The sequence below is a fragment of the Moschus berezovskii genome, chromosome 3 (assembly GCF_049115385.1).
Source record: "Moschus berezovskii isolate FMDL1 chromosome 3, NW_MosBer_1.0, whole genome shotgun sequence".
NCBI lineage: Eukaryota > Metazoa > Chordata > Mammalia > Artiodactyla > Moschidae > Moschus > Moschus berezovskii.
The window spans coordinates 38,598,163-38,742,341 of NC_142462.1; the positions used below are offsets into that span (position 1 = coordinate 38,598,163).

The 144,179-nt window shown below is 37.5% G+C and overlaps 1 protein-coding gene and 1 pseudogene across 3 annotated transcripts; one reads left to right on the plus strand and one right to left on the minus strand.

The window, feature by feature from the left end:
* Positions 1-19,637: 19,637 nt before the first annotated feature.
* On the minus strand, positions 19,638-121,330 carry HYCC1 (hyccin PI4KA lipid kinase complex subunit 1). 3 transcript variants are annotated; one of them, XM_055420569.2, is made up of 12 exons: positions 121,145-121,330; positions 102,845-102,906; positions 75,834-75,912; positions 68,710-68,811; positions 64,272-64,451; positions 63,367-63,447; positions 62,749-62,864; positions 62,278-62,373; positions 50,537-50,653; positions 43,312-43,399; positions 42,673-42,832; positions 19,638-26,130 (listed from the first exon to the last, which is right to left on the minus strand). In XM_055420569.2, the coding sequence occupies exons 3-12, from the start codon at positions 75,882-75,884 to the stop codon at positions 25,556-25,558; spliced, it is 1,566 nt and encodes a 521-aa protein (XP_055276544.1). In that variant the 5' UTR covers positions 75,885-75,912; positions 102,845-102,906; positions 121,145-121,330; the 3' UTR covers positions 19,638-25,555. The 3 variants fall into 3 exon arrangements, with proteins under 3 accessions (XP_055276544.1, XP_055276543.1, XP_055276545.1); XM_055420568.2 differs by lacking the exon at positions 102,845-102,906; XM_055420570.2 differs by lacking the exons at positions 19,638-26,130; positions 102,845-102,906 and adding an exon at positions 26,930-27,225.
* A 6,939-nt stretch (positions 121,331-128,269) lies between these two features.
* Positions 128,270-129,229, plus strand: LOC129551924 (COP9 signalosome complex subunit 8 pseudogene; annotated as a pseudogene).
* Positions 129,230-144,179: the final 14,950 nt, after the last annotated feature.

Below are 144,179 nucleotides of genomic sequence, written 5' to 3' on the forward strand. Positions count from 1 at the left end.
TACCATTACAAATGAACTAACTCTGAATTAATTTGTTCATAATGACCTCTACTGAGCTATTTTAAGGTCATATAGTTCAAGGTTGCTCCTTGGAAGGAAAGTTATGACCAACCTTGATAGTATATTAAAAAGCAGAGACATTACTTTGCCAACCAAGGTCCGTCTAGTCAAGGCAATGGTTTTTCCCGTGGTCATGTATGGATGTGAGAGTTGGACTGTGAAGAAGGCTGATCGCCGAAGAATCGATGCTTTTGAACTGTGGTGTTGGAGAAGACTCTTGAGAGTCCCTTATACTGCAAGGAGATCTAACCAGTCCATTCTAGAGGAGATCAATCCTGGATGTTCATTGGAGGGACTGATGCTAAAGCTGAAACTGCAATACTTTGGCCACCTCATGCGACGAGTTGACTCACTGGAAAAGACTCTGATGCTGGGAAAGGTTGGGGGCGGGAGGAGAAGGGGACGACGGAGAATGAGATGGCTGGATGGCATCACCGACTCGATGGACATGAGTTTGAGTGAACTCCGGGAGTTGGTGATGGACAGGGAGGCCTGGCGTGCTGTGATTCATGGGGTCGCGGAGAGTCGGACACGACTGAGCGACTGAACTGAACTGAACTGAGTTCAAGGTTGCATGAATTTCTTTCACATGAAAATTAAGTGTCCAGGCTAAGGCATGTAACCATCTGGCAAAACTCGTACTCCAGGAAGAAAGTGGACTTTGGTTGCAATTTACCTGCATAATCCTGACTTGACGTCTCTGAACATGTCTGCACCTTAACTCTTCCTTTTGTACAATTCTCTTTAGTTACTGTATGTATTTAAAAAAAAAAAAGTTACACTGAGCATTTCCTGGCAGAAAAGAAAGACCTGTCTCATTCCTGTCTCCTGTCCTAAGCTTCTCCGCCATCTGTATCTTTTTTCTCTCAAAGAGGAGTATTCTGACAGTCTGGGAGTTCAAAGTACAAATCTACCATTTGTTAGCTCTGAACATTAGGCAAATGACTTAACTTCTCTATGCCACATGTATTCAACAAATATTGAATCAGTGTGCGCCAAGCCATTTCCTAAGGAGTGAGGAAGACAAAACCCTTACTTAGCTCTCATTATTATGAAAGGAGAGATAATGAACAGATGGATAAACAGGTACTTAATAATGTCAGGTGGCACTAAGTACTGTGCAGAAAAGTAAAGCATGGTGAAGGGCAGAGGGAGAAAGGGAAGCTATTTTAGACAGAACCATTGGGAAGGGCTGTCCAGGGTGTGAGGCGGGGTCAGAAACTAAATGAACTAAGGGAGTAAGTCTGACTTAAAGGAGAGAAGAGTGACTGCAGATGGCAGCCAGCAGGAAGCCAGTGTGACTATAGTGACGCCATACTGGGCAGAGTAGGAGATGAGGTCAGGGAGCTACATGTGGCCAGGGCATGTGTGCTTTGTGGCCACTGTGGGACTTAAGAATTTACTAAGTGTCACCAAGTAGTTGGAAAGTTATCAGAAGACTGACACAATCTGATTTCACATTATAAAAATGGCTCAGGTTGACTTCAAGAAGAATGGACTATATGGGGGTAACCATGGAAGCAGAAGGCAATGGCAAGCCACTCCAGTACTCTTGCCTAAAAAATCCCATGGATGGAGGAGCCTGGTAGGCTGCAGTCCGAGGGGTCGCTGTGGGTTGGACACAACTGAGCGATTTCACTTTCACTTTTCACTTTCACACATTGGAGAAGGAGATGGCAACCCACTCCGGTGTTCTTGCCTGGAGAATCCCAGGGACGGGGGAGCCTGGTGGGCTTCCGTCTATGGGGTCACACAGAGTCGGACACGACTGAAGTGACTTAGCAGCAGCAGTAGCAGTAGCAATGGAAGCAGCAAGACCAGAAAGGAACTTATGGCTCTGACAAGGGATGACGGTAGCTCACTACTCTACCCCATGAGGTAACGGTGCTATGCTGCTAAGTCACTTCAGTCGTGTCCGACTCTGTGCGACCCCATAGACGGCAGCCCACCAGGCTCCCCCATCCCTGGGATTCTCCAGGCAAGAACACTGGAGTGGGTTGCCATTTCCTTCTCCAATGGTGCTATAGTGAGAATAAAATGGGACAATACACGTTGGTGGCGTAACCTCGCACCTCGTGTGTAGTGATAACTCGGTGTTACCATCATCACTATTGTTATCATCATGATCTTGAGATGATTCTTCTCCCCCAACTGGCAGCTACTTTTCCAAGCTTTGGCACTCCCCTTGATCAGGGGTACCATATACTCCTTTATCCCCCCTAAACATTTCTTTCTGCATTCCAGAGCAGATTTGCACATGAAAAGGCTTATGGGTTTGGTCAAAGACGTTCAGAATGCTTTGTCAAAATTATTGGGGCAGCTGCTAATGGGGGGTGCATTTCTGGATGTTGCAATGACTGGGGGCCAGTGCCAGTACATAGTGGGTGAGGTCTGGGAATGCTAAGTGGGTCAAATCCTGTACAGTAAATTATTTCCTATCCCAACTGCCCATGCTAGCCCTCTGGAAAACATCAAGGTGGCAGGAAAGTCTTCATGCAAATTGTATATGGCTAACTCCAGGGAGGTGGTATACCAGCGGATGGGAGATTTGGGGATGCTGGAGCAGAAGAAAGAGCCTCAGGTGAGGGGTAGCTCTGTTTCAAAAATACAAGTCATGCTCTAAAATACAAGTCATGCAAATTTTGATCATTCATTCATTGTTGTCCAGCCTCAGAATTCTTATCCATAAACTGGGAGAATTTTTACTACCTCTTTAGAAAGTTAAGAGAATTCAATAAGATAATGCCTGTATATGCATATATTAAACTGCAAATCATCATAAAGCTAAACAACCAGTCTCTTTGCACACAAAAGTTGCTAATACATTCTCTGCCCTGGAGAATTTATAACCCAATCATTATAAAAGGAGAGCTACAAGCTCCCATTAGAGAAGAGAGTAGGAAAAGTGCTTTCAAAATCACAGGCTGGGTTTTCATAAGGCAAACATTTTAAATATAATTAAACTTTGCAAATGCCAATTATTTTTCCCCAGTGAGGCATATTTTCCAAGAATATCTATGGTGTGCTAAAACATATTAAGTGAAACATACTCAAATGCTACTCAGACTTTTTAAAACAAAATTACAAGTAACAATTGTTTATCACACTTACCATTTTTAAAAATGGAAAAGAAAACCCAATAGCATAAATTAAGCTTTTTACTTTTCTGTTTTGATTTTAATTAAGATTCTCTCTTTTATGACAAAATAATCTCAATTCTTTTATGACAAAATAATTCTGCTAGAATAAAACTGAACTCTTCTTTTATCAAATTTGATTTTGCCGTCAGAAAATAGCAATTTCTATGCATTCACTAATTATTCAGTTACTCACTAATAGATTATAATTATTACTACTGTAGACCCATTTTGTACAGATCTTCACAATTTATTATAAAGGGCACTCCTAGCCCAAGTAAATAATAAAATGGAAATAAGAGGCATAGGGCAACAAACACTAAAAGCTAGACTTCATGTAGTTTTTTTGAACGGGATAGCTTTCATTGGTAAAATAAATTATTAATGACAAAAAAAATGAAAAAACAGAATTATGCTAAAATATACTGAGGATGTGACGGGTGATGGAAGTAAAGTCCGATGCTGTAAAGAGCAATATTGCATAGGAACCTGGAATGTTAGGTCCAAGAATCAAGGCAAATTGGAAGCGGTCAAACAGGAGATGGCAAGAGTGAACACTGACATTTTAGAAATCAGTGAACTAAGACAGACTGGAATGGGTGAATTTAACTCAGATGACCATTATATCTACTACTGTGGGCAAGAATCCCTTAGAAGAAATGGAATAGCCATCATGGTCAACAAGAGAGTCCAAAATGCAGTATGTGAATGTAATCTCAAAAATGACAGAATGAACTCTATTCATTTCCAAGGCAAACTATTCAATATTACAGTAATCCAAGTCTATGCCCCAACCAGTAACGCTGAAGAAGCAGAAGTTGAACGGTTCTACGAAGACCTTCAAGACCTTTTAGAACTAACAACCAAAAAAGATGTCCTTTTCATTATAGGGGACTGGAATGCAAAAGTAGGAAGTCAAGAGATACCTGGAGTAACAGGCAAATTAAGCCTTGGAGTACAAAACGAAGCAGGTCAAAGGCTAACATAATTTTGCCAAGAGAACACACTGGTCATAGCAAACACCCTCTTCCAACTGCACAAGAGACGACTCTACACATGGACATCACCAGATGGTCAATACCGAAATCAGATTGATTATATTCTTTGCAGCCAAAGATGGAGAAGCTCGATACAGTCAGCAAAAACAAGACCAGGAGCTGACTGCGGTTCAGATCATGAACTCCTTATTGCCAAATTCAGACTTAAATTGAGGAAAGTGAGGAAAACTACTAGACCATTCAGGTATGACCTAAATCAAATCCCTTTTGATTCTACAGTGGAAGTGACAAATAGATTCACAGGATTAGATCTGATAAGAGTGCTTTAAGAACTATGGATGGAGGTTTGTGACATTGGAGACAGTAATCAAGACCATCCCCAAGAAAAAGAAATACAAAAAGGCAAAATGGTTGTCTGAGGAGGCTTTACAAGTAGCTGAGAAAAGAAGAGAAACTAAACGCAAAGAAGAAAAGGAAAGATATAACCATTTGAATCCAGAGTTCCAAAGAATAGCAAGGAGAGATAAGAAAGCCTTCCTAAGTGATCAGTGCAAAGAAATAGAGGGAAACAATAGAATGGGAAAGACTAGAGATCTCCTCAAGAAAATTAGAGATACCAAAGGAACATTTCATGCAAAGATGGGCTCGATAAAGGACAGAAATGGTATGGACCTAACAGAAACAGAAGATATTAAGAAGTGGTGGCAAGAATACACAGAACTGTACAAAAAAGATCTTCACGACCCAGATAATCATGGTGGTGTGATCACTCACCTAGAACCAGACATCCTGGAATGTGAAGTCAAGTGGGACTTAGGAAGTATCTCTATGAACAAAGCTAGTGGAGGTGATGGAATTCCAGTTGAGCTATTTCAAATCCTAAAAGATGATGCTGTGAAAGTGCTGCACTCAATATGCCAGCAAATTTGGAAAACTCAGCAATGGCCACAGGACTGGAAAAGGTCAGTTTTCATTCCAGTTCCAAAGAAAGGCAATGCCAAAGAATGCTCAAACTACTGCACCATTGCATTCGTCTCACACACTAGCAAAGTAATGCTCAAAATCCTCCAAGCCAGGCTTCAACAGTATATGAACCATGAACTTCCAGATGTTCAAACTGGATTTAGAAAAGGCAGAGGAACCAGAGATCAAATTGCCAACATCTGTTGTATCACTGAAAAAGCAAGAGAGTTCCAGAAAAACATCTACTTTTGCTTTATTGACTATGCCAAAAACTTTGACTGTGTGGATCACAACAAACTATGGAAAATTCTGAAAGAGATGGGAATACCAGGCCACCTGACCTGGATCCTGATAAATCTATATGCAAGTCAAGAAGCAACAGTTAGAACTGGACATAGAACAACGGACTGGTTCCAAATTGGGAAAGGAGTATGTCAAGGCTATATATTGTCACCCTGCTTATTTAACTTATATGCAGAGTACCTCATGCAAAATGCTGGGCTGGATGAAGCACAAGGTAGAATCAAGATTGCCGGGAGAAATATCAATAACCTCAGATATGCAGATGATACCACCCTTATGGCAGAAAGCAAAGAAGAACTAAAGTGCCTCTTGATGAAAGTGAAAGAGGAGAATGAAAAAGTTGGCTTAAAACTCAACATTCAGAAAACTAAGATCATGGCATCTGGTCCCATCACTTCATGGCAAATACATGGGGAAACAATGGAAACAGTGACAGGCTTTATTTTCTTGGGCTCCAAAATCACTGCAAATGGTGACTGCAGCCATGAAATTAAAAGACGCTTGCTCCCTGGAAAGAAAAGCTATGATCAACCTAGACAGCCTATTAAAAAGTAGAGACATTACTTTGCCAACAAAGGTCCATCTAGTCAAGGCTATGGTTTTTCCAGTGGTCGTGTATGGATGTGAGAGTTGGACTACAAAGAATGCTGAGAGCTGGAGAACTGATGCTTTTGAACTGTGGTGTTGGAGAAGACTCTCGAGAGTCCCTTGGACTGCAAGGAGATCCAATCTGTCAATCCTAAAGGAAATTAACCTTGAATATTCATGGGAAGGAGTGATGCTGAAGCTGAAACACCAATACTTTGGCCAACTGATGTGAAGAACTGACTCATTGGAAAAGACCCTGATGCTGGGAAAGACTGAAGGTGGGAGAAGAAGGAGACAACAGAGGATGAGATGGTTGGATGGCATCACCGACGCAATGGACATGAGTATGAGTAGGCTCCAGGAGTTGGTGATGGACAGAGAAGCCTAGGTTGCTACATTCCATGGGTCGCAAAGAGTCTGACACAACTGAGTGACTGAACTGAACTGAACTGATACTGATGTTAAAGTCTTGGTAAAGTATAAAGATAAAATTAATTACTGCCATAGACACTGATTCTTGTTTACCCTAATATTCAAACCCCTTCTTTGCTGCTAACAAATTATTGACTTATTCAGGTAGCAAGCAGAGCCCCTCTATTTTACTGCAGATAGATTTCTCCACCATTTCCAGACTGTGAATCTTAATTTGTCTAACTTAGTCAGTGCCTGTGGACAACACTGCGATAAAGGTATTATGAGACACAGTTTTGGCCGACAAGATGGTAATAAACATCTGCTAGATGTGCTCCAGAATAGCTTTTGATATACTGAATTAAAAAGACATGTTCTGATTAGGAATGAACTCTTTAATTCATAGAGCAGCCACTAAAAATAATAATAATATAAAGAGGTGACTGAAATACCAACAATTAAAATGCAATAGTAAGAAACAATGTTTAAGCAAAAAAGTGGGAAGAGAAGAACAAAAAACAGAGGGTACAAATTATGAGGATGATATTATAGATCTAAATCTAACCATAGCAATATTACATCAGGTTAATGATCTCAACATTTTATTTAAGAGGCAAAGATTATTAGAGTGGAAAAGAAAGCAAGATCCAAATATATATTCCCTACAAAAGTCATGGTTTATATATTTTTTGGCCACACTGCATGGCATATGGGATCTTGCGTCCCCAACCAGGGATTGAATCCAGGCCCTCAGCAGTGAAAGCATCAAGTGATAACCACTGGACCACCAGGGATTTCTCCAAAAGGCATAATTTAAACAAAAAGACATATATGGATTTGAAAGAAAATGGAATTTAAAAAATGCCATGAATTCTGAAACAATATTTAAGCAACCCAGACAAAGCCAGAAAAAAGAAAAACAAACCAGAAGGAACTAATAGATAACACTATCTACAGTGGATGTGGACCACTGGATAAAGGTCAGGAATGCTGCTAAACATCTTACAATGCACAGGGTAACTCTTACCTATCCAACGAACAATTATTGGAGCCAAAATTTCAATAGTGCTGAGGTTGAGAAGCCCTCAGCTACAGGAATCAAGACAAAATGGTACTGGTAAAAAGCAGACGCGTAGACCAACAGAAGAGAATACAGTCTAGAAACAGAGCATACAAATATGGTTAACTAACTTTTTTTAAGTCCCAAGGGAATTCAATGGGAAAAGAAAATTTTTTCAACAAATGGTGCTGGAATAACTACATATATGTATGGGAAAAAATAAGTATCGGCTCTTTCTTCAAATTATACACAAAAATTAAGTCAAACTGTATCACAGACACAAATGTAAAATCTAAAACTATAAAGCTTCTAGAAGAAAACAAAGGAGGACATCTTTGTAATCTTGGGGTAAAACAAAGTTTCTTAGATAAGAACACTAAAATGTGAATCACAAAAGGAAAAATGACAAACTGTACTTCAACAACTAAAGACATATAAGTGGTCAATAAGCACATAAAAAGATGCTCAGTATCATTAGTCAATAAGCAAAGGCAAATAAAAACCATAATAAGGTACCATTTCACACATACTAGAATGAATGGCTGGACGAAAAAAAAACCAACAGAAAATAACAAGTATTGGTAAGGAAGTAAAGAAATTGCAACCCTCATGAACTATACTGGAGGGTATATAAAACAGTGTAGCCACTGTAGAAAATAGTTTCTCAAAAGATTAAACATAAGAGTTACCAAACAACTCAACAATACTACTTTGCTATGGCCTGAATGTTTGTGTCCCCTCCCACCTCAATTCGTATGTTGAAATCTTAATGTCCAAAGTGATGATATTAGAACAGAGATACTCTGGGAGATACCTGAATCATGAAGGTGGAATGCTCATGAATGGGATTAGTGTTCTTGTAAAAGAGCCCCACAGAGCTCCCCAGCCCCTTCCACCAGGTAAGGACACAAAGAGAAGCCTGAGATCATGAAGAGAGCCCTCAACTGACTATGCCAGTGTCCTGATCTCAGAATTCCAGCTTCTAGGACTGCAAGAAATGAATTTTTGTTATTTATAAATTACCCAATCTGTGGTATTTTATTATAGCAGTCGAGGCTAAAACACACTCCTAGGCATGTATCAAAGAGAAATGAAAACATATTTGCACATAAAAATTTGTACACAAATGCTTCTGAGCTTTATTTACAGTATCCCAAAACTGAAAACAACCTAAATGTCTATCAACAAGTGAATGCATATGCCTTTCCTTATTGACTAATGATACATTGTGGTATATCCATATATTAGAATACTATTTAGCTATCTTGACTACAAAAAGAACAGACTATTGATTTAAAAGCTATGACAAACCTAGACAGCATATTAAAAAGCAGAGACATTACTTTGCCAACAAAGGTCCATCCAGTCAAAGCTATGGTTTTTCCAGGAGTCATGCAGGGATGTGAAAGTTGGACCATAAAGAAAGCTGAGTGCCAAAGAATTGATGCTTTTGAACTGTGGTGTTGGAGAAGACTCTTGAGAGTCCCTTGGACTGCAAGGAAATCCAACCAGTCCATCCAAAAGGAAATCAGTCCTGAATATTCATTGGAAGGACTGATGCTGAAGTTGAAGCTCCAATACTTGGCCACCTGATGCGAAGGGCTGACTCATCAGAAAAGATCCTGATGCTGGGAAAGATTGAAGGTGGGAGGAGAAGGAGACAACAGAGGATGAGATGGTTGGATGGCATCACTGACTGGATGGACATGAGTCTGCGCAAGCTCCAGGAGTTGGTGATGGACAGGGAAGCCTGGTGTGTTGCAGTCCATGGGGTTGTAAAGAGCTGGACATGACTTAACAACTGAACTGAACTGAATTGACTCATACCATAACATGGATAAATCGCAAAATAATTATGCTGAATGAAAGATGCCAGGCCAAAAAAAAGTATTACTTTATGATACCATTTATATAATACTAGAAAATGGAGAAATCAATCTTTAGTAAAGAAAACAGACAGTGATTGCCTAAGAATCAAATTGAAGGGAGGGATAGATTTTAGAAAGGCACAAGAAAACTGGTTTAGTTTTCCTTTAAGGAAAAGAAAAAGTATAACAACATAGCAACAATATTTAAGCTTATATAGCAATGTAATAATATGAATGCAAAGGAATTGATTAAAATAATAAACGTGATTTGGCTAAGCCTCCTTTTAAAAAATGATAAATATCTGGATTGAAAAAGAAATCCAACAAATCTGATGCTTTCAAGGAGCATCGTAAGCACCAAAATACACAGAAAAGCTTTTTTTTTAAAAAAAAAACACACAGAAAATTGTATTGTTTCAGATGTTTCCAGTACTAAGAAGTAAAAAGAAACATCAACTGTGTTCCTACTTTAGATTTAAAAAAATAATAAATAACTAGCAAGCCAAGAGAAAGTAAGAAAAGGGAAATAATAAAACTAAGAGTAAATATATACTAAGGAGAAGAAAAAATAAAATTAATTAACACCAATAGTTGATTCTGCAAAAAAAGTTTTTTAACAAAATAGCTATTACCACAAATAGTGAAAAGGAGAAAAGAAAATACTAGTTAGTAGAATTTACTGATGCATAGTAGATATTTGTTGAAGAACATGTTATTGAAAATAGAGAAAAATAAAAGAGTTAAAAAACAGAACTATCATTTAGATGTGTAATATACATAAACATGGCAAAATATTAAAATTGTTGATTCTCCAAGTGAATATTTCTAAAATATTTAAAATTTTCACTTTAAAGTATTGAAGAAAAATTAGGGAAATATAATTTTCTTATTACTATCTAGGAGACAGCTATAAAATACTAAAAATACAATATGAAAACTGATAAAACAAAGGCAAAAAGATACATAATATAGCAAGATCAATAAGATATAAAATGCAAAAATTATAAAATTATAAAGAATACTTAGTAATTCAAACTTTAAACAAATTTGTCTTTGGGATCCCAAGTGCTTACTACTGGATGGTAAAGTAAGATTGGGCATACCCAGTATGCTTTCAAGAGGAAAAGGGAATATTTTATGTAAGTCACCATCTTTAATTTCTTCACATAAGTATTAAGTAATATCTTTAAAGAAAATTTGCCAAAAAGGAAAAAAAAGATATATAATCTTATGTCTTTATTTTATATAACTCTTTCTAATCTTTTTCCAGATGCAGCTATATATTTTTACATTGCATTATATGTTCTGGTTTTACACGTGTAGTGAAGTTGCCCCGTCGTGTCCAACTCTTTGTGATCCCATGGACTGTAGCCTACCAGGCTCCTCCATCCATGGGATTTTTCCAGGCAATAGTACTGGAGTGGGTTGCCATTTCCTTCTCCAGGGGATCTTCACGACCCAGGGATCAAACCTGGGTCTCCCGCATTGTAGACAGACACTTTACTGTTTGAGCCACCAGGGAAGTCCAGCTTTACATGGAGGATATCAAATATGTTTCATTTCTATGTTTACATAATAAAAATAAAATTAGTTATGTAGGATTTTTTAACATGATTTTTTATCATTTTTACCACCTAACAGAAGAAATTTATTTATGGGGAAATTAAACTAATAGAGGGGAGAAATATAAATTTATGAAGACATATATTTTGTTTCTGTCTGAAAAGACTCAAGTAAAACATTAACATTGTTCACTAAATTAGATTAAATACTAGCTTCAGTCTCCAGCCCTATCTCTTGATAAATAGCATTATTTGGAAAAATTAGTGAACAAGACCACCATACATTGTCTTTACTATTACTTGGTGATGATGATGAAGAACAGTAGAAGCAGTAATAGTATCATCATCATAATCTTAATGCTGCCACTGTTTTGACTCACTGACTCAGTGAGTGACTCACTGACTCAGCTCAATTAATATTTCCATTTCTGCTGACTTCTTAGTCATGAAGAGAAAGTTCACATACCAGTGAAAACAAAGAAGCAGAGTGGGACAGGAAAAAACCAGGAGGATGGGTGGGAGATTTCTAATACATCAGAATCTGATATATTAACTCTGAAGGTACAGTTGATCCTTGAACAACATGGAGGTTGCGGTGCTGACTCCTGCTAAGTTGAAAATCCAAGTATAATTTTATAGTCTACCTTGTAGTATATTGAAAAAAATTCACCTATAAGTGGACATGTGTTGTTCAAGGGTCATATGTAATTCCAAATGAACACAACATTATTTTAAGAGCTAGAAAAAATGGACAGGCATATTTATCTCAGTTATAGAATGATACATGATACAACGGACACACATAAAATACAAAACTTTTGTAAGCATATAAAGTATCAAAAGAAAAGCAACTAAGGAGAGAAATAGATAATAAACTATTAATAAAAGTTTACTATCCAAATTATCAAACAATAATCTTAAAGGTATAAGATTAGTGTCTTATTATTCTTGATTTGTAGTTCGCATCGACAAACTATTTACACATGAAGACTTGCAGATATCAAATTACCAAAATGAAAAATGCACAGCCTTGCTAGGCTTCTTTGATATGAAAATGGACATTCTGGGGCACAATTATGCAACAATTAAAACTTCTAAATAAATTAAGCCTCAAAATTAGAAGCACTGATTGGTGGTAGTTGGGGTTGGAGGGCAGGGAGAGTAATACATAATTTGCAGCAGTGCACTTTTTATTTGATTGTTCAGAAAATCTACCTAGCAATGGGCCATTAAAGAATTAATGTCTTTAAATTGGTAATTCCACCTAGGGGACTATACAAGAAATAATTTAAATCCGTATGTTCAAAGTGTTGATACTACCTTGGAGAAATCATTTAACTGGTCTTAATTTTGTCGCTCTAACTATACGTGATGGTTTGGCTAAAGCCCATGGTTCTCACATTCAGTGTGCAAGTAATACACCTGACCAAGGTTGGTCCAATCTCCCATCAAAGAATAAGATGTTTAGGAGAGGTGGGAAAATTTTCCTTTTCTCCTTACTTATTGTTAATTAGTTCAGGTAAGATACGTCTGGATTAAAAAAAAACACACAAAACTTTATTATGAAAAAAAGGTTAAAAATAACAAAAAAACATCATTGCCTAGTGACACCTAGCTGGTGACTGGCTGAGGCTGCCACATTACCCTAGTTCCCTCCACATTTCCTCAGCACAGAGAACCCTCAATCTCTCCAACCAAACTCTTGAATCTAGCTGATCTGTTGGAACAGGAGAATCAGAGACTACTTGAAAAATATTTATTGAGGGCTTTCTAGGTATCAAGACACATCATTGAAACAAAAGTTTTCCTGGAGTTAATCTAAACAAATCATTGTGAGGAAATCATTGAGTATGCAAAACATTCCGGAGAAGGCAAAGTAGATACAGAGGGATGTGCTTGCTTATTAAAATGCAGATTTCTATGCTCCACAGGCCTCACCAACTGAACCAAAATTGCTTTGATGTGGCTGAGAAATTGGTTCAGAAAAATTCTCATGCAGGCAGTTTGGGGGGCTACCCTTAGGATAAAATGTGGACTTAAAGGAGTTTTAAGATCATTCTTGCTCCCAAATTTTGAGTCTGTAATTTTGTTTTTAATACTTTAAAGTGGAAACACATGTACACCCGGGGCGGATTCATGTCAATGTATGGCTAAACCAATGCAATATTGTAAAGTAAAAAAAATAAAAAATAAATGTTAAAAAAATAATAAAGTGGAAATCATTTTCAATATTCGAAGTAATGAAAAGTGGGAAATGAGTAAGGCAGATTAGTGTACAATGGAGTAGCAGAAAGGTCCATTTGATAAATTTCTTTTGGAGAATTTGGTTTTCTTCATTAGATAACAAGAGCCTTGATAATCGTAGTTTCCTCTTTGCTGTGACTTCCATTGTGTACTCAATTTAAGCAGTTTTCCTTGGTTAGTTTATTATGGTGTAGCACTGCTGGAAATGCATACCCCAACGCTCCAGGACACAGACACAACTTGGCTCTGTTTGTTTGTTGTTGTTGCTTTTTTTCCTTATGATTTTGGTTTTGTTACATCTTATTGCGGTCCTCCTGGCACAATGTGGAGGGAAGTAATGATAAAAAACACATTCCCTAAACCTGCTGGGTAACTCCACGCATGTCTTACATCTATATCTTCTGCTAATGACTTAACTCCTTCTCCACTGTCACTGTATCAGTGATTCTCTTTTCTGCCACTAGCCACATTTTCAGCTTCAAACACATTTTGTACCCCAGCCAGAATCCAATCTTCATGCCTTGGGTAGTAAAGAACTGACCTTACCCACAAGAGAGGTCTGGTTTTTGCCCTGAGCTGCTGGGAGGTGAGCTCTAAGCCGGTGGAATGCCCTGCCTAATAAGAGTGTCTTTGCTTACTTGGGCACCTTGGACCACACTGATAGTCTAATGGAAAGATTTCGGGTAGGAGCTTCTGGCCATGCATCATCAGCTTGGCTTCCAGAGGGACTGGAGACTAGAAGTTAGTCATGGAAGTGGTCCAACACATCTCCATGACTGAGCCCTAATAAAATCACTGTACCAAGGCTCAGGTGGGCTTCCCTGGTTGGCAGCACTCCATCTGTGTTGTCACACATCACTTGGAGAAATTGGTGTTATCCAGGACTCCACTAGGAGAGGACAACTGCAAATCCCACACGTGGAATTCTCCTGGACTCTGCCCTATGCCCTTCTTTCACTGTCTGAAGATAACCTGTATCCTTTTCCTGTAATAAACTATAACCATGAGTTGAACAGCTTCTAGTGAGTTCTGTAAGTCCTTTTAGTGAATTGCTGAGCCTTGGAATGGTCTACGTGCTGTGTGCATGCATGCTAAGTCACTTCAGTTGTGTCCAACTCTGTGCGACCCCATGGACTGTAGCCAGACAGGTTCCTCTGTCCATGGGATTCTCCAGGCAAGAACACTGGAGTGGGTTGTGATTTCTTCCTCCAGGGGATCTTCCCAACCCAGGGATCAAACTTATACGAGCACTACTGCACAGTATGCTGGTATGAGTTAGAGGTAACTGTGGCACCACAGCCCCACTCAGCAATGGTGGTGGGGGACAGTTAGGAGAGGAACTCTTTACAGGGAGAATAAATCTGAGCAGCATTTCTTACATGTTCTTCACAGATGGTAAAGATATCTCAAGGTGCAGATCTGCCCCCATTTTGACTCATAGCTGGCCAGGTGGTGGACATGAAGGCAACAAGTTTAGAGGATGAGTGATAATAGTTAGGCACTAAAATTATGGTCGGGCTTGTCCCAGTGGGTTCAGATTGTAGGAATATTTCTCTCCTAAATAAATACTCAACGAAGGCCCCATTTGAAGGAGATGCCAGATGGTCAAGATAATTCTGAGGATGTCAGTAGCTCTTTCTTTCTTTCATATCCCAGTTCTTGTTCTATCAGCTTATGAACAAAGTGGCTATACTGGAAGCATGAAGGCTATATATATGGATCTCAACAATATGGCCCTCCTTTCATCAAGGCTATCCTGATTACTGCCATTGAGAGTCCAATCTGCCAGAAGGAGTGACAAACCCTAACATTTTACCCCCTAGGTTGACCAGGTAACTTCAAAAGAAATCTCCGAGAGCTTCTGTAGAACCCTAAGAAGTCATTAAAGACATGTCAATATGCTATATTCATAGTACTGACTTACAGTCTTAGAATGGGAGAGGTAAACAGGCCTGAAGCCATCAGCGTCAATATGGCTTAGATAAGACTGTAGCCCATCTAGTCAATATGAGTTAATTGTTTATTACAATAAACCTTTGTCCAGGAAAGGTGATAAACAAAACAAACCAAAAGACAGAAACAATCTAATTTTATTTACATAAGTAGGTTTCTATGGGATGGAGACAATGATCTGCCTACCTGGCAAAGAGCTGGGGTATCAAACAGTTCTACTTACGAAGACTCTTCAAGGCCCTTGTTTGCTGTGTCCACCAATCCTAAACCATTTCGTTAACTTTACCAAATCCAATCAATTCCCTGTTTTGACAGATATGCCTTAAACCATTTGTGCACAGGTCCCAAAGCAATCAAATCACTTTGGGAAATAAAATATATCATTACATTTTCCTGTTGCTCTCGAGCCAACTAATTTTAGCTAACTTCTAGTGAGTTACTCTAACAAAATATTTCAGAGGTATGCCTATTCTCTCCAAAGTATGTTCACTCAGAAAAAAATCTGCAGAAGTCAGCAGAAATTACATCGCTTTCATTTCTTCATGTTAGTATCATGTTAAAGTATCTACTCAATTAGGGATTACCTGTTTAGACTTCACTTTTGAGTACCTGAGTTTTAATCAAAGTCTACACCTGATAATGTTTCATGGCAACACTATAAGTATTGATAGTGATTATGCAAAGTGCTTATTATCATGGGTTTGGGCTTCAGGAACAGAGAGGGAGAATTTCATGACCCTTTGGCTTTTTAGGATAGCATGTGTGCTAATTTGCTTCAGTCATATTCATCTCTTTGTGACCCCATAGGCTGTAGCCCACCAGGCTCCTCTATCCATGGGGATCCCAAAACATAACAAATGGCTAATTTTCTGGTTCTGCACAGGTAAGCTTATGAAGGTGGTGGGTGCATTGTCTTAACTGCAATAAGTTTTAGTACTTAATTTTGTTTTATTAGGTCATCGGATGATAGAGTTCAACAATAACAAAATTTGTTTTTTTAAGGATGTCTCATTTAATTGGCATGTATTATACAAAAGAATCATTTTTCTATGTCAGGCCAACTTATTTTTCACTAACAGGTCTATGTTAATAATGTTAATCAATGTTAACTGGCTTTATCTTAGAGGAAGCCTCATCTAGAACACAAGATCTGTTCAAGAAATTTGTCCTTCCTGAAACAACCTAAGTGTCCATCAATAGATAAATGGATAAAGAAAATGAGGTATATACTATACACACACACACACACGTGCGCATAGGAATATTATCCAGTCATAGAAAAGTTGAAAAACTTGTCATTTGTGATAACATGGTTGGATATTAGGGGCATTATATTAAGTGAAATCAGTCAGAGGGAGGGGTGGAGAGGTGGTAAAATAGGTGAAGGGAGTCAAAAGGTATAAGTTTGCAGTTATAAGTCATGAGGATGTAAGGTACAGCATGATCACTATAGTTAATACTGCATTGCTTATTTGAAAATTGCTAAGAGAGTAAATCTTAAAAGTTCTCATCACAAAAGAAAAAACTATGTATTGTGATGAATGTTAACTACACTTACCTTTGGTGATCATTTTGCAGTATATACAAATATTGAACCATTATGTTGTCTACCTGAAACTAATTTAACATTATGTGTAAACTACACCTCAATTTAACAATTAACTTTTTAAAATATTTGTTTTTCCTAACTACAGACTACTACCAGAAAGATAATCAATTCACTGCTGTTAGCTACTAGACCAAATGTTAAGGCTGCATAAGAATCAACTGAGGAACTTGTTACAAATAAAGGTTTCCATGCTTCACTCCATGATTCTGATTTAGAGGGTTCAGCACAAGGTCTCAGAATCTCTATTTTTAAAAGCACCACTTTTTCCCCGATGCAGGCTACCATTAGATCATACTTAGAGAAATAACGCTTTTCTCCCCACACACCAGCAAACACACATGTGCTGTACATATGTACATGTATGTATATATAAATACATATATATATACATTAAATGTTCTACACAAGTCTTATAAAAATGAAATTGTTCTATGACATGTTTCTTTTCAGGGAACATTATAATTAAATAATCTTTCTGAATCATCACATACAAACCTGCACTGTTCACAGCTACATCACTTTCCACTATATGTATGCATGCACCATAATTTATCCAGTCCTCTATTAATGGTTGTTTAGACTGCTGCTTTTTTTTTTTGCTATTACAAGCAATGCTGCAATGAATATCTTTACATATTTATACTAAAATTTCCAAAAACTATAGAGAGTGGAATAAACACAGAAGAGTAGGGCTGCTAGCTCAGAAGACATATGCACTTTAAAGTTTGATAGATCCTGCTGAGTTGCTCATTATTTTAGTTGTACCAATTTAAGTCCTGTCAATGGACTTAAATTTCCCAACACCTATACCAATACTGCAAGGAGATCCAACCAGTCCATTCTAAAGATCAATCCTGGGTGTTCATTGGAAGGACTGATGCTAAAGCTGAAACTCCAGTACTTTGGCCACCTCATGCAACAAGTTGACTCACTGGAAAAGACTCTGATGCTGGGAGGGATTGGGGGCAGGAGGAGAAGGGGACGACAGAGAATGAGATGGCTGGATGGCATCACTGACTCGATGGACATGAGTTTGAGTGAACTCCGGGAGTTGGTGATGGACAGGGAGGCCTGGCGTGCTGTAATTCATGGGGTCGCAAAGAGTCAGACACGACTGAGCGACTGAACTGAACTGAACTGATACCAATACTAGTCTCAATCTTTTAAATCCTTATCTGACAGGTAAAAAAATAAAATCTTAATTTATATTTTACTGTTTTTAATATCTGACTGACTAGCATTCAGTTCACCACTGAAGGAAACACAATTACCTAAAGTTCTACAAAAAGTATCACAATTTATTTTTAGAAAACTTTTATTTTCACCTTAAAACTTAACTGTCACTTAAGGAATGAATGAATATCAAATATATAATATGTCTGTTATACAGTATCACTTAGTATCTTCTTTTACCAGGCGATAGAATGAGTCATAAGACCTAGCTTTCCACCCTGCAGCTCCATGACCTTGGGCAAGTCATCTGCCCTTGTGAGAGCTTCAGTTTCCTCTTTTTAAAATGGGGATTCTAATCATTTTATAGGAATGTTTTAAAGATTAAATGAGATCACAGTTTTAATTACAAATATTAGCTGTTACTACTACCACAGTAACAATACAAGGGAAATTACCAAGTGACTAGAATTATCTGTCAAAGCCTTTCTTAATAATTATAAAATAATTATGCTGGTTCCCGTGCTCATGTATGGATGTGAGAGTTGGACTGTGAAGAAAGCTGATCGCCGAAGAATCAATGCTTTTGAACTGTGGTGTTGGAGAAGACTCTTGAGAGTCCCTTATTCTGCAAGGAGATCCAACCAGTCCATTCTAAAGGAGATCAATCCTGGATGTTCATTGGAGGGACTGATGCTAAAGCTGAAACTGCAATACTTTGGCCACCTCATGCGACGAGTTGACTCACTGGAAAAGACTCTGATGCTGGGAAAGGTTGGGGGCGGGAGGAGAAGGGGACGACGGAGAATGAGATGGCTGGATGGCATCACCGACTCTGTGGACATGAGTTTGAGTGAACTCCGGGAGTTGGTGATGGACAGGGAGGCCTGGCGTGCTGTGATTCATGGGGTCGCGGAGAGTCGGACACGACTGAGCGACTGAACTGAACTGAACTGAACTGATTGCAGATTCTATGAAGTGAGGCAACTATTTATGGGGATTGTTAAAAGTCATCAGAAGAGTTTCTCTTCCATAGGGCTAACATGTGATTTACAAAAATCACTTCTCTTGTTCTCTGTGAATGCTCCTCTAATAGTAGTTTAGAAAATATTTACAAAACTACTCAGTTCCTTAGATGAAGTGGAACTATCCAAATATATAATCAACTATAGAACAGGATTTTTTTCCCCCAAGTTTCTAAGAGGGTTTTGTTTCTAAGTACACACAGTAATCCTATTCGTAACGTCATGGAGATTTCCTAGAGTCAGTAAATGGAATTTAAAAATTTTACTATAACACATTGGAGAACTTATCCTTGATTCTTTCCCAACACTAACATCAACCTAACTCACACATTCATTAAGAGTCTCAATATCTACAATGCACAAAGGCCTATCCTAGAGGCATATAATCTCTGCATTCAAGAGATAAAGACTCATACAACAGATAAAAGGGCAAAGCATTGTTATCTAAAGTTGCCTGTACTCTTGGTATGACAGATGTCAGTGGTGCATGACTCATGGAGCTCATCTTCTTTTTGATGAATACTAATGAATTTGTCACACATCTCATCCAAAGGCCATGTAAAACATAAAGCCAAGAATGAAATGTCTATGGCTTCAACTACCTAAGTCTTCCTCCTTTAATTTCCTCCTCCACATCATGACTTTTGCAAAATTTTATGATGGTTTTTTAAATGAGTAAAGTGATCTGGAAAAAACATTTTTTCTGTTTTTATTTCAATAAAACAAGAGGCAGCACTGTTGTAAAAAGTATTATATATGGAGAACAGTTACACAAATATACAAAACGTCAAAAAACTAAACTCCAGTTTATTTCCATAACCTTAAAAATGTAGGGAGCACATAAAAATATCCAAAGTCATAATTAATTCTTTAGGAATGTAAACTCTAGGAATACAATCAGAAATAAGTATATTTACTATGAAAAGATTAGTATCACTATGCAACTAGAAGTAAAGATTAGAGTACACAATAACAGTATGTGAAACAAGATCTTGAGTTTACTAGTAGAAACTTTATATCAAGACATTAATACTCTAGAACTCTACCATTAAAAAACACAAAAGCATCTTCTAAAATGTTCACTGCTAGTCTCCTTAGATATGCACAAGTTACAAAATACAGAAGACAACATACTTATATTCTCTGATGAAGAATTTATCAATATTAAATATAAATGTGAATAAATCAAAGCATTATATATAATTTTGCTAAGCAATTAATCTAAAAGTATAAATTCATGCTAATCAAAGGACTAGAGAGTTAATTTTTTTATCCAAAGATTGGGAAGACATATTAATACACTAATTTTTATCTACAATGCTTAATTTAAGTACCCATCAAATTATTCTTTTTAAATGGCTTTTCAAAAAAATTTTTTTCAGTTACATTATTTAATATACATATTTTCTTGATGGGCTTCCCTTTAATAAAGTGTAGACTTACAGTGCCTATAGACTCAAATATTAAATAGCCTTATTTTAAATATTTGCTGAAAATTAAGTCTGACTGTATTTTTCTTTATAATTTAAATGTAAAGGTTTCAACACTTTAATTTTATTCTGCCAAACAGGCAAAATCCCCTAAAAATGGGATCATTTTTATTTATTTTGGTTTAAAATTTTTATTTCCCTTTATTTCAATTCTTTTGTCTTTAAATGAATAATTTAAACTGCTAAGCAGTTACTTCATAATTGAAGAGAACAATGAAATACTGCTTTTTCAAAAACTACTGAAATCATTTAAGGACTGAGAATATCTACTCTTCAAATCTACAGAGTTGCCTTTAAAAGCTCCATGGTGGTATAACAAGGGATTCCAGGGTGCTCACCTGCCCTAGGACACTCCCCTTAAGTCTTTGTTTCTCTCTCCACTTGGATTCCAAAAGGCAAAATCCAGCATCCAGCTTCACTAGAATATCATAGGTAGCTGGGTATTTGAAGAGTGAGAGGTTGGGTAATTCCAAGAATCTTTTAGCGGTTTAAAATGTGGAATGGGACTACAGGGTCTACTCAGATCCTCTGAGCTATGGGGTACAAGGCCCCAATTTTGTGCAGACTCCTTCTTGTGATAAGATACTACTCTGAATATATAGAGGTCTGTGACCTAATGGTCACATCAGCATATTCAAAAGAAAATGACCTACAAAAGCCACCCCAACTTTCAAATTTGGAAAAGTAAGTGGGACAAGAATAGTAGAGACAATTACAATTGTTACAATAAGTTAGCAGGGCTCAATAAAGGACAGAAATGGTAAGGACCTAACAGAAGCAGAAGATATTAAGAAAAGGTGGCAAGAATACACAGAAGAATTGTACAAAAAAGATCTTCACAACCAAGATAATCACGATGGCGTGATCACTCACCTGGAACCAGACATCTTGGAATGTGAAGTCAAGTGGGCCTTAGAGAGTATCACTATGAACAAAGCTAGTGGAGGTGATGGAATTCCAATTGAGCTATTTCAAATCCTGAAAGATGATGCTGTGAAAGTGCTGCACTCAATATGCCAGCAAATTTGGAAAACTCAGCAGTGGCCACAGGACTGGAAAAGGTCAGTCTTCATTCCAATCCCAAAGAAAGGCAATGCCAAAGAATGCTCAAACTACCGCACAATTGCACTCATCTCCCACGCTAGTAAAGTCATGCTCAAAATTCTCCAAGCCAGGCTTCAGCAATATGTGAACCGTGAACTTCCAGATGTTCAAGCAGGTTTTAGAAAAGGCAGAGGCACCAGAGATCAAATTGCCAACATCCGCTGGATCATGGAGAAAGCAAGAGAATTCCAGAAAAACATCTATTTCTGCTTCATTGACTATGCCAAAGCCTTTGACTGTGTGGATCACAATAAACTGTGGAAGATTCTGAAAGAGATGGGAATACCAGACCACCTGACCTGCCTCTTGAGAAACCTGTATGCAGGTCAGGAAGCAACAGTTAGAACTGGACATGGAACAACAGACTGGTTCCAAATAGGAAAAGGAGTATGTCAAGGTTGTATATTGTCACCCTGCTTACTTAACTTATATGCAGAGTACATCATGAGGAACGCTGGGCTGGAAGAAGCACAAGCTGGAATCAGGATTGCTGGGAGAAATATCAATAACCTCAGATATGCAGATGACACCACCCTTATGGCAGAAAGTGAAGAGGAACTCAAAGGCCTCTTGATGAAAGTGAAAGAGGAGAGTGAAAAGTTTGGCTTGAAGCTCAACATTCAGAAAATGAAGATCATGGCATCTGGTCCCATCACTTCATGGGAAATAGATGGGGAAACAGTGGAAACAGTGTCAGACTTTATTTTTGGGGACTCCAAAATCACTGCAGATGCTGATCGCAGCCATGAAATTAAAAGACGCTTACTCCTTGGAAGGAAATTTATGACCAGCCTAGACAGCATATTAAAAAGCAGAGACGTTACTTTGCCAACCAAGGTCCGCCTAGTCAAGGCTATGGTTTTTCCCGTGGTCATGTATGGATGTGAGAGTTGGACTGTGAAGAAAGCTGATTGCTGAAGAATTGATGCTTTTGAACTGTGGTGTTGGAGAAGACTCTTGAGAGTCCCTTGGACTGCAAGGAGATCCAACCAGTCCATTCTAAAGGAGATCAATCCTGGGTGTTCATTGGAAGGACTGATGCTAAAGCTGAAACTGCAATACTTTGGCCACCTCATGCGACAAGTTGACTCACTGGAAAAGAGTCTGATGCTGGGAGGGATTGGGGGTGGGAGGAGACGGGGACAACAGAGAATGAGATGGCTGGATGGCATCACTGACTTGATGGACATGAGCTTGAGTGAACTCCGGAAGTTGGTGATGGACAGGGAGGCCTGGCGTGCTGTGATTCATGGGGTCGCAAAGAGTTGGACACATCTGAGCGAATGAACTGAACTGAACTGAACCCAGTATTTATAATTGCTATAAAAATTTTCAAATGTATAATCCTTATTTGAAATAGCATCAAAGATACTACAAAAGAATTTTCTTGTTAACACAACTCCACATAATTCCACATTTCAGAAAATCAACTGGTACAAATTACTTGGGAGCAAAAATTCAGAACCATTCCTTCAGGGTTTTTAAAAGAATAAACACATGCAGATTTGCTGTGCACTGTATAAAAGGGTGGTACCGCTTTCATGCTTAAAACTGTAGAGCTCTATTTTTAGTTATCAAAAAAATACAAAATATTAACCATTTTTATTGTAAAAACAAGTGAGATTCATTAAAGATTTAGACTTAGGGACTTAAGTGAGTTGACACTATAAAAAATTAATTACCTGTTAAAAACAGTGAAGATTATAGTATCCAACATATTTGATCTAGGGTTGTGAGACCACTGAGAATTTTAAATATTAGGTAACTGATTTGTTTGCACTTTGATACTGTATTCTCAAACTTTAATATGCATAATAATCACTTGAGATCTCATTAAAAGGATTATGATTCAGTAGATCTAAGGTGGCTCTGAAATTCTGCCAGGTGATGCCAATGCTCCTTACTGCTTCTCAGACCACAGTGATCTAGAATAATACCAAAATGAGGTTCCATTACAACAGCTGAACACTAAAACCTGATCTCTTATTTGTGCTGGCTAATGTGTCCTCAAACTAATGTTTCCCAAAAACCTTCCACATTTCCTAAACACCTTAACTTGCTTCCAATGCCAATCTTTTAAATTAGTTATTAAGACTATTAAAGACTATTAAGATTGTTAGCAGCTATGTCTAGGAAATATTTTTTGTTAAAGAATTACAAAAAGACAATAGGAGATTCACAGTGATTGTACACAGGATTTAAATTGAACACAGGATTCTTAGTACATTAATACTTTATCAACTTTCACTGTCTGGTTGACTTGACTTTTTTTTAACTATAATGTATGTCAACAGATCTTATTTCATTTCTACCACTGGAACTAAAAATATCAAGTTCACATGTTAAAAACCATATTTTATTCAGGATTACTCAATGAAAACTAGTTAATGATTTTTGAAAAATTAGATTTAAAACAACAGCCAAAGTAGTTACAGTCAAAACTGCATTCATAGTGTAAATTGTTTAGCAGTATTCAAGATATACAACTTTTTCACAGATTTGAGCTCTGCATAAACAGGTACAAGATGGAAACTAGCATTTTCTCTGTGTGGCCATAGCTAAGGACTATGAATAAGGAAAACACTGTGTACTAACCACTGAAAAGGGGACAGCTCCCTAGGTCTTCCTCCCCAGTAAACTTACTCTCTCATTCTCGACCCTGCTTTTTTCTCTCTTACCCTAGATTATTACTAAGCCTACTTGATTTAAAAGGAACCTCACCATAGCTGAAATTACCACCACTAGCAAATATCAAAAATTTTACATCCATCTGGAGGTCACATGATCCTCTATAGCTACAAGTTTGTTCAGCTTCTGTTAAATTAGCTTTTTGGTTTTTTTTTTGGCTGGGGGCAACTATACTGATTATTCTTCATATCTTAACAAGAACATTTAAAATAGGCCTGTTCACAAAACAAGAAACACATTCAATATTTTTCACATTTAAAAATTTAAATTTAAGAACACAAACATAAATAACCTAAATTAGTTAATACATAAATGTCTTTAGTACATATTTCACTATTTTTATTTTCTTTCAATGATATTTAATAGATGAAAAATTTACCTAATTTCCTTCATTTGTAGAAAAACCATTCAATATGGTGAACACTGCTATCTTTAGAGCTGAGGTACAAAATTTAAAGTGAAGTCTTCAATGATGTGGGCTCTGAATTATGGGAATCCAAACTAAGCAGTATTTCTGAAGTTCAGCAGCAAGGGAAGCCAGCTTTATGGCCTATTACATCTTAGGAACTGAAAAGGATTCTCACCTGCTAAATCCAGATCAAATACTTCAAAATAACACATCTACTTGCAACCTGATTTTTGATATAAAATGTTTCAAATAAATGACGGCAATCCCTCTTCCCACTCCCTGGAATCACATAATATTTTAGGGTACTGAGTTATGAGGCATTTTCCAGTGCTTTAAATAAACTGTTCTACTAATCTTCAAGATGATCTGGCTATAAACATTCTTATCAGGCACTTTTCATACATATCATTTTTGTTTTTTCACATGCCTATTTTTCAGAGTGGCTTTGCTAAACAGCCAGCTGTAGAATTCTTGGAGTTGTACCTAGTCTAATCCTTGAAAAAACAGTTTCCATACATGAATTCCCTTTACATTGAAGGCCAAACATATAGCTACCAAAATAGGAGTTATTAAAGAAAAAGATTCACAACTTTACAGGAGATGTAACCAACCTGATTACACAACCTGTCAAAATGCACTATCACAATGTCAATCTTAGGGCAACAGAAACAAGATAAAAAAAAAAAAAGGACTCAAGCCCAGGGGAAAAAATACAACCCAAGAAATAGCAAAACCATATTTCAACTTACTACAACCTAGACATTATTCCCTTCATAAAGTCAAGGTAGCCATCAGAATTTAAGACATCAGGGCTCCTGTCAGGAGCAAGGATGAAAGACGACCCTGGGAACTTGCGTGAAGAAGCCAAGTTGTATTTCCAGATTCGCTGCTTACATGAGGAAACCCTTACAAACTAATCTGTGGACAAAGTAATGCTAATACTAGGAGGTCTCTGCTGACCTGTTTGATGCTTCATTGGAAGTTCAGTCCTTTCAGAAGTGTATATCAGCTTTTCTTCTTGGAGACTACAAGCAGAAAACCTATTGGCATCTGTCCCAGCCCCACAGCCAACAGCAGATGATGGGTTATGTGGGACTGAGACACCACTAACTTGTTCAAAGGATTTACTGAAAACAGTGGCGGCAGTCTTAGCCAAACCATGACTGCAAGGTTTAGGCAGAGATTGGCTGGTTGTCAGTGTAAGTCTCTTTAAGGAGAGAAGCTCGAGATTCTCACTTTGGGCTCTCTGTGTTTGTTTTCGAACAAAGTGATCTTTGCAAGACTCCCCTGTAGCTTCTTTCTCTTTTCCTCCAGTTTTGTTTCCTCCTGACCGTCTCTGAGTCTTCCCTATACTTGTCTTGTTACTACAATTTTGACTAATGTTTGATAAACCTGACTGGCTGGTACTAGAGGCAGCCCTGGAATAAAATCCCTCGTCAACTTCGGATATCTCCATCAGTTCTTCTTGACCTGTTAATTCTGTATTTTCTAAACAAAGAAATAACAAGGATTAATTAATATTAAACATTTTAAGTAATTTTTTTTCATGATTAATACCAAATCAAATATACTTTAAATAAATTTTAGAACAATTTTAGCATAATATGTAACACAACAGACTATTGACCAAAATCAAAGGATAAATCAAAACATTCTATAAAATGTCAACAATAGTTTATCATTAAAATTAGAATAATTTAGAGTATATTAAATAAAAAAGCATGCCATAAACCACACCCCACTGTGTTTTTAGAAAAGTTTTCTTACTATTCATGCAAAGATCAGAGACAATTAGAAAAATACCACACGGTAAAACTAGGGGGTAAACTCTCCCCTAGCAGTAAAGCAGTGTAAAGTCAAAGATCATACCAAGAAACTTAAAAAAAAAAAAAGTTATTAAAATAAAGACTTTTTTTTAAGGTTGCACTCCACATTCTACATTTTCTTACTAAAAGAAAAATATATAGACCATAACTATCATAACCACAAACTTGTTACAATTCTTTATACATTATCTTCCATATCAAAGATGGCAGAAATACAAGGATAAAAAAGTAATTTTAGATCTCAAAACACAAGCAGTAAATTATTCTGGAAGCCATTTTCTGCCTCATTTTTATAACAATTTAGTCAGAGACAGTATAGATACAACCATTCCAAAGAGCATTAAGTCATTGGGAAACTGGAGTACATAATTCATGCATTTTGATTAGATGACATGCAAAATTTTTGTGGCTGTGCAACTGTTGCTTAAAACATGCAGCAGTGACCCTTTGCCATGAGATACCTTGGAGTGCAGCTATAAAGTGCTCTGCTAAAACTGCACTCTGCCAGGTGAGTTTATTCCATCCTCCATCATTTTTCTTACAGATTTTTGCCTCCTGATCTCTGGCAAGCCTTTGCTCTCAGTTCTAGGATCTGTGGCTGTTTCCTGTACACCCTGCATATGCTGGGCATCAATCTCTCCTAGTGTTCTGCCTCTTTCCCCATTCCCGGTTCTCTCTCCGGACACATTTGTGACACTAATCTCAGGAATGACAAGGATGCCCAATTCAGTAGTATCATTATTGTTGTCAGGTTGCTCTAGAATTGAAGATGATAAGACAAAATGATGGCTGAAAACAAAACAAAACAAAAATGCAAAACAAGAAAAGCAAACGATCCAAAACAAAAATTGGATGACTGAATGTTAGGTATTAAGCCAAATAAACCTGATGAAACTCCCATAATTTACAATACTCTGACAGTACTGGAGAAACGGGGTCATGTTCTTTAATTTCAAATGACAAAAAACTCAGAGCATCATTTTATGTTCTGTATTTTTTCACACACATATTTGACATAGACTGTGAAACATAAATTTTTTTAAAACTTAGAATTTCTACTATTTTTAAGATAATATTGTGACTACTTGAACTTATGTCTAGCCTTACGCAAGTTTTCAACGATTTACAACCAAAACTCTAGTTCCTTCCTGTCAACATGAGGAACCAAGCCATTTAGGAATTCTCCTTGCATAATTATTTTTAATTAGATTACACTAAGTCTGCCTTAATAAACTATGATGTTGGAAAAATGCTTATTCTAGTACTATAGGTATAGTTAGTTTTTGTTTCACACACCAATCATCTTGCATATTAGTAAATATTAATACAGCTGTGACATAATTAAACAGTCTATTCCTTCAGACATACTAATTCCATAAATTTAGGCTAACTTGTAACAATTCATTACTAAACTGGAGATAAATAAAAATGGATTTGGAAAATCAAAGTGGCTGTTGGTCGGTTATTCTGAAAACGGTAATTTATAATTGAAACAATGAAACTCCTAAATAGTTAAAACTTGTAGACATTGTTTTGTGTCTCAAATCACAAAGCCATGGTTCATTTAAAGTTGTCAAGGAAATATCTGTAACAGATGAAAAAAAATAACATGAATATATCTACCATGGACGGGTAATGAAAGTTAAAGTTCAAAACAACATAAGACTATGTAAAACAGTATGCATTCTTTAAAAATGTAGAACACAAATCTGAGTGAGTGACGTTACCCAATACTTTCAAATATTTTTCATGATAGAACATCAAGCTCTAGTGAATCGTGCTACAGCATGTGAAACAATAACAGGTAGAAGAATGGAGGCCAGAGCCACATATTCCCATGGGTCCCCACTTTGCTGAGCATCTTGAAGAACTACTGATGCCTGGCTCTCACCCTCAACATTCTAATTTAAATAGTATGAGCTATGACCTGGACATTAGGATTTTATAAATTTCCCACATGACCAATGTGTGGCAAATTCTGAAAGATGGATGCCCTGGGTACTCCATTACCGAGCAGCAATAAAAGTGAAGTGAAGTCACTCAGTCGTGTCTGACTCTTTGTGACTCCGTGGACTGTAGCCCACCAGGCTCCTCCATCCATGAGATTCTCCAGGCAAGAACACTGGAGTGGGTTGCCATTTCCTTCTCCAGGGGATCTTCCCAACCCAGGGATTGAACCCAGGTCTCCTGCATTGCAGGCACATGCTTTAACCTCTGAGCCACCAGCGAAGCAGCAATATGCACCTCCAAAGGTCTTCAAAGCTTCATGTTGCCCTGGGCTGGTAGGTCAATATGCTGGCATATTAATTTTCCAATTACCTAGTGCTTCATAAACTTTTGACTACATATACCCTAAATGAAATCCTTTCCTAGACTGGCCATCGGTGAGGTATTAATGTTTAACACACTGCTGCTTCAGTTTCCCTAACAGAATTCCTAAACCAGCCCATTCCCCATTGCTAATAGCTGTCTTCAAAGTGAGGGCAAGTAAAATCTAACTGAGGTAAATGCCAGAGGCCACTGCAACTGAGAGTCAAATCAGCATGGCACTTGGTCACTTGGGTGACAACCAAGACTTGTCCATTTACATTGTACGAAGCAGTTTCACAAAAGATCTATTAACAGGATCATTGCTGCTGCTGCTGCTAAATCACTTCAGTCGTGTCCAACTCTGTGTGACCCCAGAGACAGCAGCCCACCAGATTCCGCCATCCCTGGGATTCTCCAGGCAAGAACACCGGAGTGGGTTGCCATTTCCTTCCCCAGTGCGTGAAAGTGAAAAGTAAAAGTGAAGTCGCTCAGTCATGGCCGACTCTTAGCGACCCCATGGACTGCAGCCTACCAGGCTCCTCTGTCCATGGGCTTTGGAAAATCCCTGGGGTCGCACAGAGTAGGACACGACTGAAGTGACTTAGCAGCAGCAGCTGCGATGATCCTGTTAATAGATCTGTTGTGAAACTGCTTCTACAATGCAAATGGACAAGTCTTCGTTGTCACCCAAGTGACCAAGTGCCATGCTGATTTTACCCTCAGTTGCAGTAGCCTCTGGCATTTACCTCAGATAGATTTTACTAGTCCAAAATAATTATAACTTGCTTTGTTATCCAAATTTTAACAAAGCCAATGATTACTAAAATTTAACAAAACTTTTAAAGATAAGCATAAGTGGCCTAACAGAATAGAAAACAATGCTACCACACTGATTGGTACTTAATAGTTTTCTTGAAAGCATTCACATGTATTATTCAATTATATTCTCGAAACAATGTGTTGGTACGCCTCTGGAAGCAGGCAATTTGGTTCCCATTTGTATACAGACAAGGAAACTGAAGATCAGAAACAGTTACAACAACTACTGTTTGGGGGACCTAAACAATAGAATCTTTTGTTGACATCAAATGTCTATTCTAACATACTATAAATACTAACTTTTCAATCATTAAAGTCAACTTGAGTTAAATATTCTCTGACATTTTTTAATTAAAAAAAATCTTATTTGCCTAGATTCGTCATTTCATAGAAAGCAAACAATTTACTTTGAACACAGAGCAAGATCAAATAAATCTCTAAGAAAACCTTAATAAGTCAGAATCTTCAAGGTTAATTTATGTTTTAAATTGGTTTTCTTTTTTCAAAGATACCAATGAAAATGCTGCTGCAATGGTGAAAATTTAGAATTTTGCAAGAAAAATTAGAAATGACAAGAATATTATATAAAATAGCATGAGACAGTTGGATTACTAATATTTACTGGGGAAATGGTAAAGATCTGCAGCCCAAGAAACAGCAATACTAATTTTTAAAAGTCATCTAACTAAATGGCAAGTGGTAAATGAGATATGTTCTTCCACAGGCAAAAATCTTAAATAAATTTATGTGTGCTTAGTCACACAGTCATGTCCGACTCTCTGCGGCCTCATGAACTGTAGCCTGCCAGGCTTCTCTGTCCATGGAATTTTCCAGGCAGGAATACTGGAAAACTTCCTACTCCAGATCTCCCTGACCCAGGGATTGAAACCCATGTCTCTTGCATCGCCTGCACTATTTGGCAGATTGTTTACCATTAGTGTCATTTGGGAAGCCCCAATTTATGTATATTATCACTCAAAAATGGTAAAAACCACAAAATTTCTGAACTGTTTATTAAAGTAAATTCATGGAAAGAAAACCTAGAAATAAAAGAAGTATATTTCTCAGGAAAATTATAGGATAAAGAAAGATAATTACAAAAAAACCCAAACATCTGTTACATGATATTTCTCTTATTTCTCCAACTTCTTCCCTAAATAATTCTGTGACCCACCCCTCCTACACACAAGTACTTATTGGTCTTGTTATTCCCTAGGCCTGGAATGCTCTTCCCCACATAGCTACATAGTTCACCTTCTTACTTCCTTCAGGTCTTTTTTCAAAACTTTCCTTCTCAAAGAAATCTCCCCTGATCATCCTATCAAGTTTCAATATTACCCATGTTTCATATACTCTCTTTCCTACTTTGTTTCTTTTTCTTCTTAGCACTTCATCACTTTCTAACCTACAATTATTTACTCATCGTATCTACCAGATGTAAGCTCCAAGAGGTCAGGGATTCTTGTTTGGTCACTGCTGTATACCTCGTTTCTAGGAAAGTACCTTGGCCCAATAAAATTTGTTTGATGAGCTGAACGAGTCTCCAGTTATGACATGAAATTATTATTAGAATAAATAAAGGTGTGTTGGTGGTGATTTAGCCACTAAGTCATGTCTGACTCTTGCGACCTCATGGACTGTAGCCCACCAAGCTCCTCTGTCCATGGGATTTCCAGGCAAGAAACCAATTGGAGTGGGTTGTCATTTCCTTCTCCAGGGGATCTTCCTAACTCAGGGATGGAATCCACATCCACATCTCCTGCACTGTAGGCAGATTCTTTACCACTGAGCCACTAGGGAAGCCCTAAATAAAGTTGAAAGAACACAGAAACGACATGAGAAAGGTAAGCTGAGAATGTGTTACTTGACTTGATAAAATAAAAAAATAACATATAGCTTAAAAGGATTTTTAGATGGCAAAGAAAAACACAGGCTCTTTGTTTTAGAAAAGTGTTGTATCTGCCTCTAAATGTAGGTTTAGTAAAATGATTGTTCACATCAGAAAGAGTAATTTTTAAGTCTATCCAGAGGATAACATAGATAGTTAAGAATTATTCTTCTTTGAAAAAGACTATAAAGGAGATGTTTTAAGGGAATACAAATGCATAAAAAAAAAGAATCTGCTTAAAAGCCCAGAACTTAAAATTTTATGCAAAATGTGTCATGACTGTTCTATACCTATAAAAAACAATACTTACATTTGACTTCAAATAATTCGAAAAGTTCAAAAAACATCCAAAGAAAAACTTCTCAGAGAATATTTTATTTGTATAACCTCTATAAATAGGTCACCTTCTCTCCATATACAGAAATGAGGAGAGTTAAGGGCATCGTTTCTCCCTACAAAATGTCTTCTGGCTTTGAGAGGAAAAAAAAGGTAAAAAAAATTGCAAATATCATTAAAGCTGATTATGAAAAGTTGTGATTTCTCTCATATATAGTTTTAGAATCTGAAATATCTATTCCATTATGTTGCTCATGAAACTCTTCATTATTAGAGCTTTAGTTTTTATTTTTTCATAGTTGCCCTTTTTACTGAAAGTGATAATTTAAATAAATGAACAATTTATTATTCACAGAATTTACACAAATCTATACTCAGACTGATTCGCAAGTCTAAAGGAATCTGGAAAAAAAAAAAAGAATCTGGTTATGTCCTAAGGCACTTGCAAATTTATTTGCAAAATCAATCAAAATCTGTACCTCAAATATCTGTATCATACAATTATTGACATCAATAAAGACGAGTATTTTATAGTAGACCCCAGAAGAAAGTTACACAGATTCTTTTATAATTTAAAGATATATTTTAAAAGTCATAAAATACCTGAACAATTTCATACTATCCTGTCAGTTTAAAGTTTAAAATGTATTCTATTCAATGGAAGACAAATGTGTTTTCTATATTCATTAAGCTATTCATTGCAGTGTTATCTATAATAACAAAAAGTTAGAAACAAATTATTTACCATATTAAGGAAATGGTAAAGTAAATGATGGAATATCAGCTCAATGTAATATTATGTAGCCATTAACGGGACCCACTAGGAGAACTTGGGAAAATATTGTACAAGCCTAACTGAACAAAAGCAAAACATAAAAAATAATTTAAATAGAGTATAACTATGAAAAATACATATACATATGGAAAAAAACCTATAAAATGTTAATTTTTTAAGTACCAGGATTATAACTGAATATTCCTCTACCCAGTATACTATCATGCTATTGCACTTTTTCAATAAAATAGGAAAAAAGAAATTGCTCAGTCTACAGTATAAATTTATCATTTATCCACTCATTCATGCACTCAACTATTTACTGAGCCCCTATTATGTACCAGACACTGTTTTAGACTCTGGGGATACAATGGCCAACCAGACAAAGACACTGCCCTCACAAATGGGAATTAAGCAAACAAGAGAATTTTAGATAGTGGAAAATACAATGAAGACAAGAATAATGGAAAAGAGTAAACAGGGTAGTAAAGAAGAAAGTCTACTTTAGACAGACAGTCTGGGAAGACCTTTTTGAGGAAGGGATATTTGAGCTGAGATTTGAATGATGAAAAAGCATTGGCTACACAATAATCTTGGTGCTAGCAGTAAAAAACTTGTCTCCCAACACAGGAGACGTAAAGGATGCAGGTTTGATCCCTGGATCAGGAAGATCCCCTGAAGGAGGGCATGGCAACCCACTCCAGTATTCAATTTGCCTGGAGAATCCCATGGACAGAGGAGCCTGGCGAGCTATAGTCCATAGGGCGGCAAAGAGTCAGACACAACCGAAGAGACTTAGCACGCACACAACAATCTGGAGGAAGACAGTTTAAGCTGACTCTTTTTAAAATCATCAAAGCTCTGCTCAAATGTCCCCATTTGCTACTACAAAGGCCCCAAGGTAGAAATGTCTTAGTGGGTTGAAAGGTTAGAAGGAAAGGTGAGTGTGGTCTTCAAGTAAGGTCACAGTGGTAGGTAAGGCGTCACAAGGGCCACCAATGCCATAATGTTAGAGCTTCGATTTTGATCTGACTGCAATAGATAGCCATTGACAAGTATAGAGATAAATTACTTGGGTACTCTATTAGCATTCTTTATCAAAGAAATCACATTTTACACAAAATATTGAGCACAAAGTGTGCCCTGGTTTAGAAAAATCAGCAATGTAAAAATCCACGGCCTGGGCCAGTAATTTGCAAGGCAGATTAGAGGAAAGGAGTACTGACACAGAACCACAGAATAAGGTCCTGGCAGTTAAGAAGGTGCTGCATTCTCAGCAAGGACATGAAAGAAGACTTGAGATTTAGTAATCTTAGTCCTGAAGCCAGAAGAATTTCCAGATAAGAAAAGAGCAGCCTGGGTTACACAGAAAAACATAGTCTGGACCACAACAATTTATTTATGGACACATTGGTTAGGAAATATTATCCAATTCCTTAAGCAAAGAACAGTCAAGTCTTTAACTTGTTTTTATAATTCTCCTTATCAAGGTGGATTCAATTACTCTCAGTAACTTCTTCTGTCATCTTTATTAAGTCTCAAGTATTAAAAAAATCTCTGTGAGAAATGCAATATTGCTGCTGGATCAGGTGAATCCTTCATGATTAAAGTTCCTCATAACAGACAGGCCAAAAACAGACAAGGAATATCTACTACAAAACTACCTATAAAAGCTTATTTCTTCCTCCATGTACACTGTGCAACAAATGCTACTTAAAAGGTGGGGGGAAGAGGTAGAGCTAAATAATAAATAACGAAATAAAAAATAAGTTCCTTGACTACTACAAGAATTATATAAGGCCTCCTTAGTAAAAAATGTAGAACATAATCATTTACAAACAACCGTTTCTGTCTCATAAGACCAATAATTTTAAATACCCTGCTTCTCTGTATAGAAAATTATTTTACTTTTTTAATCTAGAAATAAATTAAGATTTTTTTGTTTTCATCTAAAGGTGGCCAGGATTCTAATACTACTATCTTTCTCGTTAAGTCTAATTTCATATATGTCAACTGTATTTCAGTTCTCTGGGTAATATGTCCTTTTTCCTTGTGTCACCTAGTATTTCCTAATATGTTATTTTGTCTTCCATGAATAAAAGGTCCATATCAAAAATGTCGGTTAAAATTCATGCAATGCTAAGTTTGGTCAAAAGGAAATGCTTATTTTTGGTCCAAATGTTTTATCATCTATATCAGAAAATGAAAGTTTGCTCCTCAAATAGCATTTTCTAATCTAAAAATAATGGAGCTTTTCAAAATGATTTCTTTTCTAAATTTCTTTAATAAGTATAAACAACTTTTAAAATAAAAACATAAGTATTATAAATATCTAACTGCAAATGCAGAATTCAAATAGCCAATTCTTTAAAGTTTGCTACTTCTGAATTTAAAATTACCATTTCTGCATTTTTCAAAATGCTTTTATAATTATTAACAACTTTGTTTTTCCCCAAATGTTTATTTTACTCATAAAATCAGAAAATCTGATTCACAAAATAAATGTTTCATTCCAAGATTTATGGCATTTACCTTCTGCACTATCTAGAAAGACCAGCTTAAATGTTTTAAATAATTTTTAAAGATATTTAACTAAAGTATATCTTTTATAATTATTCAGATTTGTTCATTAGAAAGTTAGTACTACCTCATTTTATCAATATATTCTATAATAGAAATTTATTAACATTTTAAAAATCAAAAACCAGGTTTTAAATAAACCATTTTCCAACATGAACTGCATCTTTTCTATTATTCCATTTCTTTTCTCATCTAATAAGTTAATACTAAACCGCTGAGCAAATTGAAATGAATCACATTTTTTTTTGTCATTAAAAAAAAAAAATCACAGGTTATCTTTGAAGTCTGTCATAATAATTTAAACTCATTTAAATACCTTAACATCCTTTAAATAGAAACTTAATGCTGGAAATGCAATAAAGCAGCTGTAATAACATAAAATTTCACTTTCTTTAAAGCCAATCTATGTGAACTGTATTGTGCTTCATTTTTCACATAAACATTCCATATTAACTAAATACTCTAAAATTTTCAGGGTACTGATTTGATATTTTTTTGATGGGGACCATTTTTAAAGTCTTTATTGAATTTGTTTCAATATTGCTTCTGTTTTATGTTTTAGAGGATTTCTTTTGGCCACAAGGCATTTGCGATCTTAGTTCCCTGAACAGGGCTTGAACCTGCACCCCCTGCATTGGAGGAAGGTGAAGTCTTACCTACTGGACTACCAGGGAAGTCCCTCCATTCTTTTTTACTATCTAAAGCTTTGTACTCTTGTATTTCCTAAGTCAAAATAATGAAATTCAATATTAAAAAAATAAATCATTTAACATGTGCCAGGACCAAAAGTAGGTCAAAATTGAAAGATCTAGACTATAAATATCACTTTTATTGTTATACTTACTTGTTGCAAACAGCTGTAATCGTACATAAATGAGAATATAAGTTCAATATATTCTATTTACATGTGAATTTGGAATGCAGAGAGCAGGTATTAAAACAACATTCTAAAAAATCCTTACTGTAATGGTGATGTATTTCTGTAATGGTGATATAAATGTCAGATAATAGAGTTAGAGTACTAAACTTCAGGGTTATAGAAATTTTAAAAATATCATTAAACTGATTGTTACTATTGTATCACTTATGTATCACACATTGTATCACATATTTTTTGTCTGATATACTCAAACTTAACATGTTTGTCTCAAACTGAAGAAGTCAATGAAAGTGTTAATCAATCACAGGATCATTTGAATAGCAAGCTTGCTAATAATATTATCAAGAATACTATTGTGCAGTTAATAAAATGAAGCAAATAGCTTTTAATTAATAAACAATCAGGCTTTATGTAGTGTTTTAAAACATACCAAAATGCTTTTCACTAACTTGTCTCACTTATCTCACAAATGCACTAGTGGAAAAATGGTAGGAAGTAATAAAGAATTAGGATTTCACTAGAGAGTTGGACTGTGAAGAAAGCTGATCGCCGAAGAATTGATGCTTTTGAACTGTGATGCTGGAGAAGACTCTTGAGAGTCCCTTGGACTGCAAGGAGATCCAACCAGTCCATCCTAAAGGAGATCAATCCTGGGTGTTCGTTGGAAGGACTGATGCTGAAGCTGAAACTCCAATACTTTGGCCACCTCATGTGAAGAGTTGACCCACTGGAAAAGACTCTGATGCTGGGAGGGATTGGGGGCAGGAGGAGAAGGGGACGGCAGAGGATGAGATGGCTGGATGGCATCACCGACTTAATGGACGTGAGTTTGAGTGAACTCCGGGAGTTGGTGATGGACAGGGGGCCTGGCGTGCTGTGATTCATGGGGTCACAAAGAGTCAAACATGACTGAGCAACTGAACTGAACTAAGACTCTAGCAGATAACACACTGGCAAAAATTATAAGTACTCATTATTTGCAACTATAACTTAGTTAGGGGACTTCTATGGAATGGGTACTTCAATATCATTTTCAAAGAAAGGAGGAAAGTTGATTGCATTGTTCCCAGTATAGATAATTTTAAACAGTGGAAGAGTGAGCCATAATGGTGGTGGTGGGGGGGGAAACACACACAAAAAAGAAATTAAATTTGCTCTGGAAGAGGAGAAGGAGTGGAAAAGTACAAGAAAATAAATAAGTATAGATTGTAAAGAATTATTCAGGGATTTAAGAAATAGGACTCATAGCTGAAATGGTAGATAATGAAAACAGCTTCAGAAGCAACATTTAAGAATTACTATAGACAAGAAGCATTATTATAAAGAAATGCCTTCTGCTTTTCTTTTAGCTTTGTTTTTTAAAAGTAATAAGTATTTAAGAAAAAAAATTGCATTTTTATTATTAATTTAAAAAATTGATTATTTCACAGTTTTATCTTTTATTACTGGAATTTCCATTTTGATTCTTGTTATGGTCATAATCTACTCACATTCTTCTCTTACCTTACTTAATGCTTTAAAAATTTTTTTTTTCTATTATTATCATTCTCTAATTGCATTTTACTTTCAAATTATGACTTCTAAATAGCCCTCAATCTGTAAGTGGCTTGAAAATATAGGTTTAAAAAATACACACTAAGTGAAACACAGTATGTTTGGAAGAATTAATAATAGATATAAATAAAGCTATTATGAAACTATGACCCTTGAAAGTCAAAAGCAGCAATTCTACATTATAATTTTAGTTTCCAAACATATGTATTGACATAGAATTATAAATTCATTAAAACTTTCTCAAAAATTTATACACAGAATTTCAAAAGTCTGAAAACACAACATTAAGTTATGCCTCATCAGTACAATATCAAAGAAACTAAATGAAAAGTGGAGAAAATCAGGCAAAGACGCCAATGGTCAAACATGTCTCTCCAAAATAATACATCAGCAGAAACTAACTTTCTTTAAAAATCATTCTCTTTAATCACTGTCTCATCAAAATTACAATGACATGACCTTGCAACATCTCTCTTGCTTGGGGTGTTGATTGTTGGGAGGATAAAGAATCTTGATAAAGGGTAGTGGTCAGAGGGTATACAGGAACCTGTACTTTCCACTCAATTTTGTTGTGAACCTAAAACTGCTCTTGAAAAAATAAAGTCTATTAATAATAATTACTATTATAATTTAAAAATTGAACTTGCCAAAATATAACTCTAGAAATTTGGGTTGTTATTTAACAGTAATAAGGTCATGTCAAGGGATATATGTTCTGAAATGTGTGGAAATGCTAAAGCTAAAGCAATTTTTTGTTTTCCAAAAGAATGCCATTAATATATAAATTATAGATAAATTCTTAACTTTAACAAAAGAATGGCAGATCTGGGAAGCTTCAGAGAATACTGAAATACATTCAAAAAGAGTTCAGAAAAAATTTTTTGAATGCAAATGTTTAAAAGTGTTCAAAATTAATTTCATACTAAAATATGAATTGGTTTTGGCTGTAAAGATAGTTTTTTTTTTGTTACAAATAAAAAGAAAACATGATTAAGTGCTCCAATTTAATGTATTTGTTTGCATGTGCAATTTTTGATGACTCATCTATGCAAACAAAAAAGTTTATATGGCTTAATTATATTTCTTAATGAAATAGGGAGATGTAAAGAAAAAAGGTAAAAAAAAACCCTGAAAATTCTGACTGACAACTTCGGTAACCTTATTTACTCCTGCCCCTTTTCTCCCCAGCTAGGATGGAAAATGGAGAAAAAAGAAGAGAGGCAATAAAGAAAGACATAAATATGGAAGCAACCTAAACATCCATCAACAAATGAATAAATAATGAATACGTGATAGGTTATTTATTCATAAAAAAGAAGGAACTCCTGTCATTTGCAACAATATGGAAAGACCTTAAGGGCATTAAGCTAAGAAATAAGTCAGAGAGAGAAAGACAAATACCATGTGAGCTTCCTAATATGTGAAATCTAAAAAACAAACAAAAACTCTGAACTAGATATAGAGAACAGAGGTAGGAAATGGTAGTGGGTGAAATGGGTGAAAGTGATCAACAGATACAAACTTCAAGTTATAAAAACCTAAGTCATGGGATGTAATGTACAGAATGGTGATTATTCATTAATAATAATACTGTATGGTGTATTTTAAAAGTTGCTTAGAGAGGAGATCTTACAAGTTCTCATTATGAGGGGGCAAAAGGTAATTATGTGTGGAAATGCATATTAACTAGACTTACTTTACTGATCAGTTCACAATGTATTCATATATTTATGCCTGTCTGTACACCTGAAACTAATGTTACTTGTCAATTATATCTCATTTATAAAATAAGAAGAAAAAGGGAAGAGATCCAAGAAAAGAAAAAAGAAAAAGAACAACTGCTTTCTTCTTTCCCAGCACTGGCAATAACAAGGGAAGACGCAAGGAGAAAAAAAAAGAATATTCCTTAACATTCATGTTTCATGTCCCTTCTCCTACCCAAACCCTCATCATCACTGAGTTAAAGTTGCATATTCCATGTTCCTACCATGTGATATAGTTCAGGGTCTGAGAAGAACTCCTTCCTTCTGGGAGGGTTGGTGTTGGAAGGGAATGATAGAGATACAGGTGGAACACAAAACACATTTAGCGTTCCAGCAAACAAAGAAACTCTGAATATGTTTTCACATAGTCATAAACTAACCTTACATTCTACAGTGCTATGCTTTAGAAACACTATGAGACAGTAAGTCTTTTGAGGATCACCCTGGAATCCACAAACCGTTTAACATAGTTTCTGCAAAAATTAATGTACAAATTAAATTCATTATAATTTATATATAACTCATATGTGAATATAATAAACATAATCTATATAAACATATTTAATTTAAAAATCCATTTACAAATTGAGAATCATCTACATATTTAAGAACTACAGTAAAGATACCTATCTTCCCCACAAGAAGCCAGTGTCAGCTAGAGGCAGAACAATGATAAGGTGTTCGATAGGAATCAGGATCATGGTGATGGAAAACAGAAAAGCTTTCAATTCAGCAAAACAATGAAAAATACTGCTCTACGAAGGAAAGTCAAGACTGCTCTAAAAAGGGAGAATGTAATCTACCTGTGGAGATAATCAAGGACCTTGGCCTAGGAATATTTTAGAGTCCACTGGATAAAGAGAATTCACGCTGCAGATGAATGGTCAACAAAAGTAAGCTACATTCGGTTTCTGCTACATGCATCTGACTTGCTTTTCATAGTGCATTCTCTTCTAAATCCTCATCCTTGACTTTTTTGTTATCATAAATAGGAGTTGCCCAAGTGTTAGAGTTGTGAAGGTTGAACAAATGTAGTGAGAAAGGCTGTAGCCTATGAGGCTGGAGCCTTAAGACACTGTGCCAACCCTTCAAGTGGTAGCCAAAATAAAATCTGGAAGATATGTAAGAATCTAGTGCATACAATATATTCAAGTAGTCTTTTCTTGTTTTGGTAATTTACTGCTATTTAATATTTCTGAAAAATGGTTTCTATTTTATTGCTGGGTACATATCTTATTTCGCTAAATGCATTTATGGACACATGTAAATCTTCTCTTTCATATGTACATATATACAAAGACAGTTAAGCATTAAAACTTCAATATTTCACATTTTTAACTATAAGACCTATATTTTTTCCCCCTAGTTCCCAATATGTCCACCTAAATAGAAAGAAGCAACAGTGGAAAAGGAATTAAAATTCATCCTTGCGTTTCCTGTAGTGGTAATTTTTGAGCAATTATGGCCACAATGGCGGAGAAGGCAATGGCAAGCCACTCCAGTACTCTTGCCTAGGAAAATCCCATGGATGGAGGAGCCTGGTAGGCTGCAGTACGTGGGGTCGCTAAGGGTCGGACATGACTGAGCGACTTCACTTTCAATTTTCACTTTCACACATTGGAGAAGGAAATGGCAACCCACTCCAGTGTTCTTGCCTGGAGAATCCCAGGACAGGGGAGCCTGGTGGGCTTCCGTCTATGGGGTCACACAGAGTCGGACACCACTGAAGTGACTTAGCAGCAGCAGCAGCATGGCCACAATGGACCTATATGATTTGGTTCATCACCTCTGTGCCTATTTTCACCTATTAGTGCCCAGACAAAAATCTGACCTCTAGAGGAACAGTGATATCTAATTAAAGTGAAAGTGAAGTCGCTCAGTCATGTCCGACTCTTTGCGACCGTATGGACTATAGTCTACCAGGTTTCTCCGTCCATGGGATTTTCCAGGCAAGAGTACTGGAGTGAGTTGCCTTTTCCTTCTCCAGGGGATCTTCCAGACCCAGGGATCAAACCCAGGTCTCCCACATTGTGGGCAGATGCTTTACTCTCTGAGCCACCAGGGAAGCCAGATACCTAATTAAATGACTTTTTATTTGTAATCTAGTCACACTGTAGCATAAATTTCACTGAAGAAACTGATGTATGTGTAGACCCTATATTTTAAACAATAGCATAATCTTCCTTGGTAATGGCAAACACATTTCCAATTTTCTGTGCCTTCCTAAAGGACTTTCAGGAATTTATCATAGTACGTTAAAAAAAGAAAAGATTGAAAATGATCACTGGTTAAGTTGGAGAACTCCATCATCTCTTTTTTTTGGACATACAGCCTTCTAGATTCCCTGTGTAGGAACAATGGCAACTGCCATCAACTTTCTATTTCACAGTGAATCATCACACTTTTCCATTTTCTCTATAGATATCATAGAGACAACTGGAACTATCAAATATACTAAAGGAGCTACCATTTTCATTGCAGTTTGTAGGAAGAAGAAAACCGTGGATTTTGTTTTACACCAATACATATGCTTGCTTGAGGCAAAGAAGCAGCTTTTTGTTTCCCATTCTGTGGTTAACTTCTAGGAAGGTGATAGTAATCTCCTTACACAGATGTGCTCCCACTACAACAACGTCTAGGTAGGAGGGTTATAAAAAGAACAGAAATCAAACAAAAAATAAGGTATGAGAGAAAGCAGAGTGATGGAAAGCACTGAGAAGGTCATGGCAAATAAAATTAACTTTCAGTAGAATTTGTGAAGAATAAGATGAAGCAGTCAAGAAGGAATACTAAAACAAATAAGGTGCAAAAAAATTAACTTCCAGAATATAGAAATATCTAGAGTTGGATCAATACTATAGGATTCTTTACTAAGACTTTCAGAAGAAAATGTTTAAGTCCCTATATTACAGTTGTTCTATTCCTGTATACAAGTATACCTGCTAAAGAGTTCAAAAATCAAGAACTTTAAGGAATATTTGCAAGCAGTTGTGAACAGAAACCCAAAATGTATTAATAATTGAAATATGTATGTCCTCCTGTCCTATTGTGTTGAAATAAAATTTAAAGACGATTCAACATTTAAATAAATTTTCATCCATACATGTAACGTAAGGGGCTCTATTTTCTTATTGACTGCCATTCATGGATAGTAAATGAAAAGCTAAAGGTGATTCAACAGCTCTTTATTCCATACCACTATATTATTTACTAAATTTAGAAGTTACAGAACATTAAATACAGAGAAGAAGGGGACAGCACTAACAATCCTCTAATCTGAAGAGTGCTTTATTTCTTACCGTGTCTTTTCCATCTGTGACCTCTTATTGACATGCTGGTTACTGCATTTCTTGATATTCTAGAGGAAGTTGGTGTGATCTCAACTTGAATACACCTTGTACCCTCCTTACTAGATCTCATGGCACCGTGAGGCAATGAAGCTTGTATTGCATTGGCAACCTAAGAAGGAAAAATATAGTTTAAGATTGTCATTGAATAGATGTATTATTATACTCAGATAAAACATAATGCTAAATTTTAACAGGTTTTTAAAAAGAATAATTCCTCCAAGATATATCATAAGATGATACATAAATCCTCTAAATTAAGGAGTAAGAAAAAAATTCAGTTAAAAATATATGTGATGAAATTTAAAATCCCAAAATATTGAATTATATTTCCTAGTGCTAATTAATAAATGTATGTTAATGAGAACATTCTTACATATGAAAACGTCTATCAGGCTAAGAAGTTAGCTTAATGAAAATTTCAAATTATATATACACCTTTTTCAAGTATAAAAGTTTTCTATTACAACAGAAGCATGAATCATTGAGTATTAATAATGTATTAATGCACTACAAATGGCTTCTTAATTTATAGTTTTAAGCTGAGAAATTCTAAATTACAAAATTTACATAAATAAGTGAGGCACCTACCAGCAAAGGCTCTGGATATAATTCTAGCTGGGCTCTGTATATAATATCATCCAATGCTTTTTGAGCTAGATCCCATTCTCCATTATAACTATAAAATTAAGTAAAGTATAATTACTTTAAATTAATTCTATACAAATTAAATAAGATATAATGAGAAACTGTTTATCTTTAATGAGGAAAATAACTGATCATATTAGCATACTTCTTAGCATTCCACCTTCATTAAAAATGTATTTTTAAATCTTTGAATTCCTTTCAATTATATCTGAAAGTCTATTTACAGAAAATTGTATAGATGAACATTTCTTCTCTAAAGAACATGTCTATTTATAAAACACATACCCAAAAAGCTAGGCAATTTCAAAGCATATTATGCTTTCATTTTTTTTTTTTTTTTTTTTTTTGCAGGTGAGGGAAATTTTTTTTTTTTTTTTTTTAACAGAGGAAAATTTATGCGTCGAACCTGGACTGGTCACTTATGATAATATACATGCTACAATTCCATTCTCCCCAATCATTCCACCTTCACCCTCTCCCACAGAGTCCCAAAGACTGTTCTAAATGCCTATGTCTCTTTTGCAGTCTCTTATACAGGGTTCAGGTTACCATTTTTCTAAATTCCATATATATGCGTTAATATACAGTATTGATGTTCTTCTTTCTGGCTTACTTCACTCTGTATAATTGGCTCCAATTTCATCTACCTCATTAGAACTGATTCAAATGCATTCTTTTTGATGGCTGAGAAATACTCCATTGTGTATATGTACCAAAGCTTTCTTATCCATTCATCTGCAGATGGACATCTAGGTTGTATTTTATGCTTTCAAAGCAAGTCAGAGCATAATAAATTATATACCTTGGAATAATTTTCAGAACACTTCATGGTCAAATTACTCTGTAACTCCCACAGTTTTTAATGAAAATCTACAACTACTGTGGCTTGCAGCATCCTAAGTAGTTACTTCTTTGCATTCACATAGTCAGAAGTGTATATGATATATGCTACACGTATCACAGACATATTAGGGGAAAAAGTATGTGCGGATTAACTTTCAAAGATATGGCCAAACCATTCCTAAAAATTGGCTCAATGCTGGAATGGACAGAGAAATAATGGCTTTCTCATATGATAACAAAATAAAGGAGTGTGAATTACATCAAGAGTACAAGTGAGGCCTAAAAAATGGAAAGAGCATTGCTCTCACCCTAAACACAAGATAAAGCCAAGTAATCTAAAAAATCATAACTTCTCATGAATGCAACAAGGAGCTATGGTCACTGGGCAACCAAGTAGCCCAACACTCAACAGCAGTCAAGTGCCCCTGAGGAGAGTCAGGCCACAATGCAGGTGGGTAAAAGAAATTCAGCTAAACTTTTCAACAAATTTCTAAAAGCCATGTGTGGGCCATACAAGAGTACAGAAACTCTGGAAGTAGATACAAGGGTATTCATACCCACTCATTAGCTCTTCTCCACAAACCACATTTAGGCACTCATAAGAAAAGCTAAGCACAAAGCAGGGGACCAAAGAAAGCTGCTCTTGGCAGTGTAGGCCTGAAGGAAAAGAGCGGCCACCACAGCCAAAAAGGCACCAAGGTCCAGCCAGACCCTTACAGTAGAACAAAAGTTTAAAGCCTTTGGGGAAGACCAGCAAACCATTTCACCCCGAGGGCAGAGGCAAAGACCAACTCTGGCTGTGAAGGGAAGAAAAAGAAAAAATCTCTACCTTCAGGGGAGAGTCAGGACCACTGAGGAACTCCTACCCTGATAAGCAAGGACATAGGGCCTGCTTAGAAATGAGACTAGACCAGAACACCAGAAAATACCACTTCCTCTTCCCCACCACCCTGAACCAGGCTAGTGCATATCTAGAAACATGCAACAGCACTCTACTGCTAGAGGAGAGGCAAGAACATCGACAGAGACACTCTCTGAGGTACACACACACAAAAAAGCTGAAAGGATAGAGCAAGAATATTGAAGAGAAACTCTCCAGCTCTAAGTACCAGGTAACATAAAAGGAATCTAAAGTAGGTGGTGCAATATAGGTAACCAAGCAACAATGAAATCCAGTCCCAGCTCACTCCTGTCTATAATAACTCTACTAGTATACTAGAAAAGAGGCATATCCATTTCTAGGCATAAATAATATTTACCTCAGTCTCTGCTGTCCTACTCGTGAACAAAATGATGGTCAAATATTACAAAGCACACAAAAAGCAAAAAGCAAAACAACCCACTGTCGAGACAAAGAACAACAGAACCAAATTCAAATGCTGCAGTTACTGGGGAAAATAAAATAACTAAGATTAATTTTTTAAAGTCTCTAGTGGAGGCCCGGCTCCCGGCGGCGCAGACGCGAGAGACGCCCGGCTCCCGGCGGCGCAGACGCGAGAGACGCCCGGCTCCCGGCGGCGCAGACGCGAGAGACGCCCGGCTCCCGGCGGCGCAGACGCGAGAGACGCCCGGCTCCCGGCGGCGCAGACGCGAGAGACGCCCGGCTCCCGGCGGCGCAGACGCGAGAGACGCCCGGCTCCCGGCGGCGCAGACGCGAGAGACGCCCGGCTCCCGGCGGCGCAGACGCGAGAGACGCCCGGCTCCCGGCGGCGCAGACGCGAGAGACGCCCGGCTCCCGGCGGCGCAGACGCGAGAGACGCCCGGCTCCCGGCGGCGCAGACGCGAGAGACGCCCGGCTCCCGGCGGCGCAGACGCGAGAGACGCCCGGCTCCCGGCGGCGCAGACGCGAGAGACGCCCGGCTCCCGGCGGCGCAGACGCGAGAGACGCCCGGCTCCCGGCGGCGCAGACGCGAGAGACGCCCGGCTCCCGGCGCAGCCGACCACGTGCAGAATCGTGGCTGAGAGGAGCTGCCCCGCACCCAGGGTTAGGGCGGTGGCCAAGAGGAGCTGTACCACGTCCAGGAGGCGGTGGCTGCTTGGGCACCGGAGGGCCGAAAGGAGCTGATCCACATTCAAAGCAGGAGGGGCAGCCTTGAGGAGATGCCCCTCGTCCGAGGTAAGGTACAGCGGCTGCGCCTTGCTGGAGCAGCTGGGAAGAGGTACTCCACGATCAAGTGGAATATAAGAATCCAGTGTTCTGGGGAGGAAGGAACAAGATGGCGGAGGGATAAGACGGCGAGACCACTTTCTTCCCCACAAATTCATCAAAAGAACATTTGAATGCGGAGTAAAGTCCACAAAACAACTTCTGAATACTGGCAGAGGACATCAGGCTCCCAGAAAAGCAGCCATTGTCTTCTAAAGGAAAGAGAAGAAATCAAGCTCCACCCACCAGAACACTGACACATGCCTCCCTAACCAGGGAACCCGGACAAGTCACCCGTCCAACCCCACACACAGCGAAGAAACTACATAATAAAGAGAACTCCACAAACTGCAAGAAGAGGGAAAGGCCACCCCAAGCAAAGCAATATAAGCAAGATGAAAAGGCAGAGAAATACCCAGCAAGTAAAGGAACAAGATAATTGCCCACCAACACAAACAAAAGAAGAAGATATAGGGAATCTACCTGATAAAGAATTTCAAATTTTGATGGTGAAAATGATTCAAAATCTTGAAAGCAAAATGGAGTTACAGATAAATAACCTGGAGAAAAGGATTGAGAAGATGGAAGAAAGATTTAATAAGGACTTAGAAGAAATAAAAAAGAGTCAATATACAATGAATAATGCAATAGATGAGATCAGAAACACTCTGGAGGGAACAAACAATAGAATAACAGAGGCAGAAGACAGGATTAGCGAACTAGAAGATAGAATTGTAGAAATAAATGAAACAGAGAGGAAAAAAGAAAAACGAATTAAAAGAAATGAGGACAATATTAGAGACCTCTGGGACAATGTTAAACGCTCCAACATTCGAATCATAGGAGTCCCAGAAGAAGAAGACAAAAAGAAAGACCATGAGAGAATACTTGAGGAGATAATAGTTGAAAACTTCCCTAAAATAGGGAAAGAAATAATCACCCAAGTCCAAGAAATCCAGAGAGTCCCCAACAGGATAAACCCAAGGCGAAATACTCCAAGACACATATTAATCAAATTAACAAAGATCAAACACAAAGAACAAATCTTAAAAGCAGCAAGGGAAAAGCAGCAAATAACACATAAGGGGATTCCCATAAGGATAACAGCTGATCTTTCAACAGAAACTCTTCAGGCCAGAAGGGAGTGGCAAGACATACTTAAAGTGATGAAAGAAAATACCCTACAGCCCAGATTACTATACCCAGCAAGGATCTCATTCAAATATGAAGGAGAAATCAAAAGCTTTACAGACAAGCAAAAGCTGAGGGAATTCAGCATCACCAAACCAGCTCTCCAACAAATGCTAAAGGATCTTCTCTAGACAGGATACACAGAAAGAGTGTATAAACTTGAACCCAAAGCAATAAAGAAAATGGCTACGGGATCGTACTTATCAATAATTACCTTAAACGTAAATGGGTTGAAATTTTCAAAAAGGCTAGGAAACAATTCTTATAGCCATCAATAGTTCAGTGTTGAGTTCATGAATAGTTTTTAAAGTTTGGGACAAACTGTAGTATTTGCTATTTGAAGTACTATTTGTAATTGGCATATTACGATGTAACATTGGTCTTCATTTCCAACTTAAAACGCCTAAAAATGCCTAACAGATTTTTAGATTTGTGAATTTTAGTTGAAATGTATTTTACGATTTACTAAACCTGCAGAAATATTGAAATATTTCAGAGAACTTATTCACTGTACATTTAATTTATTTTATTTATAAAAGTTATGAACTGTAGAAAGTTTTACTTGTTGGGTCAAATGCTTGTTGCTTCAAGTGCTTGTTGCATTTGAAGTGCTAGTTACAAGAAAATCAAATACCTTCAATGTATAAATGCTATTAAGTTTTTAAAGGACTCTGGAGTATAAGTAAGTTTGTTTAAAGAAATTTAGTCTATTCAACCTGAATCAGCTCTGTCAAACATTAATTAAAAGCCTCATTTTAAAAAAATAAATAAATAAATAATGGTGGTGGGAGGGAGGGTTGGGAAGCTGGCTGGAGGTGGTGAAGTTTATAAATCTAATTAAAAATGAAGTTGCATTTCCATTTTCCAAATCCACCCATCCACCAGCGTACTGTGTCACTAGACATTATGTACGATTTTACTTTGCGACAGAAACCATTACATTTAAAAATTCATTACAGCAAGGTGAGTTAGACACATGATGGATGCAGCTTTAATTCTGCCATATATTATTACAGTTAAAATGTAAATGATGAAAAATATTTTGTGCTTATCAGCATTTATGTGGAAATGTGTTTTACAGTGATATATGATGTTATATTTCTATTATTGTGATGAAAAAAAAAGCAATACAAAAAGACGAAGTGTTTATTAAAACATGAAAAAAAAAAAAGAAATAAATGGTTTTGCAGCACTGAAGAGATTATAGAAAGTAAATAAGCTAGATCAGACCTGTTTTTTGTAGTAATTTTATAGTTTATTTTAATTATTTCAGTTGTAAAATATTGTTATACTGTTAATTAGTTCTGATTGTTCATATTAAACTATTGTAATGCAAAAAAAATAAATAAATAAATAAAATAAAATAAAAAATAAATAAAGTCTCTAGTGGAAAAGAGGGGCAACATGCATGAATAGATGGATAGTTCAGCAGAGACAGGAACTATAAGAAAAAGCCAAATGAAAAGGATAGAAATAAAGAATGCACTCAGTGTGCTTATTAGTAGATTTAACACAGTCAAGGAAAAGAATCGAGGAACGTGAAGACAGATCAACAGAAATTACTCAATCAGAAACACAGCAGAAAAGAGAAAAAGTAAAATAGATCAGAACATCGAAGAGCTTTGGAACAATATTACTGGTCTAACAGTTGGACTGTGAAGAAAGCTGATCGCCGAAGAATTGATGCTTTTGAACTTTGGTGTTGGAGAAGACTCTTGAGAGTCCCTTGGACTGCAAGGAGATCCAACCAGTCCATCCTAAAGGAGATCAGTCCTGGTGTTCACTGGAAGGACTGATGCTAAAGCTGTTTTGGCCACCTCATGTGAAGAGTTGACCCACTGGAAAAGACTCTGATGCTGGGAGGGATTAGGGGCAGGAGGAGAAGGGGACAACGGAGAATGAGATGGCTGGATGGCATCACCGACTCGATGGACATGAGTCTGAGTGAACTCCAGGAGTTGGTGATGGACAGGGAGGCCTGGCGTGCTATGATTCATGGGGTCGCAAAGAGTTGGACATGACTGAGAGACTGAACTGAACTGAACACAAGTCAACAAAATTTTTCTTAAAGGGCCAGATAATAAATGTTTTAGGTTCATGGGGTCAGCCCTGTCACTGTAACACAAAAGCGGCCACAGACAATACATAAATTAATGTCAATGCATTTCAATAAAACTTTGTTTTTTAAAGGGAGCAGATCAGATTTGGTCCAAAGATCATAAATTCTTCCTTCAGTTAAGAAGCTCATGATCAGGACTTCCCTGGCAGTCCAGTGGTTAAGACTCCACACTTCCCCAATGCAGGGGATGTGGGTTGGATTCCTGGTCAGGGAACTAAGGTTCCACAAGCTGTGTGGTGTGGCCAAAAGGAAAAAAAAAAGGAAGAAGTTTATAATCTACTGGGGAAAATTAGGGTATCAAGTGAATATAATATATACAGTAAGAGAATTATAAAGTAAAAGATCGGGTTCAAGGAAAAGTATTAACACCTAAAGCAACAAACAAGATACTGATTTTAAAAATTAGTAGCATATTCATAATAAACTTTGTAACAGAAGAGACTTTAAGATGTCAATAATTAAAATTTTAAATAATTAAATAATCAAAAATTTCTGGAAATGGAAAAAAGATATTCACTAGGGAAAATAATTAAAATTTCTGGAAATGGAAAAAAGATATTCATTAGGGAAAAATGCTATTTGGAAATTACAGCCAAAAAAAAATAAGTAATGATGAAAGAAATTGTGAGTGTACTTAGGTATCAATAATTTTCATTCTGTCCTTTAATTAAAGATGACAAAGTGTTTTAGTTGGTTACAAATTCTTTAGAATAATAAAAGATTTATTTTAAATAATAACTTTATTAGGATATTGATTCATATTTTCATAAAAATATGCTGATTATTTATTGAGATTATAATACAGTAACAATAAGACTATAATTTTCCAAAGAGATCAAAGGTTAACTTTGTATATGAAATAAACTTACAAGGCAAAATAAATTCCTGTTAACATCTGCACCATGAATCCTGAAGAAACTGGTACCCTGCTACTTATACCTTTGTATTTTCTTACATGTTGTCGAGGATATCCACAAACACAGATTCTATAAAGACCAAACAAATATATTTGCAAAATTAGTAAAAATAAAGATAATATATTTTTTAACATCTGTAAGTTAATAAGTGAACTAGATTCTCAGAGTTAGCTCACTAATTCTCTCAACCATTATTATTGACCATATTATTAATGATTTTTGGTTATCATAAAAAACATGAAACTCAGTGCTATTTAGCATGAATAGATCAGTGATATGATCCTCTATTCCTGACAAAGTTCTTGACACAAACTGCAGGATCCAAAAAATTATTCTAAAATTATACTCAATTTTCATACAGTACATCTTAATAAATTTCAGATAGACTGAAAATTTTGTTAAAATACCATAAATAAAACATAAAATACTAGTCTTCACATGTCTAAACATGACACCAAAGGTAGAATCTTACCAAAGGTAGAATTTTACTAACATTTTTAAAAGAATCTACAAGAAGTATTAGTCTTAGTAAAGAATACTTAAAGAGTATTTAGTTTAGTAAATACAAAGCCACCTCAAAGTCTAACCCTGGGGACCAATTATATATATATCATTCAGAGAATAATATGAAATAAACATGTTTTGAAAGTCAATTTAAATGACAAGGAAAAAATTATAAACACATGCATCCTATCCCATTTTATAACAAACAAGTAGTTGAAAGGCATGTATCACTGTAAAATAATCATATACAAGGACACAGAGTTTTTTATTTTCTTCTCTATATTTATATGTATTTTTTAATTCTATGATCCACAGGCACTGCTTTTAGATAATCACTAAGCTTCTATCTCTAATAAAATTGGAAACCAGTTGTTTTCTCATAATATGATGTGACTGATACAACACAGCCCTCACTTTTTTTTTTTTTGCTTTATTATCTGATCTAATATTTATTATTCTTTCTTGAGATATAGCCATATTATTTTAAAGATATACCATAAAATGTTTGGATATTTGTATATATGGCATAATGATCACATAATAAGTCTAGTTAACATCCATCACACACAGTTACAAATTTTTTCCTTGTGGTAAGAACTTTTAAGATTTATTCTCTTTGCAACTTTTAAATATACAGTACAGTATTAACTGTAGTCACTATGATGTATATTACATCCCCAGACTTACTTATTTCATCACTGGAAGTTTGTACATTTTCACTCCCTTTATTCATTTTGCCCACCTCTCACCACCACCCCCATCACCTCTGTCATCCACCAGCACAACCTTCACTTCATACAGTACTAGAAAACAGACTGTAATTTACCCCTCCACTCAATTACTACTTGGAACTTAATATCCTGTCTACTCAATATATCTAAACCTTCACTTAAACATGTCCAAGTATACCACAATTTCAAAAAATACCCCCTTGAGGATATCATTTATTCAAAGCAACTTTAAAGAATAAATATAAATTCATTTGATATTGACAGGATCTTAAAATTCTTTAGAACCAAGACTAAGAGGAAGCAGGGATACTTAAAAATGGAATGTTTCCTTTCCCTCAAAATTTGTATGTTGAAGCCCTAATTCCCCAATATGATGGTTTTGAACATGGGATACCCTGAGAGTAACTAGGTCATGAGGGTGGGGACCATTACTGGATTATTGACCTTATAAAAAAAGTAAGAGAGGCCAGAGAATGCTCAGCCATGTGAAGGTGATCAGTCACCTGTAAGGTAGGAACAGGGCCTTTGTCTGGAACTAAATCTGGCATCTTCACTTTGGATTTCCCAGCCTCCAGAACTATTGTTTAAGCCACTCAATCTACAGTATTTTGTTATAAGCCTGAGAGAAGCTCAAAAAAATCAGCTATACATAAATAAAACAACTCAAATTTTGTTTTATATTATAAAAACTTATACACAAATTAGAAAAGAGACTCCTAAAGAAGCAAACTTAGAACAATTCCTTCTTACACTTTACACCTTTATGATAGGTATGGTAGTAAATAACTGAGAACCACTATATGAAAGATAAGATTTCTCAATTCATTTATTCATTCAATAAATACTTATTAAGGATTTATATTGTGTCAGACACTAGGGATATAGATAAAAGATATAGTTCCCACAGGGATTCATAATCGAATCAAAAAGACTGTAGTAAACAAATATTTGCAATGACTAAGTGACAGAGGTAGAAAAAGGAGAGAAGTAAACGTTTGTGGAAGTACAGGGTCAGGGAAAGCTTCCCAGAAAGATTTCTTTGAACTACGTGTGTGCTTAGTCACTCAGTCATGTCCAACTCTTTGCGACCCCATGGACTGCAGCCCGCCAGGCTCCTCTGTCCATGGGGATTCTCCAAGCAAGAATACTGGACTGGTTGCCATGCCCTCCTCCAGGGAATCTTCCCAACTCAGGGATTGAACCCAAGTTTCCCATTGCAGGCGGATTCTTTATCGTCTGAGCCACCAGGGAAGTCCCTTGAAGAAAAAGCGGTATTTGGATTTCCCAGGAAAGAATACTGAAGTGGGTTGCCATTTCCTTCTCCAGGGGATCTTCCCAACCCAGGGACTGAACCCATGTCTCTGGCATTGGAGGCAGATTCTTTACCACTGAGCCACCAGGGATGCCCTACGTGAAAATATAGTAAAGGGCAAAACCAGAGAAAGATGAAACTGTGTGATATTGAGGAGACTGGTAGAATTTTAGTAGGAATAGAATGCTAGGACACTAAAAAGTAAGAGAAGTTGGCTAGTTAGGAGTTAGAGCATTTCATAACTTGCTGCGCTTTATCATGAAGGCAACGGAAAGCAACTAAGATTTTTGTTGTTTTAAGCAAGGGTTTGACATGATCAGACTGGTCTTTTGATATCACTCAGGCTATCTTGGGAGACTAGAAAGGAGAGTGCCCAAATATCCCATGAGAGAGAGGAAGGGAGCCTGAAGTAAAGAATTGTGGGGAGAAGGAGAACGGGTGGGACTGGAGTCACATCAATTAAGTATCAGCAGGGACTGAGAAGGAAGGAATAAGAGAAGTGAGTAATTAGCCCTACATTTAGTTTGGATAGCTGACTGGCTGGCAGCCATTAAATCAATTTTGACAAATATTACATACTGTTTTGGAAGATGCTAAGTTTCAGTTATGTTTATTTTTAGGTATATGATACAGCTGTCACTTTTGTCTGTCATGTTCTCTCTTCCACCTCCAATATCTTCCATTAATAATTCCTCTATCCCTCTTATCTTTAGGAACTAGTCTTCCCCTATAAAATCAAGTATAGCCATGTGATTATGGTGAGGCGGCCAATAAAACTGCCTGTGACAAGAGATTGCTACTCTAAGATCTATCTTTCCCTTCTTCCTTCTAGTAACGTATATAAAGGTACACACCCCTCCGCACTCCCCAACCAGTTTTAGCTAGAACAATGGCCACCTGATGGAGTGCATATTCTCTAGCCTTCCTAGCATAAGTCTGATCGTGTGACTAGTTCTAGACAGTGGTTTGTTAACTGAAGTGGTGTGACTTCTGGGTTGTACCCTTAAAAAGCAGCTGCTTGCCTTTCACTCTCTCCCTACTATCAGGAGAGAAGGCAGATGTAATAGTAGTGATCCATCATCATACAGACAAGAGGGACACCAGAGAGAATGTAGAATCCCAAGAAAGAAGGAGCATGAACACTTTAGAAACAGAGCCAATTTGCAAACCATCTATTAGCTTGGGATTTTATGTGAAAGAAAATGAATAGTTACTTTCTTTAAGTTACCGTTATTTCTGTTAAAACAGTCAAATCAATATTTAAACTGATACATACAGTATTCTTCCACTAATACTGTTACACAACCTGGCCCTAGAAGGGTTTCTTCAAGCCTCAGACAGCATGATCAGAAGCTTTGGCTGGACTGTTTTTCACAGTGAACCGGGGAGAGACATTATTTTTTCTGAGTTCACTAAAGGTAAACAATGTCAGTTTTTAGCTGCCTGTGGTCACTGCTCTTATCACATGAAAGAAGCCTATCATCAGAAAAAAAATGTACAATGCCAACAGATGATAACCTAACATCATTTGAGCCTCTGAATCTAGTTGACCCTGAGGTCAGTTCCATTCTGCTTTTCCCAAGGTGCTGTTGTTCAGTCCCCCAGTCGTGTCCGACTCATTGCGATTTCATAGACGGCAGCACACCAGGCTTCCCTGTCCCTCACCACCTCCCAAAGTTTGCCCAAGTTCATGTCAATTGCACTGGTGATGGCATCCTGGCATCTCATCCTCTGATGCCCTCTTCTCCTTCTGCCCTCAATCTTTCCCAGCATCAGGGTCTTTTCCAATATGTCAGCTCTTCTCATCATATGACCAAAATGCTGAAGCTTCAGCTTCAGCATCAGTCCTTCCAACAAATATTCAGGGTTGATTTCCCTTAAGATTGACTGGTTGGATTTCCTTGCTGTCCAAGGGATTTTCAGAAGTCTTCTCTAAGTACCAGGAGCCAAAAACTTTCCTGATGACATAATGCAGTTTTATGCAGATATCAGTCAGTTACAAGAGAAAGAATTCTAACTTTCATCAGGTATTTATGGGACATTTTAATGAAGATGTTTAGTGAATCAGATACATAGGTTTAGAAATCAGGGGGGAAAGTATATGGTTTAGAAAAGAAAATATGGTCAAAATCATTTACTGTTAATATTACACTGCTTTGTTTTGTTTTTTTTAAACAACCTTGCCTTGGCTCTAGGATGGTCAACCAACTGTTAAATTTACTTCAGGTAAGAACCAGAGAGCCAGATCTCTCACGCAAGATATAGGAATCTAGGCCCTCTCATTTTCTCTGCTAGCTACCTAAGGAGGTAAGCAGTCGTGTATTAGAGGGTTTATTTACTTCTTTATTCAGAAATGCAGACAGTTAATGTCTTAGTCCGTTTGGGCTGCTATAACAAAATACAACAGACTGAGTGGCTTATGAACAATAGAAATTTATTTTTCATAGTTCTGGAGGCTAAAATCACAATCAGGGTGCCAGCATGGTTGGGTGAGGGCCCTCTTCAAGGCTGCAGACTTCTTGCCATGTCCTCACATGACAGAAGGGGAGGGGGTGATCTGTCGTATCTCTTGGCTTAGACTATTAACCCCATTCATCCTCATGAATGACCGAGGTACCTCTCAAAGGCCCAACCTCCTAGTACCATCACATTGGACGTTAAGAGTTCAACATAAGAATCTGGGGGTGGGTGGGAACACAAACATTCAGCTCATAGCCATTAGGGGTTTCTGTTTGTTTGTTAGCTGATAGTTTTTAATAGCTAATAAAACTTTACCCCAACTGTCGCAAGTGATTTCAAGAATTTTTCATTTATCAATGAAAGATTTTTAAAAAATTAAAACTGTATTATTTCCTTTAATTATAACTGTACTTATCATAAATCTCAAGTGGAAGAGATCATCTTTCATCCATTTACTGAACAAATAGTTACTAAGTTTTACTGTATGCTAGGCCTTTCTCTTGTCTGAGCAGACAGCAGTGAAAAAAATTAAAAGTTCCTGACGTCATGATACTCCAGCAGTTGACAGGCTATGCCAAAAGAACAAACAAGGTAATAACAGTGTTATAAGCACTTAAAGGAAATAAACTGGGGTGGGTGGGAAAGTGCTACTATAGAAAAGATGATAATGCAAGATATCTCCAAGGAGGTGACATTGAGCGACATCCAAAATAGTCCTAACAGCTGGCAGCATTAACTGAAAATGGCATCTCTTTACCTTTTCTTCTCCATTCTTTTTTTTTTTAATACTTAAGAATTCTGATTTACTCTTCAGTACTCTGATTGCTCTTCAAAGATATTCTTTTTTGCATAGATTTTATTTTATTTTCACTGAATTAACATAAGATATATAACAAAGCAAAAACCAACAATAAAGCTACATGTCACAAGAATGCTTGACTCCTGTATTCATTAGAGGGTTATCCTGAAGTTATCTGATTTCCCTTTACAAATCCAAAACATAAGAACTCGACCTTACAAAAGAAGAGCTGAGTGACCTAACCCCTACTGCGGTATTAAACTTACTCTATTGGTCACATATGGGCTTCTCTGGTGGTTCAATGGTAAAGAATCTACCTGGCAATACAGGAGATGCAAGCTTGATCCCTAACAGGAAAATTCCCTGGAGAAGGAAATGGCAGCCCTCTCCAGTATTCTTGCCTGGAAAATTCCATGGACAGAGGAGCCTGGTGGACTACAGTCCACGGGGTTGCAAAAGAGTTGGACATGACTGAACGACTAAACAACAACAACATGGTCACATATAGATACCTCCCAAATTCATAAACCATGATAAAATTAAAATCCTTTGGAAGGCTTATTTTGTCAACATATTTTGGGGAGAAGATCTAAGTATCAATTTGTAAGTAAGGGAAATTACTGCCATGATTCTCATTCTCTGTTGAGAGACACTACTATCTCATTCTTAGACTGAAAGAAAACTTATGACATTGTTGTCAATATACTGAATTACAAACCACAAAATGATTAGAAAGTCGAATACCAGTGGGACTGACTGGAGACACTATTTATTTAGAACTTAAAGTAGGAAAAAAATAGATTAACTACCATCATTAGATCATCAGACCAGTGAGTAGAAACTAGTTAGAAAAAAAGGGAAACAATAATTTTTCTATCTTTTTAACTTGAGAAATATTTAAAATTCTGTCCAGTTCTATTCCATATCTATTTGGATAAAACATAGACTATGACATAAAACTAACCAATTTCAAAACCTCTTCCTTTTCTGCTCTGCTTTTTAAATAGTGAGGAGAGTGAAGGTGAGGAAAAGGCCAGGAGAGCAGAAAAGTAGAAGAATAAGGGAGAAAAGAGAAAATGGAAGAATTACCTATACAGCAATGGGCACTTTTCTTTTCTCATGCTTCTGCTCTTTGAAATTAGGAGCCTAGTAAAGGCTGCATCTTCTCTCATTTTCCTAAAGAGAATACCATATACAAAACTAGTATTAAATTTGCTGGAGGAAAAATTATTTCAAATGGGTTGTAAAGGAAGGATGAAGAAGATTTATAAAGGTAGAAAGGCTTATAAATTAAATAATAAGCAGTGAAAAGTCAACTGTAGGTTCCTTCAACAAGGAATGACCTAGTATAAGGTATGTTCTAGAATGAATTTTAACTTCAAACAGGTGGGAAAAAAGAAAGTGCGTCTGTGCATCTATAGTGAAAATGTGTGTTCATCACTGGGGCACAATACGTAATAGCTGTCCTTTACTGAATGATAATGAAGTGGCACACACTGTGCTAGGAGCCTGTGCTCCCTCTCTCTCTTTTTATCAGTCACAAAAATTAATCCACAGGATGGTTTTTTGCACAAAGGTGTCCTTAACAGACAGAAAACAAGAAGAAATCTATTAGGTGATCAGAAGGCTGATGTAGAAATGAGGAATGTTCATACAGGAAAAAACACACAGATCAAGAATCCCTAGCAGTACATACTCAAGTTACTCAGTGAGTGACTCACCAAGTGAACAAAATCAAAAATCAAGACAGTTGCTTAGACAATGGGGGAGAATTTAACTTATAGCTTAATATAGCTTCATATTTAATATTTATATTCAACATCAAAAGGCAAGATAAGCCATTTATTAAACACACTTGTATTAAAAGAGATGCTCAAAAGAAAAGAAAAATATTTTCACAAATTAACAAGACTTAAGAATATGCTAATAAAACTTATCTGTAGAATTGGTGAGTATGTTGCTTTTAGCAGGGTCATATGTACTATTTGGGCTTCCCTAGTGGCTCAGTGTTTTTGGGCTCCAAAATCACTGTGGATACTGATTGCAGCCATGAAATTAAAAGACGCTTGCTCCTTGGAAGGAAAGTTATGACCAGCCTAGATAGCATATTAAAGAGCAGGGACATTACCTTGCCAACCAAGGTCCATCTAGTCAAGGCTATGTTTTTTCCCGTGGTCATGTATGGATGTGAGAGTTGGACTGTGAAGAAGACTGATCGCCAAAGAATTGATGCTTTTCAACTGTGGTGCTGGAGAAGACTCTTGAGAGTCCCTTGGACTGCAAGGAGATCCAACCAGTCCATTCTAGAGGAGATCAATCCTGGGTGTTCATTGGAAGGACTTATGCTAAAGCTGAAGCTCCAATACTTTGGCCACCTCATGCGACGAGTTGACTCACTGGAAAAGACTCTGATGCTGGGAGCGATTGGGGGTAGGAGGAGACGGGGAAGACAGAGAATGAGGTGGCTGGATGGCATCACCGACTCGATGGACATGAGTTTGAGTGAACTCCGGGAGTTGGTGATGGACAGGGAGGCCTGGCGTGCTGTGATTCATGGGGTCGCTAAGACTCGGACACGACTGAGCGACTGAACTGAACTGAACTGAAGTGGCTCAGTGGTAAAGAACTCTCCTGCAATGCAGGAGATGTAGGTTAGATCCCTGGGTCAGGAAGATCCCCTGGAGAAGGACACGGCAACTCACTCTAGTATTCTTGCCTGGGAAATCGATGGACAGAGGAACCTGGCGGGCTATAGGCCATAGAGTCGCCAAAGAGCCAGACATGACTTAGCAACTAAACAACAATGTAATCTTTAGTACTAGTAGAAGATGAAAACTTGTTGACTAAAACTCATTCAATCTAGCTCAATCTAGCCTCTTTTCAGATCTCCCCTTTTAGTGGTCTGTGCACACTACGTATGAGGAAAACACAAGCATCAAACTGGCCATCAATCTGAATCAAGAAGCAAAGCTTATAGTTAACTGAACAGATTTTTGCCCAGTAGAATAGACAAGTGGAGGGTGGGAAGTATCCAGGATTGTTTTAATTCCACAACTCATTATAATCAGAAGGTTAAAAATAGAATAGAACACATCTGTCACTGAACCTAGCTCATATATTCCAAAAAATTTTTATGGTTGTATTATGAATCTGTCCTCCTAGATAGCCTAGTCAATCATTTTGCATAATCATCAACAACAACCAAACTAAGCAGCAATCTGAAACAGCTGCTACAGGGCCAAGACGACTTGATTAGCCATAGCACAGTGTGATCACTTTATTTTATTCTTCAAGAAAACCTGCATTAGGACCAAGATCAACAGGAAGCTCTTATACTTTAACTATCATAATCACTTAAAACTTATTTATCACCTCAGTTCTATAACCAATTTCCCTTCCCTAGCTATGGACTAGGCTTTGCTTGATTATATACTGTGTGCTTACTTGCTCAGGTGTGTCTGACTCGGCAACGTCATGGACTGTAGCCTGCCAGGCTCCTCTATCCATGGGGATTCTCCAGGCAAGAATACTGGAATGGGTTTCCTTGCCCTCCTCCAAGGGATCTTCCCAACCCAGGGATTGAATGCAGGTCTTCTGCATTGCAGGTGGACTCTTTACTGTCTGAGCCACCAGGAAAGCCCATACCAGTGCTTTCTAACTTTTATCTATACATCTTTAAAAAATGTACACCTTAATTAGAATATCTGATAAATGATTACGGAAATGAGGAATTAAGAGAAATAGATTTGAGATCATACAATAATAAAGAATCTAAAACAAAAACAAAAGCAAACTAAAAAAGATAGAAATGATAAGTCTGACAAAGATCCTATTATGAATGTTCTGTGCCATAAGAGTTAGCATTGTTAAATAGTTTTAAGTCTTCTGAATTACAGAAATCTCTTTCCTCATTTTCTTATAGCTGGTGAATATACATGTAAGTTTTCTTGTGGCACAGAGTTAATCTAGTATGTTTCTACTAAAATATTCTTTGGCCAATATCCTGTAGACAGTTTTAAAGTAGTCTGTGTTTCTCTTTGTTTTCAAAGTCAGCCCCTACTTGTATTCTTAAAAAAGGTTATCTGATTTCCTGGTTAGGTAAACTTGATATACTAGCTATTTTCTACCCAGAAGATAAAAGTAATTATATTAGAAAACAGTCTACTGGAGTTACATAGGACCAGCAACACATTTTTTTCCTAACTTTGTCATCAGTAATTTCGGTAAAGCATCAACAGTGGATCTTATTTAGGAGGCTGGAGCAGAACATCCGTATGCACACACATGCGTGCACACACACACATCTCCTTGGGTTCCACCACCTAAGACACTGCTTTAGAATAGTGTGCTTTAAGTTCCACAAGTGAAAGTTCCAGCATCGAGTTACTCCTTAAGCCAATGTTTCTGAGGTGTTGGTTCTTACACTTATTTTAGTGTGTAACATTTTCACTGGACCATACTGAAATGAGAAATGAAAAGTGCTAAACATCCCACTTTTAACTTACAAACTGTTGTCCTTTCCTTCTACTCTAACCCTTTTGGGTGTAAAAACATTCTCCTTGATGAAAGATGTTTATACCACAATGACTTGACAAAAGAAAAAGTTGGCAACACCATGTAAATACTCACTTCAGCTTTTCTGAAATTTTATAGATCTGTGAAATTCAAAAACCTTGGGCACTTCTGCCTTTAAAATATTTAAACAAGAAACATATTAAGAAGAGTCAGTAATTGAGAGTGATGGCACATTGGTACCATCCTCCAAGGGGCAGGCAATGAAATTATGCTTCACTTCAGAAAACAGTTGAACGGCTCTCTGCTTCTCTATCTTCTCTAATAACCCCCCTGCCTTGTTATCGTCTTCTCCCTCTTGACCTGCATGGTTTTCTATCCTACTCAACAGAATCAATTTATGGGTTTTGTTTGTTTTGACTTGATTTTTAAGTATTGCTCTATGCACCCTCCCTCTTATTAACTGCCCAAAGCTACATTTTCTAAGTAAGTTTGCCAAATCTAAAATTATTTTACAAGTTCCTGAATTCTATATTTTCCCTTATTTACTTGAATTACAAAGGGCATTTTCTCTGTCTTTTGTTTTTCTTAAAAAAAAAAAAAAAAAAAGGCAGGGTCTTCCTGGTGGTTTAGTGGTTAGGACTCGGTACTTTCACTGCTGAGGGTATGGGTTCAGTCCTGGATGGGGAACTAAGATCTCACAAGCCTCACAGCACAGCCAAAAAAAAGGTAACATGTTCAAGAGAGAAAATTTAGAGAATGACAGAAAATCACACAGGAAAAAAACTATAATTCCACCAAGTAGACAACTACTGTTAATACTCTGGTCATATTCAGTCAATGTTGAAATCACACCATATATACTATCATTAAATACTCTTTTAAATCAGAATTCTTAAATATTTGCATATATTAATACCCAAATAATTATCATAACTTACTTAAACAAGTTCTTGGCTAATTATTTTTTTAACAAGCAAAGTTTAAAAACCAGTATCTCCTACTTATTTCTTGGTACCAAATTAGAACACAATAAAAATAACTAACTAGATAAGATAGACAGATAAAATGCAAACAAAATAGAAACCATGTCAAAAACTGAAAGGTCATAACAGTTCCATACTTTTAATTATATACTATAAGCCTTTTCTCATCAAAAGTTTCCAATGAATTGTTATTCAGTTTTACCCTCTTTGTTTTGGTTTTTGCGACTTCGTTGTGTCTTTAGAGAGCTTTCTGTATGTTGACTAGGTGGAGCTCCATATTAACTTATTTAGTGTTTCAAACAAATGATTAAATAAAAAATAACATAGATACGTAACAAACAAGCAATACTAGATTCATATATTTCAACACTAAAAGCATTTGAATTTACCTTGAACAAATTTGACACAGTGATTGAAGAGAAACACGGGGCATATAGGTTAAGGCAGCATTGTAACACAACAAAAGGAATGTCAACACTTCAAACCTAAAAACAAACCCAAAGAGTATTTACAAATCTTGAGAATTCCAAGAATTCAACATAATTAAGCAAGCACTGGGGAGGGATATTGTGTTACAGAACAGACCTGTCCAATATAATCACACCAACAATACAAAACCAAAAAGAAAAAGAAGTAACAGTCATATGAAAATTACCTTAAAAATTCAATGCTCCAGATGACATCTGAAGCAAAGTGTCTAAGTGACAAATAGGGACGATGGGGTGTTTCTCTTGTATGAAATGACTCAACATTTTAAAACTTTTTATACACAACTCATTAAACATTATTTATAAAGCTACTGAAATAATTTCTTTAGAAGTCAGCATGGTAGAATAGTAGGTTATGTCTCCACAGTATACCTATTCTGTGCTGTCAGCATCTCTCTTTGGGGGTGAGGTCCACTGTACACAACTTTTGACAAACCATGCTGGGATAGGGCGCTCTCCGTCAGAGCCATGGACCCAATGCTGGAAGGCTAAAGACAAGATAGGTGAATAAAGAAAAAGCCATTCTGTTTAAGGTGTGATATTTAGAATATATATACCAATATATATATTTGAATGACTGCTATAAACATCATATATCTTAGAAATATTCAGATTGCCTACTAAGTATTCTGCTCAAAGATTTAACAAATAACTAAAAACAAACCACAAATAGAAATGCAAAATAGTTTAACTTCAAAAGTTTTACCCCAGAAATACATAATTCACACACACACATAAAATCTAATCTTATTCGTCAGATAAAGGGAAAAATACTCAAAATTAATACTTTTAATAGATCTTTTACAATCAGGTTTTAGTTTAAACTTTAATGATTTTGAGGAATAGCAAAATACTTTGTGTGAAATTTCTCACTTTTTAAGGTACTAGTAAACTGATCAAATTTTTCACCTCAATAACCAACCAAACCCTAATTTACAGCAACTGCAAATCGTAGGACCAATAAACTTACTTTGATAAAAATTAACTTACTTCATGATATACAGATGGTTTGGATAAAGATGGAATCGTAAAACTCAATACTTTACTATGTCCCTGTTTGTCAACTATTTCCTACAAACAAAAGAAAGTGAAAGAAAATGTTTCACAATATTTATTTTTTACACATAAATTGTTAGTGAAAAAAAAAAAAGACCTGAAAAGAAAGGAATTTTAAAGTCAACTAAAATCTTAAACTATGATAATCCATTATTCATAAACATTAGGAGTTAACCTTCTCCTTAAAATGTAAGTAATGTAGTTTTAAGGCTGAAATGCAGATGCTTTGCCTTAATTATCATTGATTTTTTTCCTGTAAAAAGTTCCATTTTCTAAATCAATTAACACAGTCCTGAAACATATTACAAAATGACCCTTAAATTATGTTTCCATTTAAAAAAGTATAAACCTTAAGTATGTATCTAGAATATTGTACTATTTAATATACAAACATTATCAGTAATGCAAACTATATATTAAATCAATGGTGTGAACTTTGGAGACAGTCCAGATTTTATACAATTATTAGTGGTAGATCTTAGTTTAAATCTTTTCTCCAAACTTTTTGTAAAGGTCATAACAATTTATAGACAGTGGCTTTTAAGTTTAAAAAATTAAAAATTTAACACTGATATTTTCAAATATTTCCATAAAAGAATTTAAATGGTCTGATTTTTAGTCTCCAATCAGTAAAAAAATGTGTATTTACATAATTGTATGTATGGCCATAAAGCCTTTAGCCTCCATAAGGTTATTTTGGGGAGAATGAGCTATGAGTCATCTGATGTAATAAAAAACAAACATTAGCTCTACTAAAATGAAAAATAGTCGCTATTATGTATTCATTTTTGCTGATATTTGGCTTTTAAAACATTTTGTTAACTCCATTAAATACAAACCAAATTGTAAACCCCTAGAAGAAGAGCTTCGATGCATCCACTGCTGTGCACATTTCTGCTGGCGGAGACGGCGAGGTAGCACCAAATCAGTTCTGGAAGAAACTGCAGCGTAAATCGAAGCAACTGCTCCTCTCCACTGCGATAGAATTCAAAGAGCTGGTGACAAACAGGTTCCAACAACTGGAAGAAAGACAAAACATGAACTGAAGGATTGGACTGTATTTGAATGACACTGATATATAAAACATAAAAGCATTTTCCTGATTGGTAATTACTGAAATATGCAAACATTTCCATTTTTGGCAGCAAGACTATTCACAGCTAAGCTGGTTAGTAAACCTATGAATTCTAGTGGAAGGCCAAACTGCAAAGTTAAGTGCATATGCAAGTACTCTGTAAAGTTTTAAAACATTCTGTAACTCTTAAGTAGTACTGTTACTCAAACTATATCTTTTTAACTTCCTAAATTAAATAGGTTGTGAAGAATTTTCTTCCTTAATATCCTTTCTTCCAGATAAAACATGCCAATATACAAATGACTGGCTACTGAGTTGGAGAAATTGAAATGGGAATGCTAGGTAGTTACTGTCACACGGCCTGCCTGAGCTTATAATTAGGTAGCATCTGACTGCAATGACTGGTATGTAGAGTAGCTGAATAATATAAAGCCCCTAGATCTAGTTTCTTACTGTAACCATGATTAATTGCCCCTAGATAATCTAAACACCTCTGTCATTTTGTTTTAGACATGATTTGGACTTACTGATAATCATTTTTCTCCCAACACCCCCGCAGGTATTCAGTTAACAGAGATGAGTGTATCTTTAAAGCATATACAATAATTACACACAGGTCACTTACAAATATGTCAAGAGATTCACAGGGCTATTTTTCAAACAGGCTATTATTATAGTTTCAGTGAATGGGAGTTCATTCACTTCCCCAACTTAGGCAACAGATTTACATCAACTTAAGAAACAGATTTTCTACTACAAATGAGTGGAATAAACAGAAACTGATTTAAAGTGGATTTAAAGTTTGATTTCAAAAAAGTTTAATATGTAAAGTAAACCCGATACAATTAAAGTCAGAATTATTTATGCAGGTAAAGAAAAAGTTATACTTCAATAAACATCGACAAAAGAAATAAACAACAAAACCGGTCTTTCCTACTGAAATACTATCTTCTTACAGTTAAAGAACATTTTTCACTCTCAGAATGGTTGTTAGAGGGCAACAGGTGTCCACTATGTAATGGCAAAGGTAAATGGAAACAGAAGGGTCGGAGGCAAAGTAACGCCACTCAAAGACTGCGAGAAAAGTTTTTAAGGTAGGAATTAATTTGGAAGAATGAAGAGGAGGGTAGTGGAAGAAAGACTGTTATGGGAATGTTTAGCTTTCAGACTGGAGTTTTTAAAATTCCTTTGTGGACCAGGGCCAATAATCTGGTAAATTATGGTGTGACACCACTCATCTCTAAATACCCAGGAAATCTTTGATTAAATCAATTAATACAGTCTAACAAATATTTGCAAACTTATAAAACTTTATGATGAAAATTTATTCAATAGTCTACATGAGCACATAATCAACTGTAATCAAAACACTCCAGTCTTTTAAATTCATTTAACATCTAAAACAGAGTTTTGATTTATGAAAGCAGAACCAAATGAAGATAGATTCAAAAGGGATGTAGCAGTTACACACTGCAATAAAATTAAATGAAATTAAGTATATCAAATCACTAGAGATAAATACCAATATTTATGCAGGGTTTTACACTTGCAAAGTACTTTCATGTATGTAAACCCATTCAATTCCCACAATATTATAGGGTGCAATGTCTTTACCTTGACAATGTATTGTTTCTAGATAAGCAAATTGAGACAAAGAAGCTACCGAAACCAAAAATAATCACACAGTTAAGGAAGGTCAGACTGAAGCTGAGACTTTTTAACTACTTCATAAACATACCTGAAAAATGTCAGAAAAAAGTAAGACAACATACAATGTGGGAAACACAGGCAGTGTTGGACTTACTTAACCTGATTATATTTTAGACAAATAATGCGGCATTAGAATACACTGCATTCCTAGGGTCTTGCTCAAATTTTTTAATGCATTTTCTCAAGGAAACATTACTAAACTTGATGGGTAGGTTTCATAGTACTATTAAGAGAGAACTGTACTTCAGGTATTAATATATTTTGATGTGTTAAATGGCCTTCTATAGTCTAATCATCATGTACCTTCTTTCCCTTCTAAAATACATTATGAATTCTATAACAACTGAGTTACAAATGAATTTTTACAATCATCCATTCACAAGTAAGAAGCTGTATCTTAAGAGAATTTTAATGGTAATAAGAAATGTACCATAAAATGCCTTTAAATGACTAAAGAAGATGGGAAAAGCTAAGTTTGGGTAAATTTACAAGAGAATTTTCCAAACTTTTTTTTTCATTTAACGATTACTGAGAATATATGGGTAGGAAAAAGATACAGAGAAGTTGGAGGGGACTACTATTCAGGTGCCAGTAGCCAGTGAACCGACTTCTCACTCTGGGCTCCCTATGTTTAGAACACTAAAACGATTTCATGTGGCTCTTTCAAAAAAACAAAAACAAGGTGGCTTCCTAACAAACCTATGCATTTTTACCCTCTAATCCTATGCCTATCTTAAAGCTACAATCAATTAAAAGTACCAATCAAGGAAACTTCACTTTATCCATAAACTGCTTCTTTACAGTTTCTTGAGCCTGACACACATACCTACCTCAGGGCCTTTGCACTGACTATTTCCTCTCTGGAAAGCTCTTGCCCCCAGTTTTATTTTCTTGCTCTAATTCATTCAGACCTTAATTCAACCATCACCTCCTCAGTCCCAACATATAACTCCCTACTCTGCTTTATTATCTTCATAGTTTTACCACTAACATTTTATTATACATTCAGGTATTTGTTTAATGTTTATCTCACCTACCAGAATATAAGTTCCAATCTATAAGATAAAGAATTTATTCTAGTTTATACATTTCTAAGTGATTTCTGACACATTATATGTGTTCAATAAATATTTATCAAATGAATTTAACCACATAATGAAAAGGTACTATTTGTAAAAATCCAAATACCAAATTTCCCAGATTTCAAATAAAGCAGAATCAACATTTCAAATTTAAAAAATGCCAAATGACAATGACATCAACTTTTTAGGAATATTGTATCTCCACATTAAGATACAAAATATTCTAAAGAGCAAAAGGAGACTCTTTGTGACCCCCATGGACTACACAGTCCATGCAGTTTTCCAGGCCAGAATACTGAAGTGGGTAGCCTTTCCCTTCTCTAGAGGATCTTCCCAACCCAGGGATCGAACCCAGGTCTCCCACATTGCAAGCGGATTCTTTACCAGCTGAGCCACCAGGGAAGCCTGAAAGTAGATCACACTGTTATATCTGAGAAGTACTTCCGAGTATATTTTTTAAGACTGAGTTTTCTTTTTAAAAATACAGGATACACACTGTCTTTACCACATTTATCAGGCTAAAAACTAGATTATTTGCTTTCATCTGCATGCCATGCATTTTGATTTTCCTCACCATTTCCAATCCTTATCTATTTTTACTATGAATGGTGGGATCTATAAGCACCAGAATCTGGGAGTGGAGTTCACTTTATCACTTTCAAACTAAATTTGCTATCTAAAAATGCAAAGGAAATGCAGGAGAGGGGAAGGCAGAGAAAAGAAGCAAGGGCTGGGAAAAACCATCAGAACCAAACTACTAGCTGCTCAAATTTCTTTCATTTTCTAAGGCCTCCATATACTGTTCCCTTCAGCTTGCAATGTCCTTTTACTTTCTACACCTGGAAAATGTGTGCAAATCCATCTAGACTCAGTCAAGCATTGCTCTGAAAGTATGTATTTACTTATTTTCTCCCTTTCCTCTTTTGGGACACAGGCCATGTGCTACTCATCTTTGATTTTCTGTTGCCTAGTACTGCAGCTGACACATAATGGACACACAAATATTTGCTGAATGAATAAATGAATGCAGTGACCCAGGCTCTCCAAGGTTATCCCCACAGACGCAGAGACAGACAGACACATACATACATAATACATAGAAAGATGAGCAGCAGCATGTTCAGAGATGGCTTTGGAATATGGGGATCCTATTTCTTGGTCTGGGAGATGATACATTGGAGCTCATTTTATCATAGTATTTTTTATTCTGCCATTTTTCTGAATATAAAGTAGTCTTACCTCTCTATTCATTTCTCAAAAGGAATCAGTTAAACACTCCAAAATATATATTACAGTTTTAAAAACTCTACTTTTATTACTTTTTAAAATATATGTATTATATTTCACAATAAGAAATTAAAAATCAATCAACTGAAAACAACTAGCACAATTAACTCTGAGAGTACTTACCTCACTTTGTGGCTCCTGGATAACTTTATAAAGAGATGAAACTAAAGAACTCTTTTCCTTCAAATTTGTAGCATAATTTGGTAAAGATGTTTCTGGTAGTGTCTAAACAAATTTAAAAAACACACTTTATTTTTATGAAATGTCCCAAATAGGTAAATCCAAATACAGAAAGCAGATTGTCAGAAACTGGGGGAGGGGGAACTGGGAAAAGGAAGAACTGAGAGTGACTAACTAGATACAGACTCTCTTTTGCGGTGATGGAAATATCCTAGGCTTAGATGACGGTGTTAATGGCACAACATTTTAAAACCAGTAAAAACCTCTGTATTATCACCTGGAAACAGTGAATTTTTCATTATGCGAATAATATCTCAAAAAAATGGTAAAAATAAAAGATACATTTAATTCTCAACATCAACAGGGATACAAATTAATATCAACACTGCATCTTTGATCATAGTTTGGAGTTGGAAATAAGAATATGAATCATTTGTAAAGCCAGAGATACATTTTTTGTTGCAACACACAAGTTACCAATCTCATTAACAGTATTTTATTGTTTCTTAATAAACTTGTTATATAAGGATCTAATGTTTCAAACCTTAAAGCCACAGACCATATAATGTCTGTTAAGTAAGACTGTTCTCCTTTACAGAACTGGGGGGAAGTTCTTACTTCTTGGAACGGAGAAAAAGATAGCCACACTACCAACAAATTTCCCAAATGTCATTTAAAATATCAACAACTAACCACAGTTTGGCAGGATCACCCTTTCAGAAAGGAATGGGAAGAGATAAAACTCCAGTAGTAAGTCAGGCAGTTTTGGGTAACGGTAGTAGGGAAATATGAAAAAAAAAAAAAACTTCATTATAACAAGTAATAAAAACCTATCCTTCTAGAGTATGGCCTTCTTTAACAACTTCTGTCTTCCAAGTCTTTATTTTTTCCTAGGAAAAGTATTTCTATCAATCAACCAGCTCATCAACAATGTTTATCCTGCAGCAGATAAAATATCTCAAGATACTGCTAATCGTAAGATACACATTATTTCTTCCATGTCCCAATTCCTAGTATTTTATGATTTAAAATGGGTTTTGGTTAGTGTATATAGGTGTATGTGTGCATAAATAGACATAGAAAATTAAACAGCATATTTATAATAAGGATATTTGATTCATTTTAACTTTACTGTGAATTCCTCAAAGGCAAGAACTATCTTCTCTCTCCATCCACAGCATTCAGTACAAGGCCTTTTGTACTCAAATCTTTGCTGCAGACATTATATAACAGATGAACAAAATAAGAAATAAATACTGGCACTGTTACTCTTCAGTAGACTCTTGAAAAATAGGTCACATTTCACCTTAGGATATATAAGTGAATAGACTGTTTTTTTAACTTAATAGGACAATTTTGTTTACCAGAACGGTTAAGTAAATGTGAACTATCTGGGAACCTTCCACCATTCTTCGGGTGGGGAGGAGAGAGTTTCACTGCAACTGCTTACATAAAGAGGAGATTAGGGCTTTCTTTAATATTTCAAAAGCATGTAACAAAAGATCTCCAGGCAACATTCCATTTCTGTTGTTTGATCAAGAGTAACCTAATACTGGTGGAATTTATATAAAAGGTAGTAACTGTCAAATAAACAACAGATGTCTAATTGCCTGGAAGATAATGAACCTAAGCTATATATGTAAAACACATTAACGTGTGTGTGTGCATGTGTGCACATGTGTGTCTAAACATAAAACTTCAAACTAAGTAAAGTGAAAAATAAATCTTAAAAAATGATTAGTGAATAAAAAGATTTTTACATGCACTATCTAGCCTAAAACTGAAACAATCATTAAAAGTGTGAATTACAATTTTTAGTTATGTACCAATTAACCCTCATGAGGTAAAATGCTTTTTGTGAAACAGCCAAAAATAAAAGGACAGTTCTTTTCTTTTTTTTTTGAACCCTAATGTAAACCATGAACTTTAATAATAATGTATTGACATTCATTCATCAACTATAACAAGTGTACCACATCTAAGAAAGATGTAAATAATAAGTGAGGGAGAGGGAATATACAGGAACTCTATTTTCTGTTTAATTGTATGTAAACCTAAAACTAAATAACAAAGTATACTGATGTTTACTAAATATGCAAATCAAGATATAATCTATAGCAAATAAAAGATTTAATTTTATAATAAAATATCAAACATAGATGGCAGGTATTTCTTTTACACATTTGCATACATTACTAGAAAACTCAATTCTATGACATATCAGCTTATAAACCTAAATGAATAAGAATTAGGATAGAGAAGAAAGACAACTATAGATATATGAGTAAAGTCTTTAAAAACAAACACGTTTATACTTAAACTCCTTAACAGATTGAAAATTGACTATATTTTAACTCCTAAGAGTAGCACAAAACTAGAATGACTAGAATTATAATGTTTAGATTCTTAAAATAAAAAAGAGTCTGTATCTTGAGTGATGAACAACTCTGGAGTGCATTCAGTAAAAGGTTTTCAGAAATTCAAATTGTCCTCTTCAGAGGCTATGGGACACTCTCTGGCATCTGTCTTACAACATCTTCACACTGGGAAGAAGCAGTCTGTTTTTACAAAGGTAGGTCAGAAGGAGAAAAGTTTTCCAAGCTTCTCTGTCATAAGTAACTACAAAGTTGTAAGTGTCATGTACCATCTCAGGAGGGAGATGGGGCAAGTGCCATTAGAATATTGTTAATTTTGTGACTGCTACTTGCTCATTACTTTTTAATGTAATAACAGTTTTTGATCCTTAATTGATTGCTGACTGATTCATTCATTCAGAAAACAGCACTGGAGTTTCTACCATCCATTCTAGACACTGGCAGTAAAGTAATGATCAAAGTGTACCAAATCCTGGCTTTCAAAAGATGGAAATAAACCCTTAGTTCTTTCAATTAAAACCTGTGCATGTATGTATCACTCAGGAATGATCATGCAATTGTCTTCTGGCATCTGCTGTTGGTGAAATAACTCCTTTCAGTCTAACCAACTAATTCTTCAAAGTAATCTATTCTCTGGTGACTTCTTTAAATTTATTTTTTTTCTTTTTTATTGGAGGCTAATTATTTTACAGTATTATATTGGTTGGTTTTGCCATACATTGACACGAATCCGCCCCGTGTGTATGTACGTTCCCCTTCCTGAACCCCCCTCCCACCTCCCTCCTCCCCTTATCCTCCCTCTGGGTCATCCCTGTGCACCAGCCCCGAGCATCCTGTATCATGCATTGAACCTGGAAGGTGATTCGTTTCACATATGATAATGTACATGTTTCAATGCCATTCTCCCCAAATCATCCCACCCTCGCCCTCGCCCACAGAGTCCCAATACACCTGTGTCTCTACACCTGTGTCTCTTTTGCTGCCTCGTATACAGGGTTACCATTTCCATCTTTCTAAATTCCATATAAATGCATAAGTAGACAGTTCTTTTCTGAAAAGATAAGTTCTAGAAAATACTCTGGGCCTAGGCTACGACTGCTAAATGAGAGGAAGGGTCTCCTAAAAATTAGCATTTATTATATAAATAATACATTTTATTACAATTCTGTCATTTCATTTTGTGAATGTGAGAAAAGTTAACTTTTGCCAGTAGAAGGAGAGAAAACACAATTGCTGTATTTATGAACAGTGCTTTGAAAACCTTAAGATCTAAAAGAGCCTATGGATTTAAATACTATTACAACAAACCTTTAAATTTACATTGTACTAGTTCAAAGGTACTGGGCCTTCTTAAATACTAGTTAAGTTTTCTCACTTTGAAGAAGGCAGAACTAGAGACAAAAGAAGTAATAATGGGATAACATGGTAAGAAATTAGTCTTGGCAAAATTTGAAGAAGACAGATGCTTCATATTAAAGTATCATTTGGCAGATGGCTTTCATAAAATCTAAGGAATCTAATCTACAGGTTAGATGGAAGAGAATTCATGAAGATGGACAGATGGATAGAGAACCAATAAATAAAACAACTCTGACCAACAACATTACATATAAGACTAGATTTTGAGTCACATATTGTGATTCAGTGACTACCAGAAAACAAAAAAATGTGCTATATAAATCTACAGATAACATTAAGAAAAACACAATGCAATCTGTAAGATAACATTTTACAAATAAGTATTTGAAATATAGCGATTGAACTAACAACTCATGAAATCTTAAAATAATGAAGTCTGAGTCTAATCACTTTGTTGGTATACTAAGAGAATATTAATAAGGGCCCAAAGCTGGAGTAGATGCTAGTTTGTCCAATGGCAAACAAGAAAAAAGCACAAAGCAAACTACGTTATCTTGTGCATTTGAGAGAATGTTGAGTGAGGTTATGAGTCTGGGAGTTCAGGCTGCACCCATGGAAAAGTGTAGAGCTAAAATCATCTTCACACACCACCTATTTCAGTTTTCCTGGGGAGGATATTGAGACCCAAAGAAGTTATGCGATTTGTCCAACACTGTAAAACCACCTAGAGGAAAAATCTGACTTCTCAGTCTCAAGTACCCTGTACCACTTACTTTATCAATCATGATAACCTTGGCTTATTAGCACCACTGTTATTAAATTAAACAACCAAGCAGAAACTCAGATAGAATGACAGATGAATAATCTCTAAACTTTATTCCTTAAATATTTTAATCAAAATATGTAACTAACATCACAAATCATCTAGAAGACAAGATACTTTAATTTTAAGAGATTTGTTCTTATGCACTTTCCTATATTCTATTATTTTTAGTATGTTGCTAACTTTGTCTGGTAACCTTAACCTCTTTACCAAACATAAACAGAGCTGAATTCAATGCACGTTAACACAATTCAAAATAATTTTCAGAAAAGGCTACCATATTAACCAAAGAATAGGAAATATCTTCCCTTATACTTGACAAAAATTTGAATCATTTGTTATATCAAATTGACTATATTTACTTTTGGATGGTTAGGGGAAAGTTAAATAACTTTTCAGTTCACGGGGTCCAGGATTTTACTTCTCTTCTCTCAATGAAAAAGTTTCCTTCCCAGGAATGGAAGAGAATAAACAAACAGATGATAAGGGAACAGAATTAGCCATAACTTTCAATTATTTGCCTTAATAGTTGACTCCTCCCTTATGTTCCCCCCATCCTTCATCATGCCCTCCTGCCACAACTCCCATATTAAAAAATGGTTTAATGGCTATATTTCCTTTTGCAAATTTTACTTCACCATTAAACGTAAGAATATCCCAGAAGTGGTACTCAGCTGTTAAACTTGACAGTTTTCATCAACTTGCCAAAAAAATTATGATAATGAACCATATTAAACTCTCATGAAACAGGAAAAAAGCTTAAAAACACAGAGACAACTTATGTAAGAAAAAAAAGCACACACAGATTTATTCAAACTGTTAAAATATGTAGACGGCAGTACACACAGTGGACTATATACAATGCACTTCTACAAGTGCATGCATAACTACACCACTGTATGAATTAGGGGATCCACAGAAAGATAATTTATGACTACAGAAGCTGACGAAATGAAAACCTTTGTCATTCATCAGGATGAGATAACAGCAACAGCTACGGCCCCTACAAAATTAACAGGAAACATTGCTTCTCTCAAGGACATACTGCAGCTGAAAAGTGCCATAAAAACCTCCATTAAAAAAAATTTAGTTTTTAATTGAAGGATAATTGCTTTACAGAATTTTGTTGTTTTCTGTCAAACATCAACAAGAATCAGCCATAGGTATACATATGTCCTCTCCTTCATGAATCTCCATTTCTGAATGACTTCTGTATTCTTACTCAGTGAGAAGCTCTGTTATCTAAAATCACAGACATCAAAAGTTTTGCTCTTAAAACATATATCGATAAGAATAAATATCCCACTCTTGCCTGGAGGATGTGAGTCACCTAGACACAGAAAACCAGGCTTCAGGTTAGGGGTGTCTGAACCCAACGTTCCACACAGATGTTAACTTTGTAGCTTCTAAAGACAACATGACCATGGATTCACTTCACAGTCCAGGTCTGATTTTAACCCCATTACACATAGCTCTGCTTTGTCTTGAGCCTATCAAATTCTATTAATTTAAATTTCATCTGAACACCTTTCCTCCAAATCCTGTAATGATTTTATTATTTTGGTTGGTGAGATGCCTACATAGTACCTATTGTATGGTGTCCCCCACTGAAACAAGCTAATAACTCTGACTATTGTCCAAGGTCTTGGGCTAATCGAGCTGGACAAAAAAAAACAACAAAGTGTAAGCCCAAACTTTCCATTCCTGTGGTTCCTGATCAGAAAGCTCACATAATTATGTGTAACAGTGAGAAAAAGAGGACAAAAAGAAGGTTATTGTTTAGTCGCTAAGGTGTGCAACCCCTTAGTCTGCTGCACACCAGGCTCCTGTATCTATGGGATTTCCCAGGCAAGAATACTGGAGTGGGTTGCCCTTTCTTTCTTCGGGGGATCTTCCCAACCCAGGGTTCGAACCCATGTCTCCTACATTGGCAGATGGATTCTTCACCACTGAGCCACCAGGGAAGCTCCAGTTAACTGGTTAAAGAAATATAATTTTAGCTATCATAGAGAAGAGTTCATAAGACAACCAAACAGAGGTTTTGTTTTTGTTTTTCATCCACTAACCAAAAGTTATATACCCCTTCAGGCACTGGGTTAGCCAACCAAAGAAAGATGCATTGATAGAAAGTTATGCAAATATCTTCCCATCTTCTCCTTATCACTGATCATGTCCATTTCCCCTGACGCCCCAAATTGGGAGAAACATTTCAACTGTGAATCGTTCATGGTGGTTAGGGAGAGTGACATCAACTTTCAGAGACTAACCATTCTTTGTGATGTTGCCATAAAAGGGAGAAGACAAACCTTTAAACCACCTGGCAAAAAAGAAGTCAATTTCCTCAGAAAGATTATTATGTCTAAATAATTCCCCAATAAGTTCTTTGGAATATTCTTTTGCTTCCACAGATATTTAGCTTTTTAGTCATTAAAAAAGAAAGCCACTGGAACTTAAAACTCAGATAAAACTTCTTTGGAATATAGTTATTATAGTAAAACAGTAAATATTACCTTAAACTCCGACAACCATTCCTCCACAACCCCTTTCTCTGAAGTAAACATCTTTCCACATCTGTTCTAAATCTTCAACCTGAAAATTAACATAGAAAAATGCTAAAATTTTGAATACATTTTCTTTATAGTCAGATTACCAAGGATAGAAGTAATCCTATAAAATTTAGTTACTTTTTTATTGAGAAATTAAAACAGTTTCAAGCATAAAGTACTGAGTTAATATCAAAAATCAATGTGCACAAACAGCATTGACATGTAAGAATCATGACAAAAGTATAAACGATTATAACATGATGAAATCAGCTCTACAATTTTCATTCAGCTTTTAGTAATGTCAGCTGCAAAACATACTGGACATTTTTTTCTTAGTTTAAATTAAATAATTCCAAAGGGATAATGCAACTTAAGAAAACATCTTAAAATTATGAAAATACAAAAAGACATGCATCCAAACTTGACTTTATAGAAAACATTACAGTAATTTAATTTGCTTATATTTCGGTTCTTTAGGACAATAACTAGGCAAGCCACTTGGCTTCCTGGAAGCTAAATATTCATAAAACAGAAGTAAAAGTGGTAATATCCAAGATAATGACAATATGCAACAATAGCTATTCAGAAGATTGGAATTTACTTAAGTACAAATAAGAAAAAAAGGGAGTTAAAGGAAATGCAAAACAAATTTATCTCAAGCAAAAAAGTACAATATAGTTTTCTTCATACTTTCATCTATAGGAAAGTGGACTGTTTCTTGAGGGAAAATTTTATTAGTTCTATCTGAATTTGCTAAACTCCTAAGTCAGACACAAACCCTGCATTAGCCTTCTTAATTTTCATCAGAATTATCATGTAGAAGAAACCAAGGCAAAATTGACAGAAACTGAATCTTGATTCTATTCTTACTTGTAGTATAAATTTGGGCAAGTTATTTGCCTTCCTTTTTTCATTCATGAAATAGGAAAAACCACAACACATACTTTCAACTGATTACTGTGAAAATTAAATGAAAAAATGTAAATAAAAGCACCTGGCCATAAAAGTGTTGTTTTACTATGCAATACTATTACTGAAGATTATCAACTCATACAATTTCTGCTTAGTTGTCTATCAAAGTATAAAGATACATCTTAAATAAACACAAGTTCGTGCAAAGAATACATTCTAATGTTTCTATTGTCTAATTTCTATTAAAAATGGTTAAGAAAATACATATATTCATTGATTCATTTATTCATACATGAAGAATTACTTGAGAGAGAGCATTTTACTTTTTTAAGATTAAAAAATAGCCCTTTTATTATTCTAAATTTTATTCTTGGATCAAGCCAAACTATTAAAAAACCACATTATCTGTAGCGTATTATTCATTTTATAGTACTGTTCATTCACATAAACCAGGCTTTGAGTTTATGCCCAAAATGTTATGAAAACGCTGCTTGATCATACGTTATCCTCTTTAAAATCTAAAGGAGCAAAAAATTTACATCTTCAGTTTTCAATACCATGAAAAATTCTCCTTTAGAGTAACTGGTTTGCTTTTATATTATGGATACTGTGAATCTCCCAGAAGATTCCCTTTGCTTTGATTTTAATAAAATGGGAGTCAAAGTTTCTACCTTAATTCTATCCACAAAAAAACTGGCTAGGATTAACTTTATTTATAATATTATATTACGTTCCCTTATTTTCTTTCTACCTAGATCTACTTTTTTTTTAATCCTGTTATACACATTTGTGAAGCAAAATGAAGCAAGGTAAATATAAATACACATGAGTTTTCTTTTCTATTTATCCACTGATCATCTAGTAAATTAAGACAGAAAGCAATCACAAATAGAACCAGAAGTTACAAAGAATTGGGAAGGTAAAATTTTTACAAAAGTTCAAAATAATTCTCTAATTAAAATTAATTTTTAAAAGGTTACAATCAAGAGGGATATGCAAAAGGATCAAGAATAGTCAAAGTAATCTTAAAGAACAGCAATGCTGGAGGACTTGGACTTCTAAATATTAAGGCTTACTACAAAACTTACCATTACCAAAAGCACAGTAATTAAGCCAGTGTGGTATTATCATATTATTACTATCAATAAAATCCAATGAAACAGAGCAGAATAGCCAGAAACAGACCTATACACACATGATTATTATCTGATCTATGACCAAAGTGACAATGTAATTCAGTAGGGAAAGGGTAATCTTTATAAAAAATGGGGTTAGGTCAACTGGACAGCTACATGGGATAGGGGATAGGAAGAGAACCATAACCCACTAGCTAACGCCATATGCAAAAGGCAGCTGCAGTTGGATCACAGATCTAATTTTAAAAAGTAAAACAAAGCTTTTAGAACATAAGAGAATACCTTCAAAACCTTGGGGTAGGCAAAAAAAAAATTAAACATGAGACACAGAAGCACTAATCATAAAGGGATTGTTATAAACTGGACTCCATTAAAAGAATTTCTGTCTGCCAACAAATGAATGGATAAAGAAAATATGATACACACACAAACATATAATGGAATATTATTGAGCCTTCAAAAGAAGGAAATTCTGCCATTTGCAACAACACAGATGAATCTGGGAATCTTATGCTAAGTTAAATAACCCAGACATATAGAGACAAATATTGCAAGGTCTCACTTGTGCTCAGAATAAGTCAAACTCATGTTAACAAGGAGTAAAGTCATGGTTTCCAGGGGCTGGGGAGGAGGGGTGGAGGAATGTGGAGATGCTGGCCAAAGGATACGAATTTTCAGTTATACGATGAGTAAGTTCTGGTAACCTAATGGGCAGCATGGTAGCCATAGCTAATAATAATGTATACCTGAAATTTGATAAAAGAGTAGATTTTAAGTGTTCTCACTACACACATAAAAATTGGTAATTATGTGTGATGACAGATTTGTTAATTAACTTGATTGTGGTATACCAAAACATCACGTACACTTTAAATACATTATTTGGCAATCATATCTCAGTAAACCTGGGGTGGGGGAAGGGAAGAACTTCTATTCACCAGAAGATATCATTAAGTGAATGAAAAGGCAAAACCAGAGTGGGAGAGGATACTAACAATTCTGTCAAAAGTCTTATATTCAGAAATATAAGGAATTTATCAATTATTAAGAAAAAGGCAGAAAATTCAATAGGAAAAGCAAACACATCACTTATTCAAATGGAAACATAACATATGAAAGGTACTCAAGAGTGCTGGTCATCAGGGAAATATCACACACACACACACACACACACAGCTAGAATGAAAGAGTCAATATTAAATGTTGAAAAAGATATGAAGCAACCAGAATATTCATACACAACTGGCGCAAATGTAAATTGATACAGTATCCTGTATCCTGGAAAATACTTTGTTAATACCCTCTAATTGAACACATGTATACTCTAACAATTCCATGCATAAAAATATAACTTACAGAAATGTGGATGTATGTCTCCGAAAGATGTGTTCAGGAACATTCAGAGTAGCAGTTTTTATAAAGAGTCAAAAACTAGAAAGAAACCAAATGTCCACCAAGAGTAGAAATGATAAATTATAGTATATCATACATTGAGTTCTACACAACAATGACAATTGTTGAATACATGAGTATTCAACAATGAATACTCAATGAATAAATGAGTACAAGCTATATAATTACATTTATATAAACTTGCAGAACAGGCAAAACTAATCAATTGTGTGAAAAGTTAGGAGAGTGGCTGCTCTTGAAGGAGTTAATTCTTGGGTTCTAGTAATTGAGCTAAGAGCTGGTCATACAAGAGTGTTCATTTAGTGAAAATTCATCAAACTGAACAGATGATCTGTGCATTTTTCTATGTGTATATTATAGTTAAAGCTACGTTTTTTCTAGTACTCATGTATGGATGTGAGTTGGACGATAAAGAAGACTGAATGAGGAAGAATTGATGCTTTTGAATTTGGGGGCTGGAGAAGACTCTTCAGAGTCCCTTGGACTACAAGAAGATCAAATCAGACAATCCTAAAGGAAATCAACCCTGAATATTCACTGGAAGGACTGTTGCTAAAACTGAAGCTCTAATACTTTGGCCACCTGATGCAAAGAGCTGACTCACTGAAAACGACCCTTATGCTGGGAGAGGTTGAGGATAGGAGGAAAATGGGGGCGACAGATGATGAGATGGTTGGATGGCATCACCGACTCAATGGACATATGAGTTTGAGCAAACTTCTGGAGATAGTGGAGGACAGAGGAGCCTGGCACGCTACAGTCCAAAGCGTCAGACACAACTTAGAAACTGAACAACAGCAAATTACACATTAGTAACACCAGAACACCCCAGGCCTCTTATTCCCTTATTAGAGGTCAAATGGGAGCCCTCAACCGTAGATCTAAGTTTATATGAATACTCAGTGAAATTGTCCCTCCCCATACTTCTTTGCCTTCCTCTGCAGGGCCCAAAAGAACACCTCCTCCAGAACACCTCCTCCACCCTGAAACTTTCACAGCCTCACCACCACTTTCCGCAGCTGGTCCATCAGGATTAATGTCATTTTCCCTTCCCCCTGTTGATGTCAAGAACCACTAGAAACTACAGCTCCCAGGTTACACTTGCACATGGTCTTTGCAGGCCCTCTACTTTACCCCCATCTCCTATTCCAGTCTACTTCTGGAAGGAAGTTCTCTTTCCCTGAGCCTTCTGAAATTAACAATCTGTTACCAGCAAAATCCTCTAATCTTCAACAGTTTTCTGAATGTCACTTTCTTCTTCTAACAAGAAGCCTGGCTCTTCTCTGAAGATACCCGATTTCCCTGAAAGTTTCTCAAAGAGTGACTGACTGCCTTTCCTCTTATAACCCTGGAAGAAACCACTGGCCCTAGAGGTAATATTAGCATTTCAGATCAACCTCCCTTTCTCCCATCCACCCAATGCTGTTCCGAAACGCATTTAGCTGTCATCTATCAATCAATCCCTCCCCTCCAGTCATCCCGCTCCTTCATTTCTAGATGGTTTTAGCTCTGGCTTATTGTCATGCTTTCAAATTACTCTTATTTAAAATCTTAGTGTTTTTTCTTCTCACTCAGTGAACTCTTAATTCCTAAAAATCTCCTCCAACAATATTGACTTCTTCCCTGTCTCAGTAACTCAGTCATATGATCATAACCTAGACCAAAAATTCAGGTCAGGACCATTTTAAAAAATATTTTAAGTATTAGTATTAATTTATTGAGCAGACCTGAAACAACACCCAACAGTCAAATTTGGAACAATTTGAACAACAGAACAAACAACATAGTAGTGAATTATTATCCAAAGTATAAAATAAATATACAAGACCATATTGAAATAAATAAATGACTAAATAAATATTAGAGAAGAAGAGACAAGCCTTCCTTTCAGATACTATATGTAGATACGTCCCACTCCAGGAAGTTTAGTACATGCCTCCCTATGGACCAAAATGGGCTGGTCATGGTGATTTGCTTCAAAAGAAAAGAGTATTGAAAAGCGGAAAACAGTAACTTTATAGAGGAGAAATCTGATAAACACTGGCTTGACTAAGGTTAACAACACCCATGATACCATGTGAATATCATGTACCCTTGATATGATGAGAAGGATCTCTCTCTGTGATATTCCTTCTGCTGCTGCTGCTGCTAAGTCACTTCAGTCGTGTCCGACTCTGTGTGACCCCATAGACGGAAGCCCACCAGGCTCCCCCGGTCCCTGGGATTCTCCAGGCAAGAACACTGGAGGGGGTTGCCATTTCCTTCTCCAATGTGTGAAAGTGAAAAGTGAAAGTGAAGTCGCTCAGTCGTGTCCGACCCTTAGCAACCCCACGGACTGCAGCCCACCAGGCTCCTCCGTCCATGGGATTTTCTAGGCAAGAGTACTGGAGTGGCTTGCCATTGCCTTCTCCGGATATTCCTTCTAAAAAGCAATAAACCCAGTATGATCATGATACAAACATTAGAGGAAATTTAATTTTGGAGACATTTTACAAAATATCTTAACTATATTCCTCAAAACTAACAAGGTCAAGAAAAATAAAAAATACTAAGAGACTCTAATAGGCCAGAGAGCCTAAGGTGACAGTTCAGTTCAGTTCAGTCACTCAGTCGTGTCCGACCCTTTGCGACCCCATGAATCACAGCACACCAGGCCTCCCTGTCCATCACCAACTCCCGGAGTTTACCCAAACTCATGTCCATCGAGTCGGTGATGCCATCCAGCCATCTCATCCTCTGTCATCCCTTTCTCCTCCTGCCCCCAATCCCTCCCAGCATCAGGGTCTTTTCCAGTGAGTCAACTCTTTGCATGAGGTGGCCAAAGTATTGGAGCCTCAGCTTTAGCATCAGTCCTTCCAGTGAACACCCAGGACTGATCTCCTTTAGAATGGACTGGTTGGATCTCCTTGCAGTCCAAGGGACTCTCAAGAGTCTTCTCCAACACCACAGTTCAAAAGCATCAATTCTTCGGCAATCAGCTTTCTTCACAGTCCAACTCTCACATCCATACATGACCACGGGAAAAACCATAGCCTTGACTAGACAGACCTTGGTTGGCAAAGTAATGTCTCTGCTTTCTAATATGCTATCCAGGTTGGTCATAACTTTCCTTCTAAGGAGTAAGCGTCTTTTAATTTCATGGCTGCAATCAGCATCTGCAGCGATTTTGGAGCCCAAAAAAATAAAGTCTGACACTGTTTCCACTGTTTCCCCATCTATTTCCCATGAAGTGATGGGACCAGATGCCTTGATCTTAGTTTTCTGAATGCTGAATTTTAAGCCAACTTTTTCACTCTCCTCTTTCACTTTGATTAAGAGGTTCTTTAGCTCCTCTTCACTTTCTGCCATAAGGGCGGTATCATCTGCATATCTGAGGTTATTGATATTTCTCCCAGCAACCTTGATTCCAGCTTGGGCTTCTTCCAGCCCAATGTTTCTCATGATGTACTCTGCATATATGTTAAATAAGCAGGGTGACAATATACAACCTTGACATACTCCTTTTCCTATTTGGAGCCAGTCTATTGTTCCATGTCCAGTTCGAACTGGTGCTTCCTGACCTGCATACAGATTTCTCAAGAGGCAGGTCAGGTGGTCTGGTATTCCCATCTCTTTTAGAATGTTCCATAGTTTATTGTGATCCACACAGTCAAAGGCTTTGGCATAGTCAATGAAGCAGAAATAGATGTTTTTCTGGAACTCTCTTGCTTTTTCCATGATCCAGAGGATGTTGGCAATTTGATCTCTGGTGCCTCTGCCTTTTCTAAAACCTGCTTGAACATCTGGAAGTTCATGGTTCACATATTGCTGAAGCCTGGCTTGGAGAATTTTGAGCATTACTTTACTAGCGTGTGAGGTGACTGCAATTGTGCGGTAGTTTGAGCATTCTTTGGAATTGCCTTTCTTTGGGATTGGGATGAAGACTGACCTTTTCCAGTCCTGTGGCCACTGCTGAGTTTTCCAAATTGGCTGAAATATTGAGTGCAGAACTTTAACAGTATCATCTTTCAGGATTTGAAATAGCTCAACTGGAATTCCATCACCTCCACTAGCTTTGTTCGTAGTGATGCTTTCTAAGGCCCACTTGACTTCACATTCCAGGATGTCTGGCTCTAGGTGAGTAATCACACCATCGTGATTATCTGGGTCGTGAAGAACTTTTTGGTACAGTTCTTCTGTGTATTCTTGCCACCTCTTCTTAATATCTTCTGCTTCTGTTAGGTCCATACCATTTCTGTCCTTTATCAAGCCCATCTTTGCATGAAACGTTCCTTTGGTATATCTAATTTTCTTGAAGTGATCTTTAGTCTTTCCCATTCTGTTGTTTTCCTCTACTTCTTTGCATTCACGACCATAAATGCAATATGGTCACCTGGATTGGATCATATTGAACAGAACAGAAAAGGGATAGTTTCAAAAAAAAAAGCCCTGGTAAATTTCGAATAAAGACTGAAATTTAGTTAACAGCAATGTGATAGTAATGACAAATATACAATGATAATATGACATTAGGAGAAACTGAAACTAGGTGTGGAGTACACAGGAATTCTCTTTACCATCTTTGTAACTTTTCTAGAAATTTTAAATTGTTTAAAAACTTACTGAAGCACTGATATATTTCTATTCTAGGATCCAATCCAAATGATACTGTATTCAAAAACAAAACAAAATACTAAAGTACATCAACATACAAGCACATATTCATATCTTCTGATAACATTCTACACCATTCGTTATTAAAGCTTCAATTTCAATACTTTCATAATACTTCATTTTACAAGGGTTTCTCAAACCTGAGGAGCAAATTCTCTTCCATTACACCTCACTCTCTGCACTAAACTGAGGTGACAAAATAAACTAATTTATGAAGAGATTTCTTATCTAGTTGCTGAAAGTTAGAAAAAGGGAAATAATTATAGTACTGAATTATAAACATGAATGAAAATTCAAATCATGTTTACTTATCATTAGTTGTGTTTTAAGGACAGTAATAAACTCAATCATTTTCATGATCAAAAATCAGGGGTCAAAAATCCTCAGCACAATATAGAAGTATTTTTAATTTGTAACTTCATAAAAATATTAAACTGTACCATAAAATTATAAAAAGTAAAAATTTCAACTGGCATTCATGCAGGTTTAAATTACCAAGTCAAGCCAGTTTGAAACAAATCTAAACATAAAACTTAAAAATTCTTTTAGATGACAAGTTTTTTTAAATTTCATAAAAGGAAAAGTATCTTAAGAAAAATAGAAGATGTACAAATATTAAAAATGAAACCGGAAACAATAATGCATTATACAAAGAAGAGGTTAATGGAATTTTATAAAATGTAGAATCAGTATCTAGAGAAACAGAAGATGAAAAAGCAATAGTGTGTGCCAGTTGAGAGAAGTTTTTCTTTGTCCTTACCACACATTGCAACACTCTAAAAAAATCTCTCCATGAGCCCTGGCTTCCATGATGAATAACAGTTATGACTAAAGGTACCACTAAAGACTAGGTAGGACAAGAAACAAATGGACCACAAAATTGAAAGAGTGTTTTCAAAACTATTTCTCTCTACCAGCACTCAGCAAGAAGCTCCTACAGTCGCTATCTCGCCCCCACATTTCATATCTAAGATGTAATCTTTTAACATTTGTGGCAGTCTTGATTATATAACTTTGAAGTTTTATAAAACTAGTTAGATATCTCAAGTAATATTTTAAAATACATTCTCACATTAAAAAAAAAAAAACTTTATTCTTCTCAAAGGCAAAAGGAACAAAATTAGGTGTTTCATACTGTGTAACTAACTTCCTATTTTTCTCAAACATATCTTGGAAAAGAATATTTAAAATTCTATTAGAAAGCTTGCTAATATTCAATGCAGTATTTCACAAGCAGAGTTAGTCTGTGTTAAATCAATTTTTTATATTTTCAGTATGTAATAGAACATTTCTAAATCTCTTATTCTTCAGTTGCTGCATTATATTTTAATTTTAACCCTGATAATGATTCCTGAATTCCTCAAGAAACATTCCAGAAAGCATATCATAAAAGTGTTGTCACAAAAGATCTATACCTTATTATGTTTTACTCTCATCCAATTAAGGAAGGATACAAAAAGAAAAAATGAGTACTTATAATTTTCACTGCAAAACTCTAAAAAATCATGAAGTATTAACTAGAAATTAATACTGAATCTTCTAAAACCATTTGCTTTATATGTCATGAAAATCAAGTTTCTATGAATCTAAAGAATAAACAAATTTCTGTAAGTAGATAATAACATACCACCAAGTTTTAACTTTTCTGTCTTATGAAATAGGGCCATTACAAGTAAATTAAGTGCTATCAGAAGATTATCAAGATTCTTGGTTGAATTTTAGGAAAACAGAGCAGAAGGAAATGTTCAGATTATGTTACAAAATAAACTTAATTTAATCTCAGTGATTTTACTGCTTAGAAAATGACCAATCAACTGAAGAGTTCTATGGAACAGGAGGGTACCTGGGCTGTTGCTTAAAAAGAAGTGGTGCTGACTGCCTCACTGCCCACGTGTGTTCTCAAGTGAACAGTTTCTTCTCAGGCCACAGGGAGAAGGAACAGAATTTACAGCCAGTAGCAGAAGTGTGGGAAATCTTTTCAAAGACCTATAACTTAGGCCTATTTTCCCCATAAATCAAAAATACCTGGTTATTAAAAATAGAGAAGAGATTTTTACTATGGCAAATGTCTTTCGAATTCAACATCTTTTGCCTACCCCAAGGACAAATACAACTGTGTTGGGATACCAAGTATTATGGCAACCAGGCCAGCATATTTCCTTTGTAAAAGGTAGGACAATTGGAAGAAAGGTAGCAATCCCTCTTCTCATTCCCCATTTCCAGCTTCCTAGTCTTTTCAAAACTTCCAGAACTTCAGAAGAACCTTTTGTCCAGGGAAAGGGTATCTGATTTGAATTCAAATAATATAAGTGAGAAATTTTTTCTTAAAAACTATTTGTCAACAACAACTTTGGTATCTGGATTGTCCCCATAAGCTGCTTTCACCAAAAGAATGCAGTGAACACTTGCTGTGACTTTATCTGCAGCTTTCACTTTTTTTTTTTTCTCAATTGGGGAATAATTGCTTTACAGTATTGTGTTGGTTTCTGCCATACATCAACATGAATCAGCCACAGGTATACATATGTCCATATGTCCCCCCTTCTTGAGCACCCCTCACATCTCCCTTCTCATCCCACCCCTCTCAGTTGCCACAAGATCACTGGGTTGAGCTCAGTTTACTGTGTTACACAGCAAATTCCCACCTGCCATCTATTTTACACATGGAAACTGTATATGCTTCCCTGGTGGCTCAGACGGTAAAGAATCTGCCTGCAATGCAAGAGACCCAAGTTCAATCCCTGGGTCAGGAAGATTTCCTGGAGAAAGGAATGGCAACCCACTCCAGTATTCTTGCCTGGAGAATCTCATGGACAGAGGAACCTGGTATGCTACAGTCCATGGGGTTGCAAAGAATCAGACATATTCGAATGAATTTCACTTTCACTTTTTTCACTTTTCAAAGTGTATGTTTCCATGCTTTTCTCTCAATTTGTCCTACCCCTTCCTTCCCCAAGTCCACAAGTCTGTTCTCTATATCGACGTCACCATTACGCAGCTTCCACTTTCACGTGCTTAGAATCCAGCCCCCGTACTATAAGAAGCCCAGACCATCATGAAAAGTTGCAAGGGAAAGAACCGAGACCCTGGCTGAGAGTCAGTACCAAGTACCAGCCACAAGACTGACCCATTTGGATATTCCAACCAAGCCAGGCCTCCAGATGACTACAGCTTCAGCTGACAACATGAAGCAGAAGATCTGCCATGCTATAATTAATCTACTCAAGCTCAGAGTTGTGAGAGATCAAAAATACTTGCTGTTTGAAGCCACTAAGTTTGGGGATGATTTGTTAGGTAGCAACAGATAACCAGAACACCATTTTAATCAAATATCTAGGGTATACCTTTTTCGTACAAGGCAGTGTGCTCTTATTAGAGAGTATCGGATTTTTCAAAACACGATCCCTGCCATCAAGGAATTAGATTTTTCTCTAAAAACTTGTAGTAAAACTTGTTCAATAAATGTGTTTACATTCTGCTGATGTATACTTTTTGCCTATCCTACTGTTAATGACGAGACATTGTGATATGGTTGGCCAGAATTCAAAGTTTGGAAAAGTCCATAGCCACAAAGCAAAACAAAACTCAATTTATAACTATCTTATCTTAAATGCTATGCTTAATCAACGGAGCCAGCTTATCAGAGTAACCATCACAGCCATCACTATGCTATATAAAAGTTGCTTTTATTCATCAGGTATAAACTATCTCATTTTGTATATATCCTGATACAAACACCTCTGACTTTCCCTAAGACATCAAATGATTTCACTTAAGCTTTCAGTTAAAAAAAATGATGTTGCATCATGGTTTTCTTCTTTATAGTACTGTTTGTTGTTTAATTGCTAAGTTGTGTCTGACTCTTTTTGCGACCCCATGGGCTGCAGCCCGCCAGGCTCCTCTGTCCATGGGATTTCCCAGGCAAGAATACTGGAGTAGGTTGCCATTTCCTTCTCCAGGGGATCTTCCCAACCTAGGGATCAAACCTGCATCTTCCACACTGGCAGATGGATTCTTTACCAATGAGCCACCAGGGAAACCCTTTTTATAGTACAGATCTTTGTAAATTTTGAAATAATAAAAAATTTTAAATGATACAACAAGGGATTCAAGTTTGCTAGAACAATTAATTAATAACCCTTATTATTGGAAGCCTCAATATAAAACAGGCTACTAAGAGAAAACATACAATTTCCAAAATTATTATAGACTATGATAGATTTTTCATCTGTCTAGGATTTTATAAAGTCTCAAGAAAATTAAGAGGTAAACTAGAAAAGTTCTTAAATTCCCTGCTCATCCTACATCCATATATAGATTAATTATTCAAAAGAAAGTTTAGTAAAATGTTATAATATCTTAAAGTTACAGAAAGGGATATATGCATAAGACCACAAAACCCATGTGGTCCAATAGCCACATCTCAAAGCACAGGATGAACACAGGCTGCTTTCACATTGATGATGTTCCATTCTTTATTTGCTGAATGCCTTTCTAACTTACTCATCTTGTCTATGTCCCCTATGGCTATCCTAGTCCTATCACAAGCTTTATGCTCCAGACACATACTCTCCTCCACACCACATCGGCATTTCTCAATTCCCAAATCTAAATTCTTCAAGTAATTCTCTGTACCATATCCTTATTTTGATCCTGACCACAACTCAAAGCCAACCTAGAAACTGGCCAACCTGAGGACAGATATCTCCATTTGGTCCAACAGTTGAGATCAAAGATATAGACAAATATAGATGCAAGTTTATTTCGAAGGGGCTTTGTGTGGGCAAAAAGAGTAAAAGTATCTAGTATCTACTATAGATGTAATATCCCAGGAGAAATCTAACAAGCTGAATACCAGGACACAACATTTCAATCAGGAAAACCTTTTTTTTTTTTTAATTTCCTTTGTAATCATGTCTCACAGAAAGATCTCATATGCTTGCTGCTGCTGCTGCTAAGTCACTTCAGTCGTGTCTGACTCTGTGTGACCCCATAGACGGAAGCCCACCAGACTCCCCCGTCCCTGGGATTCTCCAGGCAAGAACACTGGAGTGGGTTGCCATTTCCTTCTCCAATGTGTGAAAGTGAAAAGTGAAAGTGAAGTCGCTCAGTCGTGTCCGACCCTTAGCGACCCCACGGACTGCAGCCTACCAGGCTCCTCCATCCATGGGATTTTCTAGGCAATAGTACTGGAGTGGCTTGCCATTGCCTTCTCCATCTCATATGCTTAGAGTCAGCTAAACCTCAAGACTTTTTTCATACAAACTGTTTCCAAACCAGGTCACTCCTATCTTATACTTAACAAATCAACTCTTAAGAATCTAAGTGACAATTTAACATTTTAGATTGATTCACACATCATAGATACATAAACATTTGCTCAGTGAATGAATAAGTGAGCAAACCTTTGAAACTTTGCTGATTTGGGCCCTGAATTCCATTGTTTTTTAAATATAACATTTACCTTGTTATATTAGCTCTCCATCACAGCATATAAAAGTGATCCTGAATGCAAGGAGTTTTGAACTAGAGGAAAAGTAAGGAAATAGGGTTAGAGATATGTTGTAAAGCTATCCATACGTAAGAAATTATGGGTGCAATAATAATAAATAGCTTTTCCCAAAGTAGACACAGGCTAAGTACAGAAGGTGCCAAACTAAGTACATATCCATGATAAAAATCTATTTTCAATGTTTAGAATGGAGAAGGAATAGGGGCCTAGGCTGAACAAAGTTCCAGATCTGCCAATGAAATAGGAATCTCTGAAACAGATAACGGGAGAAATATCAAGAGAAAATAAAAGAAAATACAAGAATTATAACAATGAATCTTACGACTGTCCAAGAAGACAACAAAGAAAACAAATAGTTTCAATGAAATGAAATTGGGATCTAATAGAGAGAAAGAAAAAAAAATTACATAGCCAGTATAGTCACAGGATTTTTACAACTAAAACACAAGAAAAATTACTTTTGGTTGTTGTCAATGAAGACAATACCATTAAAACTGAAAATTGCCAGTCCTTATCATCAAGAAACTAACTGAAAGTCACAGTCATGTCCAACTCTTTGGGACACCTTGGACTATACAGTCCCAGGAATTCTCCAGGCCAGAATACTAGAGTGGGTACCCTTCCCCTCTCGAGGGGATCCTCCCAACCCAGGGATTGAACCCAGGTCTCCCACATTGCAGAGGGATTTTTTACCAGCTGAGCCACAAGGGAAGCCCAAGAATACTGGAGTGGGTAGCCTATCCCTTCTCCAGCAGATCTTCATGACCCAGGAATCAAACCAGGGTCTCCTACGTTGCAGGCACATTTCTTACCAACTGAGGTATCAGGGAAGCCCCAAGAAACTAAGGAATCAATTATTTATAACATGAAGATTTACCTCCATTGTGTCACTCTGCCCTCATATTCTAACATACAAACCATTATGTATTACCAACATTACTTGAAAAAAGGAAAATCTTCTTTTATCATATAAGAACAATTAATATAGCTCTTTGAGTAGATTCATACCTACTTTCATCATTGCTTTAGAAAGTGTGTTAATCACAGTCATATCTTACTCTTTGCAACCCCATGGGCCATAGCCCACTAGGCTCCTCTGTCCATGGAATTCTCCAGACAAGAACACTGGAGTGGGTTGCCATTTCCTTCTCCAGGGCATCTTCCCAACCCCGGGATCAAACCTGAGCCTGCCTGAGTCATTGCAGGCAGGCTCTTTACTGTCTGAGCCACTAGGGAAGCCCCTCATTGGCTTTAACCAGAGAAAATGACCTTGAACTTAAAGTATCAATGCTTTTCAGTTCCTTTTCTAAAATTTTTATTCATTTATTTATTTATTTTGGGCTGTGCTGAAACTTCTTTGCTGCAAGAGGGCTTTGTCCAGTTGTGGTAAACGGACTTCTCACTGCAGTGGCTTCTCTGGTTGCAGCTGATGGATACTAGGCATGCAAAGTCAGTAGTTGGCAGCACACAGGCTTAGTTGCCCCACAGCATGTGGCATCTTCCCAGACCAGGGATCCAACCTGTGTCCTCTGCACTGGCAGGTGGATTGTTAACCACTGTACCACCAGGGAAGGCCTCAGTTTCTTTTAAACCAACAACCTACTTTAAGCATTGCTTGATGCAGAAATCATACTAACAAGATACTAGAAGTATGGCTCAGTAATAGCTGGTATTACAAGACTATAATGAAAAGAATTTTTATACACTAGAACATTCTTAGTCTTTACAAATATAAATATAAGCTTTCTTAAAAATTAAAGCCCTCTGGTTAAGAATTTTCCATTTGCCTGCCAGATGATTTCTTATATCTATAATGAAGTGGCTGGTTTCAATTTGTTAATCAAATAAGTACAATTATTTTGGAAGATTAAGAACAAGTTTTTGCTCTTCATTTTGTTAAGTTAGGTCCAACTCTTTATGACCCCATGGACTGCAGCACGCCAGGCTTCCCTGTCCTTCACCATCTCCCCGAGCTTGCTCAAACTCATGTCCACTGATCCAGTGACATCATCTGACCATCTCATTCTCTGTCACCCTCTTCTCCTCCTGCCCTCAACCTTTCCTAGCATCAGGGTCTTTTCCAATAAGATGGCTCTTCATATCTGGTGGCCAAAAGATCTGTAAGATTATTTTTTTAAGTTACAAATCACCAGAAAAGAGAATATTATGAAGAACTTCACCACTAGTGTTCAGTTCAGTTCAGTTCAGTCTTCGGTGATCAGCTTTCTTCACAGTCCAACTCTCACATCCATACATGACTACGGGAAAAACCATAGCCTTGACTAGATGCACCTTTGTTGGCAAAGTAATGTCTCTGCTTTTTAATATACTATCTAGGTTGGTCATAACTTTCCTTCCAAGGAGTAAGCGTCTTTTAATTTCATGGCTGCAATCAGCATCTGCAGTGATTTTGGAGCCCAAAAAAATAAAGTCTGACACTGTTTCCACATCTATTTCCCATGAAGTGATGGGGCCAGATGCCATGATCTTTGTTTTCTGAATGTTGAGCTTCAAGCCAACCTTTTCACTCTCCTCTTTCACTTTCATCAAGAGGCTTTTGAGTTCCTCTTCACTTTCTGCCATAAGGGTGGTGTCATCTGCATATCTGAGGTTATTGATATTTCTCCCAGCAACCTTGATTCCAGCTTGGGCTTCTTCCAGCCCAGCGTTCCTCATGATGTACTCTGCATATAAGTTAAATAAGCAGGGTGACAATACACAACCTTGACATACTCCTTTTCCTATTTGGAACCAGTCTGTTGTTCCATGGTCAGTTCTAACTGGTGCTTCCTGACCTGCATACAGGTTTCTCAAGAGGCAGGTCAGGTGGTCTGGTATTCCCATCACTTTCAGAATTTTCCAGTTTATTGTGATCCACACAGTCAAAGGCTTTGGCATAGTAAATAAAGCAGAAATAGATGTTTTTCTGGAATTCTCTTGCTTTCTCCATGATCCAGCGGATGTTGGCAATTTGATCTCTGGTGCCTCTGCCTTTTCTAAAACCTGCTTGAACCTCTGGAAGTTCACGGTTCACATACTGCTGAAGCCTGGCTTGGAGAATTTTGAGCATGACTTTACTAGCATGTGAGATGAGCGCAATTGTGCAGTAGTCTGAGCATTCTTTGGGATTGGAATGAAGACTGACCTTTTCCAGTCCTGTGGCCACTGCTGAGTTTTCCAACTTTACTGGCATATTGAGTGCAGCACTTTCACAGCATCATCTTTCAGGATTTGAAATAGCTCAACTGGAATTCCATCACCTCCACTAGCTTTGTTCGTAGTGATGCTTTCTAAGGCCCACTTGACTTCACATTCCAGGATGTCTGGCTCTAGGTGAGTGATCACACAATCATGACTATCTTGGTCGTGAAGATCTTTTTTGTACAGTTCTTCTGTGTATTCTTGCCACCTCTTCTTAATACTTTCTGCTTCCGTTAGTTCCATACCACTTCTGTCCTTTATCGAGCCCATCTTTGCATGAAATGTTCCCTTGGTATCTCTCATTTTCTTGAAGAGATCTTTGTCTTTCCTATTCTGTTGTTTTCCTCTATTTCTTTGCATTGATCACTGAGGAAGTCTTTCTTATCTCTCCTTGCTATTCTTTGGATCTCTGCATTCAGATGCTTGTATCTTTCCTTTTCTCCTTTGCTTTTCGCTTCTCTTCTTTTCACAGCTATTTGTAAGGCCTCCTCAGACAGCCATTTTGCTTTTCTGCATTTCTTTTCCATGGGGATGGTCTTGGTCCCTGTCTCCTGCACAATGTCACGAACCTCTGTCCAGAGTTCATCAGGCACTCTATCTATCAGATCTAGTGTACATAACTTTAAAGTTTAAGATGTACGATTTACAGGCAAAGTTCAGTTCAGATTCTAGAAGCAGGAATACACACAGTCAAGCGTTCATAATGCCTGTCAAACAAGCCATCTGCTCTCCATCTCTATGGCAACACCCTCAGTCTCGGTTTTATTGCCTCTGTAGGCTCCAATCACACAGCCTTCCTGCTCCTGTTTCTTCTCCAGGGTACTATACACATACCACCAAACTAATCTTCCTAAAACACTGCTTTTCTCCTGAAACATACTATGACACTTTTCCATATCATATCTGTCAGATCTTCTACCTCAAGCTCCCCTTATAATACAGCCACAATTTACCTATCTAAATTTTACTTACTGCTGTTCTCCAAAATGCATCTTGTCATTCCAACCTCCATGCCTGCCTATGCCTTTCCTCTCTACTATATCTTCCTTTTACACCTCAGTTTTTTTTAGCCTTCCCAGGAAATACTCAGGGCCTGCATTGATGAAGGGTTGGCAAGGCAAACTGTCAGGAGAGAACTATGGCACAACATCTGTGAGCCACAATAGCATCATTTGATTGACTTGTTTAAAGGCTGATTGATTGACTGACCTTGACTTAGAAAAAATCTTACTAGAATTTTTTCAAGAATGTTTTTACAAGAATTCTAGATTCCACTAATAGAAGTTATGCATTTCATTAAAAATAAAAGTACCAGACAAACTTATTTACAAAAGAGAAACAGAATCACAGACATAGAAAACAAACCTATGGTTACCAAGGGGGAAAGGAAGGGAGAGATAAACAAGGAGACTGGGTTGACATATGTACACTACTATATACATAAAATTGGAGAAGGCAACGGCAAGCCACTCCAGTACTCTTGCCTGGAAAATCCCATGGATGGAGGAGCCTGGTGGGCTGCAGTCCGTGGGGTTGCTAAGGGTGGGACACGACTGAGCGACTTCACTTTCACTTTTCACTTTCACACACTGGAGAAGGAAATGGCAACCCACACCAGTGTTCTTGCCTGGAGAATCCCAGGGACGGGGGAGCCTGGTGGGCTTCCGTGTATGGGGTCACACAGAGTCGGACATGACTGAAGTGACTTAGCAGCAGCATATATAAAATAGACAACTAATAAGAACCGACAGTACAGCACAGGGAACTCTACTCAATATTCTGTAATAACATGGAATGATTACATGGAATAATAACATGGATGATGCTGTACATCAAAAACAAACACAATAATGTAAGTCAACTATACTCCAATAAAAAGCAATTAAAAAATAAAGTAAAAATATTAACAAAATAAAAGAATCAGAAACTGAATTATTTTAAATTTAATACTGGGATGAAATCTACAAGGGCAATTAGTTGAATTAATTTTTCCAAAATGTTTGCAGCATTTTTTACAAAACATAATTACATTATATACTGAATGATTCAAGTATTACTTCAGTAAATCAAAAGTTCGTGATACCCTGACACCTAAGACACAAACTATAAAGTTTATGTTGACAGATTATAAAAGTTTCAAACTACAAAAGTTACCTCAAAATCATTTACTGACGTAATTATTGTATAAGTAAGTAGTATAGTGATCAGTAATGCTTTTTACATATTCATTAGACCAGGACCTCAAGTTGACAAGTTATACACCCATCCCCTGTCCAGCTCATACAATTTATCCAGACAGCAGCCAGGCAGGGCCCAAGTGGGAAGAAAAAAAGAGAACAAGACTAGATAAAAACAGACATAGGATGAGAATTGGTCACGTGTACAATTTACTCAGTAATTTTATACATGCAAAAAATCAATATTACTACATATTAAAATTGAAATATTAATAATTCAACAAGCCTTGAGTGCCTACTGAGTATAATACAAAGTGTTTCTATGACTTTGTATTGTTAGTCAAAGAACAGTAAAATGTGATCTGTGTCCATAGGAGCCTGTAATCCAGATGGCAAAGGAAGGGGGAAGATACTGAAGGAAAACGAACCAAGACAGCACCCTATATTTTCTAGAGGAATAATTACAAGTGCTAGAATCATGATAAAATTATGAGAAATGCACAAAATCAACAATGTAGAGCATAAAACAAGGGCTCTGCTTATTATGAAAGTACCAAGAAACTATAAAATTTTCATCAAGAAAGAAAATAAACTAAAAAAATTATTAATACTTAACATTAATCTTTCATTTCTACTAATATTTTTCTTTATTAGAGTATCTTTTCATTGTTACACTTGAATCTTCTTCACGTAATTAAAAGAAATGTTCATCCTTCTCACTGCTTCTATCCAACTCTTCAAAGGAAAACACTGTTGTATTACTCTGTATTATTTCAAACTTTCTTCTAAGCATATACTACATAATCAGCAGTTCTCAAACCTCTTTACTATTAAAAAGTATTGAGAACACCAAAGAGGTTTTTTAATAGTAGATATATCTATTGACATTTATAATTGAAATTTTTAATGATAAAGTTTAAACATTACAATGATAAGGCTATTATATATCAACATCTTTATTTTTAATAATCCCTAAACAAAAAACTATTGAGAAGAGTGACTGGTCTTGTTTCACATTTTTTCAAATTTCTTTAATATCTTGGCTTAATAGAACAGAGGTGGATCTTTATGACTGTTTCTGAATTCAAACTGATATGGATATGATGATCAGTTGGTGTTTTGATTCCCCTCTCCTCTCTAAAATACAATCTTAGAATCCACAGAGCCTCAACCTTTCCATCTAACATATCCTGGACACTTTTCTTTATGTGTGGTAGACTATTACTATTATATTTAGGGCCTTCAACAAGCAGCCCTTCTTATCATATACACCTTTGTGTAGTTCTCTCCCACACAGACGCTGGGCTTGGCAATGTGACCTGTTTTGACCAGAAGCTTTTATCAAACATGCTGCTGCTGCTGCTGCTAAGTCACTTCAGTCGTGTCCGACTCTGTGCGACCCCATAGATGAGAGCCCACCAGGCTCCCCTGTCCCTGGGATTCTCCAGGCAAGAACACTGGAATGGGTTGCCATTTCCTTCTCCAATGCATGAAAGTGAAAAGTGAAAGTGAAGTCGCTCAGTCACGTCCTACTCTTAGCGACCCCATGGACTGCAGCCTACCAGGCTCCTCTGTCCATGGGATTTTCCAGGCAAGAGTACTGGAGTGGGCTGCCGTCGCCTTCTCCATCATCAAACATGAGAAGTGGCTAAATAAAGTTTGCACCTAGGGCACGTCCTCTTGAAACACCATCGTAGAAGGTAGCTGCCATGCTATAAAAGCTCATCTGAATGAGAATCATATGAAGAAAGACCTTGCAGGATAAGAGGCCATCTTGGGGATTTCAGCCACAGCCAAGCTCCCAGATGAATGCAGCTGCACCGTGATTTCAGCTAGACTGCTTTTAGCCATGCAAAGGCAAAACTGCCAGCTGAACCCACTCAACCCATAAAATCATTAGAAAACTACATCTTTGTCATTTTCAAGCCACTTAGCTTTGGGGTAATTTGTTAGACAGTAACAGATAATTAAAACACCATTAAGACACATTTAGAGAAATTAGGTTTTCCTGGGGAAAAAAAAATTCTGAATATTACAATTTTAGCTAAGTCTATTAAGTCACAGGTATTGCCCAGTTTTGAAAATTTTTTCAGCCCCTTAAAATAGTTTTTCCAATTTTTTTTATTTGAAAATGCTGTGACAAACTTTCTTATATTTCTGCAAGTACTTCTACAGGATAGACTCAAGAACACTGCTGGGTCTAAGGTTACTTGTGCATTTTGTTATTTAACAGGGTTTAGTTTACACTGTTATTATAAATGAGCTTTTTTTACACCTTCCATTTTCTCTTTTTAATTATAAGAGCTTATTTCAGAAAACAAAGATCATGGCATCTGGTCCCATCACTTCATGGGAAATAGATGGAAAAACAGTGGAAACAGTGTCAGACTTTATTTTTGGGGGCTCCAAAATCACTGCAGATGCTGACTGCAGCCATGAAATTAAAAGACGCTTGCTCCTTGGAAGGAAAGTTATGACCAACCTTGATAGTATATTAAAAAGCAGAGACATTACTTTGCCAACAAAGGTCCGTCTAGTCAAGGCTATGGTTTTTCCCGTGGTCACGTATGGATGTGAGAGTTGGACTGTGAAGAAAGCTGATCACCGAAGAATTGATGCTTTTGAACTGTGGTGTTGGAGAAGACTCTTGAGAGTCCCTTGTACTGCAAGGAGATCCAACCAGTCCATTCTAAAGGAGATCAATCCTGGGTGTTCATTGGAGGGACTGATGCTAAAGCTGAAACTGCAATACTCTGGCCACCTCATGCGACGAGTTGACTCACTGGAAAAGACTCTGATGCTAGGAAAGGTTGGGGGCGGGAGGAGAAGGGGGCGACGGAGAATGAGATGGCTGGATGGCATCACCGACTCTGTGGACATGAGTTTGAGTGTACTCCGGGAGTTGGTGATGGACAGGGAGGCCTGGCGTGCTGTGATTCATGGGGTCGCGGAGAGTCAGACACGACTGAGCGACTGAACTGAACTGATTTCAAGTATTTAGGAAAGCCATTGTCTTCCTCTGCATTCTATTTATTTCACTTCTAATAATCCTACTGAAACAGTTATCCAAAGTTCATCCCACACAACAGTTAAATTTTTTATTCTACCTCAGTGTTAATTTCCAATTTAATTTTACCTACATGGATTCTGTCATTAAGTTGGCATATCATATTTTAAATGTTCAAGTATTAAAGTTTGCTGCTATGGAAATGATATGAAGAGATACTGACAATGCAGCTCAAAGGACAAAAGTTTCAGGTTACTTTATGAAAAGATTTCTGAATTTTTCAAAAATAAATAATCCAATAAAAAATATAAACCTACATAGCTAATAAAACTGCTTATTTAGATCACAATTAAACGAGAACTATCACTACCACAGACAACCTATGACAATTCCTTCTCACCCCTCGCACACTCACAGACACAAACATTTTAGTCATGTTAATTGTTATACAAAGGACATTCTTGTGACAGCTTGGTATCATGCACTTAATCTCAAAAGGTAAAGCTGAATGAAAATTAAATGAAGATCATATAGCTAACTCCAAAAAATGAACTGGACAAACAAGGATGGGAGACATGACTACATACAGAAATTTAGGTACTTAAAAAACAGTAAGAGGATTTTTAAAACACCAGGATACATTAATAGGAAAATTTTAATATAAGAAATCTGAATGGGTGACAGTACACAATATTCTAAGGATGCCGAAGAACAGCAGCTGGGGCCAGAATTATGTGTCTCCCAATTACTCCAACGTGATCAGGCAAACATGGAAACTAAGGCTCAGAAAGTTTAAGTGATCTAAATTTTCTGTGCACAAAATAATAGCTTTGCCCTACCTACCACACATAACAGAAAAATAAAGAAAATAAAGCATGTGATAACACTCTAAATTATAGTATGATAAATGAATATTAGTATCACTACTAGTTTAGGGAAAAGCTATTTGACAAATGATCTTTATTTTTTGTAGAAGGGTATAGCTATTTTTTTTTTTAACTGAAGTACACTTAATTTACAAGGTTGTGAGGGCTTCTGGTATACAGCAAAGTGATTCAGTTATATATATACATATACATGTATGAAAGTGAAAGTCACTCAGTCGTGTCGGACTCTTTGCTGACTGCATAGACTATACAGTCCATGGAGTTCTCCAGGCCAGAATACTGGAGTGGGTAGCCTTTCCCTTCTCCAGGGGATGTTCCCAACCCAGGGATCAAACCCAGGTCTCCTGCATTGCAGGCGGATTCTTTACCAGCTGAGCCACCAGGGAAGCCCTTTGAATTAAAAAATTTATTCAAACCCTTGTGTCACGGACTTTCAGTCACAGCAAGGGAGCTGCTCTGCTACAAACAAAATCCCAACCCAGAAGCAGGTCGTCCACGAATGGTTTACATGTATGTATCTACTCAATTTTATATATATTTAGTTATATATATATATACTTTTCATTATGGTTTATTACAGGATGTTGAATACAGTTATCTGTGCTATACAGTAGGAACTTGACCTTGTTGTTCATCTATTTTATATATAGTAATCTGTATCTGCTAATCCCAGACTCCTAATTTATCCTGCCCCCACACCGTTTCCCTCTGGTAACTATAAATTTGATTTCTATGTCTGTTAGCCTGCTTCTGTTTCATAAATAAGTGGATCTATATAATTCGGTTCCACATATAAATGATATAATGGTATTTGTCTATCTCTTTCTGTCTTACTTCATTTAGTATGAAAATGTCTAGGTCCATCCATGTTTCAGCAAATGGCATCATTTCATTCTATTTATGACTAAATAGTATTTCATCAGGCTTCCCTGGTGGCTCAGATGGTAAAGAATCCGCCTGCAACATGGGAGATCTGGGTTCAATACCTGGGTTGGTAAGATCCCCTGGAGGAGGGCATGGCAACCCACTCCAGTATTCTTGCCTGGAGAATTCCCATGGACAGAGAAGCCTGGCAGGCTACAGTCCATGGGGTTGCAAAGAGCCAGACACGACTGAGGACTCAGTACAGCACAGTATTTCATCATATATATGTAACACATTTTCTTTATCCATTCATCATAAATAGACATTTAGGTTGCTTCCATGTTCTTGGCTATTATAAATAGTGCTGCTATGAACACTGGGGTGCACTTATCTTTTTTAATTAGAATTTTCTCTGAATACGTGCCCAAGAGTGGGATTGCAGGATAATATGACAATTCTTAGTTTTTGAGGAACCTCCATTCTGTTTTCCACAGTGGCTGCACCAATTTACATTCCCACCAACATTGTAGGAGGGTTCCCTTTTCTCCACACACTCTCCAGCACATATTTGTAGACTTTTTAATTAGGCCATTCTATAGGTATGAAGTAATACTTCACTGTAGTTTTGATTTGCATTTCTCTAAAAATTAACAAAGTTAGGCATCTTTTCACATGCTTATTTGCCATATGTATGTCTTCTTTGAAGAAATATTTATTTAGAACTCTGCTCATTTTAGATCTTCTGCTCATTTTGTTTGTTCTTTTCGTTGTTGAGTTGCGTAAGTTGTTTGTATATTTTGGAAAGCAAGCCCTTGTCAGCTGCACTGTTTGCAAATATTTTCTCCCAGTCCATAGACTGGCTTTTCATTTTGTTTAGTTTCCTTTGCTATGCAAAAAGTTATAAGTTTGATTAGGTCCCGTTTGTTTATTTTTGCTTTTTTAAAAAAAACTATTTATTTTTGGCTGCACTGGGTCTTCGTTGCTGCCCATGGGCTTTCTCTAGTTGCAGAAAGTGGAGGCCCACTCTTCACTGTGGTACGTGAGTTTCTCATTTCGGTGGCTTCTCTTTTGGAATGCAGGCTCTAGGCACAGGAGCTTCAGTAGTTGCGATACATGGGCTCAGTAGTTGCAGCCTGCTGGCTCTAGGGTGCGCAGGCTTCAATAGTTGAAACACAGGGGTGCAGCAGTTGTGGCTCATGGACACTAGAGTGCAGGCCCTGAAGTTGTGGTGCCTGGGCTCCACCGTTCTGCCCCATGAATCTTTCTGTACCAGGGATTGAACCCACGTTCCCTGCATTGGCAACTAGATTCCTACCCACTGTGCCACCAGGAAAGTCCTATTTCTGCTTTTATTTCTACTGCCTTGGGAGACTGACCTAAGAAAACATTGTTATGATTTATGTTAGAGAATATTTTGCCTATGTTCTCTTCTAGGAGTTTTATAGTGTCATATCTTATATTTAAGTCTTCAAGTCATTCTGAGTTCATCTCTGCTTGGAGAATGAGAGTGTGTTCTAACTCCACTGATTTACATGTAGCTATCCAGCTTTCCCAACACCACTTGCTGAAAAGACTGTCTTTTCACCATTGCATATTTTGGACTCCTTTATCAAAGACTGACCATAGATGTGTGGGTTTAGTCCTAGCCTCTCTATTTTATACCATTTTTCCAGATAATCTGTTTTTATGCCAATACCATGTTATTTTGATTACTACAGACAATCAAATTGTGGTACGGTCTAAAATCTGAAACTATTATGCCTCTAGCTTTGTTCTTTTTCTTCAGGATTGCTTTGGCAACTTTGGTTCTTTTATGGTTCCATACAAATTTTAGGATTATCTGTTCTAGTTCTATGAAAAATGTCTTGAGTAATTTGATAGGGATTGCATTGAATCTGTAGATTTCTTTAGAAAATATGGCCATTTTAACAATATTAACTCTTTCAATCCAAGAGCACAGTCTTTTCATTTCTTTGAATCGTCTTCAATTTCCTTTATCAATATTTTATAATTCTCAGCATATAACTCTTTCACTCCTTCGTCAGGTTTATTCCTAAGCATTTTATTTATTTATTTACGGGTGTAATTTTTAAAGGATTTTTTTTTAACTTTCCTTTTATGATATTTTGTTGTTAATATAAAGAAATGCAAAAAATTTCTGTATGTTAAAAATTATCTCTGAGGACAGATTTTATGATTTTTTAAATAAGTTAGGCTACAAACTTATCAGAATATGACAAAGTAATCTAAATCAAGTTTGTTTAAAAACAAAAACCGCAACTTTTTAACCAAATACAGAATTTGAACTTGTCACTGTCCTTATTAATGACTGAACCAAGTAAATGCACTATAATTTAAGCAGTGCTTCCTAAAATGTTCTTAAAAGTGTTCCAAAAGATATTAACAGTAGTACCAAAGAAGAAAAGGCTTTTCCTGTGAAAATTCTATTCAAGAAAGTTAAACAGTTTTCTTTCTTTTTAATCAAAGGATTTCTAAGCTCCTTTTAATATGCTAAATCTGTGTTATTTATAAACCTCCAAAAACAGTGTTTAGAATGAAATATTTTCCCAGGTGTATTTGACCATTAGCTCCTTTATGGTCCAGATATAACTGGCATCATTAGGAATATAGTCTAGAAAACAGTGCAAGTCAAATGTGTCAACAACAGATGTCCAAGGATGATGTTGGGATAATGATTAACATTTCTCAAGCCCTTATGTATCTGGCACTTTGCTAAGTGCTTATGGGAATTTCCAGTTAATACTCACAGCCTTCCTAAATGGTAAATTAAAATAATCTTCATTTCACAAAAAAAGGAAGATGAAGCTTAAAGAAATAACTTGTCCAAGGTCACACACTAATAAGTGGCTAAGTTAAGATCAGAACCCAAGCAGCCCAACTCCAGAGTCCCCTTTCTCAATCACTCTTCATGCTATCAACAATCCCAACCCACAGCACACAACAGTTCAAAGTTTATAGTACATTGTCTTTTGAATAATTTACTTTTTTATCCTTTACTTCTTCATATTTTTATACTAAACTGAAAACTAGAATATTTTTATATCAAAATAAACTGGTAGGGGAAAATAAATTATGTGCGTGATTCTGTTTTTGCAGCCAAGTTGAGAACTATGCTGCTGCTGCTATAGGGTCACATAAAAACATGGTAGGGTAACCAAGCGAAAGTCTTCTTCATTTTACAGGGAAACCTACCTCTGCCACTTGGTAGCATCTGACTTTGAGAAAATTCTTGGTTTCAGTGCTTTTCTCAACAACTAGAATGAAGGAAAAGAAAGGGGATGAAAAAGTATATTACTGATAATTACCACAGTAACAACAGACTGTTAATAAGGGTGCTCCAGACTGTGTGGATATGTTGTTGTTGTTCAGTCGCTAAGTTGTGACCCCATAGACTACAGCACACCAGGCTCCTGTGTCCTCACTATCTCTTGAAATTTGCTCAAATTCATGTCCACGGAGTCTGTGATGCTAACTGAAGCTTCAGTTCAGTTCAGTCAGTCGTGTCCGACTCTCCGCAACCCCATGAATCACAGCACGCCAGGCCTCCCTGTCCATCACCAACTCCCGGAGTACCCTCAAACTCATGTCCACAGAGTCGGTGATGCCATCCAGCCATCTCATTCTCCGTCGTCCCCTTCTCCTCCCGCCCCCAACCCTTCCCAGCAAACTGAAGCTTAAATGCCAGAATTAAGTTACAATTTTTATTAGCCCATAAATTGGAGGTTTTTGTTGTTTGTTTTGCAAATAATTTGTTTTTAATCTAGGACTGAGACTTTTATTCAGTTTGATAATTTAGTTTACCCTATTCTCAGTACTCTGGTAAACTACTTCCAAATGATGAAAAAGCAAGTGTTCGTTTTTTGTACAGGTCCAAAATTTTCTTTCAACTAAGTGTCTCAAAACACTATAAAAGACACAGTGCACTGCTCTGCTATGATTATAACAGGCAAAGTAAGGTGGCTGAGATTATGTACAAGCAATTAGTTCAAATTAATGTCATAATAAAAACTATTTTATTCGGTCTTTCTGTTCCATCTCCATACTTTGAAAAAGCAACCAGGTTTATTGGCAGAAGCTTCTGAACACTTAAAACATAAATAACTCATAAATACTTCCTCCATGCCAAATCAAACAAAATTCAGTTGAACTACAGAATTAGCTAGCTGCTTGCCATTGACTGTATTTGTAGGGAGATGGAAGGAGACAATAGTTATCTATTTATTTATTTGAGACAAACAGTTATTGCCCTCTCCATTAAGCTATACATATTTCTCTCTCCCTTGCCTTGCCTAGGGGAAGATTAAAAAGTTCTAAGGTTTCGAGTTTAGCAAATTGTTCCTTGGAGATGGGCAAGTAAAGAGTATCTGCTACAACCAAGCATTCAAACTAGCAGTATTAGTTCGTTACAGTTGCTATAACAAAGTACCATAGAATGAGTGACAAACAATAGAAATTATTTTCTCACAGTTCTGGAGGTTAAAAGTCTAATAATCAAGGTGTCAACAGGGTTGATTCCTTCTGAGAGTCATTAAGGAAAGGATCTATTCCAGGCCTTTTTCCTTGGTTTGAGGTCATCTTCTCCCTGTGCTTTCACATTATCTTCTATCTGTAAAGATATACCTAAATTTCTTCATCTTATAAGGACACCAGTCACAGTGGATTAGGAGCTATCCTAATTACCTCATTTCACTTAATTACCTATATAAAGACCCTACCAACAAATATGGTTACATTATGAGGTACTGGGGATTAGGATTTCAACATATGAAAGAGGGACTGGAGTGGGGTTGGGGGGACACATAATTCAACCTGTTAACACCATCAAAGCTATATGCAATAAACTAGGATTGCACCAATTAATCTCTTGCACTAGAGCTGCTGAAATATCATCTATTTATTCATAAACTATTAAACGTCTTCTAATATATTGTCACCTTGCTTATTTAACATATATGCTGAGTACATCATGAGGAACGCTGGGCTGGAGGAAGCACAAGCTGGAATCAAGGTTGCTGGGAGAAATATCAATAACCTCAGATATGCAGATGACACTACCCTTACGGCAGAAAGTGAAGAGGAACTCAAAAGCCTCTTGATGAAAGTGAAAGAGGAGAGTGAAAATGTTGGCTTGAAGCTCAACATTCAGAAAACAAAGATCATGGCATCTGGTCCCATCACTTCATGGGAAATAGATGGAAAAACAGTGGAAACAGTGTCAGACTTTATTTTTTTGGGCTCCAAAATCACTGCAGATGCTGACTGCAGCCATGAAATTACGCTTACTCCTTGGAAGGAAAGTTATGATCAACCTTGATAATATATTAAAAAGCAGAGACATTACTTTGCCAACAAAGGTCCGTCTAGTCAAGGCTATGGTTTTTCCCGTGGTCATGTATGGATGTGAGAGTTGGACTGTGAAGAAAGCTGATCGCCGAAGAATTGATGCTTTTGAACTGTGGTGTTAGAGAAGACTCTTGAGAGTCCCTTGTACTGCAAGGAGATCCAACCAGTCCATTCTAAAGGAGATCAATTCTGGGTGTTCATTGGAGGGACTGATGCTAAAGCTGAAACTGCAATACTCTGGCCACCTCATGCGACGAGTTGACTCACTGGAAAAGACTCTGATGCTGGGAAAGGTTGGGGGCGGGAGGAGAAGGGGACGACCGAGAATGAGATGGCTAGATGGCATCACCGACTCTGTGGACATGAGTTTGAGTGAACTCCGGGAGTTGGTGATGGACAGGGAGGCCTGGCGTGCTGTGATTCATGGGGTCGAGGAGAGTCGGACACGACTGAGCAACTGAATTGAACTGAACTGAAGTCCTAGATGCTAGATTTACAAAAATGAAAACAACATAATCCCTGACTTGAGGGTTTCATAGTCTATTAGGGGAAACAAGTAAACCTAAACAGCAGAAATGAGTGTCCTTTCATCCCTTCTGAAACAAATCAAGGCAAATCAGGGTATAAGCAAACAAAATAATAAAAGCAAACACCATGAGGAAAATGAGAAGGAATGTTAAAGGAAGTCCAGTGGAAGTATTATCTTGCAATCATTTTGCTATCACTTGACCCTCTTTCTCTTTCCCCAAAACAGCATATAGAAATACACTTTCCAAAGGACAGCTCTACTTTCATTCCTTCAAAGTTTTTTGCATTCTTAACCAGCAGTTTTCCTTTTTCTAGTGTTGGAGAAAAAGAAGAGAGGAATGTTAAGAGAAACAAATTTCAAGTGACTCATGGGTTGGGTTGATGTCTTAGGGTGAGTCACTGCCCTTTCAAAAATTGGAATGAGATGTTCAACCATTAGTGATGTCTGCCAACAGAAGTTCAGATGTTCAATTAGAAACTGATGAGGACAAACGGGGGCTGGGGCGGGGGTGGAGTGGGGTATAATGATAAAATGCAAATAAACACAGTTGATGGTGGTAATGTGTACTAACAGAGCCATAATAATAAAAGCAACAGATCTTGACTACACTACAATATCCTATTTGTCTCAGTGGATATTATTAATACAGATGCTTTCCTGGTTTAAAAAATTATAGTAACCAAAGATAAAGTAAACAGTTTAGTAAGATCATGTTGATTCACTGGGATAACAGTCAATTTGCTTTAGCAGAGGCTGAATTATAAACTTATTTTTTCAATAAAGTTTTTAATAATGCTATATGGTAGTATAACTGATGTTGCTTTGCTGCTGAATGTGAAACTAAAATTAGTACAGCAAAAATTTCTATTTTGGTTCTCTCAAAGTATTTGAAAGTCCTGTAAGAATGTTTAATCCCTAAAGTAGTTAAGTATTTCTATTCAATTATGCAGTGTTTCTGAAGAAAAGGCTTATAACAGAAAATTAAATATCTTTGGGTTATATCACCAATAACCAATTCTTAACTGATAAATCCAAATTTAATAAATCACATTATATTACAATAAATATAATAAAAACCTGGGAGTTTGATAACCTGGTGTCATGAAAAATATCTGCCCTGATTACCATCCAACGACCAGTTCAATATGATTTACACGAAGAAGCTGGTCTTTCTAAGTGCTACTGAAAACTGTATAACATATATGTAGCTCTCACAGTGGAAAGAACAAGTTTTCCCCTTACTTTTCTTTATATCATCTTTCTTAGACTGTCCTTCCTTTAACCTCAACATACTATTATCACAGATAAATATAATCTCCAAATAAAACTGTTAAAATTTAAATAACATACATATGATAGAAAAGTTTATTGAAAGGAATCCTTTTATAAAGCATTTTAAATAGAAAATATATTAATAGTTAACACAAATTACAGCAAACATAACTAATATTTATCTTCCACTTCTTTCTATGAGGAGAGGAGTCATACCTTGTATTCCTTTGACAACCACCCCCTTCTCCAAGTGTTTTTAACACAGCTCAATAATAGAAGCAACATGGCATAATGAAAAGATTTCAAAAAACTGGGAATCCCTGGGGAACCTGACTTTCAAGGCCAGAGGGATTTGATTTCAGGACTTCCACAGGACTGGGGAAAACAGAGACACCACTCTTGGAGGATACAAACAAAATCTTGCATGCACCAAGACCCAGGGGAAAGGAGCAGTGACCCCACAGGAAACTGAACCAGACCTACCTGCTAGTGTTAGAGGGTCTCCTGTGGAGATGTGGGTCACATGGGTCAGCAGTGGGTCACTGTGGAGACAGGAGCATTGGCAGAAGCAGTCCTGGATTGGTGCCCCTTGGCCTAAGTTCTCTTGGAGGTCACCATTAACCCTAACATAGAGGTGGTAGACCCCAGAGCTGGGCGGCCTCAGGTCAAACAACTAACTAACAGGGACAAGCCTATCAGCAGATAATTGGATTAAAATTTTACTGAGCACAGCCCTACCCACCAGAGCAAGATCCAGTTTTTCCCATGGCCAGTCCCTCCCATCAGGAAGCTTACACAGGCCTCTTGGTGTCATCCACCAGAGGGCAGACAGAAGCAAGAAGAATCACAATCCTGCAGCAGCTACAACGAAAACCACATTGCAGAAGATTTATCAGAAAGAAAAAGCAGAAAGTTATGTTCCAGATGAATGGACAAGAAAAACACCAGAGAAACAACTAAATGAAGTAGAGATAAGCAAACTTCCAGGAAAAGAATTCAGAATTATGATAGTGAAGATAATCCAGGATCTTGGAAACAGAAAGGAGAAGATGCAAAAAATGTTTACCTAGAAGACCTAGAAGAACTAAAGAACAGAGATGAACAATACTCTAGAAGAAATCAACAGCAGAATAACTGAGGCAGAAGAATGCATAAATGCCCTGGAGAACAGAATATTGGAAATCACTGCTGCAGAACAGAATAGAGAAAAAAGAATGGGAAAAAAAAAAAAATGAAAACGGCCTAAGAGACTCCTGGGACAACATTAAACATACCAACATTCGCAGTATAGGGGTCCTAGAAGAAGAGACCCACTCCAGTGTTCTTGCCTGGAGAATCCCAGGGGCGGGGGAGCCTGGTGGACTGCCATCTATGTGGTCGCACAGAGTTGGACATGACTGAAGCGACTTAGCAGCAGCAGCAGCAGCAGCAGAAGGAGAAGAGAGAAAGGACCCAAGAAAATATCTGAAGAGATAATAGCTGGAAATTTCCCTAACAGGGGAAAAGAAAGTCAACCAAGTCCAGGAAGTGCAGAGACCCAGACAGGATAAACCCAAGGATAAAAACACCAAGACATGCAGTAATCAAAATGATAAAAATTAAAGACAAAGATAAAATATTAAAAGAAACAGGAAAAATGACAACGTACAAGGGAACTCCCAAATCAGCTGATTTCTCAGCAGAAACTCTACAAGTCAAAAGGGAATGGCATGATATATTTAAAGTGAGCAAAGGGAAAAAACTACAATCAAGAATACTCTGACCAGCAAGACTCTTGTTCAGATTTGATGGCGAAATCAAAAGCTTTCCAGGCAAACAAAAGTTGAGAGAATTCAGCACCACCAAACCAGCTTTACAAATGCTAAAAGAACGTCTCAAGGCAGGAAACACAAGAGAAGGAAGAGATCTACACAAAATAAACTCAAAACAATTAAGAAAATGGTAATAGGTCCATACATATAATTTTCTTAAATGTAAATGCATTAAATGCACCAACCAAAAGACAGACTGGCTGGGTGAATGAAAACATGCACATGTATGCACTTCCACTTACCACATCACTCTGCTTGACCCCCCAAATTTTATGTAATTATTATATTGTTAGGTTAATCATGTTTTCATTATAGTTTGCAATTGTAATTATCTTTTATTTATTGTCTGGCTACTGATTGTGAAAACTGATAAACATTTTTTACTACTGTGATTATGTAACTATTATTCTCTTAATACAATTGTATCATGATTGGCCAGCAGAAAATAATAGAATTCTATATTACTAAAACTACCATTTAATAGGAAAACCTGTAATCACTTTTTAAAATCTAGATGAATATCAGAATTATCTTGTAATTTTTTGAAAAACACAAATGCCCAGCTTTGCTTTTTCTCCAAAGCTCCAAATGTGTTTCTAATGACCAGTCAAGTTTAAAAACAACTGGATTATATGATGACCTTTTACTTTTATCTAGTTTGTTTCATTTTTTGTATTCCATATTTAGTACTCCCATTTCATTTAGTTCATGTTTGCCAATTCCTTCATCTTTTTGTTGTTGCTGTTCTTTCTCAAGCCTTTATCAAGTGTAGTAGAAAATCTTTGTATACATATACATACAGATAGTATGTACAATATAATATGTATATTTTAGAAAATTTGTGAATTTTTGTCTATCTAAAAAGTTTATGACATTTTGATTCCATTTGTTTGACTTAGTATGAATAGAATGCTAGATTTCTAATATATATTCACTAAAAACTTTGACATAGTTCCATGTATTCTGGCATCTAGTAGTACTGCTAAAAGTCTAGAAAATTTATTACCTTAGTGATTTTTAAAAAAATGAATGAAGCTTGAAACTTCTAATACAATTCTGAGAATATGAAGAAACACTATGTTGTAAAAAAAAAAAACAGGAAATTAACATGTGATACAGTATTATTAGCTAAAGTATAGATTTTGTTCAAATTTCACACACATACACATAGAGTCCAAAAAACCTATACCCACTTTCCAGCAAGTTACTTAAACTGTCCTCCCCTGTGAAAAGTAAGTAATAACATCTGTATTACAGGAACGTTCTAAGGATTAAATATAAATAAAGCACTGGCACATCACTATGATCAATAACCATAGCTCTAACTATCACTAACAAAATATTTTCAGTTGGACAATCTGCACTTCATTCAACTGAACAAAGTGCATTTCAGGATCTGTGGAAAGCGGAGTAAGGGATTAGGCTGGAATTGGGAGAGAAGTTTCATTAGCTTCTAATACCCTCCAGTTACAATACTTCAATCTTTATTTGTTCTTCACTGATTAACTTTCTGATTTAGTAGACTTATCTACTGCCACTGCCTCCAATTATTCCAACACCAGTTTATTCTTTAACGCCCTTTACAATATATATTTGATTCTCATCATATACTCTCCATGACCTCAAAAATGACAATTCTATTAGTTCTGTCTCAGTACTCACTCTTTCTCTTTAACCTTGCCACAGGATCTTCCTTTCTGAAACCCTACCAAGACTTCACTGACTTCAATATTCTACTTCTATCATCCAAGTAACCCATTCTTCTAATTTTCTGTACTTCTCTAACAGTCTATTTGATTTGCATATTTCTAACGGTAACCCACTCCAGTATTCTTGCCTGGAGAATCCCACTGACAGAGAAGCCTGGTAGGCTACAGTCCACGGGGTCGCATAGAGTCGGACACGACTGAGCGACGGAACGGAACGGAACGGACCTTTCATACTTAATGGATGTGTCTCCTCTCACCTATTTCTATAATGCTTCCACCTTCCACCCCACTCCTTTACCCGAACTCACTCAAAGTTTCATAATTTCCCAAAACAGTCTCTCCCTCTTCTAATCTACTAAACTGTGTACTGTTTTGAGGACTATTTGGTCACTCCGTTCACGACAATAATATCTATCAATTAACAAAGCAACAGGAACTTTGACGTTTAGATCAAAAGAGTATATAAATGTCAGGTCAGACTAGCAGATTTTCATGCCTCTCATTAGTGAAAGGTAGTGACTATAGTCTGTATGTTGATTATAACCAATAATGAATTAATTAAACATCAATTACATCTAAAGGGGAAAAAAAAACAGAGGAGCTCAAAAAGATAGAAACAGAGTTTACAACTGCTTGCCCAAATTAAGCATTTTTAAGGCTTACATTATTCTCTTAAATTTTCAAGCCTCTAAGTTCCTTTATAGAAGAGTAATGTATATCTTCCAATAGCTGAAACCTCAAATAATTTTGATTGTACAGCTTAAGAAAACTCATATATACTGTTTTCCTTAGGTCTAGTGCAAATAACTGAATGAATGTTTACATATTTATATAAGAAGTCAACTAACATTCATCTGCTACTCAAAAGACTCTTTGTTCCAGAAAGCACACATCAAACAAGTATCATTTAACATTTACTACTAAAAGGCTACCGTGATGCAAGCTTCAATAATGACAAATATTTAAACTAGAATGGAAAAGTACTAAAGTTCCTTGATGTGTTGTGCTTAACATTCTTTACTAGGTACAAACAGTATTTAGGAATGCAAACTGATCTTGAACATACAACACATTAAAATGTGAACTATACAAAGTACGTTGAATAAACACCATCCCATTCCCATTCCAGTATCTTATACAACACATTACAATGTGAACTATACAAAGTACGTTAAATAAATACCATCCCATTCCCATTCCAGTATCTTCTATCATAACCATACTGGACTGTTTGTTGAAACAGCAGAAGATACGATATCAACATAGAACAGACCAATCATAATTATGATAGGGTTACCAAAAACCGAAACTAATTGGGCAAAGAGGAAAACAGTTAGTAAAACACTCAAATAAAATAATTAAGCCTACTTCTCAATAACAAAGAATAAAGAAAGAGTCTTAATTGGGAAAACAATTAGGATATTGATTAAAAATCATGAGTTATAGCATCAGAGAGGAATTGAGTTTAAACTCTGCCTCTACTTGTTGCTTTTGAACAAGTATCTTAATCTCTTTCATCTCAGTTTCTTTATCTGAAAAATAAGGGTAACTAATACTTATTTTGCAAAGTTGTACACAAATAAATGAAATTAATTATGCAAAGTACTTAGAAAGTGGACTTCCCTGGTGACTCAGATGGTAAAGCATCTGCCTACAATGCAGGTGACCTGGATTCAATCCCTAGGTCATGAAGATCTCCTGGAGAAGGAAATGGCAACCCACTCCAGTACTCTTGCCTGTAAAATCCCATGGACGGAGGAGCCTGGTAGGCTACAGTCCATGGGGTCGCAAAGAGTCGGACACAACAGCGAATTCACTCACTCACTTAGAAAGTAGCAGATATTAAAATATCAACAAACTGTTTTCAATCCAAAAAGACCTGGACATTTTCATATAGCTAAACTACCTCATTTGTGTGTGTGTGTGTGTGTGTGTGTGTGCGTAGTAGAGTTTTATTAAAGTAAGAAAAGGGACAGAGAAAGCTTCTGACACAGACATCAGAAGGGGGGACGGAGAACACCTCCCTTGCTAGTGTTCGCAAGGAAGTTATACTACTTCAGACCTTCAAGGAAGACAGTGCCAGAACTTATAAGTTCTCTCCCCATCCTCTCTATTTCACAAAGCTAGTATATTCAGAAACCAAAACCTGAGAAAGATAATACAAAAGGAACACTAGAGATCTTACAGAGCAATCTAATCTAGCTTTAAAGAAGTATGCTATTACCAAGTTGTCTTTATTCCAAAGAGACAAAGTTGGTGAAATCTATTAGGAAAGCTTTTAATATGATTCATAAAATAGGCAAAGAAGAAAAGCCATATAATCATATATTATGAAATTTACGTGATCCAATTTAAACTTAATTCTAAAAAAGGGGAATAGAAGACTACTTCCTTAATGTACTAAAAAAAAAAACAACTGTCAAAAAGAATACACAACTATGAAAACCGTAAAGGCATTCATTCAAACAAGAAATGAACCAAAGATGCTCGCTATTCATTACTATAATTTAACAATCTAATTAACACTCTAATCAGTGTGATTTTTTTAAAAAAAAGAAAAGGTTAAATATTAGCAAGAAAACAAAATTATCATCATTCACAAATTCTATAACTGCCTTATTATAAAATCCAATAGAAACTATTACAATTAAGAATTTCATAAAAAATAAATTAAAAAAGCAGAATTTCATAAGATGACCAATTAGAAAATAGTACAACAAATCACCAACTTTTCTATGTTCCATCAGGAAGATGTAACCCTCTTTAAAATACAATGAAAAAGTATTTCACTCACAATAGCGACAAGAGGTTTTAAAATACCAAAAGTCAACTTTAAAAATAGGCAGAATCACATGAAGAAAACTACAAAACACTGAGTCATAAAAGATGACTTGAAGAGATGATGAAAATACTGTAAAGTATTTCATAGCTATCTCTAAAATAGATCATAAGAAATCATAGCTGTCTCTAAAAAATTAGTTTATATTTTCAATTAAATTCTTTCTTAACAAATTGGATTAAAGGTAATCTGAAAAAAAATGAGAAATTATGAAAATGTTTTGAAAAAGGTAATAGGAATTCACACAACCATATAGTAAAATACATTAAAAAGTTACAGTAATTAGAACTGTTTGGAATTATTGGAGCAAAAAATATAGCCAAATGAAACAGAACAGAAAATCTCTGGGGAAAGACAATTATTCAGTAAATAGTATAAAATAATTGACTTGCCACTCGACCTTAAAATACACTTCAAATAGATTAAAGATGTAAATTTTTTTTTAAAACTCTGAAAGTAATATAAGGAAAAAGAAGTAATTACTTATAGAATATGCAAACACAAGAAAGTCTAAGCAGTAAAAGGAAAATTTGATAGATTTAGCTACACTAAATATTAAAAATCTGTTTAAAAATAAAAAATTCAAGCCAAAAACAAAATTAGGATGCAAATGACAAAGTGGAGAAATTATCTGCATTGCAGTTTGACCAACACCTAACAGTTTTATATACAAAGAGGTTTTATAACTCAGTATTTTAAAATCCAATAGCATAATAAACAAAGGACATTAATAAATAATTCACAAAAAATACAAATATTTAAAGTCACTAATAACAAATGAAACAAAGAAATTTATACTTTTCATATCAAAACAGCAGTTTTTTAATATGGAGAGATTGCTGGCATCCTCAAGCACAATTAATAAAAATGACTATCACAACTTTCTGGAAAGCAATCTATTAATATCTATCAAAAATAATTAGTGTACCTTTTAACTTTAGAATTTCTCTTAATAAAAGATATACACAATGATTAATCCATCAAGTTATTGGAAAGAGCTTAAATTTTTAACAATTGAAATGTTGGTTAAATAAGCAATGGAAAATCCAAATGCTGGACTATTAGCTACACATTTAAAATGATGGTATGCTGTAAAAGAATAATGCTTTATTGACTCGGGCAAGCATTCATTCAATTGTGTAAAAATAACCTAGAAACAAGATAGTGTCAACAACAACAAACAAAAGAGCAGGTACAATATGCAGCGGGTAGCGGAGGGCAGTTGTTGGAAAATAAAAAAGAGCAAATCCCATTAAAAAGGACCCATGGGATATTCACCAGTGTTAAAAATGATTATCAATAGGCGCACACACACTCAGTCACTCATTCATGTCCGACTCTTTACAGCTCCACAGACTGTAGCCCGCCAGGCTCCTCTGTCCACAGAATTTTCCAAGCAAAAATACAGGAGTGGGTTGCCATTTCCTACTCCAGGGGATCTTCCCAACCCAGGGACTGAACCACCATCTCTTGCATCTCTTGCATTGCACGTGGATTTTTTACCACTGCACCATTTGGGAAGCCCATCAATGGCGCATTATAGATGTTATTTATCATTTATGCTTTCCTGAATTTTCCAAACTTCCTACAATTATTACATATTGGGTTAGTAATTAAGAAAATACAGAATGTAATGTATAAAAAAATAAAATAAAATAAATTCTGCCAAAACAGAAAAAAAAAAAGAAAATACAGAATGTTTAATATATCTCTTTGACTTTATTAACAACAGTATCCAAAATCATGTTAACACTGATAGTTTTACTCTTTTAGGCTGGACCAAAACTAGGGAGGTCTACCCTCTCTATATCTGATCATATTTTTACACTTTAATCATAATGAAAGATTTTGTAGGCAAAAGTAGAAGGGGGCGGCAGAGGGTGAAACGGTTAGATAGCATCACCAACTCGATGGACATGAATTTGAGCAAACTCCAGGAGATAGTGAAGGACAGGGAAGCCTGCCCTGCTGCAGTCCATGGAGTCACAAAGAGTCAAACACAACTTAGTAACTGAAAACTACAATGAAAGAAATTTTCAGAACTCTAGGAAACAATCAGACAAAAGTTTTCACTCCCATCTTTATTTATGATCAAGTACAATGTCAAATAATATTTAGATATTAACTATTTGCTTTCAGCTCCTGCCAAAGGTAGTAAGAATCAAGTGATGAACAAACCCTGGAACTCAGAACCAGCAGGGCTCAGCTTTCACCTACATCTAAAACTTGAGCCTGAAACTTTTTAAAAAGTTGGAAGGGACAGTGTGGAATATAGATATTACCTTTCTCAGGATACAAAATGTGGGCCTTTGACAACTTCCATTCACAACTCTTCTCTGTCTCCCTTGGTAGAAAGAAGAATGACTTTTTTTCCTCCAATGTGTTTAAAAGGCATATATCGAAAGGGCAAGTAAGCAGGATTTCTTCTGAACAAAGATGCTTTAAACAGGAGATTTGTAAATGCTAAATGTTCTCCTTCCCCAGTACAGACATGCAGCCTAACTCCAAGGGGGTCAAAAAGATTCTAGCAGCACTTGGCTCTCAACAGTAAGCAATAGTCAAACTGTTAATTCCATCTGCTCCCCTCCAAAAAATGACAAAGCATTACATGGTAGTGCCAGGGGCTAGATTTAAGGGTTTTTTCTATGGGGCATTCATTTTCATAACATTAAGATGCTAATTATTTCTGAGTACTTCTGAGAACCAATCTTGATACTACACGATGACAACCTTGATGCTGATAACAAAAAAATACACTATCTTTAATATCATATTCTTTGTTAAAGATGTTGTCTTCCTTTGTTTACCGGTCAGAGCTCTGAATTCCATCTACTATTACCTCAGGAACTTAGTTCCAATAGATATCTCATTTTTCCTAATCTCTTACTTCTCACTTTCCTTACACATATAAAAAAAATCCAAGCATAATATCCCTTCAACTCATATCCCTCTGCAGCAGTTTCAACTATGCCTATGGAATTTCCTAAGGAACTGTGAAATATCTATGCAACTAATCTCTAGTAATAAAAAGTAGACCAGTGGTTTCAGGGATTGAGAGAGAGATTACAAAGGGGCACTAGGAGACTTTTGGAGGTGACGGATATATTCATCATTTTGATTGTGGTGATAGTTTAATGAACATAAACGTGTTAAACATTCAACTGGAGAAGGAAATGGCAATCCACTCCAGTACTCTTGCCTGGAAAATCCCATGGATGGAGAAGCCTGCAGTCCATGGGGTCGCTAAGAGTCAGACACGACTGAGCGACTTCACTTTCACTAATCACTTTCATGCATTGGAGAAGGAAATGGCAACCACTCCAGTGTTCTTGCCTGGAGAATCCCAGGGACGGGGGAGCCTGTCTATGGGGTCGCACAGAGTCGGACACAACTGAAGCAACTTAGCAGCAGCAGCAGCAGCAAACATTCAACCGCACACTTTAAATATGTGTAGTTTATTACAGGCCAATTATACTTCCATAAAGCTATTGCTGATTGCAGCCATGAAATTAAAAGACGCTTACTCCTTGGAAGGAAAGTTATGACCAACCTAGATAGCATATTAAAAAGCAGAGACATTACTTTGCCAACAAAGGTCCATGTAGTCAAGGCTACGGTTTTTCCCATGGTCATGAATGGATGTGAGAGTTGGACTGTGAAGAAAGCTGATTGCCGAAGAATTGATGCTTTTGAATTGCGGTGTTGGAGAAGACTCTTGGGAATCCCTTGGACTGCAAGGACATCCAGCCAGTCCATTGTAAAGGAGATCAATCCTGGGTGTTCATTGGAAGGACTGATGCTAAAGCTGAAACTCCAATATTTTGGCCACCTCACACGAAGAGTTGACTCACTGGAAAAGACCCTGATGCTGGGAGGGATTGGGGGCAGGAGGAGAAGGGGACGACAGAGAATGAGATGGCTGGATGGCATCACCGACTCGATGGACGTGAGTTTGAGTGAACTCTGGGAGTTGGTGATAGACAGGGAGTTCTGGCGTGCTGTGATTCATGTGGTCGCAAAGAGTTGGACAGGGCTGAGCGACTGAACTGAACTGAAAGCTATTGAAATAAATACTGAAGTCTGGGTCCTGTTCCACTCTTCAAATTGGTATAGGGGTTCCCCCTTGAAATCAGGACTCAAAAACTCCCTCAGATGATTTGAAAATGTGTAGATAAGATTGAGAATCACTGCTCTAAGGCTGTCATTCTCTCTTCCTTCCTTAGTTTTCTTAAAATGCCCCATGCAAAGAAAAACACCAATACAGTATACTAACGCATATGTATGGAATTTAGAAAGATGCAAATGATAACCCTGTATACGAGATAGCAAAAGAGACACAGATGTATAGAACAGTCTTTGGGACTCTGTGGGAGAGGGTGAGGGTGGGATGATTTGGGAGAATCGCATTGAAACATGTATGTTGTCATATGTGAAACGAATCACCAGTTCAGGGTCGATGCATGTTACAGGATGCTCGGGGCTAGTGTGCGGGGATGACCCAGAGGGAGGATAAAGGGAGGAGGGAGGTGGGAGGGGGGTTCAGGAGGGGGAACTCATGTACACCCGGGGCGGATTCATGTCAATGTATGGTAAAACCAACCAATATAATATTGTAAAATAATTAGCCTCCAATAAAATTAATTAATTAATTTTTAAAAAAAGAAAGCAAAAAAAAAAAAATACCAAAAAAAAAAAAATGCCCCATGCAAGCATGTCTATTTTTTCATCATCCATTCTTGATCCAAAGAGCCGACTCATTGGAAAAGACCCTGATGCTGGGAAAGACTGAGGGCCGGAGAAGGAGGCAACAGAGGATGAGATGGCTGAATGGACTCAACGGACATAAGTTTGAGCAAACTCTAAGAGATAATATAGGACAAGGAAGCCTGGCATGCTACAGTCCATGGGTCACAAAGAGTTGGACCAAACAACGTTCTTTCTCAGTCTTCTGGAGACTAGTTTCTTAACCACTACTCAGTTAAAACTGTACTTGTTAAAGTCACCTATGAACTCCTGACAAATTCACTGGTCCCTGGACTCCTCTTCTTACTTGACACTTCTTTAAAGCCTTCAAAATTATTGACCCATTCCTCCTCTATTTGAAAACTTCTCCACCCTTGGCATCCTTCTTGAAGTTCCTCCTATCTTTCTAACTAATACTTATCTAACTAATTCTCTTTCACATTATTCTTCCACCTATCTGTCTTTTAGTTGTCTATTCTCCAATTGCTGCTTTTTATTATGCTAAAGTCTTTTCCAATCTGAGTCATTTCAACACACCCAAGTCAATACAGCTTCTTCAACCCCCCATCTTCCCTCTATTCCTGATTTACTTTACAAGTTCCACATCCTACATTCAAACACATATCTACATCTTCATCTGAATGTCCCACAGTTTCCTCAAATTCAAAAAATCCACAATAGAATGCATCATCTTCCCTCTATCTATGTGCAACTCATTTCCAATCAATGGAACCAAGTCAAACCCTCAAGATTCTTGATTCTTCCTCCTTTCTTTCCTGAGGTGACAGGATCTATCAGGTTCTACCTCGCTCTACCAGAACGAGGATCCAAAACACAAATCCATTAAGTGGTTTCTTGTTCATCATTTTCAATGCAATCCCCTTAGCCAAGGATGCAACATCCTGGGTTGGCCCCCTACACCCTCACTGTTCTCATCTTCCACCGTTTTCCCATCTAACCCCCGCATTCAAGTCAAGACCAGTATTACTAACTTTGGACTTGTCACCGACAATGACTTCTCTAAACTGCCAGGGTTGCTCCCGCCTCCTTGTTTTCTCACTTACTCTATTTTCCTGGAAAGGTATTCACTCAGCTCGTGCACTCGGCGAAATTATACCATACTTTAAAGCTCTACTATGTGCCCCCAACCTTACATACATCCATGCTGAGTTAGCCATCTCCTACTCTGCTCACCTACAATGCTAGGCAAATCTCTATTCACGCTTATCACAAAGTATTATAATTGTTACTTTACTTACCTGTCTTGTATATGACATAGGAAGTTCCTTGATGACAAGAGCTGTGACATTCATTTTTGTATACATTCATTTTGTATACCTATTCGGCCTGGGGTAATGCAAATTTATGTCTGACATAATTTCGATTATTTACAAGACAAAAACTTGATAGGGCCAAAATGGTCTTGATACTAACATTTTTAAAAGATCTCCTAATATTCATTATAAAATAAATATCAGGCAACAGGATCCTTAATAAAACAGTTGACTACAAGATATATTTAAACTCTGACTGTCAAAACACCACTGCTCTAAAAATGCAATGGAGAGCAGATTTCATAAAACTGGAATACAACAAAAAAACGAAGCACAGCAGGGAAAACACACTGACTCAACCAATGCTGCATCTGATGTCCATACCCAGTTACTGTTAATGCTGGTAACTAAGAGGGTTTCAAACCCTTTGTTGTTATAACTATAGTAAATCAAAAAAGGATAAATACGCCAAATCCAGAATTTATTTTCTAAAACAGGCAATGATTTTCTTCCTTGCTACTTTGTTGAAATGAATTATTAGAACAGCCGACTTTGAAGCTACTATTGGCCAGGCAAGCATATCCTAAAGATTTTTTTTCTTTCTTTCTTGCCTGCACTTCAAAAATATGGTGCTCTGGGACTTAAAATGTGTTAACCTAAAGAAAAATGCTTAGAAATTGGAGAACGGGGCGGGGGGGGGGCACGCAGAGCAGTGATCTATGGATGTTAGGAGAATGTTCTTATGGAAAACAAACCTCCCAGGACTACTATACTGACTCAAGGTTATACCAATATTTATGACTTTATGCAGATAAGGTTTTAAAAGCTGAAAATTTCAAACTGTAAAGTGATACACGAACCAAAGAGGCGACATACCTGCTACAAAAACTACTGTGTGACCCAAAGGACAAATAATTTGCCAAAGGACAGCCTGGCCCTACAGTCGGTAGGACGGTCTCTGAAGATAAGCAGCAGCTGCCCGCTGAACAAACTCCCCCTACCTGAAGAGCCGAGCGGCTGCCCGGCGTGTGATAGTGTATCGGAGAACCGATTCTGTGCAGTATGAAACTACCAGGGCAAAATTTAAAAATTTCAGAAACGTCTATACTCTGAGGGAACAACGCACACGAAGCGGGGATACCCAGTTCTGCCAGAGCGTGCAAACTTCGGCGGGTCTTTCAATGCAACAATTTTCGGACAAAACCCTGACGATTCTCGAGTATATCAGAAGAGTCGGACACGACTTAGCGACTAAACCACCACCACCTGGGAAGGACTAACACAGTAAAAAGAGGGTAAGGGCTGATGAAGAGCTCACCAGTGGAAATAACCAAGGAAGGAATCGTGGCTGCTTTGTGAATCTCTCCGACTTGTGGGGGAACGGGGAAGAATGTTGCTTTCAAAGACTAGGGGGGCGACAGTGACCATTTTGGCCATTAGACTGGACGGGTAGTTGCAGCCTCGCTGAAGTGGGAAGGAGGAGTCGGAGGGGTGGGAGGGGTAGGAGAGGTCGGAGCGGAGCATCAGCCGCTGCAGGGCGGTGGGGGTGTCCCACCCCAGGCAACCCGGCTGAAGGGCGGCTGGTCCGCCCGAGGCGGCTGCACCCAGGTCACGCCCGGAGATCGGAAGGCTCCTCGCCGGGGAAGGAGAAAGACCCGAGTCCTCGCGCACAAAGCTGCCGCCGCCCAGGCAGCAGGCGGGCTGCGCCCAACTTCGGGGCGAGAAGCCGCCGGCCGCAGCCTACCACCGAGTTCCTCCCCTCAGATCCTTGGACGCCTGGGCGTCCAGAAGAGTCTAGCGCTCATCCGCGGCGCCTCGCGCTGGAGCCGTTACCCCCAACGAAGCCGCCGCCGGGGGACAAAGTCCCCGTCCCTTCCCCGCCGTCGCCTCGCCCCGGCTCCTCCCTGACAAAAAAAGTTATCGGTCGCCGGCCGCCCTGGGGGCCCGGCGCGGTTCTCTCCGCGGGACTTACCAAAGCGGCTCTCCAAGCTCGACCTCCAGAACCTCGACTTATCTGGCTAGCAACGACAGCGACGGCTGCTGCTCCGAATAAGCAGCACCACCTGCCCCCGCCTTCTTCCTAGCAGAACGGGTCCCGGCGAGCCATCTTCCCCCTGCGCTCACTGACTGACAACCCAGTCCCGAGCGCCGCCACTGCCGCCAGCTACTCTGACGGGCAAGACCAGGGACCCGTCCCCAGGCAGCCAACCACCACCGCCCCACGCCAGCTCGGCCTATCGCCGCTCGCTGGGGCGGGATCAGAGCAACTTCTTCACCAATGAAAATCTTCTTTTGCTAAGCACGGGGCGGGGCCATGAGGTGGGAGGGAGGGAGACTTGGTGGGCGTAGTCTGAGCGATAAGGCGTGGTCGGCGTCCCCAAGGGGAGATGATTGACTGTTAAGATTGACGCTGCAACTAGGCGATAGTGATCAGAGAAGGTCTGTTGGACTCAGCCTTTAGTACTCACAGCTCTTCCGGAAGAAAATAAGCCTTTCGGAATGATGTTCACCATAATCGCAGAAGAGAAACTAATTGATATTTTAATTTCTTTATTTCTTGGTCAGGAGGATTTACTTCACAGTAATTTGAGTCACCAGAATTTCTCAAAATCTTATCAAATCCTGAAGTGGGGGATGGGGGTTGGGAGGAGGGAGACGGTAATAAAATACGTTTTTGCAAAATAGTAATAAAAAACTCTTCTCTTACATCATTGCTTTTGGCCTTAGTCTGGAAAGTCAAACACAATTCCGCACTATCCGTTCCATGAGCTGTTTTTTTTCCCCCTTCATCTTCCTTCCCTTCTCTTCTCCTAAATACTAAATATTTTATGTAACGACTGGAACCTAAGCACATCCGAACTGTTTCCTACATACAGTTACTCTGTTTTTGACCTTGTCAACTTCTCCTACCATATCCCTCTCAAGTCTTATCAGAATTAACTAGAAAGAAAATGAACTTTCAACCTGAAAGACAGAAAGTCACTCTAGTTTTTAAGAAAGAAGAACTTCTAAAGCACCAAGATCTTTTCAAACATGGCAAACACATGAATAAGAAGCCCACAGTAAGAAAACATATTACTTAATATTGAAAGACCATCAAGCAAACAACTTCAGGTATTCATTAGGGTAGATCTATAGAACAATCAGGATCTGCCATCCAAGAGAATAGACAGATTTATAAGCAAATAATAAAATATGGTGATAAGGGCACCAGAGCCAGGTTCAATAAGCCAAGGGAACGCAGGAAAAATTATTGTGTTTAGGAAAGTCAGGGAACTTCACAAGCAAGGTAATATTTGAGTTGGATCTTAAAAAGGTGAATAGGGAATTTCCCTGGTGGTCCAGTGGCTGAGACTCCACGCTGCCAATGCATGGGCCCTGGGTTCAATCCTTGGTAAGGGAATTAAATCCCACATGCTGCAACTAAACACCTGGTGCAGACAAATAAATAATTTTTTTTTTTTTTTAAAAAAGGTAAGTAGGAGTTTGCCAGAGAAGAAAATCAAAAGGCGTTTCAGGAAGCAGGAACAGCAAGTTCAAAGATGCAGAGCTGTGAAAGGCTCTGAGTGGCTGGAGAACACTGAGAAAGTCGGTAGGCTTGAAAGGTAAGTAGCAGCTAAAAATTAAGCTAAAACACAACATTATAAAGGCCATATGAACTACACTAAGGTATGTAGATGAGCACTGTCCAACAGAGACTTCTGTAATGGTGAAAATGTTCTATATTTGTGTTGTCCAATAGGATAATCACAAGTGGCTATCCAGCACTTGAAATATGGCACAGCATGCATGCTAAGTCACTTAAGTTGTGTCCGACTCTTCGCGACCCGATGGTCCATAGCCCACCAGGCTCCTCTATCCAAGGGATTCTCCAGCCAAGAGCGCTGGAGTGGATTGCCATGCCCTTCTCCAGAAGATCTTCCAGACCCAGGGATCAAACTCCCATCTCTTAATCTCTTGCATTGGCAGGCAGGTTCTTTACCACTAGCACCACCTGGGCACAGAAGAAAAACTCAATTTTTTATCTGAATTTTAATAACTACCATATTGAACAGCTCAGGCTTAGACTTTATTCTATAGGCAATCACGAACCAACAGAAGCTTATAATCATGTGAACAATACAATCAGTTTTCTTTTAGAGGGTGAGAATCCTAAAGACAGTGCCTGTCTCTCCTTTGACAGCAAGCTTGTCACTAGATTCCTTGTCACTTTCACCTCCACTAGACGAGGTACTAGTGGAGGATTGGCAGTATAATTTAGGTGGGCTGGGCCAGAGCCAGGGGAAGTGTTGGCTGAAGGAAGAGGGATAAGATGATCCGGAGAGTGTGTCGTACTCTAACATTCTCACAGAAGGCAAGCAGTCAAATCCCAGGAACTTGAATTCTGCCATCAAGTCCTGATAGGATAGGGAGTAGGAGAGTGAAGGGTCAGAGAGGGAAAGAAAGCCAAAGCCTCAGCTGGATCAAAAAATAGAGAGTGAACAAGAGTGCGCAGAGGAGTACACATGCAATCAGTTTTACTGGCAATCAGCCCTGTGGGCCACTGGATATGTTGGCCTGATTTAAACAGCCAGAGAGCCTGTTGGCAAGAAGGCCCAGTAGGAGCAGGGCAAGACTCCAGCAGAGACAAAGTGCCAAACCACACCTTCAGAAATGGGAAATGGAGGCAAATACTTACTGACTTCCTGCACTATACACAGAGCCAACTTGTCAAGCATACAAAGGAATGCCTGAAGCTCATAGTATAGGTCCTTGGGTAACAAAGAGGTGAAAAGTAAAGCAAAGTTTCATCATTTATCACAACAATAGGAGAAATGGCACAGGGCAGTACATGACTGGTTCATTGCTCAGTGCTAGGCAATAACTGCTGTGTGACTTCAGATTAGGGAGCAAGCCTTCCGGTTGAGGGTGGTTGGAGAAGGCAGAGCATCACAGGGGAAGGTAAAAACTGAGCCACGTCTTGAAAAATGGGCAGAAATTTGAATTCGGAAAGTGTGAGAAGGAAACTCTTAGAATTCCTGGAAAAGAGACAGAAGAACGGAAATACAAGCAGCGTACAGAGGACATGGGAAGCCTTTGAACTGGCCAGAGCCTGGCAAGCTAGGTTGGAGGAAGACAATAGAGTGCCTTGAAAACCAACTCCAATGTTCAGATTCTGTCAGTTTGCCTAGTAGCTTCCTGTCTGTTCCTTAGAGTTGCTTGGGATGACTTTCAAAAATAGAAATGCCCACATCAAATAAATCAGAAAACTGGGGTACAGGGCCTGGATATAGAGGTTATTTTAAAAGCTTTCCGAGTGAATCTAACATACTCCCGGGGTTGTAAACAGGGGAATGACATCATAACATTTCACTAACACTAAATCAAGATCGTACATAGGATGGATTGAGTGGCAAGAAACTGAGACTGCCCATATATATTTATATATTTGTTTCTTTTCTGCAAAAAGAGAGGAAGCAATTTATTGACTGACTTCACTTCCTGTTTTACAGTGGTAAGATGATACAGAAGGCAATTATAGTCACCTTCCCTCTAAGTCAGAGTAAAACCAAAACTGAAGTTTATGTTTGCGGTCCACTCTCCTGTCACAATTTGTGCATATAAAAACAATTTCCAACAGTAACACTCTGCAATTAAGTTACACATAACCATCTATATTTTAGCAGCAAAGCACTAGGAAAATGCCCAAGAACATTCTGTTTCAAAAGGGAAATGCTTTTAACCTCTTTATGAAAGTCAGCATATTCAAAACCTTAACTATCCATCTTTGCTAGTCTCTAGTATCCACAGGCATAATTCTACACTAACTATTAAAATGTTTTTACCTTCTTGCAAATAACTTTATTAAATGCCAGTTGAACATTATAAAGCCAGTTGAACATTATATATTTTATGATATTAAATTTCAGAAACTTGAAGACAAATTTAGCTCAAATATATTTCTAAAGTTAGCTGTAAAACATCTGGGTAATATGACAATTTTCTTCCAGGTTTTTGAGATAGAGTTGACATAAAGCATTGTGTAAGTTTAAGGTATGTGGCATGATAATTTGATATACACAGACTGTGAAATGATGACCACAATAAGATTAGTTAACACTTCTACTACTTCATATAGTTAACTTTTTTTCTTTTTGGCTACTGTTATGAGAGCATCTAGGATCTACCTCCTTAGCAACTTCCAAGTATACAATACAGTACTGATAACTGTAGTCAGTGTGCTGTACATTATATCCCAGAACTTCTTCATCTCATAACTAGAAATTTGTACCCTTTGTCCAGTAGTATCTCCCCATTTCCCCCAGTCTCTAGCCGTTGGTAACCACCAATCTATTCTTTGTTTCTATGTACCATGACTATTTTAAGTGAAAGTGCCAAAAGAAATTTACCTTGAAAAAAATATGAAGAACATGTTACATTAGTGGCAAGTATGTTAAAGCATATTTTAAAAAAATTTAAAACAAAAAGAATGTGCTGAGAGCTCATTCTGTCTTGCTGTGCCATGCCAGATTCCCCTTCTAAGAGTGCCTCCATCAGGGGCCACAGGCATGATCTATACCACACAACCCACTTCTTAGAACTATGCTGGTCAAGGGAAGCCAGGCCTAATGATGTGAACACTCCACCCAAACGGGGGTGGCGGTGACTACCTAAGCCCGTTCTCTTTCAAGAATATGAACTGGAAATGGGAAGAGAAAATCAATCACGTGGTGGGTCCAGAAGCTAGGTGTAGAAAGAAGTCTTCTCAAGGTGTAGGAAGAAGCCCTGAGAAGCCTTGAGAGGGGCAAGTTCTGAGTAAACTTGAAGCCATCAGGCAGAGAAGAGACGTACAAAGTAGGGGATGAAGTAATTGGTAACAAAGGAGCTATAGAAGCAGAGACCAAGTAGAACAAGTCACCATAATAAAGATGGGGACCAACGAAATTCTGCTATTGAGGGAACAATGAAATAACCCATCTTCCACTGCTGCCCTGAATCACTCCAGTTTCCAGCGTTTGTGTTCAACATCCGTAAGAACCAATTGCAGCTGTTTCCAGAGTCTTACAAGGTTCCCCTCTGCATCACCTAAGATATTCTAAGTAAACTGTGGGACCTACCATGCTTGTATAAACCAATAAGCAGACTTCCAGAATCATGGATCAAGTGAAAGAAGCTGGATCAACTGCATTTTGCAAAGAGAATTTTATCCTCCAAGGTTGGTTCCAGGTTTTTCTAGGACTAACATCCTAAAAAGAAAACAATATTCTCTATAGCTTAAAAAAAAATCATAAGCTAAAATTTCAATACCTTTATAACAGATATTTTAAGGGGGAAAATCTTTTTTTCTCTTATCTTTTAGCAGTAGAGCCAATCTTGTTCATATTTCTAAAAAGTTGTATAGAAGGGGTGGAAAGCCTAATTACTAACTACTACCCTTAAGTGATTAGAAATAAAAAATATCCACATGTATCTTCTAAGACATTTTATTAACCAGTGTTTTCTAGAAGAATTATTGTTGAGGGGGTCTTGTTTTGCAGGTTTTATAAGTCATGTTTCTGAAAAATATTTTATGACATGGGAAAAAGATGGGTACAAAACTCCAATATGACATAGTCACAATTGTGCAAATGTTCATGTCTGGGAGATATGTCAGGGACTTGTAAGCATGGAGAAATTATGACTGAATTTTATCTTCTTCTTCATGTTTTTAATTTACCAAATGTTCTATAATAAACAGGTGTTAGTTTTGCAACCAAAAAAATGTACATTATTTTTATGGTGAAGAGGCAGCAGACTGGACATCACTTATTGTTAATTCTGCCCAAGCAAACCTCGGTTAAACACTCTTTCTTTTACTCTCAGCCAATGAATTATTCAAAATTCTTTAAAGTGCTCTCATAAATCCCGGAGAGAAGCTCTTGTTATTGCTGACAAGCAAAAGACCCCATCAGTGCTTATTTAATAGAGATGCATAAACTTGTATGCAGATTTTCTTTTCCAAATGAGGTCCCAGAAAACACAGAAAATATATATAGTCAACTGTGACAAACACAGCTCCCAGAGGAAGTGGAAAGGTGTTGTGCCATCTTTGGGTGCCCCGCAGTAGTAAAGAGGAACTTCAGAACACAGAATAAAGGAGAACCTGAAAAGACAGCAGTTTTCATCCTCTGTCTCCATTTGGTTGATGAATCTTTTTCAGGTTTTCACACCTGTCCACATGTCCATACACCAACTGGAAACCTGATATCTCTGCTTTTCAGCCTACTCACTGCCTTCATCAGATGCGTATTTCAGTTGTATTCAGTCTAACACTTCACTGTGTATGAACTGTTGAACAATTTTGTTCCCAAACTGTTTCTCATGTGTTAATCTCTCACCCAGAGAATAGAGGCATCAATAGAGCCACACACTTCCTTGGTTCCCTTGCCCAGTGGTACCCTCGAAGCAATTTAACAAGCACAAGTACCAGCTGGAGAGTAGATGTGTCTGGGAAGTCGAGGCCCAGCTGCAAGAAGGATAACAAAGAGAGGCAGGAAGCGGTGCATCCGCAGAGTTTTGCCGACCCGTTCACTCTGGTCCATAACTCTTGAGTTTAGAGAGTCCAATGTAAGAATAATACTTCTATTTTTCAACTTTGCTCTCATTTGCTTAGTCACTATCACCACACCCTGATATTTATGCCAAAAAAAAAAAGTTCCAGTGAGCAAATTCAACATCATAACCAGTGTTCAGTAAGGACAAGCCCATCACCCTTTTTTCCTCCACCATCATATCAAAATGACTCAGTCCTCTATCAAGCTGTTCTCTCTTGATACCCATTATGTCAGCAAAAACAAGGAAGACCTTCTCTAGACGTCTCTGTTTACTCGAGGCACATCCTCAGCACAGGCGTGGGACACATGTCCAGGCCCAGCACCCTTGTGTCTTTTAAAGGGTGTCATCCCCCAAAACCTCTACCTCTTTGGTTTGAATCATGATACTAATCCTTTAAGTCACTCTCAAGGATTTTTTTTCAAATTTGAATTACACCAGGAAGAGAAGAAATCACATTGGTCACAAATAAATTAGCAGAGTTTGGGGTCTGGCTCTGTGGGGAGGTGCGGTGGCAGGACCAGCCAGGAAAATGCCAGTGGCAGTGATGGTGGCAAGTTCCTTCAGTTTCAGAAAGTTGCTGGATCAGTGGAAGAACCAGGAGCTTGAGGCTCCAGGGGAAATTGTTACACCCCCAGTGTATGGTCAGCTTCTAAATTTATATCTGCTCCATAATAACATGAATAATGCAGGAAACTTTTGAAAAAGGATACTACATGCTATTAAACCTGCAAATTCTGAAATTGGTCAGTAGGACAAAAAATTTGGCAGAGAGATTTCCTCAGAATCTATTCCACCACCAAAGTTCACCAGTGGTCTGAGATGGTCCAGCCAATCCCGGAAGTGCTTAGAGATGCAACCTGGAGAGGAACCTTCTCCCTGGTCTCTCAAGCATATACATCTATCTGCTGCTACTGCTGCTGCTAAGTCACTTCAGTCGTGTCCGACTCTGTGTGACTCCATAGACGGAAGCCCACCAGGCTCCCCCATCCCTGGGATTCTCCAGGCAAGAACACTGGAGTGGGTTGCCATTTCCTTCTCCAATGTGTGAAAGTGAAAAGTGAAAGTGAAGTTGCTCAGTCATGTCCGACCCCTAGCAACCCCATGGACTGCAGCCCACCAGGCTCCTCCATCCATGGGATTCTCCAGGCAAGAGTACTGGAGTGGCTTGCCATTGCCTTCTCCGATATACATCTATCATCACCTGCTATTTTGCAACCTTTGTTGGACTTCCAGTGGAAGAGGCTGTGAAAGGTATACTAGAGGAGGATGGCAGGCTGATTCTACCACAAGGATGGTCATGCCCAAAAAGCCACTTGCAGGGGCCCTGGATATTTCCTTTAACAGGTTTATTCCCTTATCACAGCCTGCCCCTGTTCCACCCATTCTCAGTGGGCAGCAGTTAGCCTGACTCACCAACTATGTGGCTTTCCTTATCATTTATCATTCTGAGTTCAAGATCCACCTTCCAAATCTTGAATACTGACAAACAGAGAAATGTAAAGTGTTTATTTTCAATTTTATCCTTAGCATTTCTAAATATTTGATAAAATACCTATATAATATAAACTAAATTATAATGGTTGTTGAAACAATTCTCATTTTTTAATACTTGACAATTTTGATGGAGCCCATCAGTATTATGCAGTAAGTTTATATTTCCTACTGACTCATAAAATACTGCCTTCCCGCTTCATGTAGAACAGTTGTCAGTTGTTTTTTTCTGCCCCAGCGCACAGCACACTCCCATCTGTACCATAGGTTGATAGTTGCACTGACAGTTTGAGGAGGACTATCCCCAGGGGCAGTATCTGAATTGCTGAGGACCCTAATTCATCCTCTTTGGAGAATATGCTCTTTTCCTCTCACCTCCTGAGAATCACAAATATAAAATACTGAGAGCTGAGGAATAAAAGATCATTTCCTTAGTAAAACAATTTGTTAACTTTAGATTTTTTTTCTGAGAGTGTGACTACATCCATTGCTGGCAGCAGAGGACTTGCCACGAGAATGAGCTTAAGACATTCATGGGACATATACATTTGTATTATTTCCTTTCAGAAGAAGGAAAATGTACAGGTGGAATGCATTATTTGGGAAAGAAGCTATCAAGTGATACACTTTGTACAGCTGTCCTGCAGCCTATTGATTGCTTATAGTTATCCCTTGGGTCAAGTTCTGCCCTTGGGAGAGAGATTGAACAAATCTTTCATTTTTGTGTGTGACAGCCCTCTGAATATTTGAAGTTGTTTATTGTATCTTCAGGCTTCCCTGTTGTTCAGACAGTAAAGAATCTCCCTGCAATGCAGGAAACCCGGGTTTGATCCCTGAGTCAGGAAGACCCCCTGGAGAAGGGAATGGCAACACACTTCAGTATTCTTGCCTAGAGAATTCCATGGACAGAGAAGCCTGGTGGGCTACAGTCCATGGGGTTGCAAAGCGTTGGACACAACTGAACGACTAGCCTTCACACTTCATTGTATCTTCATTGTGTATTAAAACCACCTCACCTCCTAGTTCATTTATTCTGCATTTGTTCAATAAATATTCAATTTAATTCCTCAACTAGCCTGTCTTCCTATGAATGCATTCTAGTTTGTCATTGGTCATTGTCTCTTTTAAAGTTCAAATGTCTTAATTAAACAGAAATAAAATATGTAACGGTAAAAAAAGAAAAAAACAATTTAGCAGAGATTGGGAATTCCCTAACCAAGTCCAGTGGTTAGGACTCTGCAAGAATACTGGAGGGGGTTGCCATGCCCTCCTCCAGAGGATCTTCCCAACTGAGGGATTGAACCCAGGTCTCCTACACTGCAGGCAGATTCTTACTCTGCACACTCACTGCGAATGACCTGGGCCAATCCCTGGTTGGGGAACTAAGATTCTTTAAGCCCCAGGGCACAACCAAAAAAAATTTAAAAATAAAGATTATTTTATCCTGTCTCTAAGAAATTAAAAGATGCTTACTCCTTGGAAGGAAAGTTATGACCAACCTAGATAGAATGTTAAAAAGCAGAGACATTACTTTGCCAACAAAGGTTTGTCTAGTCAAGGCTATGGTTTTTCCAGTGGTCATGTATGGATGTGAGAGTTGGACTATATAAAGAAAACTGAGTGACGAAGAATTGATGCTTTTGAACTGTGGTGTCGGAGAAGACTCTTGAGAATCCCTTGGACTGCAAGGAGATGCAACCAGTCCATCCTAAAGGAGATCAGTCCTGGGTGTTCATTGGAAGGACTGATGTTGAAGCTGAAACTCCAGTACTTTGGCCACCTCATGTGAAGAATTGACTCATTGGAAAAGACCCTGATGCTGGGGAGGGATTGGGGGCAGGAGGAAAAGGGGACAACAGAGGATGAGATGACTGGATAGCATCATCGACTTGATGGATATGAGTTTGGGTAAACTCCAGGAGTTGGTGATGGACAGGGAGGCCTGGTGTGCAGTGATTCATGGGGTCGCGGAGAGTTGGACACGACTGAATGACTGAACTGAACTGAACTGAAGACAAAGCAAGGCATTAGGAAAGACAATGGGGAGGACAGATGGCAGGAATGTAGATATCTGAGAAAGGGACAGTATCTAGGAAGTTCCATGGGCAGTAAGATGCTATATGGAGATTAGAAGAATCAGGTGGATCATTGATGAAAACAAAATACGCTAAAGGGGTCAAGGAGGGAGAGGATATGTTGACTTTGACAAGTCCTGCCAGCTCTGCAATTGCAGTTTTGCTTTAATTGAGGTATAACATACATATAGAAAAACAGAGAAAACAAAAATACATTGCCTCAGTGGATTGTTGTAGGCAAACAATGTAACCACTGATCCAGGTAAAAAAAACTGACGATTCAGAAGCTCCCGTGGGCCTGCTCCCAATCACCACTCACTCCTTCCTTCCTAAAGATAACCTCCTTTTTAAAAAAAAATCTATATATTTATTTTAGTTCAGTTCAGTTCAGTTCAGTCTCTCAGTCGTGTCCGACTCTCCACGACCCCATGAATCATAGCACGCCAGGCTTCCCTGTCTATCACCAACTCCCGGAGTTCACTCAAACTCATGTCCACAGAGTCGGTGCTGCCATCCAGCCATCTCATTCTCGGTCATCCCCTTCTCCTCCCGCCCCCAACCTTTCCCAGCATCAGAGTCTTTTCCAGTGAGTCAACTCGCCACAGGAGGTGGCCAAAGTATTGCAGTTTCAGCTTTAGCATCAGTCCTTCCAATGAACACCCAGGATCCATCTCTCTTAGAATGGACTGGTTGGATCTCCTTGCAGTACAAGGGACTCTCAAGAGTTCTCTAACACCACAGTTCAAAAGCATCAATTCTTCGGCAATCAGTTTTCTTCACAGTCCAACTCTCACATCCATACATGACCATGGGAAAAACCATAGCCTTGACTACATGGACCTTTGTTGTCAAAGTAATGTCTCTGCTTTTTAATATATTATCAAGGTTGGTCATAACTTTCCTTCCAAGGAGTAAGCGTCTTTTAATTTCATGGCTGCAATCAGCATCTGCAGTGATTTTGGAGCCCAAAAAAATAAAGTCTGACACTGTTTCCACTGTTTTTCCATCTATTTCCCATGAAGTGATGGGACCAGATGCCATGATCTTTGTTTTCTGAATGTTGAGCTTCAAGCCAAACTTTTCACTCTCCTCTTTCACTTTCATCAAGAGGCTTTTGAGTTCCTCTTCACTTTCTGCCATAAGGGTAGTGTCATCTGCATATCTGAGATTATTGATATTTCTCCCAGCAATTCTGATTCCAGCTTGTGCTTCTTCCAGCCCAGCGTTCCTCATAATGTACTCTGCATATAAGTTAAATAAGCAAGGTGACAATATACAGCCTTGACGCATTCCTTTTCCTATTTGGAACCAGTCGGTTGTTTCATGTACAGTTCTGACTGTTGCTTCCTGACCTGCATACAGGTTTCTCAAGAGGCAGGTCAGGTGGTCTAGTATTCCCATCTCTTTCAGAATTTTCCACAGTTTATTGTGATCCACACAGTCAAAGGCTTTGGCATAGTCAATGAAGCAGAAATAGATGTTTTTCTGGAACTCTCTTGCTTTCTCCATGATCCAGCGGATGTTGGCAATTTGATCTCTGGTGCCTCTGCCTTTTCTAAAACCTGCTTGAACATCTGGGAGTTCACGGTTCACATATTGCTGAAGCCTGGCTTGGAGAATTTTGAGCATGACTTTACTAGCGTGTGAGATGAGTGCAATTGTGCGGTAGTTTGAGCATTCTTTGGCATTCCCTTTCTTTGGGATTGGAATGAAGACTGATCTTTTCCAGTCCTGTGACCACTGCTGAGTTTTCCAAATTTGCTGGCATATTGAGTGCAGCACTTTCACAGCATCATCTTTCAAGTTTTGAAATAGCTCAACTGGAATTCCATCACCACCACTAGCTTTGTTCGTAGTGATGCTTTCTAAGGCCCACTTGACTTCACATTCCAAGATGTCTGGAGGCTAATTACTTTACAATATTGTAGTGGTTTTTGTCAAACATTGACATGAATCAGCTATAGGTGCACATGTGTTCCCCATCCTGAACCCCATCCCATCCCCCAGGGTCATCCCAGTGCACCAGCCCCGAGCACCCTGTCTCATCCATCGAACCTGGACCGGCGATCCACTTCACATGTGATAATATACACGTTTCAATACTACCATCTCAAATCATCCCACCCTTGCCTTCTCCCACAGAGTTCAAAAGACTTCTTTACATCTGTGTCTCTTTTGCTGTCTCACATATAAGATCTTCATTACCATCTTTCTAAATTCCATATATATGCGTTAGTATATTGTATTGGTGTTTTTCTTTCTGGCTTACTTTACTCTGTATAATAGGCTCCAGTTTCATCCACCTCATTAGAACTGATTCAAATGCATTCTTTTTAATGGCTGAGTAATATTCCATTGTGTATATGAACCATAAATTCCTTATGCATTCCTCTGCTGATGGACATCTAGGTTGCTTCCATGTCCTGGCTATTGTAAACAGTGCTGCGATGAACATTGGGGTACACGTGTCTCAATTCTGGTTTCCTAGGTGTGTATGCCCAGCAGTGGGATTGCTGGGTCGTATGGCAGTTCTATTTCCAGTTTTTTAAGGATTCTCCACGCTGTTCTCCATAGAGAACAGTGGCTGTACTAGTTTGCATTCCCACCAACAATGTAAGAGGGTTCCTTTTTCTCCTCACCCTCTCTAGCATTTACTGTTTGTAGACTTTTTGATAGCATCCATTCTGACTGGAGTGAGATGGATAAACTTCGTTTTGACTCCTATTACTTTAATGTAGCTGTGCTTATTAAATTTGATATAAATGGAATCATACAGAATCTATACTCTGGAGCCTGGCTTTTTTTTTTCCTCTCCATCTTGTTTGTAGGTTCCATCCATGTTTCTTGTTGTAATGATAGTTCATTCATTCTCATTGCTATATGGAATTCTACTATATGAGTATGTCAAAATGTATCTGACAGTTTTGCAGCTGATGGACATTTGGGTAGTTGTCAGAAGGTGGGCTTCCCTGGTAGCTCAGCTGATAAAAATTTCACCTGCAATGCAGGAGACCCCAGCTCAATTCCTAGGTCAGAAATTTCCCCTGGAGAAGGGATAGGCTACACACTCCAGTACTCTTGGGCTTCCCTGGTGGCTCAGATGGTAAAGAATCCGTCTGCAATGTGGGAGACCTGGGTTCAATCCCTGGGTTGGGAAGATCCCCTGGAGGAGGACATGGCAACCCTCTCCAGTATTCTTGCCTGGGAGAATCCACATGGACAGAGGAGCCTGACGAGCTACAGTCCATGGGGTCACAAAGAGTCAGACACAACTGCGTGACTCAGCACAGCAGCACAGAAAGGGGGCGCTGTCACAAATAATGCTGCTGGGAGCGTTCTTACACTATGTGACTCTCAGCGCACGAGTATGTGTGCTTTTGTGGTAAATACCCAGGAGTGGAGCTTCTGGTTACAGGGTCAGCTTATGCTCTCCTTTACCGTGACACTATCAAATCATTTTCCTAAGTAAATATATCATTCACATATGTACCAGTGGAATATGAGAATTCCAGCTGTGCCACATCCTTGTCAATATTTGTATTACCAGTCTTTTAAATTCCAGCTATTCTAGCAGATAGATAATGGTATCTCATTGTGGTTTTAATTTGCATCTCCTGAATAACTAATGCAGACCTTTCCATGTTCAGCGATTTTAAAGAATCTCTGCCTATCTGTTTCATTGCAAATCACTGCTCAGTCAAATTTGGATTCAGAATCAAAAATCTTTTTTCAGTTCAGATATGTTTGACATGTGGATATGTGCTAAGTGGCTTCAGTCGTGTCCGACTCTTTGTGACCCCATAGACTGTAGCCGGCCAGGCTCCTTTATCTACTGGATTTTCCAGGCAAGATTATTGGAATGTGTTGCCATCCAGAGGATCTTCCCGACCCAGGGAACCCACATATCTTACGTCTCCTACGTTGGAAGGTGGGTTCTTTACCATTAGTGCCACCTGGGAAGCACATATTTGACAAATAACATTGTAAATTTAAGTTGTATAACATGTTGGTTTGATACATTTTTATATTGTAATATGATTGTAGCTATAGTTAGCACCTGTCATGTCACATAAATATTATTTCTTTCTTATTGCTGAAATAATTTAGATCTAGACTTAGCAAGTTGGATGATTATAATACAATACTGTTGTCTATATTCCCCATACCATGCATCAGATCTCCAGGCTCTGTTTGTTGACTAGTTGCAAGACTGACAATCATTCATTGAGTCCCTACTCTGAATCTGAGACTGCATGTGTTCAGTTCAGTTCAGTCGCTCAGTCGTGTCCAACTCTCCGCGACCCCATGAATCACAGCAAGCCAGGCCTCCCTGTCCATCACCAATTCCCGGAGTACACTCAAACCCATGTCCACAGAGTCGGTGATGCCATCCAGCCATCTCATTCTCGGTCGTCCCCTTCTCCTCCCGCCCCCAACCTTTCCCAGCATCAGAGTCTTTTCCAGTGAGTCAACTCGTCGCATGAGGTGGCCAAAGTATTGCAGTTTCAGCTTCAGCATCAGTCCCTCCAATGAACATGTTAGTTGCCTCCAATCACGTGGTCAGAAAATGGTGGTGATATATATATGAATTAACAAAAGCAGTTCCCGTCTTTTGATGGGGAGCTCGTGGTTTATAATATAAATGGCATTATTTTGAGAGAGGATAACTTAGGTATGGCATTGGTTTTTTTTTTTTTTTTTTTGCAGCTTGAGGCAGTTGTAAAATAACTTAATGTAGCTTTTTGAAACTGTGTATTCTATAGTATTTTTTTCATTTGGTGATATTTTAACTGTTAATATTTATGGCATTGTGCTTTGTACCATTTATTAAATAAATATTTTTAAATTAAAAAAAAAGAAGAGGGTGATGAGAGGTTTTTCTGGACTAGGTTATTTCTGATCCAATCTGCTGGCTTAGCTCCAGTATATTTTCACTGACATTGCAGGGAGAACATTACTGAAAGAAGATTATGCCAGCAGGAGCAGGGAAAGAGGAAAGGAGTTGAGTGTAAAGAGTGAAAATAAGCTGGTTTTTCAAATTTTACAGCTTGAAAATAGTTGATGACAGTTCCCACAATGAAATAATTTAACCTATCAGCCATAAAATCAGATGACTATGAATACTGATACCTATGATACCAGTCCTCATGAGCAAAGGAAAAGTGAACTTTGACAGGTATTTGATGGTATTGAGAAATAAAAATCTCCTAGAAAGATCTTTATTTGGTTGACTCACAGGACAAGTTCTCTAAAAATGAACCTCTGGGAACAGGAGGTTTTTTGAAGGCCAAGGAAAAGTTTATCTGACTTCAAATCCCACCTGGCAATTCTTTCCAGAGCTAGCAATAGGGGCTGGTGAGAAGCTCTTTTCTGTTCTAGAAAAAAGGACTGCAAATTACTTTTCTCTGCACCTCAATCAAAAGGGGGTACTAGATGACCTTTCTCTGCTGCCTGTCACAGGTTGACTTGAGTGTATGAATGTGTCACTCTGCATGTCTATGTTCGGTTGATCAGGTGTGTCTGACTCTTGCAACCCCATGGACTGGAGCCCACCAGGCTCCTCTGTCCCTGTGATTTCCCAGGCAAGAATATTGGAGTGAGTTGCTATTTCCTTCTCCAGGGGATCTTCCTAACCCAGTGATTAGCAGCTGGATACTTTACCACTGTGCCACATGGGGAACCCATGCCACTGTAGGCTCTGTTTATCACTGGGATGCTGTCTATGTGCAAACAGTGGAGAGGAATGAGAACGTGGGGAGAGTATTCAGGAAGAGGAACACATGAACAGGCTACACAACAACCTGGAACAGTTAGACACACCTTTGTTTAGCAGATCTGCTGAAGAATCACTGAAAGGAAAACCCTACAGAACAAAACGGGCCCCAAAGACCAAGACAGTCTGAAACTCCAGAACATTTAAGGGGACAGGTAGACCAGCTCCTGACTTACCTGATAACTAGTTTTTGATCGGGAGTGAAAGGGAGGAAGCAACCTGGGAAGGGGGAGTGAGCATGAAGCAACTTAAGGCAAAGGTCAACCATTTCCCAATTTTCCCTAAGGCTGACCCTGAAGTATTGAAACTTAAGTGGCCTGAATTCCCCACCACTGAACCTAAAAACACCTGGCATTTTGGCCACCTTAATTACCCATTTAGATCTCTCTAGAACACTGATAAGTGCATTTGGAAGGACAAGTTGACCAGGTGAGCCAGGTTTTTCTTAGCCACCCAGCTTACCCAAGGGCCTATAGTTGAGCTTAAATATAATCACATTTTCAATTCTATGCAATTTGCACTTTATTCAGGTGAATAGCCTAGTGTTGGTGGCATATATCTGCCCAGAGATGAAATCTTCATCTCTCTTTTCCTTCTCCAGCAGACACAGGAGAATTGAGAAACTAAATTTTGAGGGAGAAATAAGATAATGAGTAGGCCCAGAAGGACTGAAGGATACAAAGTGGCCAGGCGGAAAAGCTGCATAGTGGAATTGGAAGGCAGGACTGGGCTGAAACCTCATAGTGATCTTGTGTGGCTTTGAACAAGCTTTGTGGGTATCAGTTTTCTTATCTGTAAAATGAGGGGATTGGACTCTGAGCTAAAAGTAAAATGTTCCTTTATTTGACATACTGGGGTTTTGCTCAAAGGTTTTACCCAGAAGTTAGATTGTGGGAAGAGATGCCTGGTTATTCTCCATTTTCTCCCCAAAGCCTCGCGTGCCGTGTTTTCAGAGAGGCTCTCACTACTCACGTTGCATCTCCTGCGCTGTTTTGCTCTCTGGTTCTGTCTGGGTTTGGCCAGATACCTGCAGGAGAACCGAGAGCTGAATAAGATAGAGTTTGTTTTTCCCCTTCCTCCTTCCTGCTTTGACGTGCTGGGTCCACAAGTCCAGCTTCTATAGGGCACCTTTACTCTCTTTGCCCCCTCAGACCTACTAATGGTGATAGCTTCCCCCCCGTCACTAGTCCCTGGGTACCTTATCATATTTGCTGGCTCCCTTAACCTTGCCCTCATCACTGTAAATACTCCTTTTACTAAAACCTCTTCCACTGAACAACTTTGAGTGGAGAATTCACTTTCCTACCAGGATCCTGGCTCATACAAAAAGTTTCTCTTCAAAAAAGAAAGTTATGTTGAGAGAGGGATAACTTAGGTATGGCATTGGGTTTTTTTCCTTTTTGTAGCTTGAGGCAGTTGTAAAATAATTTAAAGTAGCTTTTGACAACTGTGTATTCTATAGTATTTTTTCATTTGGTGAAATTTTAACTGTTAATGTTTTTGGCATTGTGCTTTGTACCATTTATTAAATAAAAATTAAAAAAAAGAAAGTTATGAATTACAGAACTCTCTATGTCCCCCCTCTCCCTACCTGATGCTATTACTCTTTCTTATTTCTGCAGAATGATGAGGTCTGATGGATGTATTCATTTGAAGGAGAGAAAGGTATACAGAGTTAAGAGGTTTCCTTTTTTTTTTTTATTACTTCCATAATTTTTTTCCTATTATTGAACTGTAGTTGATTTACAATATTATGTTAGTTTCATATATGTTGTGTGTGTATATATATATCTATATATACATAAATATATATATTCTTTTTCAGATTCTTTTCCATTATAGATTTTTACAAACACTGTTGTTTTTCAAGTGGACTTTACCAGCTCAGCAACTCACAGCGACATGCAGTCTCACAGTTCACACAGAAGAAATCCAGGTAGAGCAATGGTTAAGTTATTTGGCTAACATAAATTCCAAAGCACATGGTCCAGATTCTGAAGACCAGCCCCTTCCTCTCCCCATCTTCTCCAACAATAATTATTGGACTTGACTTTGAAACGTGACCAGATTAAGCAGGCAGTTTCCAAGTTTTCTCTTTCACCTTGCTTCCAAGATAAATGCAATGCATAACTCTAATTTTTATACATTTTAGTTTCAGTCAGGAGTTGGCAGTTTTCCAGAAGGGCTGTGCCAAGTTTCATCTATTTACTGAAATTTACAGTTTTTTAGCCTTTCTGATTATAACCTTTTCCCCTACGTCCTCTTTTTCCTTCCTTCCCCATTCCTTGTTGATTGAGGCCACTATATCATCCAGGAATGAAGAAATTTGAGAAGCTAAATGTCTTTCATTATCTCAGATTTTACTAGAAATGTCTGTGAGTTCTGAAAAACTAGATGTATTGAAGACATGTAAGATTGTCAGGGAGGTGGGGGTAGTTTGCACTTGTGGAGAAAGAAACCTGGAACTTTGAGAGCACTAGAGAGATTTGAAGTAGAAGGAGGAATGAAAAAACTCTTATTTGAAGTAGAAAGAGGAATGAAGAAACTTTTAAAAGCAGAAATAACTTACAAGAGTCTTTTATAAAGTGTGTGCCAAGGAGCCTGAACAGGTGCCTTCTGTGGGAGTACAGGTTTGGGGACATTATGATCAAGTAAGTTTCAGAAATAATGCAAAATGTGGCACCTTTTTGGAAAGCCCCAAAGCATACTAAAGGTACTAAGAACTCCTGTAGTAAAGAAATCTGTTTAATGATTGAGTCCCCACATTTCCCCACAAAATTCTTGGTCATGGAACTTTTTAAAAATCACTCCTATTATCATCTTCTTATGGAAATATCAAGGAACAAACTTCAGAAAACATAGTCTATCATACTGAGAAAACAAACTCAGGGACAAGGGAATTCCAATGGTTAGAACTCTGCTCTTTCACTGCTCCACTGCAAGGCGGCATGAGTTCAATCCCACAAGCCATGGGACACAGCCAAAAGAAAGAAAGAAAGAAAAAACGTGATTTATATCATCTTCATCTCTTTCTTACTTCCTGGGAAATAGGGCTCTTACCCTATGATTTGAAGTCAGACCACTACTCTTTTTCTAACCTGATGAAAAATCTAGCCGAAAATGGTCTATATAGTATACGGCACCAGACTGGCAAATGTTAAGTGCTCCACAAATGTTTGTTGAATGAATTCATGATTAAATAAAATGAGCTAGTCCCTATAAATTATGCAATGCCTGACACAGAATAAGTAGCAACAGAGGTTATTATTACTATTCATCATGATCTTTGGTTTAAAGGAAACAGAAAAACTCAAAACTTCCTATTTAAAAAAAAAAAAAACTTGCTCCACTTCAAAATAACTTAAAGACTTAGATGGGCTCTGTCAGTGGGTAACATACATTTTCTGAAGGAGAACTGAATGATTAAGCCACAATAAAATGACCCTTCACACAAAGAAATCTTATATGGAAATGTATCATAATCACAGATAAAAATATTGTTTGCTTAGAGTCACAGGCAATGAATGGCATGTTTCTACAAGGAAGAAATAAACTGGATTCCAGTTCTGTGATGTCAGAAGGAAGAGCTAGTTTGTTGAGATTTTGCTTTTTTATTTTTAATATTCTTACCATAGTTGTAACTACAGTAATAACATAAAACATGAAGGAGATTTGAAGTCATTCATTTCACTTCTGCTCCTACTTCAGCTTATAAACAGAATGGAGGTTCTAACAAACTGCATTTGTTAAGATTATGTGAATAATCTTCTAAGCTTCCTTAGAAGAATTTATCTTCTCTAAGAATCTCAAGTGTTTCCTAATTTGGGGATATACCAGAGTTTGTTTCTCAGTGACAACTGTTAACTAATCACATCAAATCTTGTGAAAGAGAATTGTCTTTCCTGCCCACAGTATATCAGGAAAGCATTAAGAATAGGATCGTGTTTTTATTGAGCACTTTCTGCCATTTAAAGCATAGAAATCTATTTCAATTTGTCTTTACATATGTATTATCTCATTAATGAAAGATAAAGTTATCAGTTATTTGGAAGAGGAATAGATTGAATAAATTAAAATGTTATGGATTTCAAATGCATGCATTTAGTATCATTTTATTGAGTTTTAGGAATATATCTGACATCAAGTGGTTAAGCATGGAGAAAGTAACAGACGCTGTGATTTGAAGTTGCTTAAACAAGGAAATTTGCGTAACCTCGCATGCCGGGAGGTACAGAGGAATATCAAGTCTCTGACTTGGGTAATTCAGTGTCTCAGTGATTTCACCAGTCTTGGGCCCTATCCCTCTCTCTGCTCTGCCATCTGCCCCACTGTCTGTTTACTGAGACTCATGATAAGATGCTTGGAGAAGGAAATGGCAACCCACTCCAGTATTCTTGCCTGGAGAATCCTGTGGACAGAGGGGCCTGGTGGGCTGCTGTCCATGGGGTCGCACAGAGTCAAACACGACTGAAACAACTTAGTAGCAGCAGCAGCAGCAGCAGCATGATAAGATGGGTGACACCAATAACTGCTCATTACTCAACTACAACAGGAAAGAGTAAATCTTCCAACCGAGGGATATGCACCTTTGCCTTTAGTCTCACTGGGGCAATTTACTGTGCTGTGCTTAGTCACTCAGTCATGTTTGCCACCCCAGGGACTGTAGCCCACCAGGCTCCTCTGTCCATGGGATTTCCCAGGCAAGAATACTGGAGTGGGTAGCCATTCCCTTCTCCAGGGGATCTTCCCAACCAGGGATCCAACTGGGGTCTCCTGCATGGCAGGCCAGTTCTTTGCAACTGAGCTACCAGGGAAGCTTGGCCATTCCCAGAACAGGGGAATGACTCTGATTGTCCTAAACCAATGATTCTCAAAGGACAGTCCCCAGATCAGCAGTTTAAGCAGTTCCCAGCTGCTGGGAACCTGAAAACCTACTAGAAATGCAAATTCTCTGGCCTCACTCCAGCTCTCTTGAATCAGGAATGCTGAGGGAAGGGTCCAGCAATCTGAGTTTTAACAAACATGCCATGTATTCTAAAGTTTGAGGCTCACTGCTTTAGACTAAGAATAATCTCTCCTTGAGATGGGGAAGAAGTGGACACCTGGACCGAACTGGGATTATATTAAGAAGGAGGAGGAGGAAGATATGCCTATTGAACTACTAACAGTGTCCACATCCTGGATTTCTTAAAAACAACCCTGGTTTCAACTATTTTCTTCCACTGGGGTTGTAAAACATGATCATCTTTAAGATGACTATTTCAAAACTCTCTCGAAATCCTCTGGTGAATGTACTGTGTCCTGGAAAGACAGTGAGAATATATCAGAACTCAAAAGAGCTGAGGTCTAATTCTGTCACTGTTTAAGCCAGTGTCATTGAGAAATTAACTTGGGACTCTCTGAAACCCAGCTTTTACTTCTGTAAGAGTGTTGAAACAAAGTCTTCAAATTCTTTAAAGCAAAAACGACTGTAGCCAGCAATTACTTAGCACTTACTCTGTATCACACATTGCCAAGGATTTTATTTAGCATGCTATCATTGACTACTTAAAATAGCCTCAGGAATGGTGACTGGATGGGGGAATAGATGGGCGGGTGGGTAGATGGATAGGTACATGAGTGGATAAATAAATTAATTAATTCAAAAAAAGAAAAACCCCTTTATAAAGTCTGTGGTGGTGGTGGTTTAGTCGCAGTCATATCCGACTCTTGCAATCCCATGGACTGTAGCCAGCCAGGCCCCTTTGTCCATAGGATTTACCAGGCAAGAATACTGGAGTGGGTTGACATTTGCTTCTCCAAGGGATCTTCCTGACCCAGAAATTAAATCCGGGTTGAATTCTGCAAGCAGATTCTTCACCAATGGAGCTATGAGGGAAGCCCTAGGCTATAAAGACTGTAGTGAAGTCGCTCAGTCGTGTCCGACTCTTTGCGACCCCGTGGACTGTAGTCTACCAGGCTCCTCTGTCCACGGGATTCTCCAGGCAAGAATACTGGAGTGGGTAGCCATTTTCTTCTCCAGGGGATCTTCCTGACCCAGGGATTGAACCCCAGTCTCCCGCATTGCAGGCAGACGCTTTAACCTCTGAGCCACCAGGGAAGCCCCATAAAGTCTGTAATTTGCTCCCAATTCAGTAGGCTACTGAGTGAAAACTGAGATTCGGGTCTATCTGACCTCATAGTACACCTGCTAAGCCACTATTCCACATATACTGGCCCTCTTTCCCTAATCTCCATCAAACTAATTCTTTGTGATTCTGTAATTCATATGGTTTCTTATGGTTGAGTTCATTATGCTTTTTAGGAAAGACAAATTTTAGCATAACGAAAAGAATGTGGGCTTTTCATTTAGGCTATATTGGAATCTTGGCTTCACCACTCTCCTGATATATGACTTTGGGAAAGTTATGTAACTTCTCTGAAACTTTAATTTCCAATCTGTAAAATAACATTTTGCAGAGCATTTGTGAGGATTAAAGGAGATAATACATTTAAAGTTCTTGGCACAGAGCCTGGACTATAATAGATACTCGATAAATGTTCATTTCCTCCTCTGCTTATTGCTTTGTGGGAAATGTTATCTGCTGAATGAATAGGAAATATTTTAGAATATTTGTTTATTAATTTCCCCAAATATTTTCATTCATAAGTGTCCTTATTAAGTTATACCAGAAATGGAAAAATTCTGCTGTGCCTTTTGGCTGAAATTTTTCTAGATATGAAAACCCAGAAGATATAAGAACACAGAGAGAAGACCGCGTCCAAGACAAGAACAACTCTAGACATTCTATCTGTTCCCCTATATCCACACTATCCTAACAATCTCTTCCCGAAGTGTTTTCAAGTGGGCTGTGTTGGTCTACATTTGAATTTGGAAGACTATTTCCAAATTTAGAGGAATAGTCCTCTTAACCTGTGTTAATCTCAAAATAGAACTATCTCTGTGAGGTAAGGAGTCCATTCTTTCCTTTCACAGTGCTCCCCCCAAATGAAGGGGTAGCAACACCCACAGACAGAGTTTGGGGAAAGCTGTTTGATTCATGACAAGAAAAGCCATGGCTCCCAAGGAAAGACTGCTCCCTTTGAATCAAGGA

Bases quoted from the DNA above. Each gene is read 5' to 3' on its own strand.
- HYCC1 (XM_055420568.2), bottom strand. From the start codon at position 75,884: ATGTTTACTTCAGAGAAAGGGGTTGTGGAGGAATGGTTGTCGGAGTTT. The intron at 62,374-62,748 runs GTATACTGTGGA...GTTTGTTTTTAG, and splicing joins ATGCTGACAGCACAGAATAG to GTTTGAAGTGTTGACATTCC. The intron at 26,131-42,672 runs GTAAGAAATAAA...TTCTTTGTTTAG, and splicing joins TCACAGATGGAAAAGACACG to AAAATACAGAATTAACAGGT.